Here is a 124,513-nt window from a genome sequence, read left to right as displayed (position 1 = left end):
TAAAGAGCGACGGCAGGATTAACAATAAAATAGCCATGGACGAATGGAAAGACAGGACACTAGAGACCGAAAGAAAACATCCATTTTTCTAAAAAGAAAGTGGAGATGAATGAGACGGAATGAGCCAATGTTTTCAAAAATTCCAATACCATAAGCAGTTTCAACTTCTATTTATTATAGATTTTGCACCTGCAAAAGAGATAGAAAGGAATCCATGAATGTGTACTTCTTGCTGCTACAGGGCAAGAAAGATACAAATTAAAGACAGTCATTTCTGGACAGGAAGAGTACTACATATTCCAAGGACAGATCTATCTCATTCAAGGATTTACAAGCACAGATAGAGTTTCCCAGGGAATTATTTAATTAAAGTCATTCATGTGTGCCTATTTCCTGATGGTTGACTAAGCAATTGGGATACTGGTTTCACAGTACTTAAAAGCAGTTTTTTATACACGAGACCAGTAGGCTATGTGGACAGTCATATTAGAATGAAAGCCAGCCGAAAAAGTTTAAAGCATTATCTTAAGTGAGATAAAAAGGAGAGGAAAGAAGAGACTTTACTTTGGTCAGACCAAAGACTGCAAACCTGAACCAACAACACCCCAAACCCACACAGCTAAACACACCACACTCGAAACCAGAGATGAAAAAATCAAAAAGCAAAAAGACAAATGTTGAAGCAAAGATTCATACCTGAAATCAGTCTCGGATGAAGCAGGGGTTACAAAAATCGCAAAAAGAAACGGCAGAGAAATGAACCCACTGAAATAGAAGTAAAAAAAACATTGATCTGAAACCAAAATAGAAACCAAAAGGCAAAGACAGACAAAGATAAGGTTCAAGATTCATACCTCAAAATCAGTCCCCGATGAAGCAGTGGATTTCAAAAACCACAAAAAACGGTGCAGGGTGTGTGCTTTTTTTTTGGCCTTTTGTTACCCAAAGCTAAAATAATGAGAGGAAAGAAATTGAAAAGTGACCGAGAGAGAGAACCGATAAAAAAATGGGAAGAGATTTGGATTGAAGCGATATATTTGAGGATTTATTATGAAAACAGAATAAATGAGGAAGAAAACGAAAACAAAAGAGGGAGACCAAGAGACAGAAAGAGAGAAAGAAACGGATAATAAATGTGCATAGATTGAAGAGATATTTAATAAACGGCTAATAAATCAGTTTTGGGCCATTTTAACGGTCACTTAGTATTTTATTTTGATTCCCCCTTTAAGATATTAAAAACATTTAAGTCTCCTGTTTGACTTCCAGGAAAATGCAGGATAAACAGAATTTGCCAACTCACAGGTGAATCAGGAATTATTTAAAAAGAACAAGGACTAATGTCAGGTTTGATACAAATTTCCCTCGATTTTCCTCGATCAGAAACCAAACAGAATAAAAAGAGATGAAGAAAAAACAAGATTTTTTTTAAAGAATCAAAATTTATACCTTGAAAGAAACACTAGCGCTACCTTGACTCACTCATTCGGAAGAAGCTACCGCTGATTCATGAATTCAAACCTTTTCTTTTCCTTTTTCGAGAGAGAGAAAGAAGCTAATGACAATGGATCTTGATTGTAAAATAAAATATTTAGAGTGGTAGAGAAATGTAGTTCCCTTTTCATGAATGTCAAGACAATGAGAGAACAGTGCAAGATATAACAAACCTGGTTGGCGTAACTGATACCCATGTTTGCCCAAGCACAGACATAGTTTGGCTTCAAATCTAGTGCCTAAAAATCCAGACATAGACCAAAAGACTAAATTTAATAGAGCTGAAAATATGGCCACCACAGGTAAAGGGAAGTTTATCATCAAATAATTTTAAATGGACAATCTCAGTAACAGAGGCTAAACAAATCAAACTGCATATGCAAGATCTGAATGCATTAAAAACGGCATTTTGAAAAAGATGATCAATGGTATATGTAAATTGAGGAAGTGCATAATCAAATCATCTAAATTAACAAATAGCTTCAAAAATCAAATAACTAATTACATGGAGCTTAATAGAAGAGCTAGTCTGTTTTCTAAGGTCCAACTAGGTGCAACATGTTATTTGGAGAATCTTTTTAGCAGCCTAAGTAAGTAAATAATTCAACCCTATAAGAGAGCTGTATAACACACCAATGCATCACTTTACAATCAAAAGATAAGAAAGAAGAGAAATAGAGGAAAAGATGATGCAACCCATAAGAGTTTGGCACACAGAAGATTGACCTATTGATTAAGCACAAGCCAAATCCTAGGCACACTTTTTTGTATAGAAGCGAAAAAGCCCCCTTGACTCAAGAAGCACAAATTTACATATTCACCTTAATTTACTCAAAAAAGTGTTTTTTTTACATCTTGCACCTCAAATGGTTCAGGTAGTTACAGCACCCTTGCCGACATTGTCAACACCTTCATAATTCATTTTTTTTATTCTGGCCTAACATGCAAAATAGTGACCAACACACCATACAAATTGATTCTTAGTAAAATCCTAGTACTCATATATTTTGAATTTCACACATTACAGGTGCTCCAACTTAGTAAAGAGAACCCCAAAATTTTAGGATAGGGAAAGTAAATTTTTAATTATAAAAAAAAGTAATTATGAAATTAACATATCAGATGGTATACAGATAGGACACCACTATTCAAGGGGGAATCATGAAGAAGCTACCTGTTGATAAGGCATGTTGCACCAGGCTTGTTCCAAAGAGAATAATCATTAGGTTTAAGTTTCAAAGCAGTTTTGAAAGATGCAATGGCCTTATCATATTCTCCCGACAAATTATATTGAACACCAAGGACAATGTGTACATCAGCATCCTCAGGAGACATCTGACCAACTTCATTGAATAATCTAGCAACCTGTATGGCAGAAAACACTTCGATTAACACCAGAATATAACAATAACATTTCCAAAATGTAATGTTAGGGATAAGCTTCAAGTAATCGACAGGAAAATTATATCCTGTCACCGTATGTAAAACTCTAAGTCCAAAATATAATCACTGCAGTCATGGAAACCATATGCAAAAAAGACACTCTTGTAATCATAGCATTCACAACATAAGCAAACTATCCCACAGTAACATTAGAGGAAGCGGCTTACACTCAAACCAAGATTGCAATATCAAGGCATTGTTCCAAAAGACAAAAACCAACCAAAAAAACAAAGAATTATACCCTAGTGTACTTACATCAGCATAATACACAGAATCAGCAAGCTCCGGTGGCACAAGAGTACCATACTTTAGGTGAGATACTTTAACGAAACAGTCTGCTCCAATTCTAAACTTTCAAACAGTATTATTTGTTTGACACTCCAAAATTTTAATCTCATCTTGATTAAAGCGATAAGCTTTCACTAACCATTTGTATGACTCACACCAAGAGCAAGAAGTACTTCCAGATTGGTAGGATCGGCCTCCTGAGCACACATCATTGCTGCAATAGCTTGTACAGAGATATCTAATCAGTGAATTACATTTTGTCTACAAAGTCAAATATATGGACCCCAGTAAAGACCACATAAAACTACAGATGCATTAATCAAGAATAACAGAAGTATAAAAAGGTCTTGCATAATCCATGTAAGTCTCAAGATTATGACAAGCAGACACATTAATCATCCAAAACAATTTGCAATAAATGTGAAACATTACACTTCATAGGCTTGATATAGACATAGTTTAAGATGGAACCTTATCCATTCAAATTAATTTTAATGAAGCCAAAAAATGTTTTGACATGGTTCAAGAATAAATAGAAGCGGATGATAAGTGAAATGTAATGAACTACTAGTTCATGTGACAACAAATGATAATAGGTTAGATCCAGAACATTAGCAGCCAGGCAAAGACTGCGGCCTTAGATCTGGTACTCTGACTGAAGCCTCAGGCCACTAAGATAAACATGATATCAATTATATTGCAAACTTCAATGTTTAAACGAAAAATAGCTCCTTCTATCCCTTTTCGGTAAAAGTTTTATATATAAGAAAAGAACATTGCATGGTACACCAAAGTGGCTATATCAAGCCAGCAAATACAAACACAAAATGCAGCAGTACACGAAAACAGATCCTTTGTGTTCAAAGGTTTTCTTGCTTGCTAAATTAATAGGTTGTTCTCTTTCCTAAAATATGATAGTATTCACAGGGCATTAAACAGGCTTCAAAATTATTTAGATTCAGGTGGAATAGAAAGGTAAATGGTAAACCTTGCCAGGCAAAGAATCATGTTGAGTATTTGTTTGTTATGGTTGAGTATTTTGAGATAGTTATATGTAGCTAATTTTGAGTATTATATTGAGATGAAAATGGTTAATATGTGTATGAGTGTTAATGTGTTGATTTGCTGAATGGATGAAAAGGAATCGGTATGTTTAAGCTATCATAAAGTTGGATAATTTTGACAATCATGGATGAAAAGGAATCGGTATGTTTAAGCTTGGGGAATCCGTGATGCATTGTACAATAATCGACCTTGCGAACAAACCAGATTATTAGAAAACCAAAATACAATTACTACTGCTTTGACATAAATGAAATATGGGTTTCAGGTTAAACTGGCATATAATCCTGTTTAACCCGTACATTTAACAGAATTTTAACAATTTATACAAAGGCACAATTGCTTAAACAATTTCACTAGAAATGAAGTTATGTGGTCTTAGTTGAACTTTAAGCATTATATCCATAAAAGAAATATGGGTATCAGGTTAAAGCTTAGCACTAGTGGTATACCGTTCCCCGTTCAGTTGGTTCAAGGGAGCAACTCGAGATAGATGCAAGATTCTGGCAACTAATCCCCATTCATCTCAAGTTTTTGGGCATTAAAGAATGAATTTAAGCCATGGGAGAGTGCATAAGAACACTAAAATTGAAAAGAAAAGATAGTGGGATAAGAACATTACCGTGCAATACGGTGAAGGGAATAGCGTGTCTATTTGGGATAAATATATTTATTTAATACACTTTTATATTCTCAATGTCTAAATATATTTATTTTTAAAATAATACTATTTATTATATCAAATATATAAAGAATTAAAAAAATATAATTAAAATCTGGTAGTTTAATGATGTTAAATATGGTGACTAATAAAGAGAAACTTAAAATTTGAAGTGGTTCTTGGACATTTCAAACTAAGAAATGTTAATTTTTTTATTACCCATATATTTTTAATATAACTATTTTAAACTTTTCTAGCAATTTATAAATAATTTTTAATATAAATTTACTATTTATAAATTTTAAATTGAAATATATTATTTGATTGATGATTAGAGTTATTTACGTATTAAATTAGATCAGACTTCATAAATAGCCCATATATGCAGGCATAATTAAACTCTGTAAGTCTATATTAGGTCCGGAATTCTAGATATTTCAGTTCTATTAATTTTATTTTATTTAATATATCAGCCTGATTTACTCAAAAAAATAATGGAAGTATGGCAACTTATACTACCATAGACGAAACGAGCATATCAATGAGATTGTATTTATGGATTGAGGGAAACTATAAAATATAAGTAAAGGAAGAGGCAAAAAACGTAAAAAATTTTAGATATAATGAAATAGTGACGTGTCTTCTATAACCTCTAATGAACACAATATCAATGAAAAGCCCCCAAATAAAATTCACAATCTAAGGAATATAAATAATCACAGAGTAAACCTGTGACTCAGAAGGCTGTACCTTCTGAACATCGTTCATTTAATATTTCAGTGCCAACTCTAACAAGAGCCCCACCTAATCCTTGACTTATTCCATAAATTGATACCACCTCAAATACAAAACTCTAATGTATTTCCATTGCAAGCATCCTAAGCCAATTGATTGAACCCCAAAAACAATATAACAGCCTTTTGGATTCATCATCTTCTTCCACAGCCTTCTAAGAGGCTTTAACATCACCTTCCTCCACCATAACTACACCATTGATCCTAGTCTTAGTTTCTTAGATATCAAAATTTACATTCCAATTTATAAATCACAATTTCTTAAAATAAAGGTTCTTTTAAGTTCTATAAAACTAAGAATAAAATGCGAAATTTTCCTTTACAATTTTTCTAGTTCACCCTTCTAGTATCCCTTTAAACAATTTAATAATCTTATAAATGTGCTAATGGATTGTAACCAATGGCCATGTCTGAAAATTGCTTATTGAAAAAGAACAAAGTTCATGCCTGATTAAGGGTGCCATGCCTTGGATGTTCCTGGATGTCGGAATACAACAAATTACTAAATTTACAAGAAGGAAGATACAAACTCCATGCTATTGTCATTTATCCATATTAATAACATCAATTCAATTAGAAAAGCCCCAAAAAATTTGAGATTCCAAATTCAAGCTCATATAATGAATGACTGTGATAATAGCTATTGATATAATATTTGATGTTTATACATTATTTTAGATAGAAAGAAAGAAAGAAACTTGTATAGGTGCTCTCCTCTACTGATGAAACTTGTATAGGTGCTCTCCTCGTACTGATGAAAGTTGGAAAAGTGTGGGCCATTAAACCAAGTAGCCAACTTCACAAACAAGTAAAGCCTCATAGTATAGCAAGATATTGCCATCAATCTTTTTCACTAAAAAACCTCTTGGTTGATAGAAAATATTATTCACATTCATGAGGACCGGTTTTCATTATTCCGTTCTGCATCATCTTCTAGATCATCCTAATCTTCATTGGGAATGTCTTCGCTGTAATCATCTAATGAACCAACAGGAAAAACGATGTCACCTTAAGAAATTTAATGGATTTAGTTCAATCAACGTGGACGAGGCAAAGTTATAGCATTACGTATGATATGCACAAAGCTCAAAACATTAGGCGCATTCAATGTTCTACCTTGGTTGAAAGCAAATGATCAATTATCTATCCCATTAAACTATATTGGAGAGCATCAGCACCATATTAAACACGAGAAGCAAAAGGTATTCCTAGATTCATGTATACTCTAGGTTTGACTGCATCACAATGAAGATTAACAAAAAGCTGCTAAGTACCGTATAAAGGGACAAGGCATCAAAACTGAGTGGGACAAGGTAAATAGAAAACTCTTTACCCTTTTGAGGCAATGAAGGAGTATCCCTGGAGTCCGATGCATTATCAAGAACATAAGGAAGATCTAGTAATTCCAAAAAAGATACAATCTGAGGGTTACGGGGAGAACCTACAAAAGGTGAGAAAATTTTAGTAATTAAAAAAGAAATCGACCAAAAAAAAATTGCAAAAGACATGAGTATTCTAGTTGCAAATCTAAATAAAAAAGAACACATTCACTAACAACAATTGAGCTAAAAGAAGATAAAAAATGAAGGATAGTGTTTCATAACCACTGTGACAGTAATATTGAGATGCCTATGGTATAAATATGCAAACATATATGGTAAGTTTCTTAAATCCAAAAGATAGAACCATTAATGGAGATACTATTAGCACCTCAAAGAAGGAAAAGCATCAAAATATCACCTATTATTTACCAGAAAAAGTAAGAATCAAAGGGCTTGTGAGGTGGAGCTGTTTGAGAAAATTCACAAGGTTTGGCTCCTCTGTCTTCCATCCTGCTCTTAACCCATTGACGACAATCTTGCATGTCGAGCTTTGTTCTCCTACCTATTAGAACAGCAGTTGTCAGCTCACAAGTTCTTGTAGAGTAATAGTACTTGCAAAAATAGAAAATTGCACATTTTCAAATAAAACATTAGTCCACCCCACCCAAGAGAGAGAGAGAGTGAGATGAGTGGCATGGTCAAAACAAAAATGTCATATATACACACACCCAACGTCTCCACGTCGGAAGGTCAAAGGAAAGACACAGTTCAATTTCCGTGTTATTGCCAGCCATTCTTCATCATACTGAACCTCATAAGTCCTAGATCAGATCAATATCAACAACCTAAAAGATCAGAGAAAGCCAGAATTCATTTATTAGCTTCCAGCAAAGACCAAAAGAAAGAACCTAAATGAAATGGTCAGAACATATGACAGATACCTGCAAGAACTTGCGCCCTGGAAGGCATTTATCGAGTGCAAGAAATTTTGTCACTCGACCACCCTCTTCATGTTCAACAAGAGCGGTGAATTTGCAGTGCAAGTAAGCTGAAAACCAATACGATGGTCTGAGTTTTTTGAGCAGCTGAGCTGCAGGTTTGCTTCCAAGAGTTCCTTGCTGGATCTAGGAAATATGTGTCAACCAACAAGCAACCAGGAATGGTCAACAAGAAAACTGAAGACGCTTGATATGAACATTTTCATTCTATCACATGTCCATTTCCACCAATTGAATATAATTACCTCACCTTTGAAATGTTTTTTTGCAGCAAACAAGTTGTTGCCAGTTCCCATAATCAGTGATGCTGAGCGGCCAATCGTGTGAAAGGAAAATATCAATCAGTTTCTCTAGGTGCATGAGCTTGTGAACATCGTACTCCCGAACATGATACACAGACCTGATAGTATTGTCATTATAAGGTGGCCTGCTCAAGGAAAAGCTAATTCATTTCAGTTTCAAAGCTTCGACTCTCCACCCTAAATAAGAATCAATATAACATATCTGACACTCGCTTGCAGTAAATATACAATCACCATTAAAAGTACTCCAGAATAAACATAGAATAGACAAGTAAAAGAACTTCATACCCAACCTAAACAATAGTTACGCACATTGTAAATTCCGGAAAGTCCATCGATACGGATATTGCCAAACTTCACAACCACAGCATACCCCAACAAGTATATATTAGGTGCTGCCCATCCCCCATAATACCCAAAGTTTACACATTTCAATAGCAGAAGGTAAAATTCAAGGCCTTTTCATAAAAGAATCAGAATCCCCAAGCTAGAACATATGAAGAAAAGGGGGTGACTTACAATTCCCATAAATAATTGGAAGCTTCATTATTTCCACCGATAAAAATCGTGGGAACTGGGGCAACCTCCTGACCCGAACAGTATTTCCAGAATGACTTCATCTCCCTATATTTTGGGGCCACATTAAGGCTATCCATATCTTTTCCATTCCTGACTGCCTAAGTTTCAAAAGAAAAAAAAAAATTAAGTTCATATAAAAAATGGGTATTTGGAAAGTGACAAAATTTCGTATAAAAACAACAAATTGGAGAAAGTGAGAGTGTGAGAGAAAGAACCTGGAAATCACCATAACAAAGGAGGAGGTCAATTTTGATGTTGCGAGTGTTTTCGATGTATTTAATGGTGTCGTAGACCTTGTCGAGATCTCCATGCATGCACCCTTCCACTGCTATCTTCATCGTTTTGAATTGGACACAATACTGTGGTAGGGTTTGAGAAAAACTTAAAACCTTAGGTTTTTTTCTTAATGACTTTATCCTCTAAAGGTGAAAACAAAAAACCATGACAAAAACACACTGAAAATAGAAGTAAAAAGAAGCATATATCTGAAACTAAAACAAGAATGAAAAGGGCGACGGCAGTATTAACAATAAAAGAGCCATGGAAGGATGGAAAGACAGGAGAACAGATACCGAAAGAAACTATCTGTTAAATTAAAAAAATGGAGATGAATGAGACGAAATGAGACAATGTTTTCAAAAATTCCAATACCATAAGCGGTTTCAACTTCTATTTATTATAGATTTTGCACCCGCAAAAGAGATAGAAAGGAATCCATGAATGTATACACAGGGCAAGAAAGATACTAACTAAAAACAGTTATTTATGGACAGGAGGAGTACTACATATCCCAGGAAGCAGTTTTTTATCCACGAGACCAGTAGGCTATCTGGACTGTCACATTAGAAAGAAAGACAGGTGAAAAAGTTTAAAGCATTATCTTAAGTGAGAACGGTAACATTTATGGTAATTAATACCTTCTTTAAATTACTTTTTTTTTTTTGAGGAATTAAAGACAAAGAATGTAAAGAGACTTAGGAAAAAAAGTGGGGAATCGGGATATTCCGAGAATGGGATATACCCAGGCCGGGATATACCAATATGGGTTTCATTTTAGACCATAAAAATCTATTACTGACCAATCAATTAAGCTTTCATCTTTCCATCGAGATTAGTGTTATTTCGAACGAATTATTTTTCCAAAATATGTTGAGACCTATATATTGAAAACAAGGTGATTTAATTTCTGATCACATACCCATAAATTTTGATTTAGAAGGACTGACCATCTCAGAAATATGCAAAAGGAAATGAAGACATAAAGAAAGAAATGCAGTTCCCTTTTCATGAATGTCAAGACAATGAGAGAACAGTGAAGGATATAACAAACCTGGTTGGCGTAACTGATACCCATGTTTGCCCAAGCACGCACATAGTTTGGCTTCAAAGCTAGTGCCTAAAGATCCAGACATAGACCAAAAGACTAAATTCAATAGTGCTGAAAATATGGCCACCACAGGCAAAGGGAAGTTTATCATCAAATAATTTTAAATGGACAATCTCAATAACAGAGGCTAAACAAATCAAACTGCATATGCAAGATCTGAATGCATTAGAACAGGCATTTTGAAAGAGATGATCAAGGGTATATGTAAATTAACAAATAGCTTCAACAAATCAAATAACTAATTACATGGAGCTTAATAGAAGAGCTAGTTTGTCTTCTAAGGTCCACCTAGGTGCAACATGTTATTTGGAGAATCTTTTTAGCAGCCTAAGGCTACAAAGATGGAGCAAGTAACACTTTGGGTGATGACGTAACCATCCATACAGATACTTTAAAGCAGGAGTCTGTTCCAATTCTGAACTTTTCAAACAGTATTATATGTTTGACACTCCACAATTTTAACCTCATCTTGATTAAAGGGATAAGCATTCACTAACCATTTGTATGATTCACACCAAGAGCAAGAAGTACTTCCAGATTGGTAGGATCGGCCTCCTGAGCACGCATCATTGCTGCAATAGCCAGTACAGAGATATCTAATCAGTGAATTACATTTTTTCTACAAAGTCAAATATATGGACCCCAGTAAAAACCACATAAAACTGCAGATGCATTAATCAAGAATAACATAAGTATAAAAAGGTCCAGCATAATCCATGTAAGTCACAAGATAATGACAAGCAGACACATTAATCATCCAAAACAATTTGCAATAAATGTGAAACATTACACTTCATAGGCTTGATATAGACATAGTTTAAGATGGAACATTATCCATTCAAATGTGAAACATTACATTGCATGGTAAACCAACATGGCTATATCAAGCCAGCAAATAAAACACAAAATGTAGCCATACAAGAAAATAGATTCTTTGTGTTCAAAAGGTTTTCTTGCTTGCTTAACCAATAGGTTGTTCTGTTTCCTAAAATATGATGGTATTCACAGGGCATTAGACAAGATTAAAAATGATTTAGATTTAGGTGGAATAGAAAGGTAAATGGTCAACCTTGCCAGGCAAAGAATCATAACCAAAGATGCTGAACAGATGGCTGAACTAGACAAGCAGTCACATCTCTTAATAGAAATTCTTGTAGTATTAAAGAACACAAAAACAATGTCTTTTGGTGTATGAATACACATGAACTATCCAACTCTGACAAACTAGAGCAAAGTGGATTACCTGCTGGTCATCATCATTTTCAGCATGGGTTATTCCTAGCAATCTCCAACCTTCAGCATTCTCAAGACTTTTGATAACTTCAGCCTCTAGGGAAAGCACTGCTTCACTCAAAAGTCCTTTCCTGAATAGCTCTTCACCTTCTTTTAAAGGATTTTGATGACCAACATATGGATTCATATCAGAAAATACATAGACACCCCTTGAAGGGTCCGACCGCTGAGGAACCTACAAGTTTTCACAACCAAAACATTCATGTAGAATTAAGAGAGGTTATAAAGTGAACTTCTTCAAGGCTACCACACTTACTCATCATATGAATTTGCCCAGTTATCAGATGAACTATCTCCCAAAGCCCCCACACCAACTTGACGATCAAATTCTTCTGCCCAGTCATCAACATGCAACTTTGAGAATTCATTGACCCATTGATCATCGACAGACTCTTGTTGCAAACTTTCAAGCACCAAATTCATTGGCCCAATGGTCAGGTCCACGGAAAACCTATTAACCATCAAGTCAAGAACATTTAATGAAACGAAGAAAATTAGAATATTTCAAATAAGAATAAGAGCTTCGCACGGTTTAAGAGTCTCAAAATAATACATAACATGCAGAATCATTAGTTGCACTTTGTATCCTGAATAAACAAATCAAAACACCCTAGTTGTTCTCATACAGTAGCAAACTCCTCAGCCCATTGATCAGGCTGAAGAAAATCAAAGAACCACCAACCAGAGTAGCAGATTCTGTATAATAAGAACTTTTATACAAATTACAATGTTTTTAGCTGGTTTAATACCAAACAGAGATATACAATTACAAGAATCATCAGTGACAGTTTATCTTCTAACTTATTATAATCAATAAGCTCTCACTGCTCAATTTAGCAGCAAACTCCATGACCCATTGGTTTGGCCCATAGAAATACTAAGAACCACCAAAACAGTGAGTAGCATATTTTATAAATAACAAATATAGATAATCTCATATAAGATTTACAGGTTTAGTTGATTTAAAAGTTCAACTGAAGATGTAATAATACAGAATCATTAGTCATTCACACTTTATTTGCTAAATTATAGTAGATATATATAGCAAATAGCACTAACCAAACCATCATTATCATTTGGGACATTCTCCAATCATCAAAACTAGTTTCAACCACCTAGGGTTGGTGAATGAGATTACTACCCAAGGTCAGTGATGTTAGTTCCATTTTAGTCTACGTCGGCAAGGCAGAAGAAAAGGAGGAGGAAACTGCTAAAAGGAATTTATGATTGATTATCAGGACATATTAATCTATAAGCTTCTTTACCTTCCACAAGATCTCTACTTGCCTCATCACGAGCAAATTCATCAGCCCAAGAAGCACCTCCATTGTACTGTTGCTGATATTCTGTTGCCCAGTTCTCTGATGCTGGTTTGACCTGATTATAATCAATGACAAGTTCACCACGACTCATCTTGGATACAAATTGAAGAAATTTTGAATTATGCATGCCCCAAAACATACAGCACATAAGTGCATATATTAACTCATGCATAGTAACGATGATATCATTAAGAGCTATCTTGACACATTGCAAGTATTTAGCCAACCAGTTTTAAATAACCCGAAACTTAGGATCACTGTTTTGAGAGAGTGTATGTGCAAGCATCCTAGTCTGCTGAATTGCAGCCAAACTTTCTATATTTCCCCTCTCATTTGATCTACAGATGTTAACTGAGCTTGTTCCTGTATGTTTAGCTCATTAATTGTGTTATGCAAGAAAAGCAGGCTAAAAGGTGACATGCATGTAAAGACTACTCAAAGCACAAGATAGTAGCAGAAAGAAAAGGAAAGATAAAGCCAATTTGGAAGGTATATCCATCTGCAATAGCACAAGGAGTTAGATATAGTTCCCTGGTAAAAACACATTAGCATGTCCTTTCAAATTTGCACATGATGCATTGGTAGAGAAACCTACATATCGAATAAAGCACTGAAAACATACCACTGAAAGAAATGAACGGGTGACTCAAACGTGAAAATAAGATTGAAGAAAATTTCAAGAGACATACAAAAATATTGCTAAATTCCTGTTGCAAACGTGCAGAGCATGGAGGTCATAGATGCAGGTGATTATCAGCTTGACATTTCAAGCGAGCTTATTTGGGTTGCCTAAATCAGTTGTCCGGCAAAAGAAATATAGGAAACTTACTGCTGGGATAACACTTGCCGACAGCAGAAATTGTAGAGAGAGATTGTAGAAAATTCACTTCAGATTGTAGAGAGAGATACCTTGGGTTAATATGAATGGCCGACCTCCTAAAAAGAGAAAAAAAAAATATATTATAAAAAGGAAGTGGCAAAATCATCATATTTGAGTAGAAATTGCTAACAGTTCAAACGTAAAGTACTTCCAAACATAAGTTCTTGATTTAAAACAAAAAACCATGCATACCCTTTCTTCCAAAAATAGGCTTCAGAATTATAAAATGTTTTTCTTACAGCAATAGCAACGACGCAAAAAAAAAAAAAAAAAAGAGGCTAATTTACAAACCAAGCTCACTATTTTACTATGATGGAGAAATGAAAGAGCCATGCTGTTTAAACTGGCAGGAATATCTAAACTACAATCCAATACTAATATAGCTTCTCCATCACATAAACCATAAAAAAAATACAATTATATAAAGGAGGGAAATCCAGAATCTAACAGCATTAAAACCCAGAAATCAATAAGCAAACAAAACTAGTACTGCGGAAGAGAAATTCAAAAAGAAAAGTACCGAGAAGCGCTGGTGCCAAGTAAATTTGTGGCGCTTTTTGATTCTTTGAATCTGAAAACAGAAAACCCTGACACATACCCAATGAGAATATTAGTAAAAAGAAGTATATATCTGAAACTAAAAACAGAGATGAAAGAAAAAGACTGATTTCGGGTAGTATTTATTCATACCTGAAATCAATCTCCGATGAAGCAGTACCAACCATTTTTCACTATCCTCAAAACCCTCCTACTTTCCCTTTAGCTTTTCTTGGAGTGATAAATAAATATATCTGAAACGAAAAAATAAAGATGAACAGGCAAAGACAAAGGATTTATACAGAAGAAAACAAAAAATCATAAAAAAACCAACTGAAATACAAGTAATAAAGAATAGATCTGAAACTAAAACAAAAATGAAATGGCAAAGACAAAGACAAAGAACAAGTGATGATTCATACCTGAAATCAGTCACCGACGAAGCAGAGAATTTCAAAAAATCACAAAAACCAAAAACGGCAGAGAAAACCTAGTGTAGCGTCTTTCTGTGTTTTTTCTTTTTTGGCATTCCGTGACCCAAAACTAGAAAAAAAAATGAGAGGAAGAAATTCAAGAGAGAGAGAGAGAGAGAGAGAGGGAGTCGGCGAATAAATGGGGTGCTATGGATAGAAGAGATAGATTTGAGGATTCAAATTTCGAATAGGTAAAGAAATGAGGAAGCTATGAATGGAAGAGAGAAAACTTAATTTTCTAAATCCCCATGTGACAACGGTAACATTTATGGTAATTAATACCTTCTTTAAATTACTTTTTTTTTTTTTTGAGAAATTAAAGACAATGAAGGTAAAGAGACATAGGAAAAAAAAGTGGGGAATCGGGATATTCCTAGAATGGGATATACCCACGCCGGGATATACCAACAAGGGATAACAACGAACCGGGATATCCCTGGAATGGGATATCCCTGGAATGGGATATCCCTGGCACGAATAAGTATGACAGGTTGGCCGGTTCAGACAAGAAAAAATAGCTGAACCGGCCACTAAAACCCATAAACCGGAAGCCAAAAATTCAGAACCGGAATAAGAAAAGGCAGGATATCCGGATAATGGCTTATTCCGAGTCGGAATATGACAGAGATAATGCCGGAACAGAATAAGAAAGAAATTTAACAGCCAGTAAAGGAAAAAAGACGTTAGAAAAAAATTAAGGGGAAATTGGAGAGAATAAAGGGATCAACTGAAAGACATGTATTTTTTCAATATTTCCCTAAGGGAACAAAATTTTCGAAATTAAAAACATTTAAGCCTCCTGTTTGGCTTCCAGGAAAATGCAGGATGAACAGAATTTGCCAACTCACAGGTGAATCAGGAATTATTTAAAAAGATCAAGGACTAATGTCAAGTTTGATACAAATTTCCCTCGATCAGAAACCAAACAGAATAAAAAGAGATGAAGAAAAAACAAGATTTTTCTAAAGAATCAAAATTTATACCTTAAAAGAAAGACTAGCACTACCTCGACTCACTCGTTCGGAAGAAGCTACCGCTGATTCATGAATTCAAACCTTTTCTTTTCCTTTTTCAAGAGAGAGAAAGAAGCTAATGACAATGGATCTTGATTTAACGGAGAGAAACTTTGGCTTTTTGTTTTATAACATAACAATATTATAATATTTTTCTTTTATTTTCATCGGTAAAATAAAATATTTAGAGGGGTAGAGTAATTGGAGCTCCCTTTTCATGAAATTCAAGACAATGAGAGGACAGTGCAAGATATAACAAACCTGGTTGGCGTAACTGATACCCATGTTTTGCCCAAGCACGTGCATAGTTTGGCTTCAAATCTAGTGCCTAAAGATCCAGACAGAGACCAAAAGACTAAATTCAATAGTGCTGAAAATATGGCCACCACAAGTAAAGTGAAGTTTATCATCAAATAATTTTAAATGGACAATCTCAGTAACAGAGGCTAAACAAATCAAACTGCATATGCAAGATCTGAATGCATTCAAAAGGGCATTTTGAAAGAGATGATCAAGGGTACATGTAAATTGAGGAAGTGCATAATCAAATCATCTAAATTAACAAATAGCTTCAACAAATCAAATAACTAATTACATGGAGCACATTCCCCTCTTTATTGATGCTTGCACAAGCAAAAGTTTATCATTGGGCAATAATCAGCACATTGTCTATGCATAATAACATAATTAATTTAAATATTCTGTTATTGTTTTTAAGCTGCAAAAAAGTTCAGAAAATGAATGGAGAAGCAAAGCATACAAATATTTGGTCAACAACTTTTTCTCTTTGCGAATCAGATAGCGAACTCAAAACTTTCCCTTCAATGAGATTAGGCTCCAAAGTGTCCACATCTGACGGTAGTATCCCACATACTCTAAAGCAATTGCCTACACTGTTTTAAGATTGTCACGTACCACCTATGGCACACAGATGGAAAACAAAAGTCTCTAATTGATCGTATTACGACAAATATTCAAACCCCAACAACATAGACCACAAATAGACCAATTGTTCCAGTGTGAGCAAATTGAAAAGAAAGCAAAACAAAGCAGAATACCGCAAGCAAAAATCATCTTCAAGCATCATTAAAAATTAGGACAACATGAACCTTTCAAATGTGACCGAACTACCTTCCTGCTACAGCACTCTTTCAGCAAAGTTCTTGCAATACTAAAATGCAAAAGCAATAACTCAATTAAGTTTTATGAACCCTCAAAACTGTCCAGTTTAGAAATCAGATCAGGGCTTAGGCAAATTAGATTTAAATTGCTAAATAAGCAAAGATCCCAAAAATATAGAGATGCGAAATGCTTTATCCTACAAGAGCACTCACTAATAATGAGCTTAAATCCCTCTCTTATAACAAATGAAACTAAACCGTACTAAAATGCCCCTATAGAAAAATGAGCCTAAGTCAAAATTAAAGTGCAAACGTGAGACGTATAAAAGCAAAATAATTAAAAGAAAACGGATGGTACTTGCAACAACAAAATAAACACAAACACAAAGGTCATATGCATTAGAGCCTCTGGTAATGTAAATAAAATCATAAATTCATAAAATTCAGGCAAAATATGGAGATAACATAATTGGAGGGATATCCATTCATCAATTTTATTAGGCATAACACACAATTTTATTACCATAACAAATTGTACAAAAGAAAAAAATCAGAGTCATTCACCATTATAGAGCCCCAAACCCGAGCCAGATTTCACCGTGTCGATGGGGTTGGAGGTTTCCATGTGGTAGTCAGGAAAACCATCTACCATGATCTCACAGATATTATCAATCTCCTTACTCCGACATGGTTGCTTAGGACTCAAGGCAGAGGAGTAGCAATGAAGGCTAGTTCCTTTTTCTGATTCAGCCAGTGAGACATTTTGACAGTCCCTCGTATCATGTAATCTTGAAGGAGGATGTCAGACGAGTTTTTCCCACATTGATGAAAACAAATTAGCAGTCCCGGCCAAGGTGCTGTCAGACATAACTTGAGCTGTATTTAGCATCTCATGAGACTGATTCTGCTGTTTTTCCACTCTCTGGAACATTGATTCTGTAGCTCCAGCATGGTGAAGTTAGTTAGTCACTAATAATTGGGTATATAATACTTGCATGTAAGCATCACAGCTAGGGCCAGCATTCATCATTCAAATCAGGACAAATAAGTATTTAGTGGTCCATGTTACAAATGATCGGGTGGGAGCATCAGATTCAGCATGGGGAAGGGAGGGGAGGCAGGGTTATAGATCCCAAAATCTATAAAATTACAAGTTAATTCATGGTGAAATTATAGTTTGACCCTCAAAATAATGAAATTTTGATTTAATCATTCTAAAAAATATAAAGTTATAAACTAATATATTTTAGCTCATACAAAAATGTGTAACTTAGTCTCGATCCCAAAAAAAATTCTGGTTTCACCCCTACGATCCAGAAATGTGTCCATTATAGATATGTTAAATCATTTTCAAGTTTAGAAATTACCCGACTTATTGCCAAAAGAATTGTCACAATCCTCACAGTGGCATCCTTAGCCTAAAAATAAATGAAGAATGTTTGTGCAGTCGGATTGATTAGAGGTAATTAAGTTCATACACTATATCATGTTAACAAGTTGACTTTTCATCCAAAAAGGAAATAAGATGACAACCATATATTAAACACAAACTTGAGTATATAACATATCTATATCCAGGTGTATATTACACATGGATCTTGAATACAAGTTCTTAAAAATAAAAAAGGAAATTGGGAGCAACATAAGTAACATGGAGCTACCAAGTTAAAACATACCCAATAGCACTCGCAATACTATTTTAGGCATTTTGACTTCTTGTATTTGCATCCGCTTTTGTGCCTGGCTGATGGAGTGTTCATCAAGTTTTCATATTTTCTCATGTCAAACACTTAAGAAATTACACAAATTTAAAGGGAAAAAAAAGTGTAAGATTATAAAGTTATAATTACAGTAACATTAGGGGAATTTACCGATATACAACTATCAGTTCTCTTTTTAAGAATTTATTCACATTGCTTAGGAGAAATCACATGTTCTATCAGGGGTAGCATGGAAGAAAGAGAATAGTTTCAGTTGAATATTATAATAGAAAGACCTACAGCTGTCTTACATTATAATGAGGTTGTCGACCAGCAATGCAAGGTGTTGTTTCTGTTAAACCATATCCATTCTGCACTTCCAGACCAATTGCCTGCACGTAAGAGCCATCATAAAATAAGAGATAAATTGACTAGTAACCTTTTCATTTGAAAACTAAAAACATATTAGCATCTAACCTCATAAAACTTTTCAATATGCGTTGGCAAACTTCCACCTCCGCTTTTGGCAGTCTAGAGGATGATAGAAAATAATCAATAAAACCCAGAACAGAAATACTAGAAATGCTGAACAAAGAAAAATAAACCAAACATACCAACAATGATCTTTGCACATAAAAGGAAAATTAATAATATGGGTTCCTCTTCTTTTTCTCCTTTGTAACGCTTCTTTTTTTCAATTGCAATACACTACACGGGTGTGAGTGTCAAATAAGGGTATGTAAGCAACACTGATATGTTTAATTTTGCGTATGCTTTTCCATATATTTGAAGGCTCGGCTAATATCCCCAAACAATGTCCAGTGATATGTCAAACACAAGTGTCAAACCCAAGTACTTCAAGAAAAGAAAAATGAAAGAGTCGGCGAAACATAGACAATACAAGCAGGTTTTATTGGTTGATAAATAGAGTTCACTCTGAAGCTGGAAGAAAATTTTGTAGCAATAGTTTTAGACAATAAGTAGTCGAACATGGATACAATATGTGAAGGTTCCTCCGGATTTCTTGTTAGGCATAGTCCCTATTGATCAAATAAAAATCAAAGGGCAAAACTGAGTTGAAACAACTGACTAACAAACATTAGAATTCATCCAGTTTGATAGTTTGGAGTGAAAAAAAGAGTCAGAGGACCATCACCAACAATTAATTGAATACCTATATCAATTATTCTAGTAGCAAATCTAAATAAAAAAGAATGCATTCGCTAACCAACAATTAATTGAGCTAAAAGAAGATAAAATAATGAAGGATAGTGTTTTGTAACGACTGTGACAGTAATATCGAGATGCCTAATCATGATAGTGATAAGTGGCATAAATATGCAAACATATATGGTGAGTTTCTTAAATCCAAAAGATAGAACCATTAATGGAGATACTTTTAGCACCTCAAAGAAGGAAAAGCATCAAACTATCACCATATTATTTACCAGAAAAAGTAGCGTTTGAAACTGAATCAGAGGGTTTGTGAGGTGTAGCTGTTTGAGAAAATTCACAAGGTTTGGCTCCTCTGTCTTCCATCCTGCTCTTAACCCATTGACGACAATCTTGCATGTCAAGCTGTGTTCTCCTACATATTAGAACAGCAGTTGTCGGCTCACTAGTTCTTGTAGAGTAATAGTACTTGCAAAAATAGAAAATTGCACATTTTCAAATAAAATGTTAGCCCACCCCACCCAAGAGAGAGAGAGAGAGAGAGCGAGATGAGTGGCATGGTCAAAACAAAAAAGTCATATATACACACACCCAAAGTCTCCACGTCGGAAGGTCAAAGGAACGACGGTTCAATTTCTGTCTTATTGCCAGCCAATCTTCATGGTATTGAACCTCATAAGGTCCTGGATCAGATTAAATATCAACGATAGTCTAAAAGATCAGAGAAAGCCAGAATTCATTAATTAGCTTTCAGCAAAGACCAAAAGAAAGAACATAAATGAAATGGTCAGAACTTATGATAGATACCTGCAAGAACTTGTGCCCTGGAAGACAATTATCGAGTGTAAGAAATTTTGTCACTCGACCACCCTCTTCATGTTCAACAACAGCGGTGAATTTGCAGTGCAACTGAGCTGAAAAACAGTAGGATGGTTTGAGTTTTTCGAGCAGCTGAGCAGCAGGCTTGCATCCAAGAGTTCCTTGCTGGATCTAGGAAATATGTTTCAACCAACAAGCAACCAGGAATGGTCAACAAGAAAGCTGAATACGCTTGATATGAAGATTTTCATTCTTACACTTATTTCCACCAATCAAATATAATTACCTCATCTTTGAAATGTTTTTTTGTAGCGAACAAGTTGTTGCAGTTCGCATAATCAGCAATGCCGAACGGCCAATTGTGTGAAAGGAAAATATCAATCAGTTCCTCTAGGTGCATGAGCTTGTAAGCATCATACTCCCGAACATGATACACAGACCTGATAGTATTCTCATTATAAGGTGACCTTTCATGGTCTCCTGCTCAAGGAAAAAGCTAATTCATTTCAGTTTCAAAGCTTCAACTCTCCACCCTAAATAAGAATCAATATAACATATTTTACACTCACTTGCAGTAAATAAACAATTACCATTAAAAGAACTCTAGAATAAACACAAAATAGACAAGTAAAAGAACTTCAAACCCAACCTAAACAATAATTATGCGCATTGTAAATTCCGGAAAGTCCACCGATACGGATATTGCCAAACTTCACAAACCCAGCAAACCCCAAGAAGTATATATTAGGTGTTGCCCATCCCCCATAATACCTAAAGTTCACACATTTCCCGTCCTCCTTCGCCCCCGACTCCATTCTTACACTATGCTGATGCTAGTCGCCCAAAACGAAGCGGAAAGGGTACAGGTTGCCGATACGCTTCACTGGATTTTGGAAATTCTAAGTCAAACACTTTGATTCCTGAGGATGGGCCACCCCAAGAGTAAAAGCTTTTATTTGAATCGTATTACTCTTTGTTTCAAATAATTTTACAAAAATAAATTAATTAGGCCTGTTTTTCCATGCTTTTGTTTTGCTTAGGGCCTGTTTCGTTTTTGGGCCTATCTTTTTAGTCATGATGGTTTTATGTGTTTGAACTTTAATAATAGCCCAAAAAACCCTAAACCAACGCCGGATATAATTCGAATGGGATAACCCCAATCGGGATATCCCTGTAAGGGATATCCTCCAACCGGGATATCCCTGGAATAGGATATTCCTTCGTGGAATAAGTATGACAGGTATTCCGGTCCAGAAGCATAAAAAATCTGAACCGGGCAGTCACAATTCTGAACCGGGCGGGATACAAGGGGATATCCTTGGAATAACTTATACCAAGCCGGGATATGACAAAGATATTCGCGACGTGGAATAAGAAGGAAAATCTAATACAAGAGGACGATTAAAATAAATCTGCACCAAATTCAAGCTAAGCCCATTAACCCCCATCCCCAACAATATTCTGCTGAGTAAGAAATAAAAAGATAGATCTGACATGAACTCGCCGAAAATAAATGTAAGGCAGGCAAAGACAAAATCAGCTTTATGATATATTATATTTATCTGAGTATTCTGTATTATACATTTAAAATAAATAGGTAAACCCGAAACAATTGTTGGCTTTGTTTGAAGCCCTCCATTCATTAGTTTAACAGATTATTAACGTGAAAGCTTCAAAACTTGGTTATTCGATGTGATTTCTCCAAAACTCCTGAAGAGGTGTTTTCCTGAACTGGAATAATCCTAAACTGGCCCATCACATGCCGACAATTGTTTCAAGCAAATTTGGAAAGATAGAGTCTGAGGATTACGGGGAGAACCTACACAATGTGAGAAAATTTTAATAATTAAAAAGGAAATCGAGCAAAAACAAATTGCAGAAGTCATGAATATTCTAGTAGCAAATCTAAATAACAAAGAATGCATTCGCTAACCAACAATTAATTGAGCTAAAAGAAGATAAAAAACGAAGGATAGTGTTTTGTAACGACTGTGACAGTAATATCGAGATGCCCTAATCATGATAGTGATAAGTGGCATAAATATGCAAACATATATGGTGAGTTTCTTAAATCCAAAAGATAGAACCAATTAATGGAGATACTTTTAGCACCTCAAAGAAGGAAATGCATCAAAATATCACCGTATTATTTACTAGAAAAAGTAGCGTTTGAAACTGAATCAGAGGGTTTGTGAGGTGGAGCTGTTTGAGAAAATTCACAAGGTTTGGCTCTTCTGTTTTCCATCCTGCTCTTAACCCATTGACGACAATCTTGCATGTCGAGCTGTGTTCTCCTACATATTCCAACAGCAGTTGTCAGCTCACTAGTTCTTATAGAGTAATAGTGCTTGCAAAAATAGAAAATTGAACATTTTCAAATAAAACCTACTCGGGATGATGGATTCCCATAATTCATTGGCATATGAATCTTGTTTAAGTTGATATTTGCAAGGCCAATGGATGTTAAGGCTCCAAGGTGAGATCATAAGCAGGAAACGAGCAATGAATGATCAATAACAAAATAAAAATTAAAAAAAAAACTATTTCCAGAAAAATGAAGGGGCCAAAAACAACACCTGAGAATTATTTCGAACACCAAAATCGTGAAGTGCAGCATCATCATCAAGGAGCTTCTCATTGTGGTGTGCTAGGCAGAAATTAGCCCAAACGTGCCTCCTACAACCACAAACAAAGTAAACATTAAAAGAAAAAAAAATTAATCTTCAAAAATAGAACTTTATAGTAAATGTAATTGCTCTGTTTTTTTTTCTCTCTCTAATACATCAAAATGCCACCGATTTATGTGAGGGTGATTCTGGCCAAAAAAAGAAATGTGAGGGTGGTTTAAGATCAAAAACAAGATGATAAACCATGAAATGTGTCGATGACACATCTTGGATTGCTCTAACTCGATCACTTTCTTCTTGATTGCGAGCTTCAAGTCTTTCACCGTGGCTGAATTCATAACCGCAACATCTTCGAATTCCAAGGAAAACCAATCCAAATAAGTACAGACTTTAATTTCAAACACAAATTCTATGTGGCTGAAGGCCTGCCTAGCTCTGTCTGTGAGTTACTTTGTGTGTCTGTGTTTTATGCTATACTTCCTACTTTAGTGGAAGGACGTGCTATTACCTCAAAAAATAGAATGTTTTTATTTGTCGAAATAGTACTTCGCAGATCTATAAAGAACGGAAAACTATTAAAATAATTATATAAGCACTATTTAAATTGCTGCAAAACAATTAAATAAATTATTTCTAAAAATATTCTTATAGAAAACGTTTCGGTTATGGTAAACTATATTGAAAAAACAATCATTAAAAGTAGCATGTTTTATCTTCATATATTATTTGTTAATTGTTCATGTATCTGTCTTTTTTTTAGACACCTATTTTTTTTAATTTAGGTCTTCCTATTTAGAAATTCCTAATAATAACCAACTGATAAAATAAACAGCATAAATATGAAACTAAATCAGAAAGAAAAACGCAAACACAAAGTAGAATTAAAAATTAATATTTGAAAATAACAAGGAACAGTAACGGAAGAGAAAACTTAAGCCTTCTCTCTCACGAAAGTATAGCATAAAACAACCACAAAGTAACTCACAGACCATATCAATAAATTTCAAACACATAATAAAACAGCGATTTCCAAACATGAAAGCCATAAAACAAAAAACACAAGTAGAAAAGCATAAATCTTAAATTAAGACAGAAAAAGCCGAAGACAATGCTGAAGTAAAGATCCATACACGATAATGAAAGAACGATGACGCAAAATGACAAAAATACAACAGAGGGAAACATAGAATTCAAAAATAAAAAACATAAAACGAATTTAGGTAAGTGACAAAAACCCACAGAAAATAGATGTAAAAAGACAAAGTATTTATATTTGCTGAAAACCAAAATCCCCGACAAAATAGAACCTAGTCGACCAGTTTAATATACTGTTCTACATTAAGGCTTACCTAGCTGAGGCAGCCCTCTGTTCATGGAAATCAAAGGTACATGAGAATGACATGTTAGTGATATGTTAAAATATGCATCATAAATGAGTCCTAAGCAAGGTTCCATAAAACCAAGGTAATTTTGAGACAATGAAGCATGACAGCAACAGAATGTCGTATTTCAAAGAATACATCTACCTGAACAGACTTCTGAAATCTACCTAGAATTCAAGCTCAACCTAAGCAGTTTCTAAAATCATATTTCATAACTATCTTTGAAACCAAAATTTCATAACAATGCACTCACTAATGAAACTAATAAAGATCTGTAAACCGAGACAATTAGAGACAATGAAGTATCACGGCAACAAAATGTAGATCTATGAAGACATCAACTCAACCCAGCAATTACTATATCATATTTCATCACAATGCACTTCTGCAAACAATAAACATTAAGGCTTACCTAGCTGAGGCAGCCCTCTGTTCATGGAAATCAAAGGTATATACAAGTCCCGTTGGAGCCACAGCCCTTGCAAACAATGTTAATGAGCCACTACCGGTCCTGGATTCAAGAACCAAACAAACCGGAACTACTTCCAAGTACATAATCACAAAGCTAATACCCACAATATAAAGAATCTGAGTCCTATGACTTAGAACCAAAGAAATATATAAAAAGAATATATAAACACACATTTCACTTAGAGATGCAGGAAGCAAAATTTATATGGAATGTGCCAAATAAAACATTAACAGCCACGTAGACAGGAAACAACAATCAAATAAAACAACACGCATCAATGTTATTCCAAACAAAACCATGAGATTGTAGAGAGATACCTTGGGTCGATATGAATGGCCGACGTCCTCAAAAGATAAACCTTCTTTTGCTACATAATTAACAATACCAAAGCAAAAGATGAATACTTTGGATTTTTTGAAAAATAAACCAGTAATACAATTCAAATATGAAACTTTGAATGAAAACTCTCCCTTTAAGATAAAAAAAAGGCAAATATACTGCGTTCTTCATAAGAAAGAAAACATCACATAGTTAACATCTTCTAATGCAACACAAAAACCACTTGTAACTACTTTGTAATATAAAACAACCTTTTCGATTCAACTACATCCCTAATTCCAACCATGCCATGCATTTAGGAATTAACTGAATATTTCAATCAAAATCCATTTCCAGATCATATAAGCACCAGCCCACAAACAATTCCAACAAAGTTCATTGATCAGCTCCACTCAACTATTTTAAAGAAAACATACCCAGATCCTTTCTGATGAGTACAAGCACCTAGCAGTATGAAAAGAAAACCGAATATGCATTGATCCAAGGACTGACTAATATGCACCACCTTAGCACCAGATAAAATGCGAGAATATGACCACATTCTTCTAGTTAAAATTGATGTTAATTGATCCCAAAATCTCTTCTTACTTCCTTCCTTAATGAACTACAAAAGGAGGTATTATTTCAGGTGTCTCAATCCAAAAATCCTTCAAATATTAGTCAAACAAGGAAAATTTAAGTTAGAACATTCCTTGGTCCCATAATTCAAAATGGGGAAAAAGATAACAAAAGGACCTAAAATATTAACCTCCATTTTAGGACTTAAGGATAAAGATCCTCTTGTCTGCTTACAAAAACGCTCTTAAACTTAGTTGCGCAAGTATTTTCTGTAACTAAAAGTCAGAACAACAATACAACACCTTGCAATACCCACTTTCCCTCAGTTTTATGAGCAAACAAACAAGGAAGAATGAGAAACACAATGTTACAAGTTCAAAACCACAATAATTCAGTCAATCATGATAAGATTCATACCTGAATGTGCCCATAAAAAAGACAAAGTTAGGGGGGTCGCATAAATCATAAAAAGCAGAAACAGAGGAGAAAACTTAGGATTTCTATCTCGCGAAAGTACACAGGAAACAAACAAAAAGAACAAACAGAACAAGATCAATAGATTTGAAACGCGGAATGAAACAGGGATGTCTAAACCTGAAAACAGAAAACCATAAAATAGAAATGAGAAGGCAAAAGGCAAAAACAAAGAAATGAAAACGCAAACCCAAGTAAAGATTCATACCTGAAATCAATCTCCAATAAAGCAACCAAAAAGAAACAGACAGACCCATATCGATAGATTTCAAACACAGAGTGAAACAGTGAGTTGTAAACCTGAAAACCAAAAACCCCATTTATGTTTTTTCTCTTCTTTTCTTTTTATTAACTGCTTACGAAAACTCTCTTAAACTCACTTTAATACCAAAGCACAACATAGATCCTTTCCTTTGATCCTATTAAGGAACTCAGCAAGAAAAGAAAGTACCAGCATAACATGTTTACTTTTCAAATGATCTCAAACACATTTTTCCTCAATATACTGTATTTAAAAAAGTAGATTTCTAGCTAGTTACTTGGAGTCAGGTGCGAGCCCTATATACAGATATGTATCCAATGTATCGAGTGTTCAATTTTTTTAAGCTTTTCCATGCATTTGGAATATTTTTGTAGGGGCATATCCCTGTATCCAAGTCTGTCTAAGCGTCAGACGCGTGTACTACAAGAAAAAATAAGAGCAGGAGCAACAGAGATTACCGATATATAACTATTAGTTCTCTTTTTAAGAATTTATTCACATTGCTTAGAAGAAATCACATGTTCTATCAGGGGTAGCATGGAAGAAAGAGAATAGTTTCAGTTGAATATTATAATAGAAAGACCTACAGCTGTCTTACATTATAATAAGGTTGTCGACCAGAAATGCAAGGTGATGTTTCTGTTAAACCATATCCATTCTGCACTTCCAGACCAATTACCTGCACGTAAGAGCCATCATAAAAAAAGAGATAAATTGACTAGGAACCTTTTCATTTGAAAACTAAAAACATATTAGCAATTTAGCATCTAACCTCATAAAACTTTTCAATATGCGTTGGCAAACTTCCACTCCGCTTTTGGCAGTCTAGAGGATGATAGAAAATAATCAATAAAACCCAGAACAGAAATACTAGAAATGCTGAACAAAGAAAAATAAAAGGAACATACCAACAAGGATCTTTGCACATAAAAGGAAAAATAATAATATGGATTCCTCTTCTTTTTCTCCATTGTAACGTTTCTTTTTTTTTTCAATTGCAATACACTAAGTTATATGACACAGGTGTGAGTGTCAAATAAGGGCATGTAAGCAACACTGATATGTTTAATTTTCCTCTGATATGCCAATTGCCTATAGTAATCTCCCTTGAAGAATCATCAAGGTTCCTCTTTCTATCTTCCTCTGATCCTTCTCGATTTCCCCGATTTGTTTGTTTCCAGAGATTTCTCAATAAATTCTTAGCTCTTTTACTTTATTTATCATTTTTTATAGAGCCGTCTGAATGGCAGAAATGATGATAAGTAATCGAACTTGGAATTTGTACATTAAAATTGAAAATATATGGGAAGAAGAGGGTAAAGTTTCCACAACAAGACAACAGAACAATTGTATTACACTGTTGCAAAAAACAGTACATGTCCTGAAATCAATGGTATTGCAGCCAGCACAAGCGTGCTACAACCTAACCTGAAGACAACTTTGAACTAGAAGTATGGACAGAAAAAATAGTTGTAGAAGTTGAGGAATTATGGACAGCTCTTGTGTGGCTGATGCTTGGTTTAGTGAACCAGGTTGTATACAGAAATTGTTTGTGAGGCCCCACATGGTTGCATATTAGCCTAATCTTTTGTCTCTCTCTCATCCATCTCAGGACGCTCTTCATGTGCCTCTTGCTTGTAAGTCCTCTCAATCCAACCTCCTGAACTCATACACACATTTCTACTCCATTATGTCAAGCACGGGCAAGTAAAGCATGAAAAGAACAATAATGCATGGAATTCAAGATCCTAATATTATGCAACAATAAAACTGCACTGCCCTTACTTCACTCTTGAGCTTGGCTTAATTAGATGTGGAAACAACAAGTATAGATACACAATGAATACATATTATAGTCTACTTAACAACTGACCTTGACTCGTTCCCAAGTATCACCGACGGTGAGGGGCCCATGCTCCTTGAGAATGTCAAAGATGACTCTGGTTATGGTCTGCGTTTGCTCTGGCAATGTTTTCAGCTCGATTGGCTTCATTTTCGGCTTGGGTTTCGTTGAAAAGTACCGAATCATACTCCCAAACATCTTGTCTCCCTAAATTTATAGTAGTTGAGTAGATGAGGATGAACTGTGTTTTATTTCATTTAAAATAAACTATAACAATCCCTATGCCACTCCAAAATAGTTAAACTATTTTAAACAAACCAAAAGCATAAATTACAAACAAATAACTTTCTGAAACAACAAAGACAAAGAAATCCAAAATCCATTATGGATTTATAATCCCAATTCACTCAATTGCTTACAATACAAAACAAAAACCCAATTTGGAAACCGATTCAGTCAACCATCCTATGGTCGACCCCTAATTCCAAACCCAAAGCTGTGTAAAAACGATAGCGGCAAAGATTCAAATGAGAAGAATCTTTAGGAGAAGAGAATTAAGGAGTCGAACTGTGAAACACAGGCACGAATTCTTACCCGGGAGTCGATCTGAGCCGAAACCCAACAAACGAAGATGGAATGAAACGGTGGAGTTTTATTGCCGGAGATATATCAGGAGAGGAGAGATTGAAATCGAGGTTATTCATAAACCCTATAACAAAGGAGAGTGAAGCTTCATTTCTTAGTGGCTGGCTTCCTTATTTTCTTCCCCTCGTTCAGAAGGTCCGTTTGGCTTCTTGGATTAAAGTCGTGAATGGCCTAGAGTTGGCTTGTTGGATTTATTATAAAAAAGCCCATTTCAATTAAAAAAGAAACGTCATCCTCAATTCTTTTTTAACAATTTATAAGCTTAACGAAATTTTTGGTATATATTTTGGTCCCTGAAATCACCATCCGATGTAGTCCAAAACCTAATAACCCAAAACCTAAGCGATCCACAGCCCCAAACACTGAAATAAAAGCTCAAAAACACCAGCCCAACCCTAAACCCAAGCCCCAAGCCCATAGACTCCAAACCCAGATATCCCTCGATACGATATACAAACCGAGATATCCTTAATGAGAATATCCCTGATCCGGGATAGCCCTGGAATGGGATATCCCACGGTCGAATAACAATGACAGGTATCCCGGTCCAGACACATAAAAAACCTGGACCGGATACAAAAATAACTTAACCAGACACTCAAAGTACTGAAGCGGGATGGGATATTATGGGCAAATTCTTGGAATAGCTTATCCCGAAACGGGATAAGGCATGGATATCCTTACGTTAGAATAAGAATGAAAATTAACCCGGACGTTGTTGTGAAATCTCTGAAAATTTTTAAAAACTCAAGTATGATACTTAAATAGTTCCATTTTTTTTTTCTAATCAATTAGGGTTTTAGGGTAGATACTTATATAGTTGTTAGAAACATATCTTTGCTATAAAATCTCATATCTTTGCTGAGGAGTTGCTACTGTATGAGAACAACTAGGGTGTTTTGATTTGTTTATGCAGGATACAAAGTGCAACTAATGATTCTGCGTGTTATGTATTATTTTGAGAATCTTAAACTGTGCGAAGCTCTTATTCTTATTTGAAATATTCTAATTTTCTTCATTTCATTAAATGTTCTTGACTTGATGGTTAATAGGTTTTCCGTGGACCTGACCATTGGGCCAATGAATTTGGTGCTGAAAGATTGCAACAAGAGTCTGTCGATGATCAATGGGTCAATGAATGCTCAAAGTTGCATGTTGATGACTGGGCAGAAGAATTTGGTCGTCAAGTTGGTGGGGGGCTTTGGGAGATAGTTCGTCTGATAACTGGGCAAATTCATATGATGAGTAAGTCTGGTAGCCTTGAAGAAGTTCACTTTATAACCTCTCTTAATTCTACATGAATGTTTTGGATGTGAAAACTTGTAGGTTCCTCAGCGGTCGGACGCTTCAAGGGGTGTCTTTGTATTTTCTGATATGAATCCATATGTTGGTCATCAAAATCCTTTAAAAGAAGGTCAAGAGCTGTTGAGGAAAGGACTTTTGAGTGAAGCAAGTGCTTGCCCTAGAGGCTGAAGTTATGAAAAATCCTGAGAATGCTGAAGGGTGGAGATTTCTAGGAATAACCCATGCTGAAAATGATGATGACCAGCAGGTAATCCACTTTGCTCTAGTTTGTCAGAGTTGGATAGTTCGTGTGTATTCTTACACCAAAAGACATTGTTTTTGTATTCTTTAATACTACAAGAATTTCTATTAAGAGATGTGACTGCTTGTCTAGCTCAGCCATCTGTTCAGCATCTTTGGTTATGATTCTTTGCCTGGCAAGGTTGACCATTTACCTTTCTATTCCACCTAAATCTAAATCATTTTTAATCTTGTCTAATGCCCTGTGAATACCATCATGTTTTAGGAAACAGAACAACCTATTGATTAAGCAAGCAAGAAAACCTTTTGAACACAAAGGATCTATTTTCTTGTACCGCTACATTTTGTTTTTTTTTTTCGCTGGCTTGATATAGTCATGTTGGTGTACCATGCAATGTTCATTTCTTATATATGAAAACTTCTACTGGAAAGGGATAGAATGATCTATTTTTCGTTTAAACATTGAAATTTGCAATATGATTGGTATTACGTTTATCTTAGTGGCCTGAGGCTTCAGTCAGAGTACCAGATCTAAGGCCGCAGTCTTTGCCTGGCTGCTAATGTTCTGGATCTAACCTATTATCATTTCCCCAATCTTATATAATCCCCCTGGCCAGTGTCCGCTCTCTTCTTATCACAAAACATATAACAAGCTCAGAATAAGAAAAACGCTGCTTGCAGGTATATCTCACTACAAATTATCTGTCATCTTTGTTTTCCACTTTTGAATTTAAATTTTCAATATTCGAAAGATGGTGGGTTGGATCCTCATCCCTCCACCGGAAGATGAGTGATTTGAGTTATGATCAAACCAGTCACCCTTTAAGTTTAGGAATGGTAGTAGCAAACTAGTATATGACCTTTTCTTTTTGATCGTTACAATGTTATTGCCGTTGTTGACTTGTTACAGTATGAGAAATTGTCATGTCTGAAACAATGATGATGATCTGGATCTGGATCTGGATATTTTGGCTGCTGTTCTTCACTTCGATGATTTTTATCTCAGATCACTATCTTTCCTTTGTGTTCTGGCTCGCTCCATGTTTAGTGTTTAGATCAAATCCTTAATATTAAGACTCTCTTTTCCAGTCCTTTCGGCTGTTCCTTGCTTGGTTGCTTCTGCTTCTCTCTTTATACACATATGCCAACCAATATATTTATCCTCTGGTTTTAAATCTTGCTTCAATTGACAGTCGTAGAAGGATTGCGATCTATGTTAACTAATTTATTTAGTATTTAGGGCTTCCTGTAGTTTCTTTTATCAAAAGAAAAAAATGTTTTGAACATTTTTCTAAGAACTTTATTTGATTAATTACTTGGAAGCTTTGCTATTAAGGTATGTCATCATCCGATAAGCCAGAATTAGTTGAAAGGGATGTTAAGGACAAGGTGGATGACAAAGAAGACAACAGTGGATTTATAGACAAGGTCAAGGGTTTCATTCATGACATTGGTGAGAAGATGGAGGAAACAATCGGCTTTGGCAAGCCTACTGCAGATGTAGCTGAGATTCACCTCCCTTGTATCAATCTTGAGAAAGCAGAAATTGTCGTTGATGTCATCATAAAGAACCTAAACCCTGTTCCAATCCCCCTCGTCGACATTGACTACCTCATTGAAAGTGATGGTAGAAAACTCATTTCAGGCTTGATTCCAGATGCTGGAACCATCCATGCTCATGGTGAGGAGACTGTCAAAATACCAGTTACTTTAATATATCATTCCATATAGGCTGAAAGTTGATCTCATTGTTGATGTTCCTGTTTTTGGGAGGTTAACTTTACCTCTTGAGAAAACTGGAGAGATCCCTATACCTTACAAGCCTGATATCGATATGGAGAAGATACACTTTGAGAGATTCTATTGGGAGGAAACTATAGCAGTTCTTCATTTGAAATTAGAAAATAAGAATGACTTTGACTTGGGACTCAATGCACTTGACTATGAGGTCTGGCTATCTGAGGTCAGCATTGGATCTGCAAAGATAGACAAAAACAGAATCAGTTACATTGAGATTCCTATCTCCTTCAGGCCTAGGATTTCGGATCTGCTCTGTGGGACATGATTAGGGGAAAAAGAACAGGTTACTTTATGAAAGGTCACATCAACGTTGACACTCCATTTGGAGCATTGAAATTACCCATCAGCAAGGAGGGTGGCACAACCCGCCTTAAGAAGAATAGGGAAGACGGTGATGATGATGATGATGATGAGGTATGTTAATTACTCCTGACGTGTCTTTTTTGAAGTTTGAAACTTGCTATATGAATAGAATCCTATGTTTCCTTATTTCATTCTTGTTTTGGGTTAGGATGTTACTCTTATGTTCGATTTGATTCTTCTTTTAAATACAAGAGGATCTTTATGATTCTTTAGTAACTAATGAATTGGATTCTACCCTTTGCTATTTGCTTGTCTTATTTCTTTGAAAAGCAAAAAGTAAGAAGCATGTTTGAAGGTAAAAGCAAGCTATGTTTATGAAGAACTAATAGTTCAAATGTAAGTTTCTTTAGAACGAGATACATGATTTACTTTACTGTAAATTGATCATGTTAGAATTGTGTTGTCTAACAAGTATTTGTTTATTTTTAAATAATTATGATTTTTCTTTTATCATTTGATTTTTACTTTAGCGCCTTTTAGGAGCAAAAAGCAAATAGCTTATATAACAAACCAAACAGGCCTTGTAAATTTTTGAGATTGTTGATGACTGAGAAAGTTCTAATTGGATATTACAATGTATTGAAAATCAGTAGGAGGAAGAGTTCTGGTTAAAATTGGTAAGAGCCACTCATGAAAAGCATGCACTTCTAGGTGTAACATATCCATATATCATTGTCCTCTAAATGAATATCAGAGATTCAGAGTGAAGAAACTTAGAAAAAGATTGTTATTCATTCTGCTAATTAGTTTACACCTATAAAGAGAGGAATTAACACAAACAAGGAAAACAATCCCTAAAAAACAGTAACTTCCTAAGAATCAGTGACTGAGATTAGTTTCTATTTACAAGGGAACTCCTAGTAATAAGGTAAGTTTTCTGTCCTTAAATCTTAGGAATTCCAACACTCGCCCTCAAGCTGGAGTGTAGATGTTTATCAAACCCAGCTTGCCAATAAGTTCTTCAAACATGTTTCTGCTCAAACTTTTAGTTAACACGTCTGCAACTTGTTGTCTAGTAGGTAGGTAGGTGATGCACATTTCTTCTGAGTGTATTTTTTCTTTTATAAAGTGGCGATCTATTTCCACATGTTTGGTGCGATCGTGATGCACAGGATTATGTGCTATGCTGACAGCTGCCTGGTTGTTACAGTACATCTTCATAGGCCTGGTGTAAGGCACTTTTAGTTACCCCATAAGTCTTTGTATCCAAACTCCTTCGCATATACCATGAGATAGTGCTCGATACTCTGCCTCTGGACTGCTGCGTGTTCTGATGTATAAGTTGTCTGTAATGAATCAAGAAGTATATAGCATGACTTGAAAAATATGCGGCATATTATATGTGCAATAAACCGTTAGGTTCGTGCTTGAGACATCTTATGGAGGTCAAGGAACAAAGTCTGTTTTTATTTCGATTCCCTTGCCCAACTTTCAGCATAAAGCCTAAAGGCCTCCTTCAAGACCTAAAGAAAGATGACAGGTTTTTACTACTTATATACTAAAAATAAATAAATGCCTATTATTCCCTAATGCATAGGCAAATAATAGGTTATTGAGCATTATTTGACATTCAAGTGGTTAAGTTAACCATCAAGTAAGCAGAATAGTACATAAAAGTCATTTGATCATTTCAATATCCCAATGATCTAATTTCCACCCTGATCACCAGCTAGCATCTGTGAAATTTCAAATTTTCATTATGCTTCTTTAAAATTTGTTAAATGGAACAAAAGCAAAAAAATATATATTATAAAAAGGAAGTGGCAAAATCATCATATTTGAGTAGAAATTGCTAATAGTTCAAGCGTAAAATACTTCCAGACATACGTTCTTGATTTAAAGTAAAAAAACCATGCATTTTTTTTCTTCCAAAAAAATGGCTTCAGAATTCTAAAATGTTTTATTGAGAAAATGAAAAAAAAAGTTAAAAGAACTAAGAATTTATTGAGAAATCTCGGGAAACAAACAAATTGGGAAAATCGAGAAGGATTAGAGGAAGATAGAAAGAGGAACCTTGATGATTCTTCGAGGGAGATTACTATTGGCAATTGGCAAGTTTCGATTGATGAATCTAAAAGGGAAATCAAAAATATATAATTAGGGTTTTGAGAATAAAGAGATAGAGAAAATTCAAGAATACAAAAAACAGAAGAAAGAAGAAAGGTCCCTTTCCCTTAAAGATTTGTGTTGTTCTTTTTATTTACCGATATATGTTGTTTTTGGAGAAAAAGTAAAAATGTCAGATGAAAATGCGCCCTATGAGACATTTTCATTAAAAAAATCTCTTTGATTAGATAATTAAATGTTAGACCTGATTTATCATTTAATATAACAAATAATTTAAAGTGGTCGCAAAACAATTAATTAAAATGTTTATAAAAATATTGTAATACAGTTGGATCAGACCTGATCTATCATTTAATATAAAGAATGTTTAAAATATAAAATTAACTATAAAAATATTAGTAATAATAAATTTAATTTTTTAATATTTACATTTTTTTCAAATTGGTCATTATTTATTATTTTTCAAAAGAGAGAATAAAGGAGAAAGAAACATGTCATTGAGAGAGTTTCATTCATTGTAATCTTTATGGAAAAAACAATATATATAAGTAATATTTTCTCTTTCATTTATCATTTGTTCATGTATCTGTCACATTTCTTTAGATATGCATATTTTTTATTTCAATCCTTTTATTTATAAATGCAAAAATGATACTTATAGCGTGTGTTTTTTTGGCCCGTGGTAAGATCAATATACAAGAGATGAAAAAAAAGGAGTAGCTAAATAGTGTTTTAAAGATACAGTAGAATTGATTAATTGTTTCCGTTTAAATTTAATTGTTTCTATTGTTCTTTAATACTTCAAAATTTTAATTCAGCGACGGAGGCATGTTAGAGGCGTTACAATATAGAAGTCAACTAACTGCTATTTGTTATTAATTTGCTGGTTTTTTTAGTTTATCTAATTTTACAATTTAGTCCTTTTGCATATTAAGTAGTTAATTAGAGTAATTCACTTCCAAATTATGTTTGATCGTAATATAGAAACTAGTGAGTAGCTAGTTAGACTCCTTTCTTGCATGCTTGTTAAATAGAAATAATTAAATTGTTGACTTCTTTTAAGTGATGTTGTATGCTTGCAGTTAAAATCAAACTTTTAAATTTTATTTTTGTGCACACGCACAAGGAGTCACCTTCCTCCCTCATTTCAAATCATCTCATTACATCTCATTTGATTCCATTTTATCCCATTGTATTCTATTCAAAGTTAGTGAATATGCTTTGAGAGCATTTTTTCAAACACCTTGTAGGCATTACAATCTTCTGTTCTTGGAGAGTTAGGTTGACTTCGGCTAATTTAAAACAAAAAATTCGCCTAAAACTACACAGATTATCAGACTAAAGTTTTGACGCAATGACAAAATAAGTTCTAGAAATATAAATTTTCATTTAAATTTTTAATTAAAAATATAAAATAATAACACAACAAAATTTGATTGATAAACGCATATGTACATATTAATTAATTATGATGTCATAAATTTGCCATGGAAGGACCTATGGATTCTCGTTGGGAGGACTTCTTGAGTATTCATCGGAGTGTAGAAAATTAGGACAACTGGAGTGCTCCTGACGTGCGAAGAAAAAGAAAAGGAAACAAATCAAGTGTTAAATTTGAAGTAAGTTCAACAAAAACCATAAAAATGTGAAGTAAGATGATATGGTTAGGAAGAAATTAGGACGGACATTTTGTAATTAATTAACTTACTAGTTGCAGCGAAACTTGGCTATAGTTGGGGGAGTGTCCTGGACTTCCAGCTTCCCAAGTGAGGTGCATGGTTTCTTCAGCAAGTAATTGCAGCCTGTTCAGTTCTGGCAGGACAACTTTGCCCAGATCGGGTCTATCTTTCCTCCTTAGCTCTGCACAGTTAAGTGCAATCTTTGCGAAGCTCAAGGCCTCTTGAACCGGCCAATCATCAATAGATGGGTCCAGCATTTGAGCGAAGGTCCCCTTCTCAATAGCCCGTTGCACATGCTGAGTCAATCCCATTGGTGGTTTTGCTGTTATTATTTGTAGAAGCATGATGCCAAGGGAGTATACATCCGACTTCACTCCCAGCATGCCTGTCTGCTGGTATTCTGGATCTATGTAGCAGAAAGTTCCTGCTGTGGAGGTCATCCGATACTGGGTTACATTGTCAGCCACAGATGGAGGAACTAGTCTGGCCAACCCAACATCACTAATCTTGCTCACAAAGTTGCGGTCAAGTAAGATATTGGCTGATTTCAAGTCACGGTGGACTATGGGTTCGGGTTTAGTCTGGTGGAGGAACAGCAAGGCTGTTCCAATTTCAGCTGCAATTCTGAACCTAAGCTGCCAAGAGAGAGTCGGAGTGTTCCCTCTCCTGAAGAGACGGTCCTCTAAGCTCCCGTTAGACATGAACTCATACACTAGGCATCCATACTCTGGGCAGGCTCCCAACAGGAGAACCATGTTTGGATGCCGTATGCAGCTTAAAACTTCTACCTGTAAGTTTAGTTCTTAGAGCAGCCGAATTTTAAAATTCATTCTGTAAATACACTAGTAACTAAAGCATGCATATTCAGCCTACAATGTTTTTGTTTCTCAGCAATTAGAATTAATGCTCTACAGGCTCATAATACTAAAATCCATTTGGAAGCCATACCTCTTGCTGAAACTGTGACCTTCCTTGTGCTGCATCTGGTCGCAAAACCTTAATTGCAACGGGAGTATGATCTAGACGGGCTTTATACACAGGGCCATAACCCCCTTCCCCAATCTTGAGAACTTCTGAGAAGAATTCAGTGGCAGCTTCAATTTCCTCTATTGTGTACTTCCTGTACCTGTAATCTGAATGTGCTAATGCATCAAGTGCCTTTTTCTTTTCCACTGATTCCTTGAACGCTTTCATTTCTGCGTTCACCCTTTTTTGTGATTCAATTTCAGCAATTCTCTGAGCCGCTTCAGCGGCTTCCATTGCTGCTTTTGACTTAGCTTTCTCCTTTTCTGCTATTGCTAATGCAGCTTCCTCAGCAAGTCGTGCCTCTTCCAATCTCCGTTCCTCTTCCAATTTCCACAGCTGGAGTTCTCTTGCCTGTTGTGGTGTAATTATGCACAAAGTTCTAACTAGTCAAAGTATGTTGAGGAACAGTATAAGCAGATATTAGTTGACACTCTAACCGTCTGTTTTGCTGTGAGTGCTTCTTTGCCAGTACTATACATTTCCATAGTTTGCTTTAGCTCCAGCTTTAGCCTCCTCATTTCGGATTCCACGTCCTCCTGTATGTTTCCCCCAATAGCATAAAACTCATCCATATTATTATTTCCAGATATTTTACACACATTTTCCTAGAACATAGAATAATACAAATAATTAATTAAATATATGCATATATTGTAACGTAAATGGGAAGTGTGTAAAGAGGGCGAAACCTGGACTTGGTTAATTCATTCCACTTTCACCGATGATATTTGATGATTTTGAGATGAAACATCGTATTTTTTTTATTGTTATCTCGTTTATAAGTATTAGTTAGACAAACCTGAAAAGTGTATATATCTTTTTTGAAAAATACGTATGATGAAAATTTATGTTTTAATCGAAGTGAGAACCGGGGCTTTTGATGTTTTATTTTCGTTGGTGAATATAATGTGTTGTGTTGTACTAGCCTGTCTCACAGTCACATCAATGAATTTATGCATGCTTTCCAGGCTTTAGTCCTTGAGTAATTTAATACACATATATATCTGTTCGTGGGTGTGTATATATATATCATATCTTTCTTACTTACCATTGAAGTAGATAAGTTTGAAAAATTGTCACTGTCCTGCGACACGTATGAGAAATCATGTGGAGAGCTCAAATCCACTGAGTTCCGTCCAAAGTGCATTGACTCGAAGCTAAAATTACTTTCATAGTCTGAAACATTGGACAGTCTTGGACGAATGTAATTCAAATCGAAATTCATCAAACAATTCAAATCAAAATTCATCAAACAAATGTAATTCAAATCAAATACATTCAAATTGTCCCTAATATGAGCCTACGAAGCCCTAAATATGGTGGAGTCTTTGACGAATTCTGAATCCGAACTAGCTTTGATTCTCTACAAAACACGAAAATATTACATAAAGTAAGCTATATAGCTTAGTAAGCTCGTATAAAACAAGCTCAATTAGTCATAAATATATAATTCAATAATTCGAATTTATCAACATGTATTTTTCTTTAACTAACAAACCTTTCATGTACTCAATCATGATGTTATACATAACCTTCACAAGTTTCATCGATTTGAAGCTTATACAACTCATGTACATACCTGTACCATCTCGTATCAATCACATACTAAATCACATCTTTCATTTACCCATTGAACCATTTCGGAATAATATTGGATACTCAGGAAATATCGCACACTAAGTGCCTCATAAATATAACCGAAGCTATCTCAATCTTGCATATTAAGTGTCATCATATATATGCTCACTCTCGAGCTATCAGCGAGCCTGTTCACACAAGCTGTGGGTCGAGACATAGCTACGCAGTGCTGCTCACACAAGCTGTCAAGTATTCGCAACAGATGTTGGAATACTCAGCCACCGGTAAGTCGTACATGACCAGCACCTGGATCACATAATCACAATACCGGTAACCCCTAATGACATGTCATTCGCATCCTAATCTATTCCCAAGGTTCAACCGGGATTTCTAATGCCGAATCGTTGTCGAATCATGGTCGCACATATACGTAGTCTCGTATTCACAGTTTATGCAATATCAAAGCATAATAAATACATTTATAATAAAGTTCATTGCATACGAACTTACCTCAGATGCAAAAACGATGAAATTAGTCGATTATTCCGAGACTTTGTTCTTTCCTGATCTAAGTCTAGATTTCACTTTTCTTGATCTATATGTAATCAAAACTAACTTATTTAGTCATATTTTTATTCAATTTAATCCACAACACAATTTAAGATAAATTTACCTTTTTGCCCCTAACATTTTAACATTCTTACAATTTAGTCATTATTTTATGAAATCACAAATTCATGCAATTCAATCCACACCCATGCTAGCCGAATTTTTCTAGTACACATATCAGCCCATATTTTTCATTTATTCACACTTTTACCACATAATTTATCATATTTCATAATTTAATCCCTAATTGACATTTTTCATAAAAATCACTTTACAAATGTTGTTTATCTAACAACAACCATGCATTTTCTACCATTAAACATCAAAACACATGCTCATTCATCAATGAAAAAACCCTAAAATTTTAACAATTTCTCAAATTAGTCCTTGGGCTAACTAGATTAGGTTACAACAATCACAAAAACATAGAAATTATTAAAAACGAAATAAAAAATTGTACCATGAAAACAATAAATGATAGCCGAACTTCCAAGTTCCAACAATGGCTTTTTCTTTCTTCCAAAATCGGTCAAGAAGATGATAACCAACATAGTGCTTTGTTTTTCTTTAATTTGATAACATTTATTTAATAAATTACATAAATAACATTTATAAATAACATCAAAATTTACCTAATACATGACCAAACATGTCCACTCAAACAACCATTGGTTTAATTACCATTTAAGGCCACCCATGTTAAAAACAATAGCAATTTAACACTTTCTACTTCTAGCATGCAAGTTTTGCACTCATTGTAATTTAGTCCTTTTTATTGATTAGGCATTCAAACGATAAAATTTCTTAACGAAATTTTCACACCATTATTTAATCATGCTTTAAACATTAAAATAATAATAAAATAATTATTTTGATTTCAGATTTGTGGTTCCAAAATCACTGTTTCAATTTGACCCAAAATGGGCTATTGCATTTAGCTAATAGAAAACAAATTTCGCATTTTACGCAATTTAGTCCTTTTTCACAAATACAATCATGCTATAGATATTAAAATAATATTAAAATAAATTATTCGACTTCTGATTTGTGGTCCCGAAATCACTTTTTTGATTTCACTAAAAACGGGTTGTTACAGAAATAATATTTTTGTTGTTATTAATAATATTGAGTTTGAACATGCTCTCATACATATATCCTTTCCCTACAAAAATTCCTCCCTTAGACAAATAAATTTATCTGCTTCAAAAACAAGTTTGAAACCAAACTTATTCAGTAGACTTCCAGACACTAAATTCTTCCTAACTTCTTATACATAAAGTACATCATTTAAGGTTAAAACCTTTCCAAAAGTAAATTGTAGTTCAATAGATCCTTTGCCTTTGATTGTTGCGGTGGAAGAATTTCTCATGTACAAGACATTGTCATTTTCACATTGTGTGAACTTTGTGAACATGCTTTTGTCTTTGCACACATGTTTGGTTGTTCCGGTATCAATCCACCATGCATTATCATCTTATGCCATATTAATTTCAAATATCATTGCAACGAACTTTTCATTATTATCAGTCTTAGAAGATGGTTTCTTCTTTAAAAATTGACATTCATTCTTAAAATGTCCCGGCTTACCACAATGATAGCATGAGCCCTTTTGTTTCTTTTTGAACTTAGGTGCTCTATCAGTCTATTTGAACTTTCTCTTGAATGGTTTAGTAGTTTATACTTCCTCTGTAATATACACTTTGGCATTTTCAGAATTTAGGCTCTGATCTTGCTTTCAATATTCTTCTTTAATACGAAGATGGTTTGCCCAAGCCTCAAGAGATATTTCCTTGCTTATGTTTTAGACTTCTTTTAAAGTCTTTCGAAGATGGAAGAAGTTTGTCTATTATGGAGGATACAACATCTTTTCATCCATTTTCATATCATATTACTTAAATTAATTCAACATTTTTTTAGTATCACGGAATTGTTCCATAATAAAACGACCATCAACCATTTGATAATTATTGAAACAACTGACAAGAAATTTCTCACTTGTAACATCTTCGGTCATGTATCTTGTCTTCAATTTGTCCCATAATTCTTTATCAGTGACCTCGTTTTGGTAGGTGTCGAACAAACCATCGGATAAACCATTCAATATGTAGCCCATGCACATGTAATCAGCATTGTCCCCTTTTTGCCTTTCTTGGGTTGCAACAACAGATTCGTTTTCATTCTCTTCAGGCCTTGGAGTATCCAAAACATAGGCAAACTTCAAAGTTGATAATAAGAAGTGCATCTTTTTCTACCATCGTCGGAAATTGCCACCATCAAACCGATCCAGTTTGACAAAGTTGGAAGCCAACTCGCTTAGTGTTCCACTTTCTTGTGTTATGGTAGTCATCATGAACTATAACCTTAAAATTTTTAGTACAAATCTCTGATGAGGAAAATCTTGAACACACGAAGGAAACTTGAACAGAAAAAGAAGAAATAAGACAAGGCTCCAAGGCGTGTATCAAGCCACTATCTTTAAGGTTATATTTGCCCCCACCTATTTTTATGCAAATGAGTTTCAAGAAAATTAACCTTGAGGATACAATGAAGCCAATGACTATTTGCATTTTGTACTGATGAGAATAATCCACTAAGCACAAAGCAATGTATAACAAGAAACTCAATTTCTACGAAGAATTTCTGCAGTAACTCTTTATAGAACAATTTAATAATATTAGCAAATGAGGAATGATAGAAAGAACTTTTAGAACTTTTTAGTGTGATTTCTAAATGAAATCTCATTCCTATTTATAGGAATTTTCATATATCTTCGTAGAGACATCTTTCGATAGGTATTTTTATGAATAAATGAAAATAATAATTATTCATTTAATTTTATAACTATTCAAGTAATATTGTTTGAATAGTTATAATTGTTTTTCAAAAATCAAATGATATAACTTTTGACCAATGATCAAAAGATTTATCTTTTGATTAATTACACTCATTCATTTATAGTTATTAGAATACTATAAATATTTAAAAATGTTCCAACAATAATAATATATATTAGTATAATGCAAATGAATTAAATTTATTTATATCGTACAATTATTTTTAGTTACGTACACCAAAATCTCAACAATTAATTGTAACTTTTGCTTAATGTGATTTAATTATTTGGTGACAGTAAATTGTGAAATGAGTTATATATATTTATCATTAACTTTTAAAATTTTAAATGAATAATATATTTAAAAATAAAAAATGAATATATAAATACCTGTCAAAAAGACTGTAATTTGTGTATATTCGTAAAAACCATGCATTTGTAAGAGCCTAAAAACTATACCACAATCATCAAAACAAGTTGTCAACTTCGTAACTAAAGAGTATCACATTTTTATTTAGAAATATCTCTAAATATTAATATTGCCAACAGCAAATAATAGAACTAAAAATCAAAGCATAAGAAATGAAGCCAAATTGAAAATAAAAGCAATCCGAAATCCAACTCTAGAAATTAACATAACTTCAAATAGAAAAGCAAGCCCTGTTTAATGAGGAGGGGGGCAGGCTTTAGAGCTAAAAACATTCGGACACATCAAATTCCAAATGGACTTGCATGTAGAGCGAAATAATCAATAAAGGTCAACTGGGTATTCATCTAAGCCGCTGCATATTGATATAGCAAGCGAGGAACTTTATGAATATATACACCTTTTGTAACGAGATAAGAGGGAATTGGAACTTGGCCTGGGACAGTGATCCCTAATGCGCTTTAAGACGAAAACTCTGGCAGTTGGCTGAGGTTAGATGAACAAGGGAGAAGAAGACAGAGTTGGAGACCAAACTCAATGAACTACGCTGTTTGAAGGAACCCTTGACATTAGAAAAAGGAAAATTATATAAGGCAAGGGAGATACGGGGGTGCCTCTCTCATGCAAAGCGGGCGCTCATTATATTTTTCCCTTTTTTATTTGTTAATGGCATAAATGATAATAATATTTTTTTTGGTGAAAAATAAATGATAATAATTTTATTTGTTTATGAATGCTTAACCTAACAACAATATGTTTGCATCTTATATGATATCTTACATAAATACCATCTGAATTAATTGTTCTTTTAATATATGTATAACCATTATTTTAAATACTTTAAATATTATTTAATTGATTTACTTTTTTTTATACAAATTAATGGACCTTTTACATTTCATATATACAAACTAATTTAATTATATTCATTACTTTTATGTTTAAAACTACATAAAATAAAGAATACAAGATAATATAGTAGTTTCATAATCTTGTTTAAAAACGCATAGTTTTATAATATAACCATATATTAGAAAATCTATAAAGGAATACAAGATAATTTCCATTTATTTATGGTATTATTCATAAAATTATTATAAAAGGATTTAATATATTTTAATTTAGAGTTCAATAATATAATCAACAACGAATGTTTTATAACAAAAATTAGTTCAATAATATAATCGGGGGTAAAAAAATTAGTTTGAAATTTTCTCCAAACTTTTATCTTTTATCATTTTTAATAATGGATGAAACCTTAAAATGTATTCTTGCAACATTTGTTAGAAAAAATTCAATGTTAAGCTTAAAGGTAAATATCAATTAATAATAACAATATTGATTATTATTTTATTTGTAGTTACCATCTTCTCAAGATGGTCATAAATAATTATTAGATTATGATATATTTATAATGCACAACAAATATTTTTATAAGTTCATAGTACAAAAAAAAAAGATTCAGTTAAATTAATGAAGTTCATATTTTGAAGTGGTAAATATAGGCAGGTAAAAAGAGAGTTTTTTCATTTCTCAATTAAATTTGGATCTGGGTTAACGAATAACAGCAATTTAATATAAATATTAAAACTTTTAAAACTTTTTCAGAACTCGTATTTTTCATTACTCGTATTTTTCATAATGAAACTTATTATACATAAATACCTGGTCAGTGGTCACAATATGGGTCCCACCAAACATCCCTTTGTATACAGCTCTTGTAAAACAGTTAAAACCACGGTAGTCAATGCGTATTGGGTATATCGATGTTTTTTAAATATTTTGTCCATAAACATGTTTATAATCTAATTTTTAATTTCTTGATAAATTATACATTTTTAAATATTTTCCACTCGCACATGTATATATTTATAATCTAAGTTTTAGCTTCTTCATAAATTATATGTTATTTTGGTCCAACAATAAATTATATATTACATATACATGTAAATATATCTTTCTTATATCCATATAAATATGTAAATATAAGTTTTAAATTTATATGTAAATATGAGTTTAAACTTTAATAACTTCTAATTTTAAATGTAATTATGATAGAATTAAAATGGTTAGGATAAAAATTTTAAATGTTGGTTTCAACGGGTATAAGTTAATATTGACTGAAACATAACATAGACTACAAAAAGGGTACCTACCTACCTACTATCATGGTTAAAACCCTTCTAAAAGTACATTTTTAATTCTATCATGTGTTCTCACTTTGACGAAAATGATTTAATGTTGAAGCTTAAAACGTGTGTTCATGCTTTTTTAAAAACCAATGTTGAGCTTAATGGTAATGTTCAGTTACTGATAACAATATTGCTACAATTATTTTATTTGTAACTACCATTTTCCCCCAAAAAGACTTACTATTCATTGGAAAAAAAAAGACATGCTTACTAAATTATAACAGTCAGCGCAATGCATTCAACCTGTCATAACTGACATTCACTTGAGTTTCCTGCACTCTATATAAAAAGGTGCAGAACACAGTGTGGTCATGGGAGCTATGATATATAGAATCAATGTCACACACTGATTATTGGGAATTCAGTAAGCAATAATCAATACAACAAGCAATCGTTCGAGGATAATATATGCTCCCCGATTCAAATAGGATTACTGAAGCTACAAAACTGGATGATTGGATCCTCTGTGCTCATTTAAATAGAGTTAGGAGTTGTATTGATATTGATCATGTCTAATGTGGTTTTGGAACATACCCATCAACAGCAAAGTTTCGAGTGGCAGCAGGGATTGCTAAACGAATTCCATCAAGTTCAGGACTTGCAACTATTTGACATCCCAGACGAGACCTGAGATCATTCAAGAACATGGCAAATGGCAATCTATTTAGATTAAATTTCACACACACACAAGAAAAAAAAACCTCCGGTAGATTATGAAGAAGGAACTCACGTTTCGGTAAGCCCAAAGGCCAGGTCCAACATGTCATTCTCCTCATCAGTTGGATCTTCCAATTTATTATAGTACTCCATGTCCTAACAAAAGAGTCAATAGTTAAGAGGATAATCAGGTTGAAATAACATTAGTATGTATTAGCATAAACTAATTAACAGCACGTTTGGTAAATATAATGCCAATAGCATACCATCACTATGACATGGCATGTTGAACAAGCAAGTGAACCCTCACATGCTCCTGAAACGACAGTACAAACAGACATTAATTATTAGCAATGAAAGGGTTCGGTAAACGAATTACCCCAAGAAGATAAGAGTTAGATCCAAGGAAAGCTAGAAAATTATGGGTCATGATCCTTGCCTTCAAGTTCTATATCATTTTCATGAGCTGCTTCCAACATAGACATTCCAATAGGCACTCGTATGGGGATTTCTTCTCCATCCTTAGAAACAAATGTGACAGATATCCTGCCAATTAAGACAAACTACCATGAAGAAAAACGACCAAAATTTATAGAAAAAAATCAATTTTAGATTAAATGCATACGGATCCATTAAGTTTATAAAGAGCAAATGTGGGGGGGGGGGAGGCACTCAAAGTCTGCTTTCAAAGTTGGTGAATGTCATAAGTTGCAATCTAAATCTCCCACCAACAAAAGAAGTGTAAGAGCCACAGCATGCAGAGATGAACAGTAGACCAGAAAAGCACACCAATAAAATCCACAATTAATTAAAGGTGCATGCATACGTAGATGCAAGTCCTATTAAGGGGTTCCGGAGCTTAGGATGTTATCCAACCTAAAATATTTGCTAAGGCATTAATTGACCACCAAAGTTCAAGTTTGCTTTGAAGCATGCCAAATATGTCAAATAATAATTCATCCTGACAAAGAAATGCATTTCCTAAGTAGTATCAATATAGAATTAGCTTAAAATGACTACTTGTAAATCAAAATTACGTTTGTGTATTTCTTCTTTAATGTTTGTGTCCATTCTAAAAAACGAAAAGGAATCAGGGAGTTTACATAATCTAAATAGATAATTCACCAATCTAAGAAGATTAGCACTAAATAAAAGATCCATCACTTCATCCCACAGTCATAGACACCATGTTCTTACATTTATATTTAAAAAGAACTTACGTTTCTTTCTCTTCATCCCCTCCTGCAGAAGCACCATCGGAAGCTGAGGTAGAAAAACCATGATGCTTTTGAAATATGGAACCTTGAAAGGCTCTAGTTTCTGGCAGTAATTCAAGCTGTCCAAAAAGAATTGAATAAACAAGAAAAAGATTATGGGAAATTTTCCCTAATAATTTGTTGAACAAGAAATCTTTTATTTTTTTCAAGATAAATAGTTATAATAGAAATCCTTTCTTATCCAAATCTGAAAGCATAATATCAACCATATGTATGTCGCTCTTCAATGTTTATACCAATACCAACCATAGATTTGTCATACTTCAATGTTTCAGAAATTATTTTCTAAATATACTGGCAACTATTTTTACCTCCAACTTATTAGTATTCAGATCTCATCAAATGTTTGTCTGACTTCAATCATATTTTCTAATGTAACAGTCATCCAAGATTAAGCACTATTAGTCTATTTTGCTATCACTTTGACAAATCCAATAATTGCCACTATAACTAACATTAATCAAATCATTCCATCTCCTTAGAAAATAAAATCAATGCCATACTATTTCCTTTCTGTAGACACGACAAGAGACCATTCTTTCACAAGAAAACTGATCTTCACTAAGCCATCATAAGCTCATAAAAAACCACAATAATTTCATTATGTTAACAACTAATATATTCAAGACCATCTAAAGCAAAATCAGCTTAACTAGAAAGAAGGGAAATTATTGATCGTGTCATTTGCTCATTGACTAGCATAGTTAACACATTTCTTCTCCTGATATCATAACTAGCTACCCATAAAAGAATCTAATCTCATTAGAGTTCACAACTACAACTTCCACTTTAATCCTGATAAAATGCTATGTTTTCCATCATTTACACTCCACAGTCCAAGATTCCTAAAGGGTCAAGCATGTCATAAGCGGCAGGATAACTTGGCCAATTGTCAACAACAACCTATATATTCTCTTATTGAAACATAAGAAAATGACCATCACTAACCGAAGACCACTGGTACTGATTGCAAGGCCTTTGTGTATATCTTGCTCTAGACAAATATGTATATCCACCTGTCAAAAAGAACGCAATCTGTGTATATCTTGCTCAAAAAGATAGTTTCATACAAACCATGCATTTGTAGGAGCCTAAAAACTATACCACAATCATCAAAACAAGTTGTCAGCTTAGTACTTAAAAGGGTATCACATTATTATTTAGAAATATCTCTAAATATTAATACTGCCAACAGCAAATAATAGAACTAAAAATCAAAGCATAAGAAATGAAGCCAAATTGAAAATAAAAGCATACCTCTTGACAGCTCCTTGGCAACCCGAAATCCAACTCTAGAAAGCCTAGAAATTAGCATAACTTCAAATAGAAAAGCAGGCCCTGTTTAATGAGGAGGAGGGCAGGCATTAGAGCTAAAAAGGTTCAGACTTTAACAAACACATCAAATTCCAAATGGACTTGCATGTAGAGCGAAATAATCAATAAATTTCAACTGGGTATTCATCTAAGCTGTTGCATATTGATATAGACAAGTAATTAAATCTCCATAAAAGAAGACATAACGAAAAAAGTGGCCGCCGGCAAGGAACTTCAGGAAATAAAATATAAATATATACACCTTTTGCAACGAGATAAGAAGGAATTGGAACTTGGGCCTGGGACAATGATCCCTAATGCGCTTTAAGACAAAAACTCTGACTAGGTTTGAAGGTAAATAGTGGCCGCCGGCGAGGGCAGTTGGTTGAGGTTAGATGAACAAGTTTTTTTTGAATAATATGCGCCGTAGAGACTAAAAGGGCGTAGGAGAGAGAGTTCGAGGTCCAAACTCAATGAACGACGCCGTTTGAAGGAACTTCGACATTAGAAAAAGGAAAATTATATAATGTAATGGAGATGCGGGTGATCGAACCCGTGCCCCTCGCATGCAAAGAAATAACTTTTGTAAGGAGGGTAACTTTCTAACAACCATGCAGCCAGCAAACAACAATCATATAAAGTAGCACATATTAATCTTATTTCAAATAAAATCATGAGATTGTAACGAGATACCTCGGATCAATATAAATAACTAAGTCAATTAAAGGATCAATTGAAGTCCCCCTTAAATACTACCGACATCTTCAAAAGAGAAGCCTTCTTTTGCTACATAATTAACAATTCTAAAGTAAAAGATGAGTATATTGGATTTTTTAAAAAATAAACCAGTAATACGATTCAAATATAAAACTTTGAAAGAAAACGCTCACTGTAAGATAAAAAAGGCAAATATATTGCATTCTTTATAAGGAAGAAAACAACAACACATAGTTAATATCTTCTAATCCAACACAATAACCACTCGTAACCACTTGTAATAGAGATGTTGAACGATGTCCCCAAGCATGTTAAAACTGGCAACTACTAAACCCTAAACTTCAAGCCATAACCATTAACTCTAACCCCTAACACTAGACCTTAAGCCATAACCATAAGCCTTAAACATAAAACCCTAATCTTGAAACCTAAAACATTAAACCCTAAACTTGAAACCTAAAACGAAAATAAAAACCATAAAACTTAAAATCCTAAAACCACGAAACATAAACCATGAAACCTTAAAGTCTTAAACTATAAGCCATAAACCTTGAGCCTTAAGCCCAAAACTCGAAACCATAAATCCTAGACCCTAGAGCCCTAAGCCATTAACTTTAGCCCTAACCCCTAAGCCTTCAACCCTCACCTTGACCCATAACCCTAACCTCAAACCCTAAGCCCTAAACTTGATTCTCAACCCCAAACCCTTAACCCTCGACTTAAACCTTAAACTCTTAACCCTAACCTTAAACTTTACCTTAACCCTAAATTTTAAACCCTAACATTAGACCCTTAAACATAAACCTTAAACAATGAACCCTTAACCATAATAATGAAGCCTTAACCCTGACACTAAGCTTAACCTTAGACCTATAGATTATAAACCCTAAACCTACCCTAGGCCTTACATCTTAGATCATAAGCCCTAGACTCAAACCTTAAACCTTAAACCCTAAACATTTATATCTATAGTAGACTATTTTTAGTGAAATTGGAATAGTGGTTTTGAGACCACAAATTCGATGAGTAAACTATTATTTTATTATTAATTTAATGTCTATGGGATGTTAATGAGGTCGTATTAAAATTTTGTTAAGAAATTTTGATGTTTGTATGATTAATTAAGTGAAAAGGACTAAATAGTAAAAAGTGTAAAAGTAGAGTTCCATTAGTTAAAAGGGTCAAATGGCTATGGAACTTTAAAAGTGAGTGGACTTAGATAGTAATTAGACCATTCTTATAGTTAGTTGACATTCATAGTGTAACACCCCTAACCCGTATTCATCGTTATAATAGGGTTATGCAGTATTACCAGAGATTGCATTTCAAAATAATCAAAAATTTAAAACATATATTTTACAACATCAATCATAGCAAATTCCATTAATAACATATATATTGTGTAACACCCCTAACCCGTAACTGTTTTCGAAATAGGGTTACAGAGTATTACTTGATAAATACAGAACAATTACGAATCAATCATAAAGTTTACTATTCCTTTTTCCGAAATTAAACATATTGTCCCTTTATTAGACTCTCAAGGACTATTACAAACATTAGAAATAAGTTGGGACTTAATCCGGCCTTATAAATTTTTTTGCAAAATTTACAAAATTTCTCTTATGAACAGTACCACACATGCCCGTGTGGTCACACACGCCCGTGTGGCTTGGAACACGCCCGTGTTCCTTATCTGTGTAACTCTTTGTTTTGACGTCATGTACAAAATAAGGTCACACGGCCAAGGTACACGCCCCTGTATTTAGGCCATTTCATAATTTTTCATAAACAAGTGCAGACTTCACACAGCTATATCACACGCCCGTGTCTAATGGCCGTGTCACCACACGATTGAAACACACGCTCGTGTCTCTGCCTGTGTGGCCAATTCGAAGCTAAAATTTAAAATATAGGGGACACACGACCGAATCACATGCCCATGTAGACACACGCCCGTGTGTCTTACCCATATGGACAAAATAAGGCCATTTCCTAGCCTCATTTCTTACCCCAAACTTAACCATTTTCCTACATCAAAACTTACATGTATATACCAACAAAATCCATTCAATTCAAACTCAATTTCTATAACACACCTCGCTCGTATCCGACGCCGGAACAGGGTTCGAGGTGCTACCTGAATTAAATATTAATAAACGAACAAAACCAAGTCATAAGTCTGTATTTCAATTTAAAATTTCTCAAATTTCATCTTTAAGTCCCTAATATGGACCTACGAGGCCCAAAATATGCTTAGGAAGTGATTTGGGACTAAATCGGGAACTTTGGAAACTTTTCCTTGAGAATAGGGGCACACGCCCGTGTGGCCAGTGACAAGCCCGTGTAGCCTACCTGTGGGACTCCCATGGTCGTGGGGCTAGCCTGTGGGCAAATCTATCTTATTCACACGACCATGAGATTAGCCTGTGGGCATTCTGACTTTGCCACACTGCTTGAGCACACGCCCATGTGACTTGGTCGTGTGAAAACCTAATTTTTCATCATTTTTAAGCTATTTTCACATATTAAACACACCTAGTTCCTGCCCAAAACATTGACTTATAAATCTTGATCAAATAACATTCATTTATCCATTTCCTGTACTTAAACACAATTATACACTAATAGAATTCAACCAATCAATTATTTCAAACCAAAACATGTATATTTCATTTTCAAACACAAAACATCACATTCAACATACTTTGCATACTTAATCATTCACACAATTGCATGATCAAATCAACTCCTATACATGCCATATAAATCAAAAAGTTGTTTAACAAAATCTACCGGAGTAAATCTGGATAGTGTGATCCTTGATGTAGATTCGATCCTCCGTATGTATATAAGTCAATCTATAAAACAAAAATCATACACAAGTAAGCTTATAGAAGCTTAGTAAGCCCATAGGCATAAAACACAAATCTTACCGAATATTGTACACAATCATATATCTATTAGTTTAACTAATTCATCCTGCAAATCACAATTTCATTAATAAACTCATTTGGATAATTTCCATGTTGCTATTCACAAATTTAACTCCCTTGGGCCCATTTCTCATTTATTTCCATTGTCAAATTAGGGAACAATAAGGGAATTGAGTGCTTCATTATCACATTGCCATAGTAAACTATGGACTTTCACATTGTCACACATCACACACCGAAGCCATAGCCTTGCCATGGTCTTACACGGATCACATATCATACCGATGCCATATCCCAGATATGGTCTTATAAGGAATCACATTATCACATCACACCGATGCCATAGCCCAGCTATGGTATTATACAGGAACACGAGTCACATTGTACCAATGCCATAGCCCTGCTATGGTCTTATACGGAAGCACATATCACATCTTTTCCGTCAATTCATTATGATCATAAAATGAAAGCACTCAAAGCCATTGTTCCAACTAATTTGTTCTTTTAGTTACACATTATTTATTAGTTAATACAATTTGATAATATTCATCTACAATAAAATACTTTAACAATCATAATATTTTCATATCAAACATTGAACTTTGCCATATGAACTTACCTGGGCTAATTTACAATAGTCGTAGAAATTCAGGGACTATTCTTGAATTTTCTCCTTTCCACGATTCACTTCGTTTTCTTAATCTATAATTATAAAACCATCCCTTCATTAGCATTTATTTCAATTCTATTCTATTTCACCATTTATGCCCTTAAATTTTTGAAATTACACAATTACCCAAACTTTTCAATTTTTACAATTTAGTCCCTGTTCAATTCATTCATCAATTAAACTAATTCCTTTCAAATATCATTTTATCTAAACACGACAAAATACTTCACAGCCTTTGACATTCCAAGCTTCAACACAAAACCCTAATTCCAACAACTTTCACAATTAGGTCCTAAAATAAATTTCTATGCAAATCTCTTCATAAAATCATCATATAATAAAATTAAAACTTCAATTCCATGATAAATCATCATAAAATTTCAGTACTTATTCATGGAAACTTTCAAAATTACCCATGAAATCAAAAACTAATAAATTAAACAAGTGGACCTACTTGTAAAAATCTCAAAAACACAAAAATTTCAAGAAATAATAAAGAGTTGAACTTACATGCTATAGAATATAAAAACAAGCTTCTTAAAAGCTCTCTAATGGTGTTTTTAGCTGATGAAGATGAAGAAAAATGTTGAATTTTCTAGAATTACCAACTACATCACATTTTACAATTAAATTTTTAGCCTATTTCCAATTTTGCCCCTTGTTCACACTTGATTTTTATTTTTCCTGCACACACACATGCCGCCCAGCCCAATAATAGGTGTTTAATTGCCTATTTAGTCCTCCTTTAATTATTACTAGAGCTATTTAATCACATTTCATAATTTTACACTTAATTCAATTTAGTCCTTTTTACCCAATTGACTACTGAAACCTTAAAATTTCTTGACGAAACTTTAATACTAACTTACTAACACTCCATAAATATTTATAATAATATTTATGGCTCGATTTATGAATTTGAGGTCTCGATACCTCGTTCTTATCCCATTTTATCTACAACTTCCTTTAATTCAAAATTTCACTAATTCAAAATTATTTCTAAAACCACACTTAGCATTTACTTTACTAATATCTAAACTCACATGTCGGATTTAGTGATCTCAAATCACTATTCCGATATCACTGAAATTTGGGCCGTTACAATTTCCATGTTCCAATTTGATGCATTATTTCATATAACATACTTATCATATCATATCATATCATATCATCTCAAAATATACATTGCTAGCCATTTCAAATAGCTAGATTACAACCAACATACTAATTCATCATTTGGTCTCATTAGCCTATACATGCCATTATATGAAAATAAGTTCATCATTTATACCAAAATCAAAGTGAGGATAGTATGATGATCTCTCCGACTAGATTCCAACCTTCACGAGCTTTGAGCACTATAAAATAGGGAAAATAAACCTAGTAAGCACTATATGCTTAGTAAGTTCATATAACTAAAATTACACTTACCAATCAAGCTTAACAAATAAATCATACATAAAACAAAATATCCATCAACTTGCCAATTTAGCAAATATTGCCTAAACACAACCATTCAATCAAATAAGTTAGTCACAAAACTACCAAAATGCATAGATGAGCTCACTATGCCATTTCTTCTTATGTCACTTATTATACCATCTCCGTTGAACTATTGAATTTCCGATGGATATTTCCCTTTTCCAATTGTACACTTGAGGTGCACATTCCTTTTCAAATAGTATACATAAAATGTACATTTCCTTTTCAAGTGTACACACAAAGTGTACATTTCCTTTTCAAGTGTACCATTTAGGTACATGTATCCTTTTCAAGTATCACCCTTTCGGGTTAAATTCCTTTTCATAATGAGATAAAAAAATTACCCTTTCGGAATAACCTTTACTGCAACACATGCAGGACCTCATTTACAACAGTAATCACCTGTCCAATCGGAAATCAATATTCAAACGGATTTTTGTACCTTTTCATCAACTATATATATATCACATTTCAACATTTTCATGCTACATATACATGTCATTTACATATCATAATTCTCACAAATCAATAATCAAATCAATATATTTTCATACTAATTAAGTTATATGAACTTACCTTAACAATTGTTCGTATCACTAATCCGAGACTTTCTCTTTTCCTCGATCTTTTTCTTTGTTTGACACTTCTGGATCTATATAAATAAATTTAATCACCAATTCCACATTCAATTGAGTCCATTTCACACTCTAGGCAAATGTATTATTTTGCCCCTAATCTTTTAATTATTTCTAATTTCGTTCCTAGGCTTGGAAATTGAAATTCATGCAATCTACTCCTTATTCCAAGCCTCATCAAAATTCTAATATAACTTTTACAGCACATGTGTTTCATAAATTTCAGAATTTTTCCATGAATTTCATCACTTTTCATTTTAGTCCTTAAACATGTTTCCATTAAAAATTACTTTGTAAAAGTTGTTTATCTATCAAAAACCTTTCAATTTCTATCATAAAATTTCAATTTAAAACATATTCATCCATGGGAAATTTTCTAAACTTCGATTTCTTTTCAAATTAATCCCTCAAATAGAGAAATTAAGCTTTCCCAATTTCAAAAATATGAAAATTACTAAAAACGGGACATAAAACTTACTAATTCAAGCTTGAAAAGTTTATTTTCTCTCTCCTAGGGTTTCCATGTATTTTATGGAGAAGATGATATAAAATAAGGTTTTTATTTCTATTTAATCATTTATCATCTTTTAATTATTTCAATTTCCAATTTAGTCCTTAACCTTTTTCAATTTTTTCATGGATAATTCACCAAAAATATCTATATGTTTTTCATCAATCGTCAATTTCCATATAAGGACCTCACATTTTGAATTCCATAGCTATTTGGTCCATATAGCTACTAGAATCAACCTTGACATTTTATTCAATTTGGTCCTTTTTAAAATTAAACACATAATTGATAAAAATTTTCCTATAAAAGTTTTCATGCAATATTCCCACCTTATTACCTATCATTTTATGAAATTTAAATAATTTTTTTCGAACTCGGATTTGTGATCTCGAAACCACTATTTTGATTTCACTGAAATTTGGGTTGTTACATATTGTCCCATATATGAGCCTCGATGCTCTAAAAACACATTAGAAACAAATCAGGACTAAATTGGGAACATATAGAATTTTTTGAGGAAAGATGAAAATTTTCAAACTGTAGGGGTCACACGGCTGTGTGGCCAAGCCATGTACTAGGCGGTGTAACTGCCTGACTTGCAACCCTTAGTAAGCTACAGGGGACACACGGCCGTGTGTCACACACGGCTGAGACACACGCCCATGTCTCTGGCCGTGTAGACGAAAAATAGGCCATTTTCAAGCCATTTTTCTCACCCATTCATGCACATAGCTACCTACAATCAATTTTCCACATATAAAAAAGCCTTCAAGTTGCACTTAAAACATGCATAGCCAAGCTAAATTAATAAGACATATATTCATATAACCAATATGCCCAAAGGCACCTCAATCACAACAACTAACATGTAATTTATATATGCGAAATTTAGGTACAAAACAACTAACTTGTAATCAATTTCATGCCAACATTTATCTCCATGTTCACATATTATAGTCACACTCATTATACCAATTTTTCCATTCAATGTTCATTAACAAGCATTAGCACAAATAGCCATAAATGTCAACTACATTACCTATACCAAATAACGGCATTCAAGCATATCAAATGACAACTCATAACATACATTTTTAACTACCATTCCATCTTTCATCAATCAAGCACCATAAGCCATGATATCAACCATTATAAGTCCACAAGCATATATCAACCTAACAACCATTTCAATCACTCAAAATACCATAATTACAAGCCAAAACATAATGGTTATAATATCAACCAAAACACCTATATATGTGCATATTTAAACAATTATCACTTAACTTGTTTTCATGCCAAAACATAACATAATTGATACATAATAACCATACCACTTTGGCTATTTAAAGATACATTAACACATACTAATTTTGGTCACTTCAAAACATACACCAATTTGACCATATTAACCACAACCAACAAGATATCAATAGTACCTTAAGTACCTCAAATCCAAGGTAACATTTCATACCATAATCATCAACCAAAATGACATATATATACCAAACTCATCGATTAAACATTAGACATAGTTCACATATACATTCCATTATAACCACGACCAAAGCATAAAATCTATCGATAAAATCGATGGATAGTGTGATGGATCTCTGACTAGCTTCTAACCCGATCAAGCTTCCGATAATCTAAAAAGTAAGAGAAAGAAAACCCCATAAGCAATGAATGCTTAGTAAGCTCATATAAACCACAAGTATAATATTACATTTCAATAATGAACATTATAGGTTAAACATAAACCTATATCAATGCCTCAAGATTTACCAAACCATAATTACGAACTCGTAAGTGAGTAAATTCATTAATGTCACTTATATTTATGATTCATAACATGAAAGGATTTTATGGGTCGTAATGTATAACCATCAACCTTTCTATAAGATTATACATCTTTCAATTTACTTACTTTCCTTTCTATTCCCAATGCTTATCATAAGCCTCAACAACATTATTAGTTCTCAATTCAGTGTATTAATCCATGACATAGATATATTTATTCAAAGCATAAACAATTTAAACATGATAATACAAACAAAACCATAAACATCAATCATATCCACAAGCTTGGCATAAGCTTAAGCACGTCAACAGCAAATGTTAGTTCATCTAAACATGATTCATATGAATTTGACATGGATAACCACTTTACTTGAGCATGATTCAATTAGATTTATCATCCATCTCAACATAACATATTTTTCATGTGACTCATCATTTTAAAGTCTTTCATACATGTACATGTCTTAGTTTGTATTGAACTCTTACCATTTCTTTTTCAAATCATGCTCGTTGAACCATTTAGAATACCGTTGGATACCCGGGATAGCTCACACAAAGTGTGCTAACTCATATAATTGTAATTTGTCAATTCCTGTACATATATGCTTACATGAGCTATGAATAAGTATGCTAACACGAGCTGTGAAAATGGGTCTACTCACACGAGTTGTGGGTCGGAACGTAGCTACACGATGTTGCTCACACGAGTTATGGAGTATCCGTAAAACATACCGGACCTCAGCCATTGGTAGGACGATCAAGACCATCACCCGAATCATGTGAACCCTAATAACATGTCATTTGTATCCTATGAATTCCTAAGGTTCAAATGGGGCTCGGTAGTAATTTATTTTATTCAATCTATTAATTTCGACAGTAAAATAATGTATTTTATTCAATTTATTCATTTTTGAAATTGTTACAAAATTACCCCTAAAGTTTTACTTTTATTCAATTTAGACCCTGAGCCTAAAACATGCAAATTAACCATTTTTACCCAAAATTGAGCCTAGCAGAATACTTATGTCATCCAATAAAGCCCATTATTGCAATAATTTCACATCAAATCCTTGTACTTTTACTATTTTAATAATATTTTAACAATTTAGCCCTAATCAGAAAATTCATCAAAAATCACTTAATAAAATACTTTTAAATAAAAAATAATATTTCAGATTCATCATTTAGCATCCAAAATCACAAGGTTTAACAATAAAAACATTCAAAATCTTTAACAGTTTCAAAATCGAAGGTACGGGCTAGCTGGACCTAGTTGCAACGATCTTAAAAACATAAATTTATTAAAATTGGAGCCAAAATGACATACCATGCAAGTAAATTATCCATGGCCAAAAGCTTTATCTCAAAATCCATGGATGTTCGTTTGATGAAGAAGAAAACTGAAAAGATGATAACAAATTAACCTTTTGTTTTATTTTAATTTAATATAATTATTAAATTACCATATTAACCTTAGTTAATAATTAAATAAAACATCAAATTCATGTCCATTATTTTCCAATAACACCTTGAATGGTCTAATTACCATTTAAGTCCCTTTTCCTTTATTCAATTAACCATTTAATCACTCAAGTCAAATAGTGATCAAATTTTACATCTTTTACGATTTTGTTCTTTTTAATTAACTAACTATCGAAACGTTAGAATTTTTTAACGAAACTTTAATATCACCTTAATGACACTCCGTAAAAATTTGTAAAAATATTTATGGCTCAATTTATAGAAACGAGATCCCGATACCTCATTTTTTAAAACCACTTGACCTTAGGGTCTTACCACTCGAACTTAATAAATTGCTTAAATAACATAAATTATCAAATCAAAAACCTTTTTAAAATTTCACATTTGAGTCGTAGATATTAAATGATAATATTTACGAACTTACTCGTCGAATTTGGTGGCCTCGAAACCACTGTTTTTGTCACCACTGAAAAACGGGCTATTACACATGGCAAGGTTTTATTTAAATTATTAAAGTTTTAAAGGTTAAAATTGTAAATGCGTAATTAAAGTTTAAATTAAATAAAACCAAATAGCACTGATCTTCTTCAAGCTTTGTTTCAACCAAAGATTAAAGGAAAATAAGCCATTTTAGGGTTTAAGCATTTAGTTAGCTTTCTCTCTTGTATGTAAGTGTTTTTGAGTCCCGTTTTTAATGATTTCTATTTTTTTGAGGTCGTTTTAGCTTAATCTAGCTAGCCCGGGGATCAATTTGTAAAATTGTTAAAGATTGAGGATTATGCCATGAATTTTTTTATGATTAATGTTTAATGATAGATTATGAGTCTTTGTTGATAAATAAACAAGTTTTGTAAAGTGATTTTTGATGAAAATTGCATTTAGAGACTTGTTTGTAAAAAATAGTAAAAGTCATGTTAAATTTATGAAATGATGATTTGTATGGATAGGTTTAAGTTTCTAGAGAAATCAATTAGTTTGAAAGGATGATTAAAATGCTTAAATTTCAATTTATGAGCTTAAGGACTAAATTGTAAAAAGTTAAAATGTTATGGGAAAAATAGTAATTTTGTATAAATATGAAATGTGGACTAAATTGAATACTAGAGATATTAAATAGATTGAATTTGTTTATTTAAATTAAGATAGACCACATACGGATTTAGATCAGGGAAAAGCTAAAGCCTCGGATTAGTTTGACTTTGTTTTTACGCCCTAATTATCAAGGTAAGTTCGTATGAATAGTTATAATTTAAATGCCATTCCAAGTAGTATGTTATTATGTTATTTATCATGTGAATTGATTGATATATAAATAAATCAATGCCACGATGGTTATGGAGTCCCGGTTGAACCTTAGGAATTCGTAGGATACAAATGACATGTCATTAGGGATTTCATGTTTCGGGTGCTGGTCTTAAATGTTCTACCGATGGATGAGGTCCTACATTTGTTGCGGATACTCCAAAGCTCGTGTGAGCAGCATCATGTAGCTTACATTCTGACCCATAGCTCGCGTGAGCAATAATGTAAAGGAAAGGTTACGGTTATATGTTTAAGCAAACTTCATATGAGCTTTCCCGAGTATCCAATGATATTCTAGTTGGTTCAACGGGCAAGAAAATGGATTGAAATGGTAAGTTTCCTAATGGTGTTATGCATATGTTCATAGAAAGGATGAATGATTCAAATGATGTACTTGCATATGGAAATGACTTATCATGTGAATAATCCAAATGAGTTATGTATAAATGCACTAACTTGTGTATTCATGATGATGTTTAGGCTTGTGGCTTGAGATACATTACGCTTATACTTATTGTTATGTAAATGAAATGGTAAGTTATGTTTCATTTTCTACGAACTTACTAAACATTATGTGTTTATGTAGTTTCTTTCCTATGTTTTATAGATTATCGAAAGCTCGATTAGTTTGGAAGCTCGTCGGAGATCTATCACACTATCCAACATAAATATTGGTAGTTTTTAAATGTTTTGGCCAATGTCATAATGGCATGTATAGGTGATCTTGTAAGAGTGTTTAGTTGAATGTTTAATGGATGAATTGGTATGTATAACTTGTGCAAGTTCTCTTGGTTGGTACCATTTGATACCTTGTTGGTTGTGTCATTTTTGGGAACTTGTGATGCATGAGTGGAATGGCTTAAATGGTATATTTGTAGTGATATGTTAATGGCCATGTTTGTGGCATGATTTGATAGAAGTTGAATTATAATTAATGATGGAAATGTGACCTAATATGCATGTTTAGGTAAGTTTTGATGTTTGCATTTTAGGTGCATTGAATGGAATATTGGTTAGTTAATTTTAGGACTCTTGAATTAGTCATTATCTGTATGTTTTGATAGGGTTTTGATGCCTTGATTTTGTGCACAAAAGGCCCTAAGGTTTATGCTTGAGTTGGTGTTGGAAATGGCTTGATTTTGGGCAAATTTATGTCCACATGACCTAAGACACGTGCGTGTGACTTAACCATGTGTGACACACGGCCTGACGACATAGCTGTGTGTCACTTGTAAGTTCCTTTGCATGCAAGTAAGTCAGTTACATGGCCTGACACACGGGAGTGTGAGGCAATTTCGAGAGTTACACAGTCTGACAAACAAGTGTGTGACCTTACCTAGAGAGTTACACGGGTAAGGACACGGGCTGGGACACGGCCGTGTGTCCCTAGTTCAAAGGTTACACGGCCTGAGACACGGGCGTATGTCTCAACCGTGTGAGGCACATGGCCTAACTATACGGCTGTGTGACCCTATATAACTTTTTCATAAACTTTCCAAACGATTTCAATTTGGTTCTGAATTGTTTCTAAGGTGTTTCTAAGGCCTCGAGGGCTCAATTTAGGGATGATATGTATGTGAATGATTGTTTTATAACATGTTTATGATAATGTATGAAATGTACATTTTAATGGTCCGTTTGTACGGTAATGCTTCGTAACCCTAATCTGACGACGGAAACAGGTTAGGGGTGTTACAATCTCCATTTTACTCTAGTTCTTGTGACTTTAAGCTCTTACTTTATTAAATAAAGCCATTGTATTGACTTAAGCTCCCAACATCACATTTGTTTTGCTAGAACTTGATAATATTCTAACTCATTTCACCTTTCTATAAGATCCATCTCCAAGCTTGATCTATCAACAAAATTTTGTAAACAATAAATAGGCAAATGATTGCAAAAACATTTTAAATAAAATCATGTTTAGGATTTTAGATTTAGGGCTTAAAATTTAGAGTTTAGGATTTAAAGTAAACTAAATGCTCAATTTTGGCTTAAAGATTTTAAACTCTTAAATGAGTGAGGGCCAAATCTTTCATGATGGTTGATGAAAGACCAAACTTTCTTAGACTAAGGAATTTTGCGAGCAGATGTACGACCAACAAAAGCCCTTATCTGAATTGGTCCATAAAATTTTGGTGACCACTTTGAATTGCAAAAGTTTTTATTTGAATAAGTAAGAAAAAGTAATCTTTAATCAGCCACTTTTACACTCAAGATGGAAAATGCTGTAGTGAAATGTTTAAGCTTAGAGTAAGCATTTAATCCTTATCATGACTAAGCCAAAATATGAGAACCTTCCGGCAGTGCTGTATAAAAACTCGAGTCCTTTCTGCTCTGGGGACAGAATTCACGAGCGTTTAAAATAGATTTATAGCCACAGGGATCAATATTCCATAAAGGCCCACAGAGTCCACACGTTGAAAAATATATCTAAGAAATTATGAAAAAGAAAGCCCAAACGTCAAACCACATCCATACATTGAAGGAGAGGCTATCCGTAATCTTACCCTCTCGTTTCAGTCATCCACCAATTACTTACCGCTCACTTATGCACTTGTACTTAATCAAAACTAAAACCTGTGTGCCTTTGCTACGCACCACTTCTTAAGCAGCTTCCTCTACGATCATAATGGTGTCGGTTACTGTTTCTGTAGCCAAACCAACCCTTCAGGTTCATTGCCGCTCGTCTTATTAACTAGTGCTGCGTATCCCTTTTACTGATCAAATCAACGTTTCTTTTTCTTCCAGGCAAATGCAAAGGGTTTTGCGGAATTCTCAGGTCTGCGCAACTCAGCTAGCCTTACCTTTGCCAGGAAAACCTCGGATGACTTTCAATCAGTCATTGCTTTCCAGACATCTGCTGTGAGTTTGACGCTAGCTCTATCTATCAGCTTTATCTCAGCATCTCCATCCTAGGCTCCACCCACCGTCATATTGTTACCTTAACTCTGAAGAGAGAACTTTTTTTCTCTACTGCAGAATGCAGAGTTGACGATGCCACACACGCACGCAATATAATGATCAATATCTATGTATTTCCTATAGCATTTGCGTTGTTTTTTTATAACTAGTGATAGTTGTAAAGAACCGGAAATCATCTTAATAATATAATATAATGCCAAAGCTCACGGCTGTCCTTTGACCATAAATACCTCAGCAGACTTGCAAGTAGCGAAAGGGACAACTGAACTGAAAATATCTTCAATTGTCTCTTTATACGTGTTACACTACACGGTTTCTTGAAGAGCATTTAAATCTTATCTTGTTTATGAATGACGTGCCTTGCAATTTTGGTTCGCAGATGTAAAAATATACTGAATCTATCATTCATTCATTTAGATATATATATCCTTAACTTCTGGTTAAGTTTCAAAATACAATTGGAACTACCTTGTTCCTTTTACTTATGTGCATCTTGTTTGTAGTTGGGAATCAATAATGGTGGATACCGGAAAGGCGTAGTAGAGGCAAAGCTAAAGGTCGCTATTAATGGGTTTGGTAGGATTGGCAGGAACTTCTTAAGATGCTGGCATGGCCGTAAGGACTCCCCACTTGATGTCATTGCAATCAATGACACTGGTGGTGTTAAGCAGGCTTCTCACCTTCTCAAGTATGACTCTACCCTTGGGATATTTGAAGCCGATGTTAAGCCTGTTGGTGATAACGCCATATCTGTCGATGGCAAGGTCATCAAGGTCGTTTCTGACCGCAACCCCGTCAACCTCCCATGGAAGTAAGAATTTATGTTTCTCATATCTCTAGTTCCACAATAAAATGCCTCAGATTTTCATATAAATTAACAATTCCTAAACAATTGTTGGTTATCATTCAAAATGACAATGTTGATGCAGAGACTTAGGGATAGACCTGGTGATCGAAGGAACTGGTGTGTTCGTCGATAGAGATGGTGCAGGAAAGCACGTCCAAGCAGGAGCGAAGAAAGTGCTCATAACTGCCCCAGGAAAGGGTGACATCCCGACCTATGTTGTCGGAGTTAATGCTGACATATACAACCCAGATGAGCCCATAATCAGTAATGCTTCTTGCACCACCAATTGCCTTGCTCCCTTTGTCAAGGTTCTGGACCAGAAATTTGGTAACTCCTTTGACCAGATTGTCCCCGTGCCTACAAATTTCTTAGTTTGCCTCGGTTTTTTAATTCGCACTTCTTAAAATGGTTCGAATCAAGTGGTACGTATGTTAAGTAGATATAGTACTGATATGCCTATTTAGAAGAATGGCGCTTTTCTAGTTATACACCTAGTGCCTAGTCAAAGATTCCAAGTCTAGGCAACCTTCTGACAGTTTAATAGTTACGAACAGAACATGAAGGCATGCGATAATACAGAACTAACATAATATATGGCAGGTATAATCAAGGGCACAATGACTACAACTCATTCATATACTGGTGACCAACGATTACTTGATGCTAGCCACCGCGACCTCAGGCGTGCTAGAGCTGCAGCTCTCAACATTGTTCCGACTTCAACTGGTGCAGCGAAGGCTGTGGCCCTTGTACTCCCTACTCTCAAAGGCAAACTAAATGGCATTGCCTTGCGTGTACCAACACCAAATGTCTCGGTCGTTGACTTAGTTGTCCAGGTCTCAAAGAAGACCTTCGCTGAAGAGGTGAATGCTGCTTTCAGAGAAAGTGCAGAGAAGGAGCTTAAGGGTATCCTTTCTGTATGCGATGAACCCCTTGTCTCAGTTGATTTCAGGTGCTCAGATGTGTCCTCCACCGTTGATGCATCACTCACCATGGTCATGGGAGACGACATGGTTAAGGTGATTGCTTGGTACGACAATGAGTGGGGTTACTCTCAAAGAGTTGTAGACTTGGCTGACATTGTTGCCAACAACTGGAAGTGATTCGAAATACTTGTCTGCAGTGTGATACGGTTAATTTTTGCTCACCTCATTTCTTTTCGGCTTTCATCAAGAATGTATAATTTTAACGTGGACCGTATGCAATAAAAATCCTGCTTTCACTTTTACGGCCTTCCTCCATGTTATATATGCTATTTCTTGGTTGAAGCATGGAGTATAAAAAAAAAAACAGTTTAATTCATATACTATAAACCTAATTAATTTAATCCTTATTTGAGATTAGTGCTAATAATAAGAATAAAGCTTTTCATCTTCCGAATATGGATGCTTTTCTATCGGCTTTAGTCTCTCTAGCTCATAAAATTATATGCCTATCATTTTATGCGAGGTGAAACTCTCACAGCTCTCGACCAGTGTACAAATACAACTTTCCCTCCCTCGCCTTTCTGGTTCCCTTTCATCCTTTTTATCCTTTCCTCTTTTTGAGGGTAAACCAAGAATAGGCAGACATTGACAAACATGTTTAACATTGCAACTTTGAACGGGTAAGGATGGTTTCACTGCAGAAATGTGTGAAATTTAACAACGATGCTTCTGTTGTTAGGCCTGCTGGAATTGCAGGGATTGGGGGAGTGCTTAGGGATGATAAAGGCCAAGTTCTTACATTATTTTTTGGTCCTGCTTCTTCATTGGATCCTGCTGTTAGTGAAACCATTGCCATTAAGGCTGCATTGGAGGTTTTTGACCAGACTTTCTGGAAAGGAAAGGCTCATTTGGTTGTTGGGTCTAACTCTGAAGTGACCGTTTCCTGGTGTAGCCGACCTGCATAGAGACCTTGAAGATTTCTGTACCTCTTCCGAGTTATGTGCATGTGCAAATTCCTTGGCTGATTCACTTGCAAAGGATAGTGCTTGGCGTGAGAGTTTGTTCACTGGTTGGCGGTAGTTTCCTAGTAGGTGGTGGCCTGGTTTGGTGTATTCTGTTTTCTGGTGTATTACAGTTTGGTTGTAATTGATAAATTGTTTTGTTACAGAGCGAAAAGAAAAATAATAATCTGCCTTACAGAAGAATAATCATATATATATTTCAAAAAGAGGGAAGGAGGTTTGGGGGGAGGAGGAAAAAAGTAACCAGGTGCATCTCAATCTCAAAAGCACCATACATCTTTAAAGTAATAAACACCAAAACCTTACCACCATCTGTCAATAAAATATTTAGCATAGTGTACACAGTACTAATCTTTCAGCAGCACGAGAGCTATAGCCTCCCCAACATTCTGCTCATTAAAACAACCAATGTTTCTTCTTTGGCTTCTGAATTGGGGCACCTGGAACAAAGACGTTAGAACATTTTGTGCTTGAATATCCAAAATCCATATAGGCTCAACCTAAAATCATGTTTTCACCCTAACCTTGGATCTCATATAGTGAATTGTAGTGTACCTCAGACCAGAAACTCAACCACAGTTCTGCATTAATTAAGACAGAAAGGATGAAAACCGTAAGGATGCATTCATGGATATCAAACAGATTTTTGAACCTAAGCAATCAGTACAGCACGTTTCTTGTTAAAGTATAAATGCAGTCCACGTGGGAGGATATGAGAAACAAATTCAAGTTAACTGAAAACCAAACAGTTTGGCTGAATAATGCTTATTTTTTAAGAGATTCCATGGCAAGCTTTATGTTAAACGGATTAGGAAATAGAAAAAGCTGTGGCACAAGGAATGCCATCAGGTGCCAGGATGGAAGAATGAAAAGCCAGTCTTACAAGTCAGTAAGTTTATTGAGCACTCTCAACTTGAGACAACCAAAAAAAATTATTTGGGAAGTAAGACTCATGTGCAAGCAGGATTATTTTTAGGAAAATGGGAAGACGGGCAGTAGGCTGCAGATTTGGGACCTTGACCTTCAAGCACACTAAAGTATGCACCCATGTAAAACGCACACCGCTAACGGTGAATTGAGGGATGATGAATAAATACATTTTTAAAAAATGTTACAGGGAATGACAACAGTGTTTTCCCATTTAAAAAAAAAAGAACTTTCCATTCTTACCATGTTTAGGAGGCTGGCTTTGTGGCATAATTTCAATAAAGCAAGTATCTCTGAATGATGTCAAAAGGCATATCTTTGCTGCAAACTGCAAATACGCAAATAGCACATATTACACACTGATATTGAGGCATTTTACTTGGGATATTGCAACCTCAGAACACATTCACAATACTTAATTGGGAAATTTTTTTAGAAAAATTATAAAAAAAAAGAAAAGAAAGAAAGGATAAACTCTTCAGACATTTCTAACAATATTATCACAACCATATCATCATTATCAGATATTTATAAAAACCAACAAAGAAGTCAACATCTAATATATACATACATAAATATATATATATATGAACGTTTAGATACGTTAAAGGCTAAATTATAAAATATAGATGAAACTAGGCAAATGAACAGAAGTTTCACAGGAGAACTCACAAAAAAAATGTCATTCAATGATATCTGAGATATTTACATAACAAAATACTTCAGTTGAAATAGTATTTACACCATCTGCATCCTGATTTGGAATAGTATTTAAACCACCTGCATGCTGATTTCCAATGTATTATATTGGGGTTGGGATCCTATCCAATACTTTTTCATCCATTGCTTTTTAATATACAAATCATTACCATTTAAATGGTGATTAAAGTTGTATTGGATAATAATGGACATAAACGTAATGGATGGGAACCAAACCCATTATATTGTGCATGGAGGGTTAAAGATAATAAATGAGAGAGATGCAACAGAAACTGACAGCTTAATGATATGATACAAAACATGAATATGATGACTACCTAATAGAAGAGTAAGATAAAAAGAGGCAGGAATTTATGATAGTTTTTACGAAGACAACCTTATCAGAAGCTGCTTGTAAGGTAACATGGTCCCCCCACTCTCCAGATCTACACAATAAGGTTAATTAGAATTTAAAACCTTCACCGTGAGCCAAAAATAAAGTTAAACTAAACTCTAAAACAGAAGTATCAGTTCAAGTAACACTTGTCACGTCAAAGCAGAGAGCGTAAAGACCCTTAATGAAGCAACATACTTTGCCATTTTCTTGCAATATCGCTTGTATTTCATTGGAACATATCCTTCATACAAGTTACGGTTGTCTTTAAGCTGGAATATGGAAAAGGAAAAAAATAAGAAAAATAAGTATTCATTTAAAATTAATTAATATTTCTTTTCATCCTGCCTTTGGAATACCTTTCACAAACCTAAAACTCCAATTTATTTTTCAGAGAATTAAGTTAGCGAACTTTAAATTGACCATATAAGTTCAAAAAAGAAAAATACAAAAATAGGGATAATATTGATTGTTAATATATGGAAAAGAAGGAATGTCAGCAACAAGAGCTTGTATGCTGCCAGTGGCTAAATGTCTTTATACTGAGTTGGGGCAGGTGCCATCACTTCCAAGATAATTTTGCAGAACTTTAATAGTTCATAGTGGTAGTTTGACACTAATCAAAGTTAAAGGTGCTAAATATCTTCAATTTGAATGGTAGAAAATTAAAGAAGAGTTAAAATTTCACTATGGCTATGATTCAGAGACAAGAGGAAGGAGCTGCAAGAAATTGCAGCAAAAAACATTTTGCCATAATTCTTGAGGAGACAGCCACTGCCAAAGTAGATACTCAGGGGAGCACTAAGAAGAAAAGTGGTACTCTTAGCAGAGAGAACAGTTAAAAGAGACAAAATGGAGATATATTCAACTGATAAAAAGATGTTGAAACTGGGCTTTATACTATTTTTTTCTGGGACTATAGGTAAATAGGCTATGAAGCTAGTATATATATCATCTTCGATTTTGAACTAAACACCATCTAAACACTTATAAATTTAAGGGTCTTTTATTTAGTTTCACATAAGATATCTACATCCAATCCACTGTTCATGTCAAAAAGACACTGTACCTGTTTAACAATATCTTTCCGAACATGCTTGTGATACTCAGGGGACCTGTACATCTGATCTGAAAGTGCACGAAACTGCAAAGCAAGGAGGCCTGATTTATAAAGCCTGACTATGACAATGAGGTGAAAGGATCTGAGAGAGATAGATTAACTACAACCATTATTTGGTATTACTGTACCTGACAGTTCCCATCACCAGAGACCTTCACTTCATATAGACCATAAACATTAAACCTGAGAAAAATGAGGGATTTACTAAATAATTTTATTCAAGACATATATAGAAGTCCAGAAATCTCTAAACAAAGACATTCTAACATGAGCCTAATCACAAGTTTCTCAATCATATTCTAAAAGAAAGAAAGAAGAGGTAAAGCTTCAAGATGTCCATTAGACATAAGGAAAAAGCATTGAGGCTTGAAAGTTAAAGGTCCAAGAACGAACAAAAGTATGCAGTAGTTACAACCTTACTCAAAGAAACATATTGCATAAGCTAGCTTAAAGAAAACAACAAACAGAAGAGTCATTTATGCCTACTTCTGATGTTGATTGAACCTTAATATTTCCTCCATCAATATGAAATATTTATGAGTCGCATGCAAACAGCTGTGCATGCTTAGAAATGGTTGTACATAGACACGCATACTGACAAATACAAAGATTTGCGAACTGTCAATTTAAGAGACAAATGTCTTGTTGCAGACCTAGGTCACTGAGGTAAGCATAGACCATATTATTTTGAGCTCTCTGTAAGGGATAAACTCACAGGCTTCAGTGAATAAAAGCAAATATTAAAGAAAAGGAGAAAAGGCTAGCTGGTAGACTGCTGAGCGAGGAGCATGCAAGAATTCAGGGATAGATTTATCTTACATATCAGATCTCTCTCTAAGATAAACTAGCATAGTAACATCTACATGGAAAAAAAGAGTGAATTCATCTCCAGCTATTGTATCAAGAGAGTAAGAAATTCAGTACATAAAATAAGGAAGATTTTTCAAAGCAGTGGAGACATATAAATTAAAGTGCAACTCTGAAGAACATGACTTAACTAGTATGTTGTTTTGACGTAATTTCTCAATATAACATTCTTTACTCATCTAAAGGATTCCTTTCATATAAACATTTAGATTCCATTTGGTTGATACTACTACTATATGAAAAGGAAACTACTATAAAGCAAAAGCAGAAGGTAAAATGCAGTATTATAGTTGATTTTTAAATGGATAAATGATTAAAATGTAGGACCAGTTCACTAAATGAGTTAAATTCTTCAGATTTATCAATACATACAAAGTATACAAACCAAGGTGTCTTCCAATTTTTATCAACAATGCTACATGGATATGTATATCCATGATATTTCTAAACATCTTGCAAATGAATGAAGCTTAGAAGAATATTAAGAAGCTTTTAAATCCATGCTTTTGGAACTGTTAAGCATAAGACATACCTCTCTAGAAGACGTTGGTGATCCAAACTTGCATCATGTATGCTGGGAATATAGGAGTTTATATGTGGGACATGCTGAAATTTCAAGTATTATTCATTTAAAAGAGAATAATAATCACTAAATATCAATTAAAAGTAGCAGCAACAAAATTAATATAATCAGCAAGAACTGCGCGGATCAGACAAACTTGACAATGCCATAAAAACTTCATTGGGAAAAAAATCTCAGTAATGGCCCCGTGAAGAAGCAGAACGGATTAATGATGATAAAACAGGAGAGCATCAAATGCATCGTTTCTCAGATGTAATGAATGCTAAATGAGAACTGTGAAGACGTCTTTTTCTTTGAATTTAAGGAGGAATGAGAAGGGACAAAATAAAACCTACTGAAATTTATTTAAAATGAATTCAGTTAAAGTAAGATAGACAGATCCATGGAAAAGAAAAAAAAAAAAGGGAAACTTCAAAAGTTGACGGAAATAAATTAAATCAACAAGAAAAAAGAAAAAAAGAAGGGGAAAGTGGGACTGCATACAGGAACTGGTGCAAGACCAGAAAGGCGTCTAGCAACAGCGCCATCTAACTTGGAAAATTCTTCTGATAACACAACAGCAATCATCTGGTCATCCTCAGTATCCTGATGACTGCTCCAAGAGGTTGAGCTAGAACATTCACCCACGTGCTGTGCTCCATTCCTCATAGTGTAACACAAGCCGAAATGGAGCTCAACTAAAAAAGGTGCTGAATGCTAAACCGCCAGAGAAAGAAGCTTCACAGAATGAAAACCATTCTTACATGTGTTAGTAAAGACGTAATATGTTTGATCGTCGGTTTTCATTCAATTATGATCACATTATAGTGACATTATGAAGGAATGAGCGGGGAAAATTAACAAGCAAGAAACACAAAAAGCATCCATGCAAGTGATTGGTCAAAATTGTAATTGGATTCTTTTCTTAATAAAATTTAATTAATAAATCATTTTTCTAAACAATCTGCTCGTATATGAAAATTATTTAAGGAAACTCGTTGGTATTTACCCAACAATAAGATTCAGGAATTAAGGGGAAAGGAAATAATAATTAATAAGGAAAGATATATTCGATTCGATTAGACATCAACAGAAACATGGCATCATCTATCTATCTAATCAAATATGTAATGGATCTTCCAATGTTGAGAAAGTAAATAGCAATTAAGAAACAAGTGGGCATATATCGTGAAGCTTAAAATCTGGAGTGAAAGGAAGAAAAGACGCCCAACTTACTAATGATAGGAATCACCGAAGATATGTCTGCAGTGGGCGGCGAAAGATGAGAGATGGGTGGATTGAATTTGATGGTGATCAGACTTTCCGAGTCTTGGAACGGAGGAATTCTTTTTTGTTTTTTAATTTATATATTCTCTTTCTCTGGACGGCTTCCACGGATGTAAGCAGAAGAAAGAGAAGAGGAGAAAATATTTATTTGTTTAGATTTGAAAAAGGCTGTCTCCCCATTCTAAAACCCTGAATGAGTCCTCTAATAGGTTGGGGTTTCCGTGTTTGGTAGTTAGTAGTTGGCTTTCGCGGTTTCTGCGCATTAAGACAACTCAACTCGCTCGTCACTTGTGTCGTGTCTTTTTCAATTTCCTTTTTCTTTCCCCCATGGCTTTTCCGTCCCACAAAGATCTTTACTTTTTCTATTATTATTACTTTATTACAAATCAGCCACGCTATACTGTGAGTATTTCTTTTCTTTTTTTTCTGTTTTATCACATTTAATAGACTAAATTATCTAAAAAGTCCTTTTTCATGCATATTTACGGAAATAGATAGATTACACCATTATTTATCGAAAAAGGTCATTTTTTTCAAAACACGCTTACGTAGCTGCTTTTTAAGAGAAAAAAAGCAGAAAATCGCTCCTTAGAGAAAACGTTTTAGTGTTTTGCTGACGTGGCAAAAAACGCTTTCTCTAGGGAGCGGTTTCTTTTTTTTTTTAAATTTTAATAGTCAATTTTTTTTCCGTTGGGGGTTCCAACTATAAAAAAAAAAGAGAGTATAAAACCCCTCTCCTATTATTTCACACATAAAGCTCTCAAATTTAGCAAAAAAAATCTTTAAATTTTTCCTTAAAGCTCTCAAATTTTTCATTAAATTTAGAAAAGCTCTTTATAATTAGTTATTTACTTTAATTTTTTTTTTCTAAATTAGTATTATTTTTTCATAATTTCAAAAATATCTGATCGTGTTAGCAATGGCCTGGGAATTAATTCGTCTCGATCATAAACATATCTCATTGAACAAATAAAAATGGTAACGGTTTATTTTAGATTTTGAATATTATTTAAATTTTTTTATCTATGTAATTTTAATTAATTTTAATTTTTTAATATTATTTAATATATTTTTCATTTATATAATTTTAATTAATTTGCATTTTATAATTTTTTATAACAGTTTGTAGATCGGGTGTTACAATGTTATATTCATAACATGTCTGGTCCACCATCACCGTTGATGGAAAATTACTTAAGGGAAGCGGATTTTTGGCATGGGGCCACTATAGGCCGGGGGTGTAAGTTAGACCCGAAACTCATCAGAGCGTTAATAGAAAGGTGGAGACCGGAGACACACACATTCCATCTTCTATGCGGAAAGTGTACAATCACTTTGGAGGATGTCCAGTTACAATTAGGATTGCCGGCGGATGGGGCAGCACTCACAGGGTCCATTCAATCTGCTAATTGGAGAGCCATATGCTACGATTATTTGGGTGCGATTCAGGATAATATTTACGGAGGTCAGATCGAGATGGGCTAGTTACGAGACACATTCCCGGAGCCGGGGAATGATTCGATTGAATTAGAAAGAATACGATATGCTCGGGCATACATCCTCGAGATGATTGGAGGTTATCTGATGCCAGACTTGTAAGAAAACCTCGTACATTTGAGGTAGCTGCTAAAACTCGTTGATTTTAGAGCAGCTAACGAACTTAGTTGGGGGTCTGCCGTGTTAGCAACATTGTATCGGGAGATGTGTAAGGCGACGCCACCAAATAAAGCCAAAATTAGAGGTTGCTTATCACTACTACAATCATGGGCTCGGTTTCGTTTTTCATTTTAACGTCATCGAGTGAACCACCCATATACATTCCCACTCATAATAAGGTAAAATTTTTATTTGATTTTACAATTATTCCATAGATTTAAAATAAAATTGTATGCTGAAAATTTATTTATTTAGGTGGAACCATTCGGCAAGTTATGTTGGAATACCTACCGCTCTTGAAGATATACCGCTTCTATTAGACCAACAGTCGGAAGCGCAAGTAAGTATTAAATAAAATATATATACATAAAATAGTCATTTCATATTTAGGATTTAGTATTTAGTATTATGTATATAACTAATATTTTTATCTCGTTCATATAGTTTCAATGGACACTATACGAGGATCTGGCAATACGGGCAGTAATTCTGGAAAACTTCTTTCAAAATCCAAATATTTGGCATGTTAAGGTCCCATTGGTCAACTATTCTATTGTCGAGATACACCAGACAGATAGAGTGTTACGACAATTTAGATTTCGACAACCGATTCTTGAGGAACCTAAGGTGCTCGATGACCAGCACAAAATCAACTTACGGCAGACGAATACGAATTGACCGTTATTCTGGTCGGTATATATCGAAATTTGGAAAAACTAGTATGATCATATGCCTGATCGCAAACCGATCATCGTCTCAAAGTTAACGTGCACCTCGGATTACATGCCATGTTTTAGGATCCATGGCAAGCCATACTTGCTATCAGAAAAGTAGAGGCATCGACAAATCCGTGTGGAAAGGGAACGACAGGGCCCTTTAAATCCAAGAAGAAGAGATGATGGCACGGGCCCATCAACAATGCCAACACAATCACAGGGCCCTTCAACAGCACCCACACAATCACCAGGCCTAATGCCTCAACCAACGACACCCACATCACAGCCCGTTCAGATTATGCCATTTGCATATCCTTACCCTTATATGTTTCCTTTTCCCAGTCCTATGCTAGGTTAGGATGCATAGCCCGGTGCATCTCCTTTCCCAATGACTCCGACTCAACCAATGATATAGGCCATTGTCGTCGGAGGGATTGCAGGGGACACCGCCAGCGAGCTCATCTCATTACCATTCCCCATCGTCTTATGGGATTTAAACACTTCTACCGTGGGTGATGCAAACACCTCCACATTTTTTATTCTACTAAGGTGGGGCACCGTTGGAGGCTCTTGAATGTTCGGACAAGCTTAGATTTGAATGAAATTGGTTAAATTGCATTTTTGAGCTTAGAGACTAAATTGCATAAAAGTAAAATATTGGGGGTAATTTTGTAAAAATGTCAAAAAAAACTTATTAACACAAGATAAATTAGTTTTGTTGCTGGTATTGGTTAATCGAATGAAATTATTATTTTAGATCAAGAACGTGTTGATAACCGTTGAAAGGACAAAGTAGCTGAGAAGTCCTTATACTTTGGTCGTTGCAGCAAATCAGCTTGGTAAGTTCGTGCTATTATTTTTATGTTTATAACGATTTCTTACATATTACATATTTTATTAGAATTTGATATAATGTTGTATTTATCCATTGAATCTTTTAATAATTAATAATAAGTATAGTGAGTACGTGGTGTACCGAAATAGCAGGCCTCGAGTTAGTGATTTATTTAGCTGGCTTTGAGCCAGTGATCATTTAACAGGTACCATGTACTGGTGATACAGACCGTAGCGATGGCTTGAGACCCTACATGTGTTGCGGATTCTTTACAGCTTGTGTGAGTAGCATCGTGAGTCGGTTAAAGTTATAAATGTTAACTAGAATGAGTGTTACACTTTCGATTACCTAAAATGAGATATTGTTAAAACTATGACTTGGTTTAAGATCTTTTATCATATGGCATTTTGATGATGTGAACTATCCAAGTATAATTGTTTTTGGAAAGCTAAAATAATAGTAAAATGGATTATGATTTGAATTATTGTATTGTGCAATACTCACCTGTTGTGAGTTGTGATTGATAGGAACTTAGTTTCTTAAATCATATACATAGTTTTGTTATGTTTAATCCGGTAAAATTATCATTTAGTCAACGAATTTACTAAGCGTTCGTAAGCTAACGTGTGTCTTATTTCTTTTCTTGTAGATTACATTTGTGGAAGGGAGATCAGATCAACTCACAAAATCACACTATCCCGAAGACTCTTTTGGTAGATTTTGTAAATATTTTGGTTATATGGCATGTAATAGGGCAAATGATTATGTTTGTAATGTTTAATAGCTATGTGTGGTGTTTTGATATGTTTGATGTTATGGAACGGTAACCTTATATGGTATGCTTGTTAAACTCAAAGTTGAGCTTGAGTGTTTTGTCCAGGGAATGGTAAGTGTCATGTTTAAGTATGGAATGATAAGATTGAGATAGATTAGGTGGTGTGTATGTTCTGACTTGTAGGTGATATGAAATGATAATGTTTTGGTATGAGCATTATTTTGTAACTTCATGTATGACGCCTTGGTTTGGTATTAGGTGGTTGAAATTGGTATGTTTTGGTTGCTTTTAGGTGTGATTATAGTCTTGTGATTATGTGTTATGAATTAGTTTAGGTACCTATGTAATTGCATGAAAAATGAGCATGATTTTGGTCATTTTTGGGTACACATAGCTTGGGACACGGACTGTCGCATGGCCATGTGTCACACATGAGCGTATGCCCCTAGTGTGTAAGGTGCAAGGTTCACATGGGCGGCACACGGGATGCGATACGACTGTGTGACCTAAGTCAAAGAGTTACACGGCCCATGCAGACAGGCATGTGAGATCATACACGGGCGTGTGGGATGGCCGCACAACCATTTCTGGAGCCACAAGATCTGGGCTCTATCATACGGCCTGGACACACGACTGTGTGACCCCTATTTTGAAAAAAATATTTTTTTCCCAAATCTCTTGTTTTGTTCCGATCCCTGATTGCTCCTAAACTATTTTTAGGGCCTCGTAGCCTCAATTTAAGTCCTATTAATATATGACTTGCTTCATTCTAAATTATTTATGAATATTATTAATTAATTTGATGAATTGGATGCTATTGTTATAGAATGTTCTAAATTATACGGTAATACTCTGTAACTCTAATTTGGCTATAGTAATGGGTTATGGGTGCTACAAATTCAATTTATTCTTTTCAACACCTTTAGGGATGTCACAACTTTGATGGCATCAATTTCGTGATACTCATTCTGAGTAATGTTCTCCTCGAGCTTAAGCCCTTATTGTCTCCCTAAACCAACTCAATCATAATGTTAGGTTCCCCATGACACGCTTGGCCAATTTGGGTCTTAAAAGGGTGTAAAACTAAGCAAAAACATTAATTAATGTTTAGAGCTAAAAAAAACATATAAAAGACACTTAAATTGTTTAAGAATAAGCTTCTCAAGTGAATTGGATAGCCTAATTTGACGTATAAAATTACAGTAGATCAAACTTCCCCACATTTAAGTCTTTGCTTATCCTCAAGCAAATACCTAAAACACATGCAACATTGACGACCCCTGAACAATGAACAAAAGTGACAATCAATTAACAAGTATGTATAGTGTGTGTAACTAATTCTTCTAATATACAATCTAAGAATGATGCATTACAAATTCACAACTTCAGGATCAAATCAAGTTAGTTCACGAAGTTACAAAATATCTAAATATAGAGGTAATCTTATAAAAGCATACTTATTTACATTATTCTATCAAAATGAGATATGCAGATATAATGTATCTATACACGAAGGAATCCAATTTATTCATTTCACAAAAAGTTTTGCAGTTTCTAATTTGTACACAAAGTCGCTAAAGTCACATAGGGCTTTTTGGCTTGTAACATTCTGAGGCTTGGGTTGGTATGATTTTAAAGAAAAGACTAGTTTAAAAAGGTTCAAGCACTACAAACAATATATCACATGCCATTGTTCGCAACTCCCCCCATATGCAATCATTAAACTCACCGCCTTATTTATTTTTCTCTTATGTTTCTTTTTTATCCAATAATGTGGAAGATATGGTTCGATATTAGCTAGTACAAACAACTTAGTGAGTACTTGTGCACTATGAAAATGAAAAGCTTGATTTTTCTTTTTGAGCATATTTTACCATTTTTTCTCTTTCCACTCACAATGCTTTTATCTCTAATCATGTTTTTTTATTCATTCGCATTACTTTTGACTCTTAAAAAAAATTCTTTATTTGCTCATATTTTTCGTTCTTTGCACATTTTGTAAGAGCATATACATGCTATATCAAACCATCTCTTCACTATTCATTCAATTTCATTTTTTTTGAAACCTTCAAATTATTCCTACCTAACCCTCAATATTCGTGGCTTGACGTCAACTCTATAGTGCAATGTAAGATCAATGACCGAGGAAGGTTAAGTCTTTAACTCACTTTAGGCTCAAGGTTTCAAAAACATCGATTCTTCAAGTAAGGATCACAAGGCTCAAAATTAGGGTACTAGGGATGTATGTAGCCTATAGGTTAGTTATTTAGGTACTAGGCTACACAAATAATGCCTTATGTCACCCTTTAGTTCTCAACATATACAAAACCAAAACATGCTTATACTTGTTTCCATGAATCATATTAAATTCCAATGCATGAATTTACACATTTATCCACATACTTATTCATCATTTGGTCAAAAGTTTAAAAATTTTCATGAATTTTGACTACCTCTATTCTACTATATAATGTAACTAATTGAACTAACTAATATAGCTTACAAAGAATAGAATTTATCAAGTATCATTCAAATTTTGTAAAAGTCAAAGAATTTGTTACATAGTACCATACCATATTTAACTAATCGTCAATCAAACAATGTTCAAGCACCATGCAACAATTGAAATAAAAAGATAAAACAAACATTCAATTATAACAAAAATAACTAAACATGCTTGGGTTACTGGACTTCCTTAAATATCGTAATCGCTTATCAAGGTAAGCTAGGGTTGTCCACCTTTGCGTTTAAGCTCGAATGCATAGTGTAATTCTCGAATGGGTGGCCTACACAAAAAAACACAAAAACACACAAACACAATATGCAAATATGAAAAAAAAAACAAAAACAACAGTTCAAAACAAGTGCGAAATAGTTAGCCTATACCCGACCTGATCGACGAGTCTAGATATAAAATGTCACATCATCACTAAGACAACTATGAGCAATCTACAACTAAGCTATAAAACTAATGTAACTAAAACCGCCAAATATGATTTTATAAATTATACTTAACTTAGTTCGCATATTGTCATCCTTAGTTAGCTGAACTACTAATCGAAAATACAATTATCAACTTCTAGATCAAAAGTCTTAACAAGTAGACTTATAGAAAATTAACAATGACAATTTAATATTTTAAATCATTTTTTGCTGTAAATATAGTGCTATAGTTTATACTTAATTACAAAAAGAAAATTTTGACCATAAGACTTAACCTCTAAGTCGCCCCATTATATGCATGTTATAGTTAAGAACATAAGTTCGCCTAAGCTTGATCAAGTTCTGGCTTGACCCCTCTTCAACTCCTCATATAAACCATTTTACCTGGAAAAACATAACAAAAACTTAGTAAGCTCAAATGAACTTAATGAGTTTTTAATATATCATACCGTTTATGAAACTATAAATTAAAACTTTATGGGTTTGATCTCCTATTTGACATCACTTGCACAAGTATAGTTCGTTCATCTTCTTAGCGTATTTTTATCCTCCCTTGCGTTGGTTCAATTTGAAAATTCGTACACCCTCGGCGTTGCTACAATCCTCCATTTTTATAGCTCGTACTATAGGCTACAATGTGGAATGATTTCGCTTACCTGATGCATCGTGGAGAGCACCAAAAATATCTTGTTCCCTGCAAAATAGTAAAAATAACAGTAAATGGGAAGTAGGGTTGAATCCTCAGGGTCCGGATTGTATGAATGCTCGTTTCTTGAAATCCTGGACAATTTCTTAGCCAAGAAATCTTGCGTTCCTGAAAAATAAAAAAACAGAATTAAGAATTTCGATCTGGAAAAATAAAATAAAAACAGAATTTTAAAGATGAGTTGAAGTTTCGAAATTAAATAAATTACAAAAATTAAAAGGAATAATATAAAAATAAACAGAATTGGGAAGAGAGAGTTTCTTATGTGGAGAGATTCTAGCCTCCGGTTGCCTCGATCCACCTTGGGTTCAATCCTTAGCTTTAAGTAACCCTTCTCGAATAGTATAAGCCAGTTATAGTGGAAAAGGACGCCTACGGCCACCGGCTCTAAGGATTTAGACTTAATTAGGCGGAACTTGACTCTAGCCAAAAATCGCTTTTATGGGACTATCTTTTGCCAGATCATCACTTCTCAACAGCGAATACCATGCTGTTTTGTCTCTTGGATTCGCAACTACTGATGCAGAAAGCCAACAAACCGACTGTGCAACCTTCCCAAAACATACAAAGCGGCCATTCCTTGCACAAGTTGAAAAGATCACCTAATAAGGGACATGGATGGAAATGTCAGTCCCGTAATACAGAGAAGCGATGAATACCTTGTAGAGAAGGCTAAGCACGAATTCTAAGCCTCATGAGCCCTTTTTGGGGGATTTTGGCAACCTTCGGCTAGATTGGTTTAGTGGCTCATGATTTTTGGAAAAGAAATAAATATAATAGAAATGCCTTTTTTATTGAAGAAAATATGGAGAGAACAAAAGATAGAGTTTTTGGGAGAGGGAGTGTTTACAGGAAAAAAGAGATGTCAAATTTTTGCCATTCCATCTCCTATTTATAGTACTAGAAAACCTAGTCTATTCCTAATTAAATACTAAAAGATAAATACAAATAATTAAAGATAATTAAAGATAAATAAAGATAAATGAAAATAAATCCTAAAATTAAATCTAAATAAAAATCCTCAATAATTATCCTAATATAATTGAAATTAAAATAGAGTCTTGTGCTATAAAATCTCTTCTTTTGCATTTTTGTCCTTGGGTCTTCCATGTTTGCATTTTTGGTTCCACTTCTCTCTTTCTTTGCATGTTGGCCCACTATATATTCAAATTCACACTTTTTGCTTTTAAATTTCTTATTTCCTTCAATTTAGTCCCTAAAAGAAAAAAGACCATAAAATAATCCAAATTAGTAGGATCATACTCAAAATAATCATGCAATTAGCACATAAAATATGTCGTTCTAGAGTATTATCATTACCTATTTGCTCTAATTTCTTACAAGATGGATCATTAACTCTTTGCTAGCAAAACATGTGCGTATTACCTTAGCAATTATTATCATTGTGAACTAGCGTACGATGGATTGATTTCAGAAAAAACTCATGCATGGAGATTCACACATAGAGAAGTTTTACCTGCAAATTTACCAGCGAATTTGATCGAGTTTGGACACTCACATTCCCTATTTCCAATGAAGGACAAGGGACCTCTAGAGTTTTTTTGGAGGAAACCTGGGTGGAGCACCTCCCAAGATCCCCTTGCCATTAGCCTGAGCAACTGCGTTGCTAGCAGTAGGGGATGGGTTCCCCAAATATTTTTCAAACAAATTATGAAGCTCAGATCTCAACTTACCTTGAAATTGTCCTTGAACTCATTCAACCGAGTCTCTAATTTAGCATCCCATTGCGAAAGTTCACTTTAGAGTTTAACCACCTCCTGTTGCAGAAGTCCCACATCTTTTTGCAGTCATATAGGATCGACAGCTTTGATACCTCTGATATTACTCGAACCAGAAAACCAAAGAACAGATAGCAGAGTAAAGAGAATTGAGAAGAAAGAAAAGAGAAGAAAAAATTCATGTGAAAACCAACTTGATAACAATCCTCTCTCAATAGTAATGTTAAAAGAGGAAAATCAGAGAGCCATACAATAGTTAGTTGTCCAAATAGTTGTAGCCGTTACTCTCAAAACATACCATTTTAATAAGTCATATATGCATCATTTTCGTTAATATGACATACCTAAAATGTACCGTTTCATTCTTATTATACGCGTTTTCCTATTTTCATTTTCCCCCATAACAATATGGTGATGAATGTGAGACCGATTCTATTGTAGCTCGTGTTCAACTTGTGGAAAATTGGTAAGTGAGGTCAATATAAAGAGAGAGGGAGGGAAGGGATAGTGGGGGAGGGGTTTTTTATTTTTTATTTAATATTAATATAATTATTTTTATTTAGTATTAATATAAATATTAATAGATAACTTTTTAATTATATTTTAATGATGGTGACATGGCACTACCCCATTGATTGGGATGATTTTTTTAGGGGTAAACTACAAAAATAGTCACTTTTGTTTGCCTCAGATTACATTTTAGTCACTTATGTTTGAAATGTTATGTTTTGTCCCTAATGGCGATCCTACGTGGTAGTCCAAATTAAATTTATTTAATTAAAAATCTATTTTCATTCCAGCAACTGGACATTCAAGTTGACATTTAAAACTCATTTGAACTGCCGTTAGGAGGGCAAAGGAATTTAATGGTAGAGTTACCACTTTGTAACAAAACAATAACGTAATTGACTAAAACGTAACATTTCAAATAAAAGTGACTATATTTGTAGTTTACCATTTTTTTTAATGAATCCAAAGGCCAACTTCAATAAGGAAAACAAAATTCCAGTACCTAATTTCACAAAAAAAAAAAAAAGTGCCTAACTCAATCAAAATCAATAGTTTAAGCCTCCCGTTGAGTTAAGCTGGATGAAAACTATGCATTTGTTTTGCTGTACTACTAGTAGCCCCTCTCTATAAGGCCCAATCATTTATTGAAGCCCAAATTAATTAAGCAGCTTGAAGCCTTAAACAATAAGATTGATGCTTCTGCAGCAGCAGTAAGAAACCCAGAGGAAGAGAGAGAACAATGGAAGCAAAGCCGGAAGAGAAGGCGGAAATTGAAGAACCGGAGATAGAATATGTTAGCTATGGAGGGGAGCACCATCTGCCTCTCATCATGAACCTGGTCGATCAAGAACTCAGTGAGCCTTACTCCATCTTCACCTACCGATATTTCGTCTATCTTTGGCCCCAACTCTCCTTCCTCGTAATCTCTTCTCTCTTTTTTATTTTTTATTATAGCTAATGAACTATGGGTTTCATCCAAAATTCCTTTTTATTCACGCTTTCAAATAAAAGCAGGCTTTTCACAAGGGTAAGTGCGTCGGAACTGTGGTGTGCAAGATGGGAGAACATAGAAATACTTTCAGGGGTTACACTGCCATGTTAGTTGTAATCAAGCCTTATCGTGGAAGAGGCATTGGTATTTTTTTTGTCCTCCCCTTAAATTTATTGAATGGGTTCGATTTTTTCGATTCGAAGTTGAAAAAAAAAAGTGTATCATATGGGTTTCCTGTCAACTGTTCATGCCTCAATGGATATGTAGTCACAAAATTCATGTAAAATGTAGATGCTGAATTTCGTTGCTTTTTCTCATGTTGCAGCCACTGAGCTCGTCACCAGATCCATTAGAATGATGATGGAATCTGGATGTGAAGAGGTACGGTATCTCTCATACTTTTGTCTTGGTAATATCATATGTAATGATGAATATCGATGCTAATTTCTGCTTCACCAACTTCTGAATATGAAAATGGCAAGTACGATTGAAGTATGAATTGATAACTTGTGATGTTGGTTAATCTGTTTCAGAAACATAAGATGCAATGCTAATGTTTTGTTTAACTTGAACTTAGTTAGTGTGAATATGAATTTCATCCTTCAAATAGTTTTCAGTTATCACTCTTCATATATGCTGATGCTCATGTATTTGTTCACATTGTAAACCGGTTAATTCTGTGGAGACAGCACCACTCACCCATCAGTTAACCTTATCTGTGTTCTTAAACACTGGGACATTGTCTATTTTTATGCGTAGTATATGCCATCAGAACTCTGACCTGATGGTTTTGAGTAGCCGTCCAAACATTGGTGATTTCCCTTGATCCTCTATTTGACCAAAGGGAGCTTGAACATGAATCAGAAACCATGTTATTAGATCAGCGTTGCCACAACTTTTAATCTTTTGCTGCATTTGAATTTTATGCTCTTTTATCAAGATAGTTTCCTTCCCAAAGCTTTGATAATGGTTAAGATGTTATGGCTCTGATTTGTGCTCTTTTGGAGATTTCTTTAATCTTTACTATTTCTCAACCTAATAACACCTTTTAGCTATATTTGGCTCAACAGTATGTTTATATCCTGCACCGAGTATTGACTGAGTTGATTCTAAAAGGAAGGTAGAAAATGGTTCTAAATGATGTCACTCTTTTCCCAAGGGATCTCTGCAGTTGGCAAATTCTTTTAAAGCATAAGAATTTGCAAATTTTTGAGTATGTTCTTCATCTTTCTTTTTTATTTTTTGATAGATTCTTCACCATTCTTAAGTTGGTGGTATGCCTGGCATTATTATATATATTTTTTAAATGTAATTGCAAGATTTAGGCATTTATAATTCGTGGTGATTAGATTGACCATTATGACATTTATGATGTTACTGAAGGTCACACTGGAAGCGGAAGTGACGAATAAAGGAGCACTGGCACTTTATGGGCGTCTTGGGTTTATCAGGGCAAAGCGGCTTTTTCACTACTACTTGAATGGTGTTGATGCTTTCCGTTTAAAGCTATTATTTCCTCCTCCTCGCCAAGTATTGTAGCCATGATAACAAACGGGGATGCAAGTTATGAATTTCGATCCAGACACTTGAAGAATGTGCAATGCTGGTGCTTATGAATGTTTAAGGTTATTGCTATTAGGTCCTATAAATTTAAGTACATCTTCTAAGATTATATACAGTAATATATTTTCGTTTAATATGCTAAAAACGATGAATAAAGTTGTCCACTGGTAGGATATAATATGTATACTCTTGATTTAGTCAATTCATTTAGACTTAAAGCAATTTGATGTACTGAATGTAATATTATCAATCCTAATAGGATGATTATTACGATGTAAGATTATCTAACACGTATCAGTTATGTTACATTACTCTATGGAGGCGTTTGGTTCATCGAATATAACATTACGACTTGTAATGTTACATTCCGAAATGAGATTAGTGTATTTGAATTTTAACATTTTAATCATCTTGTAATCTTACATTACGGTCATTCTGTAATATAGAGTGTAATCTTATTATGGCTTATTTATTAGATAATATTATATTACAAGTGTAATATTAAATTTTGAAGTAACTTGTCTTTTGTTTCTATTATTCTAATCAATTTAGGTTTTTTTCTTAAATGAAGTTTAAGACTAATTAAAAAATATTTTTTTTTCTTAATAGTAAACCAATAGATACCATATGTTATAATTATAATCATTATATTTTATTTAATTTTTTATTTATTAATATATTAATTATGGTTATAACAATAATTATAGTTGTTGTTGCAATCATTTTCCATGAATTATTATAATTATGATTTATAAATTTATTTTAACACAATATATTTACTTATTGATAAATAAATTGTAATAAAAAGTAAGAATTATAATAATTTATTATAATTTTATGGAAATTGAGGCTAAAAAATATTAAAGGAATTAAACTTGTTTAAAGAAGAACAAATTTTATAGCAAGTACAATTAAGTAAAATGTGTTTTTAGGTAGTCTTACATCCCATTAACCAAACATTAAAATCTTATCCCATTAACCAAACATTAAAATCTTACTTTCTAACCAAATGAACTAAGGGTAAAGTACATCAACAGTCACTTAACTTTGATCTCAATAACAAAATAATCACTCAATTTTAAAAAAATAACAAATCAATCACTAACGTTATCGAAAAGTGACAAATCAATCATCCATTAACATTTTCCGTTACAGGCCTAACAAGACAGGTGACGTGGCCAATTAACTAGCTGACTGGCCAGTTTGTTGGAATTGGTGCCCTGAGTGTAGTATATTCGTTTGTAAACTTGTAATTTTTTCGAATAGATTGGTTAATAAAACAAATTCATTGATTACATTAATATATTTTGTATAATTGTCCTCACGTGGTTTTTGCATGCAAAGCAAAATGGAAGTAAATGCCGCTAATTGGTTATCTAAATGTTTAACTAATACTAAGTGATATTATGTAGTCAGATCGTAGTATGGAAAGACAACTTATATTAGTAGACGAACCTAAACATGTCCTTAGTCTAATGGGAAATGAGCAAACCGATTAAAAGACTAATATGTATTCTATCAAGTCCAATTGGGGAGATGCCTTATCTTGGGCATTGGAGCGGATGACTCCTAGAAGATAGAGACATAGTTGTGGCTGACTGGACTGATAGTACATAAGATAAGACCCAAGTAGAATAGATCTTGAATCCATTTACGAGTTTATTCACTTGTTACGTTCATAGTGTGTCATACCTAAATCCTGAGTGGATGGCGGACTATGTATCCGTGACTTGTACACTTTCATGTAAGTAAAAGCTTGAGTTCAAATAGATAATGAACTGAAAGTTGGTGCGTTGGGTGTACGACTTCTGTAGTATGTAGCGTCATTCACGACAATGGAATTCATAGCCCAAAACATGGGTAATTGATATCCTCTCATTGGCATTACATTGTTGATGAAAAGTAAACGTGGCCACGGATCGTCTGTCTTTGTGATGGATGACTTGATCACTATTTGATAGTGATTGACTTTTCATGAATGAAGATGTAATGTCATGAGATAAAATAGGATCATATTGGGAGAATATATATTATCCCAAAGAGATCAATGATATTCTATGAGGGTAACACACTTATGACAAGGTCATTAGACGAGCACTAGGTAGTTGCTTTTGTAATGGTATGTCGTTGGGGAGAGCTCAGTCATGATACTATAGTGGAATGACTTCGTGACTAAATGAGTTTATAATTAATAGGCGCAAAGCCAAAACTTAATTGTAAATCATTTGAGCCTCAACTACATATGCCCAATCGGTCCCTTCGCTAGCTCGTTGGAACCAAAAATGAATTGCTTGTTTCAATTGAAATGAATGGAATGATTAGGAAAAGAAAAATGGAAAACAGGAATGATTACAGTTTTCTCCGAAATGTAGAGATGGAATCATTTGAAATGAATGCAAGTTTCCAAAAATGGAAATGGAAATGAAAATATCCATTTGCAATCCTATATGAATTACTTAAAATATGACCGGAAGAATAAACTTATGTTTTTGGACTATTTTGAAGCCCGAAAATAAAAATAAATCATCCGATCATAATGAACATGTTAAGTTATGAAATAGTGAACATATTTTCTTGAAATTTTACTAAGGGTAAAATGATCAAAATTTTGTTAGAGATAAAATAGGGATGAAAATTTGTTATATATATAAATATTAAAGTTTATTTTGGGAAATAGAAAAATTGAATCAGGTTGGACCATATTACAGAGTACTAAGTCAAAAAAGCCTAGGAAGTACTTGTAATTGGACTCAACAAGAGTTATAGAGGTTGTTTCCAACAACAGTTATTCTATGATGATACTTTTCTTCGAACAGCATGTTTTGAATCTTTAAAAACACAATTGGTCTAAATAGAGATTGTTTTAAACACCGTTTGTTCTAAACATAACTATTCTTGAAATGCAATTATTCTAAACAAAAGTTGTTCTGAATTTTAGTTGTTCTCAACAGGAAATGTTATTAAATGACAACCACATTAGATGACAGTTGCTCTAAACTAAAACATGTTCTAAATATAGTTGTTCCAAATGTAACTATTATTTTAAACTAGGACTTATTCTGAATATTCTTAAACAATAGTTGTTTTAAACAATATCTATTCTAAACAAGAATTATTCTTTTAAAAAAGATAATGAATAAATTTGTTCTTCCGGAAGAGATACTAAATGAAATAACGATGTTATTTGTTTAAAATTGACTTTGTTATTAAATATTAACCTGAAAAGTATGAAATATAATTTTATTTATTTTTGAGAAAGGATAAAATAGTAGTAGACAAAATTCAACATCAAACAAACCAGGAAAAATAGATGCAAAATCAGCCGCGTCTTGTTTTATGACATTTGGGTGTTCGCAGATTGTCTGCACCTTTATCATTCCTTTCTATGGAAATTGTAAAAGCTTTTCTTTGTTGTTATTTGTTACCGGAACTATCAAGTGTTAAAACTTATCTATCTCTGCGAAAAATAAGTCGTAGCAGAATCTGAATTTAGAGGAAGGAGTCAACGAAAAATTAATTGGTAAGCGGTGTCTTGGAATTCACGATGAGAATTGTTGTTGAACAAGAATTATTCTGATTTGTTCCAAAGTTGTTTTATGGTGATACTTCTTCTATATTTCGAATTTTAATTGTTCTTAACAAGAAATGTTCTTAAAACATTAGATGATAATTGCTCTAAATTGGAACATGTTTTTAACATAGTTGATCCAAATATAACTATTATTTTAAACTGAAACTCTATTCTGAACATAGTTGTTTTAGATGTAACTATTCTCAAATAAGGTTATTTAGAACAACAACTATTCTAAATAAGATTTATTTTTTTGGAAGAGATACTAAATGAAAATGTTACTTATTTAGAATTAATTTTGTTATTAACCTTGGAAGCATAATTTTCTGAAATATGATTTTATTTATATTTTTGCGGAGATAAAATATTAATATAAAAAATTGAATATCTAGAAACAAACCACGAAAAATAGATGCAAAATCAGCTTGTTTTATGACATTTGGGTGTTTGCTGATTGTCTGCACCTTTATCATTCTTTTCTATGGAAATTGTAAAAGCTTTTCTGTGTGGTTTTTTGTTACCGGAACTATTTAAGTGTTAAAACTTATCCATCTCTGCGAAATATAAGTAAGTCGTAGCAGAATCTGAATTTTAGGAGGAGTCAACGTTGAAGCCATGCAAGGTTTGTAGTTGAAAAAAAAATAGCGTTAGAAGTTGATACCTAGAGGTGCTGACTTAAAAAAAAACAATTATTCTATTAAAAAATTTTAGTAAATTATTAGTACTGCATATAAATTAGATTAAATCAAAACTCAAATCATATGATTTGAACCCATGAATCACATGAGCCACAAACTAGTTATACATATATAGGCCGAATGGAACTCTTATTAGATAAGTCAAACTGTTTACTCCCTCAAAATCTATTCTTTCAATCGTTCCTTTCTCCAGTTCTCTTCTCTGTCTACACAAAAGTAAAGTATCTTGCTGATGACGTACATGCTTGCCTGCTGAGAAACTAGAATAGTAACAAGTCAGAACTGCATTAGATGATAAAAAAAAACTAATCATGCTACTCTGAGCAAGATTTCATTCGATATTGACGGCCTGATCTCTGGGAGATGTTTCTGTTGTCAATGCTTGTTTGTGGTTCATCTTCATCCATTGCACAAACTCCATCATCAGTATCCCCAGCTGCAATTCCAATCTGCAAGCCTCTCCTATGCATGGGCTTCTTGTCAGCACCTTCTCCCGTTTGTTTTGACTCGCTGCCACTTTCTCCCATGATCACATCGCCAATTTTCTTCCTTGGTATAAAAGTTACTGGTTTTGTAAGATCACCTGGACCATCATCAGCCTGTGGTTCTGTACCATCTGACCTCCTAACCAGTCTAAGGAAGTCCATATAGGCTAACCGATTTGATTCATCATCAACGTCACTAGTATCAAAAGTATACCGAGTATATTTTGAAGGGTTCCGCATATAATCTGGAATTCCAGATGGATAATCAGATACCTCATTGGAAACCATAGCATCTTCTTCCTCTGTCAAGCAAACTTCCCCCTGAACATCTTTGGTTCTTTCAGGGCCTTCACTGCAATCATTTTTACAACATTCAGAATCAAAACGGACACGTTTCTGTGATTTTGAATTTGACTCAGCATCCTTCCTCTTCAAAATGGATTTCGGGTTACCGTCCTCAAATGTGCTACTGTGAGCGTCCACACCCACAGTTGCATCACTATCAGACACATGCAATGAATCGATTTTTTTAGCAGCTTCAGCATCTTCTTCAAGCCTTCTCTTAGTAGCTTCTTCATCTTCCATGAGCCTAAGTTTCGCTGCGATGTGATTGGCACGTGGATCTCTACTGAAATCCTTGAACGTAGTTGGAATTGTGTTGCAAGAATCTGCATCTATGTCATAGTCATTCACATCTTTCATGTAAAGGCGATCTCCGTTCTTATCCCTTCCAACTGCCACTTTATCGTATGCATCTTCCTCTTCCTGAACCGAATCCCAGAAAGAAAATCAATACCAGAACATCATATCAAAGTCAGACCCTGAATCTACAACGTTAGAGCAACTATGATATCTCAGGACAAGATCATAACTCTAATAAGTGAGACCGATGTATCTACCATCGGTACCACACTCAAATACTTGTTATTAGAGGTAATGCGACGTTGCCAGTTACATTTGGCTTGTGAATCCTGCAACTTCTATATTTTTAGATATTTCCTACTTGCAATTATATTTTGATATTAAGGAAACAAAATCATACTTGGATTGAAAAAATAAGCATATTCCCTTTTAATATTTTTTCTTATTTTATGGGGATGAAAGAAATAACTGCAATTCAATTCTTCAACACGCTTTTTTATTTTCTAGTCGCGTAAAATTCATTCAAAGGTTGAACTTCAAAATCTTGAAAAATGATAATTTTTAGTACCAAAAACATATTCCAATACAGCCGACTTGCTTATTTATTCTATCTGAGTTGATTGAGGGAACAAAAGAATGAAAAGGAAAAAGTAACCTACCTCGTAATCAAGAGTACAGTCCCTCCCAATGGAAGACTTAATCTCCCACTCTTCATCATTATAATCCTCTGGCTTAGCAGGTTTACTCGAGGAGGCGCTAGCTTCTTCTTCCTCTGCATCCTCGTCGTCCAGGTCATCGAGATCGTTCTCCAGCTCCGCGCCAAAATTAATGGCCTTCTTTTTCTGTGAAAAGTTGTGGACGAAGCCCTCGTCCTCGTCCTGCTGCTGGGGACTATTCTTGTCTCGGTTCCACTCTCGTTTCTCGATTTCGTCGTCTGTGAGGCTCCAAAGAGAGCTCAAAGGCAGCGATTTAGAATTAGAAGAAGAAGAAGAAGAAGAAGAAGAAGAAGAGAGAGAGCCGAAAACTTTGCCGACTCGGGCATTGAAGCTGTCTTCCATGGCGGTTAGTTAAAGGGTATTTCAAATAATTAGGGTTTTGTGCAGAGGAAAGTTAAATAGGGAAATGAATAGGTAGAGATGGCGATAATTGCTAAAGTTGCTAAACATATAAAAATATGAAATAGATGGTAGCAATAGCAGCCTACTCGAGGCCATATGTAGCCCAAGATAAAATTCAACAACATAATATTATATTAGTACTCACCCTAGTAAATTTTTTTTGTTGTCTAATTATAGAAAATTATAAAATAATTATTTAATTATTAATATTTTTTTGTCGCTCAATTATGAAAAGTTACAAAATTGTTACCTAACTATTCAATTTTATCTTTTTATCACCAGCGAGCTAATGGTGATAGTTTTTAGAATTGGCATAATAGCAACATTAACCCTCAATATTATACATTGTGTCAATTTATTCTTGATTCTAGAAAATCTAACCCTCAACATTAACATATTGTGTAATTTGGTTTTTTTTGTAATTTTTATTTTCTTTGTAGCCCTTTCACTTAAAAAGCTAGGAAAAAAACAAATACATCAGTTAAATTTGATTAAAAATATAAAAAAAATGGAAATAACAAAAAATCTAAGATAATAATTTTCATCTTTTTTCATTCTTTTAAAATCAACCCGCAATGTCACAATGAAAAGAGAAAATACAAAAAAAATCAAATTGCACAATATGTAAATGTTGAGAGTTAATTTTTTTTTAGAATCAAAACTAAACTAACAAAATGTGTAAATACTAAGGTTAAATTTCCTATTATGCCAATTTTAAAAGTTGTCTCCGTTAGATAATTGGTGACCAAAAAAGACAAAAATGATTAGTTAAAGTGATCATTTTGTAACTTTTCATAATTGGGTGATAAAAAAGAAATTTACTAATAATTGAATGACTACTAATGTAATTTACTAAATATTTTTTTCACAAAACAAAAAATATCATTTACGAATTTAAAATATTATTATATCATTTGATACTTAAATTTTAATATTGAATATGATATTCAATTTTTTTAAATTAGATTTAGCATCTATATTTGGTTTATCTTACATAAGTTGATACTCAAACTAAATGGTGTTAAGTTTTTAACACGAACTAGTAATTTTTTTAATACATAGACACTTGTATAATTGACATGCAGACACATGATGTTATTGTCTCTAAAAAAATTAAAAAAAATTAAAACGTTATTTAAAAATTAGTTTTTAAAATTTTTTAAAAAATTATAAATAAAAAATAAAAATATATGTACTACAAATCCAAAAAATTACAAAGATTAAATAAAATTAAAAATATTTTTACAATGTTCTATAAAAAAATTATAATTTAAATAATTTAGAGACCGCACCTTCTTAGAATGCTTACCCTTATTTTTTTTTTAATTTTTTTAGAGTAAAATGCAAGTAAAAAGTGAATAGCATTCTTGAATTGCATTGTCTTATATTGAATTTTTTTTTTCTCTTCAAAAAAAATCTCTTGTCAAGTTTTAACCTTATATATGATATCAGTAAATATTTTGCATGACCATTTAAGATATTTAATACTTTTAAGGTTTTAACATGCTTGCAAAGTATTAAAGTATGTAGGCTTGAATAACTGACTATTACCGAAAGATTAGTGCTAACCTATTATAGAATGTGTTTCATGGGTTTTGTGTAATTAGGTTTTATTAGGACTTTTGATATTTCCTCCTTGACCTTTCTTTGATAATATTATAGTTTGAACTTTTCTTGAATACATTATGTGTCTTAGATGATATGCATGAATTATAATGGGTTGTAAGTAAGATCTTTATCATGATTTTAGAATCTATTAGTTGTTGCCCTTGAATATGATGAGTAGTTCCAAATCCATGATAAGGGAAAACCTAGGCAATCTTTTTGGATCGTTTGAGCTGAGCCAACATTTGCATATTTTTTCTTAATATCTTGATTTTGAGCCTTTTAAATTTTTTTACACGTTTAATGTTATTATTTTACTCTATAAATCCTTAATTACTAATCTCAATCCTTTTGAAGTATCTAGTGCTTACCGAACGTATTCCTTTAGTTTAAACCAAGTTGTCAATTTTCAAGCTGAAAAGATTAATCAACTTGCGACAAATATTTGTATGGGATCTAGGCATTTATAGATTAAGATGTCTTCATAGTGTTTAAAAATTTATTTATTAACTTCAAAACATATTTTGAATCACTTGATTTCGAATTTGAGAACTCAAGTTATGACCGTTTTAGTGAAGATTGTGCGAGCAAAATTTCTGGATGAGATTATTACGAAAATTGCGAGTTTCGAGCTTTTAATTTGAGTTTAAATCATATTGGGTTCGAGTTTAGGCTTAATTTTTATTATATTTGAGCTAAATATTGGATTTATCAGCTCTTATTATTTTATTATTTTAATTTTTTTATAATTATTAAGTATTTTAAGTTATTTAGGAGTTTTATATCAACAAGAAAGTTTAGTTTAAAACTACTTCTTATTTAGGTTAAGTAGAGTTTTAGTATACTTCAGAATTTTATTTAGATTTATTTAGCTAGCTTATATAAAGGCCTTACATTGTACACAGGAAATAAATTCATTATTATTCAACAACTTCTCTTTTGAGTTAATAAATTCTTTTTGGGTTTTTCTTTTCAATAATTTTTCTTAAATTTTCTTTTAAAAGAGTTTTAAAAATCTTTTCAGATTGTAGGGATAATCTCCAAACTTTTTACTTGCCAAATTTTCTTTCTTGGAGGGAAAATTAGAGCCACTTGAAGTGGGGTTATGGATTCTTTTTGTTTCCAAGGCTTCTTAGGACATCTACACACCACATTCTATATTTTCCATCTATCTTCTTTATTTTCTTCTTTATTGTTCTAATCTTTGATTTATTCTTCTATTTTATTTATCTTAGTTATTTATTTTAATTGTTTTTATTTGACTTGGAATCGATTGCGTTTCAGGTTGTGTCAAAATCTAAGTTTCTTTCCGAACATCTAGAGCCCTAAGTCAAATCTGCAACTTGGACAAAATTTATGATTTTCTTCCGCGTTTATCCATATCAGGTGACAACCTTAGTTAAATATACAAGGGTTTGTCGTCCCATGTATTAACATAAGGGACTTTTGAGCCTCTCTCGTATTAGGTGCAATTATAAGTGTCTCCTGGGTTTTTAATCCAACCAAATACAAGTTTTTCTATTTTCTAAAATAAAAATTATAAATTGATTTTAATTAATTAATTAATTTTCCAATTAAATAAATTTCTCAACTTGATTCTAATTCCGTTAAAATCATAACAACTTTACCGTAAAAGAATCTATGAGAAATTACATTTAATATTTCTACATTTAACGGATTTACTATAATCAATTAATTTAATTCCATTTTTTAACTTTAATAACTTAGGTAATTAATTAAATAATAATTTGAAAAACCATAAATTAAATTTTCATGTCATTTTCATTTAGTGAGAAAACCATATTTATTTCCAAATGTTTCTCATTTCTCTGACTTTATCATTTCTATCCATTTTTATTCATTTAATTTAACATGCAATTCATTTCTGGTTTCAACAAACTAGAGGAGAGATTGGTTGGACATATGTAATTAAGGCTCAAATGATTTATAATTAAGTTCTAGTTTTTCGCCTATTGAATGCCTATAATTAAGGGACACTCGCAAAGTATTTGAGTAAATGATCTTTATTCTCTTATTCACAAAGAATAATGAAACAATGAATGGAATGAGTACAAATGAGGGGGAGGCTCTCTATTTATACTTGAGCTCCCCCAAAACTGACGATCAAGATACATTTACATTGACGGACGAGATTAACCATATCCCATGATTTAAGGGATTTACAAGATATTGCCATATCAAATCCTATCTAATCTTACAAGATATGATTCCCTCTATCTTTTAAGATTAGTTACCATAATTGCCTAACTTGCCATATCTTCGCTATCAGGCCAACCAGGCTTCAATTTGACAGGGTTCTCCAACAGTTCCTTGAATCGGGCTAGCTCTCGTGGGCCAAATGATCCCCATCTAAGCAACAAACCTTCATCGGATGCATTTGGTGCGTTGGTCACGGGCTTCGAACTCTGACCTGTGACACAAGCGTATGGATCAAATTGTAATATAATATATGTTATAATGGAACACTAATAAGTGTTCTGAGGATCGTACGCAAGGAATTGAAGATTGGAGAAATTAATAATAAATTAATTATAAAAAATACTTTCTAGTCAAATCGAATCATGAATTAGTAGTGCAAATCCAAATTAATATTTTAATTAAACTAATTAAATTAGCCTTCTAAACTTTCCTATTACTAAAGTTGACAACGCGAGCCTCTAGCCTATGATTGATTAAATCCCTAATTATTTAATTAAATAATTAATTAACCTAGAATAAGTTATTTATCACCCTTATCTACGACTACAGTCTTGGTTAACCTTCACTAAGGATTACCACCTAAGTCACCCTTCTGGCCTCTTCCTAGGCATACGAATACCCTCCCGGGCTCTCCGTTAGGCATAAGTTATACACAAAAGGATACCTTTCCGACCTCACATGCCTCGATATTCTATTAGGGGCGTCACTCCCTAATATACTAGGCACTCTTGAATAAATAATCAACTTCAGATAAAGAATTACTTAACAAATAAATTAGTTTAATAATTGAATCATGCAAGATATAAAATAAACACAATAATTTATTCTAGTATTCATACTACGAGTAATCGACCGAATTAATGAAATAAAAAAAAAGAGAAGCAAAGAGAATAGAAGAGATAGGAGAATACTCATGATTATATATTGAAGTGTGGTGTCAGAGCAATCTCCGTTCGCTTGTCTTCACATTAGAATAAAAAAGCTCTGACTACATGAACATGAAAATAAAAGAAAACTAAAATTGGATTGAAAATTGTCTAGGTCTAGAACTACTTACAATTTTGGTGACCCAAAAGGTTGCTTATATAGGCAACGGCCTCCTTGGTGACCACTCAATCTCAAGATTCACTACCAATGAATAAAATATTATGCTAAAAGTTAAGGTCCAATTATGGAAATTTCCCAATGTGTTGTCCAAGGAAATCAACTCTTTTCTTCCACACCAAGTTGCATCGTCGAGGCATGGGGATGCTTCTCGTCCTGATGTCAAAATCTTGTCATTCTTCTCATTTCCATCGCATCATCATGATAAGAGGGAGCTCCTTGTCATGACGTCAAATGTGGTTTGGGCCTTGGCAACTTTGTTTAGCTTATTAGGCTCCTTTCCTCACGGCCCAATCAGCATTCCTTGTATTCTTGGACCTCAATTAGCATCCTGCACGCTCAAACAGCTCATTAGTCACTCATGATGCCTAAATCAGCCTTACAGGTCATTAAAATAACAAAAAATGCGTAAAAATGCTTATTTATTAATATTTTATTCCTAACCTACTAATACCGAAAATGTAATATTTAATTATAAAATGCCAATAAAAAAGCTCGTTAAGTGCGAAAATGACCTAAAATAACTACTACAAGTGATGTCAGGTCACCTATTAATTATAAACTTATTTAGTCACGAAGTTATCCACTGTAGTATTGTGACTGAGCTCTCCCTAATGATAAATCATTACGAAAGCAACTCGATCAACGATTGTCCAATGACCTTGCCGTAAGTGTGTAACCCTTATATGATATCCTTAATATCTTTGGGATAAATTTGCTCTCCTAATATGATCCTATTTTATCTCATGGTAACCATTACATATTCCTTCATGAAAAGTAAAGTACTATCAAATAGTAATTAAGTCATTCATCACAAAGACGAATGATCCTGGAAACACAAAAAAAATAGACTTTTTCATTACCTTTTTGAGCTCTAATTCGTGAAGTTTTGTAGTATTTTTTTGTCGAAATTCATATTTTAAGTATAAAATAATTAATTTGTATTTAAATTAATAAAATATTTAATTTTAATTATTTTTATAATAATTTTTCACAAATTTGGTTTATTTTCGATAATTTTGCACAAAAGATGAAAATTGGCTCGACAGACACCTTGAAAGGCTAGAATCATTAGGGTAATTTTTGCATCAAATGAATCAAGAGCATGACTAAATTATTTTCCTACCAAGGATGGTCCAATAATTATTATACATACTTTATATTTAATTTTTATCCAACATTAATTGGGTCAAAATTAATATAAAGTCAGAAGAAGAAAGTGGCCAGTGTGCTAAGTATAGAGGACTGAGCCACCAAGCAATTGGGCAGCCCAAAACTGTCTCTATAGTTGATCCAATCAGCTGATTTTAGCTCATTTTCATACTTGCAAATCATCCCTTGAGCTTCCCCTAAAAGCTATTCAAACCCCTCCACTTTTTGTGCTATTTACTTTTTGCCTCAAGCTAAATATAGAAAAATTTGAAACATTCAAACTTGCTTAATGCATGGCCAGTCAAAGGAGCTTGAATGGCTGAAATTTATTTGCTATTTTTAGCAACCATCCCTGTAAGGCCTCAAAAATAGGTCTAGTAGTTTCGAGTAAGTTTACCGAGTGCCGAGTGAAAATTGGGAATTAATCAGGTTAATTAGCGATTTATATTCTTAATTAGTTAGCTTAATTTCATCTAAAAATTGGTAAATAATATTCTGAAAAATAAAAATATTTTTAGACATTAATTTTATGGTTTTAAATAATTTTTGGGTAAAAATAAATATTTTGGTTTAAATTGGAATTTAAAAATAATTTAAAATAGGGGTTTAATTGGGTTATCTAAAATATTAATTAAATAGGATTAATTTGAAAAACAAGGAAAATGTGTAAAAGGTTTTATAGCAAATAAACCATATTTTCGAAATTTTGGAGGGAAATGAGCAAATTGTAAAAATAAGTGGGGTTTTCAATTTTAAAAACTCTGCAACTACCTCAATTTTCACTCATTTTCCACCCGAATTGAGAGCTCTCTCTCTCTCTCTCTCTTTCTCACACACACACACTCTCTCTATCTGCTTGTTTTCATAAACCAAATACTTAGAAACTGATTAAATACTTAGAATACATGTTATTGGACTAGGAATGAAGATTAAAAATGGTTTGAGGTGTTGAAAAGGGAGCTTAGTTGAGGAATTCCATATTTCGACTTAGTTGTGCAATATCAGTAAGGTAGTTTAGAATAATGATTTAGATTCATATACTTTATCAAATTTTTTGTTTCTTGTTACTATTGTTAGCTTGCAGCATACTTTGCCTCTGTTAAAGCTCCACACCAAGAGGAGGAACGTGCAAATCAAAATTGAAGCTCAAACTTGCTTGTTTGAACTTTTTTTTTCTTTTTCCTTAAAGAGCTAGGTGTGGAGGTGAGAGATATTAAGGGTCATTTGGTAAATTGGCCTGATTATGTGTTAAATTAAAGGTTTAATTGGTGTTATTAATGACTTAATTGCATATTGGATGGTTGGATTTGCAAAAATAAGTTTTATTTAATAAAAGTGCAAAATGAAAATTAGTTTGGTAAGTTGTGTATTATGCTTTTAGCATGATTAAATTGTATGGAATAAATTGATATTTGGAGCATGAATTGTTGATTTATTGAACGATTGATAAAGGTGTTCTAATTGGTATATGAACATTGGGAAAATGATATTTGCTATGCTTAATTTTATTAATGTTAAAATTGCTTAGTAACATGCTTTTACTTGCATTTTAACATCCTAAATTAAGTGATTAAACAACATAATATATGCCTTGTATGTATGATTATATTAGCAACATTGTATGGTGGATCAATTGGATATAGTTGGGATGCCATAGGATTTGTAAGTACTCGCCACTATTTGTGATATTGTGAGCATATGGTTTTTGGTGGACTAATTTGTTTGGAGTAGATAAGGAAGTGTTGAGCTTGAGTCTCCACTCATTGGGTTATTTAAGGCGTTATAAGGGAGCGTGTGGCTTCGGCCCGCTCAATTCGTAGGATTGTATTTGATTTGTGGGAGTTTAGAGATCCGTTTATCCAATATATGATCACACGTTTACTTATTGCCATGGATGTATTATGCCAATATAATTGATTGATTGTGCCAATATAATTGAATGCTTATATGTTAAAAGATGATTTTACATGCCATGGAAAAAATTGATTCTTAATTCTTGAAATAGCATGTGATGTCATGGTGAAATGTTAACATGTTGTGACTAAAAATTTAATGCTTAATTGCTTTGATTTATGCATGATTGGGTACAAATTACTTAATGTTTTTACTATCATTCACTGCACCCTCTCATTTCGTACAGAGAATTTTCAGGCGTAAGGAATCGAGAAGCAAGTGCAAGGGCAATCCAAGAATAAGCTCGATAATGTCTTAAGAAATTTACTTTAGAGACTATATAGGGGCATTGTGATGGTTTTGGGACTAGTGTTATTTTACTTGTAATGGACATTGGACATTAAATTTTGGACTTTAATTTTGGTGATTTTATAATTGCTTTAATACATGATTTTATGTCTAATTGATGTTTGATTTATGGTATGTTGATGAGTGCTCATATGGTGGTTGATAACACGGTGTATGAAGCATGTATTTTATACTAACCATGTTTAATTGAAGCTTACCATGGAGTGGATTGTTTACGACTAAGGTATGTAGCTTGTGTGAATTAATTGGTGTTTGCTAAGCGTGTAATTGAGTGTTAAATTTTGATTAATTGTTGCATATTTGTTGTAAATAAATAAAATTGGAGATGTGTTGATGTTTATGGTAATTAATTGTAGTTATTTCAAGTTTAATGGGTAAGTAAAATATGTAAAATCGGGTAATTAAAATGAATTTTTGACAAAATAGGTGTAGTAGTTTGCACATGGGCTTGTGTCTTTTCACATGGGCTTGTGGGTTTTTGAGGTTTGATTTTTAGTTTTTGTAATCTAGTATTCTAATTTGCTTAATTAATAATTTAGTTTTAAAAATTGATTAGATTAATTGAAGCCTTTAATGATAGGGAAACTTGGTAATATTTTAGGATTAGAATTGTAACTGTTAATATTTGGTAGAAACACTCTTAATTTTTAATTTGGAAAATGTACTAAAAGTTTGTAAAAGTTAGGATTTAGTCCTTAATAATAAAACTTGAATTAGACATAGTAAATGAACTCAAATTAAGCTGAATTTTTTAGAGCTTACATAATTTGAATCAAAGAAGGTCAGTAACTATTTAGAAATAAAGTCGGGATAGTTTAACCTTAGGTAGTAAAATGACCAAAATACCTTTAGGTTTAAATACTTAGAAAAAGTTTTAAAATGGTTCACAAATTACTTTCACATTAATAATTGATAGTTAATTAGTCATAAATGAGGTGTTATAAGGTTAGGGTGTGCGTCGGGTGGTCGTTTGCTAGAGAGTCACTTTGACGGCTAATGAAACGCTTCGAATTTAGGTCGGTCTATCCCGATCGGGTTTGGGGTGTCACAATTCCCACATATAACTACCCCTATTCCCTTCCTCATTTCACACACCATTCATTCCCACACATCTCTCTCTTTCACTCGCTTTTTCTCTTCCATTCCCTTATTTGTTTTCTCATTTTTCTTGTTTCATTCCCTTCCTGATTTCCCTCTTGAAAAAGATATTTCATCCACCTTGGAGTAGCAGCATTCAAGTGTTCGTGAATGCCTTGGATCGACAGAACATTAAAGAAGGAGAGGAGCGCACTAGTCTGGTTTCGGAGAAATACTAAATTTGCTTTCTAATTCCCTTCTCTTTAATTTTCTTATATATGTTGTGATCATGAACATGGATATTTGTTGTGTTGTTATTCTTGATTTAATTAAAATGACTTGAGTTTAATTCGTGTTAGATTGATTGGATTTTATCCACTTAAATTATTATAATCGTGTTCGTGTTGTTATTTGGCCTTGGTAATTTGTTCAATTAAATAAAATCATGTCTATGTTATACTTGCATTATAGTTGTAAGGTAATAAATGAAATAATTATTAATCATATTGAAATTATAATTAATTAACACAGTATTTAATTGGTGCATGTTTAATCTTCTAAGGAATCTGAAGGTTAAATTAGCGACGGTATTAAACGGTACATTAGTCTTGCATAACTTGCAACATTATAGTGATTAAATTGTTTCAACATAGGACTATGTTGTTACTTCACTTAATCTTTTACTTGCCTATGAAAATTGATTAATTGTTTGAATTGACATAGTAATATTTCAAGAGATTAATTGGTTTAGTAAGTTTGTATGTGCATTAGTTAGCAAAATGCAAAGTTGCCGTGAAATTATTCGTACAGCATGAACATGAGTTTAGTAATTTTAAGTTAAAGAATGTAATTAATCTAATACATTTATATCATCTTGATTAAAACTCGTCTTTTGAAATCGCGCATTGGAATTTTTACTTTTTATTTTTCTTAGTTTAATTACTTAGTTAATTTTTAGTTTTTATAAACACTTCTTCAAATCAACATATTTTTCTTTCACCAAATTGTTTAAAGTTGCATTTAATAAATGTTTTTCTTTCACAATCCCTGTGGGTACGATAATTTGACATTTACTTTTCACTTTATTACTTGATATGATTGTGTACACTTGCATATTTTCGTCGTTCCAAGGTTTTGGCACCGTTGTCGGGGACTATTTTAAAAGACACTATTTGTGAAATTGTTAATTTTACATTTTGGTTTATTTTCCTATTTAATTTTAATTTAATCATTTTTTTCTATGATTGTTTCAGGTGTTTATGAATATTGATAGAATTGTTGACTTACTCCTCGTAGACCTTGAGATTGAAAGGACCTTTCGACAAAGAAAGAGATAAGCAGTTTAGAGAAGGACCAAATAGATGAACTTTAAAAATCAAAATCAAGGAAACAAAGCAAATCATGCTCAAAATCTTATCCTTATTTCTAATGATAGGGATAGAGCTCTAAGACAATATGTTGTGCTGGTGTTTCATAAGCTTACACAGGGGATCAGGAGACTCGAAATCAAGGCATAACAATTTGAGCTAAAGCTAGTCATGTTTCAGATGCTTCAAACAGTGGGCCAATTTAGTGGAATGCTAATTGAGGATCCTCCATTTCATATTGTTTATGAGGTGAGTGATCCTTCAAGTTAGCCAGAGTACCCAAAGAAGTACTATGATTAAAGTTGTTCCTGTATTCACTAAGGGACAAAACTCGAACCTGTTTGAACTCATTTCCACCATATTCCATTACCACATGGCAAGAGTTAGCAGAAAGATTCCTTATGAAGTATTTCCCATCTAGCACGAATGTTAAGTTGCATAATGAGATCACTACCTTTAACAGATGGATGATGAGTCCTTGTATGAGGCATGGGAAAGGTTTAAAGAACTATTATGAAGATGCCCTCCCTCATTGCATCCAATTAAAGACATTCTATAACAGTCTCAATGCTCACACGAGGATGGTAATAGACGCTTCTACTAATGGTTCTCTCCTTTCTAAGTCTTATAACGAGGTTTATGAAATCATTAAGAAGATTGACAACAACAATTATCAATGGTCAACAAATCAAGTAGCATTAGGAACACAAGTCATTGGAGTACATGAAGTGGACGCTCTCACTTCACTCACATCTCAGGTATTCCCAATATCCTTAATGCTTAAAAATTTTACTACTAATAGGTTTAATAATTTTGCAACTCAGCCACCGAATCAATTCGAAAATGTAGCCTGTGTTTATTGTGATAAAAGGCACTTATTGGAAGAATATCTGTCAAACCCAAAATCTATTTACTACATAGGTAACCAGACCCAGAACCGAGGAAAGCAAGGACCACAATCCAATTGTTATAACCTATCTTAGCAAAACCACCCAAAATTTTTTTTGGAGTAACTAAGAGGCTGGACCCAGTAACACTTATGCACAACCTAGATCAACCCAGCCAAACGTTCCAATAGCCTAGAGAACCTATTGAAGGCATATATAGCAAAAAATGACGCAAATTTAAGGAATTTGGAGAATCAAGTTGGTTAACTTGTTACTGAACTTAGGAACTGGCCATAAGGTGCTTTGCCTAGTGATACAGAGAATCCAATAAATTTGGGGAAAGAGCATTGTAAAGCATTGACATTGAGGAGTGGAAAAACATTAGAGCCTAACATTGTCGAAGTTAAAGATGAGCAAGTTGATGCTCGAGATAAAGTGGAAGTTCAACCAAGTGTTGAAATTCTAGCTACACCAGAACCATAATCTGTAAAATTTGATAAAGTAACTTCTGAACTAATCAATTCCGATAAACTAACACCTTTTTTAGATACAAAAGTGTCACAATAGATAAAGTTTCCAGTTCAAGTTAAGAATGTTCCATCACCTTACCCTCAAAGACTTTAGAAGAAAAAATAGGAAGTCTAGTTTAAAAAGTTATTAGATGTACTCAAGCAACATCATATCAAAATTCCGCTGGTTGAAGCACTTGAGCAAATGCCAAAATACGTCAAATTCATGAAGGATATCCTGTCCAAGAAACGAAGACTTGGAGATTTGAGACGATTCTGACGAAGGAATGCAATGTATATCGAAAGATGAAAGACCTTGGATGTTTTACCATACCTTGCAACATTGAGCAACTTATTATGGTAAGACATTATGTGATTTAGGTGCAAGCATCAACTTGATGCCTATGTCCATATTTAGAAAGTTGGGGATAGGAGAAGTTAGACTTATTACGGTCACGCTTCAGTTAGCAGATTGATCTTTAGCACATCCAAAAGGAAACATTGAGGATGTATTGATACGTGTAGACAAATTTATTTTTCCTACTAAATTTTTTATCTTAGACTTTGGAGTAGATAAAGAGCCAATAATCCTAGGAAGACCTTTCCTAGCAACTAGAAGGACCCTTATTGATGTGCAAAAGAGCGAGCTTACTATACGTGTTTAGGATGATCATGTAACATTCAATATTTTTAAATCTATGTAATTTCCTGATGCAATTGATGAGTGTTTTGCAGTACCTAGGTTAGAGGATTTAGTTGGAGAATGGGAACTCAACTCTGTTGAGGGCCCATTAGAACAAGTTTTGATGTTAGACCCTTCAAATGATGAAGAGGTGGAGGAATACTTAGCTTTCCTAGAAGCTAACCAGAAGGGATTTAATTTGCAATCCTATTTGGAATCTTTAGAATTAGAAAGCAGAGATTATGTACAGCCAAAAGCGTTAATCGAGGATCCCCCTAAATTGGAACTAAAGATACTTCCCTCGTAATTAAAATATGTTTATATAAGTAATGCTTTGACTTTTTTCCGTATTGTTTCAACAGAGTTATTGAAGAGCAGGAAGTGAAACTTATTTCAGTGTTGAAACAATTTAAGAAGGCTATTCGATGGACAACAAAATTATGAAAGACAACAAAGACTAAACCTCATTATGAAAAACGTGATAAATAAAGAAATCATTAAGTGGTTAGACGCGTGTATAATTTACCTCATCTCAGACAGTTTATGGGTTAGTCTGGTCTAGTGCGTGCCAAAGAAATGAGGTATTATGATCCTAAAGAATGAAAGTAACGAGTTAATACCAACCAGAATGGTTACAGGATGAAGAATTTGCATAGATTATCGAAAGTTGAACTAGGCGACTAAGAACGATCACTTTCCGTTACTGTTTTTAGATCAAATGCTAGATAGACTCGCTGTGTAACACCCCTAACCCATATCCGTCGCCAGATTGGGGTTACAGAGTATTACTTGAACATAAGTACAATTCTGAACATCCTCATGTTAACACAGTTCATACTCATATATATATATCATTAAAGTAACTAATTAAACTATTCAATGCTTAAAACAAAATTTACACATAATGTACTATTTTAAACTAAAACAAAAATCACATTAATCTTTTACTTATTCGACTGTTCAATTACCTATACAAACTTACTGATTTCGGTTAATTAACAAGCCACATAATTGAGCATATTTTTATTTTATAACCAAAACATATGTGCAAAGAATATTATACACATATATATATCTAGAAGTCATGCACTTATATATATATATCATTGCCACGCCATGAACAAAAGCATACCAAAATTATACATTAATAGAACCCACAAATCATATACACATAATCACTCAATTTGATCAACTTATATTCGGCATTTGTACATTATAACATGTACAATCAATTTTTATAATTGTAATTAAAGTACTAATATATACATTATACAACTTTCATAAACATTAAATCACTTTAAGTATACATACATTTACCATGCAAACCATACCAACAAAATCAATTCATATTCAAACATCCACGTATCTCGTTAACATTTTTAAACCATCAATAATCAAACCAAATTTCATTCATTCAAACATAACATAACCTATTAATCCATATCATTTCCAAATACAAGCACATAACATAACTTATAATCAACCATGGTATTCGACATAATAATCAAAATAAACTTAAACTAATATTCAACCAACATCGAACTCAAGCATAACAATTAAGCCATTTTCTCATGGCTTTTATGTACAATGCTTTCAAAACAACAAAATCTCCCAAACTATTATCCTATACATGCCATAATGTTAACTTAGGATTACTAAGAAGGGGTACCAAAACATTGCAGACAGGTGTGATGACTTCGAGGATGGTTCCGAGCATAAAGCGGATCAAAAGAAATCTAAAGAAGAGACAAGTAAGCACACCAAATGAGTTTTCAACTCAGTAAGTCGTAAGCCATATAATGCAAACAATTAACTGAATATGTCGATCTAGAAACTAGAAAGGTCCATAGATTACAGAAATTATCAATTCAACTACTAGTCAAGTCTTACCATTAACTCAATGTATCATATAACCGAATACCTTAATTCCTTCCTACAATATTTAACAACGATGAAATAGATGCATCCAAGTACCTATGATTCAATTTTCATGTCTCCAATATCTTATTTTTATCAACAACTAATTTCGCTCACGTAATGCTCAAACAAGGAAATTCGCACCCATAGTGCCATGTTAACCCACACACATAGTGCTTTAGTAATTCACATACGTATTGACATTTAAATCCGCACACATAGTGCTATACAAGTCCGCACACATAGTGCCATACAATTTCGCACACATAGTGCCATTCAAATTTGCATCGATCTAGAAACTAGAAAGGTCCATAGATTACAGAAATTATCAATTCAACTACTAGTCAAGTCTTACCATTAACTCAATGTATCATATAACCGAATACCTTAATTCCTTCCTACAATATTTAACAACGATGAAATAGATGCATCCAAGTACCTATGATTCAATTTTCATGTCTCCAATATCTTATTTTTATCAACAACTAATTTCGCTCACGTAATGCTCAAACAAGGAAATTCGCACCCATAGTGCCATGTTAACCCACACACATAGTGCTTTAGTAATTCACATACGTATTGACATTTAAATCCGCACACATAGTGCTATACAAGTCCGCACACATAGTGCCATACAATTTCGCACACATAGTGCCATTCAAATTTGCACACATAGTGCCGAAGTCAATTCGTTTTTAACAAAGTGATTTATTTAATTAACTAAGTATAATCGGTACGTAAACGAGAGAAATTCTTTCACGATATGCATACCAATTATGTATATAATAACCAAGCTTAATGGATTTTGGACTTACTTTGTGTTGGATGAAACAGTTCCAATCGTCTACTCGATGTTCTTGCTTTGCCCTTGCTTGATTCCCCTCATTTGGGTTCTTTGAGCTAAAATAAATAAATTAACTAATTTAATTACATGGCTAGTTAGTTATATCCCATAACATTAATGATTTCATATCACAAGAATCACACGGCTAAAACTTGATTTTTTATTTTTATTATTATTATTTTTTCACCTTAGGCTTTGAAGCCATTCGGCTATTGATCACCTAAGACCACATTACTCTCCATAATCCAATCAATATTTCAATAAAACACCTATATATATATGTATATACGGTAACCACCCCTTGCTAATTACTCACATATATAAATATATCATATTCAACTATATCAATCCATGTATCTATCTCATTCAGTTATAAGACATTCACCTAAATATCACATTCAACTATAATAATAGCCTTTATATACATATATATATTCAATAAATTCATAAACCTCATTAATGATAAATTCAATTTGTCTTAATTGCTTAAAAACTTACCTTGGGTATTAACTTTTGATAAAAACGATTACTCAACTAGCTTCGACTTCCCCCGATCCACATCAACTCTCTTTTGATCTTGAGCTAGTTAAAAGAAATTTAAACTTATTTAATTAATTAACTAACTCAATACACTAAAGAAATACTTAATTGGTTAATTTATGCAATTGCCCCTCTCATTTTATGCTTTAAACAAATCGGTCCAAAACATTTAAAACTTCAAGCAATTATTATTATTATTATTATTTTCCAAGACACACTTAGGCCGAATGCTCTTCTAGTTCACAAGAGTCCTCCCCAAATTTTTTTTTTGAAATTTAGTTACACAATTAATTAATTTACAATTAATCCTTAAATGCTAAAAATCATATAAAATTTCAACCCAAAATATATTCATCTAACACTTATAATTAAATTTCTACTATCAAACTCAAGGATTTCATAAATTCTATCAATGGCCGATTGCAAAATCTATAACCATTTCAAAAATTATCACTTGGGCTAGATAAACTACTTAACATCAATTCAAAATATGCAAAAATTATAAGAAAACCAACTCCAACATACCTTAGATTAGGCTTACATATAACCGAAAGTTTGAAGCTCTTTCTTTCTTCTTTTTTTTTCGGTAATATCTTGGATGAAGACATGCAAACCTTTTTCTTATTTCTTTATAATATTAATAACTTTACTAAATAAATTATTTTATACATATTTTCTTATTAATTCATTTTTATTTGGATTATTTAATCATTTGCTAACATAAAAGTTTATTTAATTAGACTTAGTGGGGGAACATCATTACTTGGCCAGCCACTTCATGCATTATGGGCATTTTGACATGCAAACCCAAGCTTTCACACTTTGTAGTTATTTGATCCTTATACTTTTCCTATCATATTTTCCAAGTTTCTCAACTAAGTCATTTCAAGAAAATTCACATTCCTAAGACTAAATTAAAACATTAAATTTTTCACACATACACTATCATACATAAAATATATGCAATTAAATTTAAAATAAATTTTTATGACTCGATTTTGTGGTCCCGAAACCACATTCCGACTAGGGTCAAGTTAGGGCTGTCACACGCTGGGTACCCAGGGTATAATCAGATCACAGTAGCACCGGAGGATCAACACAAAACAATATTCACATGCCCATACGGTACATTTGCATTTATACGCATGCCATTTGGTTTATGTAATGCACCTGTTACATTTCAAATATGTATGATGGCTATTTTCACTAACATGGTTGAGAAGTATTTAGAAGGTTTTATGGACGATTTTTTAGTGTTTGGAGTCACTTATGATGATTGCTTAGCTAATCTAACCAAGGTACTAAGGCAGTGTGAAGAAACAAACCTTGTACTCAACTGGGAAAAGTGTTATTTCATGGTATGAGAAGGTATTGTTTTGGGGCACCAAATAACGAGACATGGAATCGAGGTAGATAAAGCAAAGGCAGATGTTATAGAGAAACTCCCACCTCTAACATTTGTAAAGGGTGTTAGGATTTTTTTGGGACATGTCGATTTCTATCAAAGATTCATCAAGGACTTTTCCAAAATTGCTAAACTCTTATGCAAATTATTGGAGAATGACACAACATTCAACTTTGATGAAGAATGTTTGAAAACTTTTAATAATCTGAAGAATGGGTAAGTTTCGGCACTAATTATTGTCATACTAATTTGGGATTTTCCATTTGAGTTAATGTGTGATGCAAGATCAACTTACTTTTATCATGTTTCCATGGCAACTCGATCTCTTATGGGTTTGGAAACCAAATTAAGTCCTCTCGGATCTTTTACTTAATTAAATATGCATGTTACTGATCACATTAGACTAAGGGTTTTTTAGCATTTATACAAAGTCACAGGGGCATTTACATTTGCAACAGTTTAACTACATAAATCTAAAAACCATGTAAGATAATAGAGCTAACTAAAGATATTATGAACCTTAACTTAGTCAATTTTAATTACCTAAATTAAGCATTGCACTTTTCAATTATGCGTCTACTAGCCGTCGTCTGGTTAGGATTGCTCAACTAATCTAAGTTGACCAAATCACGTATAAATGAAATGCATCATGATATTAATTGAAAAAATAATCGAATGAAGCACAAAACATGTTAATATGAATTAAATAAATATCATTAAATTAATATAATCATCCTAGCATATAGAAATTAAAACTTCATAGTTGATGTCAAAAACATAAAACTCAAAGTAAACATGTTTAAAATAAATGAAAAGAGGAAAGAGTAAACTCTATTCAGTTCAAAAGCTTTTTAGATCTATTCTGACTTACTCAATTCAGTAGCCTTTCGGATCTATCCTGACTGAGGCGTTCCTCCCTTCTGATTGAAGCTTCTTTTGCTAAGGATTTAAAAGGTAGTCGGCTAAATATTACTTTTAACAAAGCTTTTGAGGCTAGATATTGGAAAGGGGATGGACGGCTATGTAAGGGAAAATGAGAGAAGGAATTGAGAGAAAAATATTGAGAGTGGGAGAGGAATGTTGAGTGATAAGGAATGATGGAAAAGTGAGGAATGAAAATGTATTTATAGGTGAAGGTAAAGGTTTGAGTTTACTAAAAACAAGTTTAAATTTCTTTCCTTCCCTCTCTCATGTGGCTGGCCATGCTTTAAGAAAAAGGGATGACCAAATGGATGGTTTCAACAGAAAAGTTGTTGGGCTAAATTTTGATTATTTTCCAACTGCAGGGACCTTCAATTAAATATCACAAAACATATTTTGGGCAACCAAATTCAAGTGCCGAAATTGGGCTTTTAATTCCCCTTGTTGGATGGTTTTTTTTCAGTCCAATAACTTAGCACACATGTCCGTTTTTTATCACCTTTCTTTACTGGGTCAAGTAGTCAACCCCATGCCTAAAATTGCATGGTCTTGCCATCCACATGGATAATTTGTGCATGCCCATCTTTTATTTATTAAAATCATGTCTCCAATGGATCTCCTACATAGTGAAAAATAAATGAATTAATAAATTAACATGAATTAATATAAAATATGCATGAAAATCATGTAATTAAGCATAATTTCACATACTTTCTAAATTCATGTCTAAAATTACTAATTAAGTAAAATTCACTCATTTCAATAATAATTACTCGAGATAAATACAATAATTAAGTAAACAGGTGGTAAAATACATAGAGAAACCCTATATAATTTCGAGTTTACACATCCTCAATCTTAAACCATTACTCATCTCGAGTAATTTTCATGCACATCACAATTTTTTTGGTAAGGCAATTTTACAAAAATGATAAAGCACCATCAATCTTCGCACATAATCATGCATCAATAAAATCATGCTAAAAATACCCTTTATTCATAAGTAGCTCGAATACAAATATTATTTCCAAACTTTGTACTAAGTACATCATAATGTCAGCATGAATCATAGTTTGTAATAAACAGATTTTTGGTTAAGATAGGTGCAAAAGAATATGATAAAAATAAAAAAAAAAGATGTTAATGTGGCTTATAATGTAGGTAATTTGCAATAAACAAGCCACTAAGTTAAGTTTCAAGGGTTAAATTTCATAAGGTTGGCTTGAAAGGCTCAATGATCCGAAAAAAGTGTGTCTATATCATATTAGAGTCTTATACCTCCTAAGATTTCGCCTCAAGAAAGTTACTAAGTCAATTCTAAAGACTTGAACCTTTATACATGTCTATTTCTAAAGAAATCAAATTTTCATAGCAATTCAACATAAGACAAAGATCATACAAGTATTCTATTATTCAATGGTAACATACGAATAACTTAGATAAAATAAAAAATCATGCTTGCATTTGAAAAGAATCATGAACAAAAATTATTTCTGAATATTCATTTATTTCAAAATACTTAAGTAAAAAGATTTAAACATACTTTAAAATTCATACGAAATTGCCTTACCCCCATTTAAAAAGAAGCAATGCCTTCATTGCGAAAACAAAGTAATGAATGAAAACTAAACACCAGGTAGGATTGCAAGAAAAGAGAGGTGAGTCATAAAGGCTGCTTAAGTACAAAGTTGATGAACATGTTAATTTACATGATTCTTGTGTTTAATTTGGCTTATTTCTGAATTAATCACTGCTTAATTGGTATTTTTATGGATTAATCTTGTCAGGGATGCAATTGGTCAAAAACGAGCAAAAAGGGGTCAAATTGAAAGACAAATCGTTGAGTTGGGACCAAATCATAAATATGGGAAAGCCAAGGATTTAACATCAATTTTGACTTTGTAAAAAGATAAAAATAGAAGATATTATTTTAATTTGTTTTATTTAGTTTTATTTTTATTTTATTTTATTAATTTAGGATTAGGCTATTTTTAGTAAACCCCATGTATATAAATAGGGGCTTTTAGTTATTAGAAAATCATCCCTTGTCTTTGTATTCCTACTTCTACTTGGAATAGAAATACTCTCATTTTCCCTTTTCAAATTGGAGTTTAGCATTTTGTCAATTTTCATTTGGTTTTGTTTCTCTTATCAAATTGGGCTAATTGCCTTCCAAGTACTTTTCCTTTCCAATTTCCATCACTTTCTACATAAAATTATCATCTTCCACTTTCAAGCATGAATAAATTCATGCTCCACTAAATTCTTTCTTAGCTTTATGCCGGTGTTCTTTCCGGTCGAGAATTGTGAGATAATACTCACGCCTAAAATCCTTTCAATCGGTATTCACCTTTTTCCTAAGTATCGGCATAGACCAATCATCCCTTAAAATTGAATTCGATTTCAAGTCAAAATGCACATTGGGTTGGAGTCGTGTTTGCTTACAGTTGGATATTCGAGTTGGTCGTGCTGTATTTGGATTTCCGAGAACAAATCGAGGAAGAGGTGATCGGGTTTAAACGACCCACGCGGTTGAGGCCGTTGATTCGAGTTGGGTTCCTCAGAACGCAAGGCTGTCGGAATCTTGAATCGGGAACACGTGTATCTCGGTTAGATAATCGGTAAGGGTTGGTTTGCAGGTTGTACCGGAACCAGCTACTAGAGGAAGAAATGATGGTTAGGACGTTCTTAACCGCTATAACCAGCTTATCGATTAGAGGAGAAGATTAATTTTCAAGGATTGATGCTCAATATGGAATTTACCGAGTCTAAGGCTAAGACTTATTACATTTGGTTGCAAATCCCAATTTAATTTCTGATTTATTTAATTATCTATCTTAGCAGTTTTAATTATTTAGTTTCTACTCAATTTCAAAATCTCCTACTTTACTTATTTGTTTGCTTATTTCTCAGCTGGTACGTTTTGAGTCGTGGGCACGACTCTAGCCACGACCCTAGACACGACATTCTATTTATAAGCTAAACTCAAAAGTTAATTAGAGTACCAATCCCTGTAGACTCGATCCTACTACCACTCTACTACCAATTAGAGCTATTTTATAGGAATTATTTTTGGTGGATTCACCGCCTATCAAATTTTGGCACCGTTGCCGGGGATTGGAGATATTTTCTAACTTTTGTTTGTCTACCCTATGACCAGATTAGAACCAGAAATCTAGAGTTTGAGCCAGAAATTGAGAAATTTGCCCGACAACAACTAAGAGAAGCCATACGACGTGGTAAACTGCCAAATCCCAAATTTGAAACTATATCTTACACCGAAAAAATTTTTGACGAACAAGACGAGATGGCCAAACAGACAATACGCCAGCTCACAGTGGCACTGGATGAACAACAGCCCTTGTGTATAACCTATCCGGCAAGAGGAACTCCGTTCGAGTTAAAATCTGGTTTGATTCATCTACTACCCACTTTCCGTGGATTACAGAATGAAAACCCGCACACCCACCTTAAAGAATTCCTTATGGTGTGTACAAGCATGAAGCCTCAGGGAGTAATCGAAGACCAAATCAAACTTCGTGCTTTTCCTTTCTCACTAGCCGACTCTGCTAGAGAGTGGCTATTTTATTTACCTCTGGGATCTGTCAATACATGGTCTGACATGTCTCGTTTGTTTCTTGACAGGTTCTTCCTTGCAGCCCGAGCAGCCGAACTAAGGAGGGACATCGTAGGAATCCATCAAAAAGACACTGAGTCACTCTACGATTACTGGGAGTGATATAAAAAGTTGTGTGCAAGCTGCCCTCAACATGGACTGACTAAGCAGTCACTATTGCAGCATTTTTATAAGGGTTTGCTTCCGATGGAAATGAAAATGATAGATGCTGCAAGTGGGGGGTGCTTGTAACATGACTCCTCAAAGAGCGAGAGAGTTGATTTCAACTATGGCTGCCAACTCTCAACAATTCTGACCGGTTACAAAACCCATGAGACGGGTTCATGGGTTAAATTCTTTATCTCTAGAAGATAAAATTGATAAGTTGACTAACATTGTTCGAACTTTGCTTATAGATAAGATGACCCCAGCATGGTTATGCGAAATTTACGCAAAGCCAGACCATCCGACGGACTCATGTCCAATTTTACAGGAGGATTCAGCAGAACAAGCGAATATTGTCGGGAACTTTTCAGAATCACCCTAAAGATGGTATGACCCCTACTCGAACTCGTATAATGTGGGGTGGAAAGATCACCCGAATCTCAGCTATGGGACGAATTCACGGTTCAATCAACCGTTCTAACAAAGGCTGCCGCAGAATCAACAGATACCACCCCGAAGTCATCTTTGGAGGCCATAGTGGAAAGGTTAGCCAACACTACTGAAAAATTTCAACAAAAAGCTGACATACATTTGCAGGAGTTGGACAAGCAAGTGAGTAAACTCGCGCTCACGGTTAGTCGTTTGGAGTCCCAAGGTAAGTTGCCATCCCAGACTGAGCCAAACCCTCGACACAATGCAAGCGCTATGACACTACGTAGTGGGAAGGTTTTGGAGCTCATACCTGATACAAGTCACGACCACGACGTTGGTCAAGATGAGAAGAAACTCGACACAGAGGCTCCAGTAGAGTCAGCACCACGAAAGTCGTTCGCAGTACCACCTCCGTTTCCCAGACGACTTGTCCAATGTAAGAAGGAGCGAAACGAGAAGGAGATCCTCGACACTTTCCGAATGGTATAAATCAACATACCTCTTCTCGACGCGATCAACCAGATCCCACGATACGCCAGATTCTTGAAAGAATTATGCACAAGTAAAAGGAAACTTTTGGGAAATGAAAAGGTAAGTGTCGGAAAAAATGTCTCGACCGTTCTGCAACGAAAAATACCACATAAATATAAGGACCAATGTATGTTTTTCATATCCTGTAAAATAGGTAGCGTCGGTATTAAAAAAACAATGTGTTACCTAGGTGCATCAATTAATGTTATGCCTTTGTCAATTTATAAACTACTTAACGCGGGTCCTTTAAAGGAAACAAGCGTGATAATCCAGCTTGGAGATAGATCTGTGGTGCATCCAGAAGGAGTATTAGAGGACGTTCTTGTCAAGGTAAATGAGCTAATATTTCCTGAAGACTTTTACATTATCGATATGGAGGATGACAGTTCGACCAATGCATCAGACATACTTCTCGGAAGGCTATTTTTGAGTACCGCACAAAAGATTGACGTAAGAAGTGGGGTACTCACTATGGAGCTCGATGGGGAAGTAGTAAAATTCAATGTCTACGAGGCCATGAACTGTCCTAGCATGACTTCTAATGTTTCTAACATTGATATTATTGATCCTTTAACTGAGTTACATTTGGAATATCATGACAAGGATGAATTACAAACTGTCCTTTGTAGAAGTTTGGACTTTGATGCTATTAAGAAACTAGGGGAATGGATAAACTTTGAAGATTCGGTTCACGAAACGGTGGCTCATATGGAGGCGCAACAATGGAGAAACCCAGGTAAATTTCTTGAATTAACTCCTTCACAGACTAAGCTCGTATCATCTGTTTTGCAGGCTCCGGAGTTGGAACTCAAACCACTCCTAGTCCACTTGAAGTACACTTTTTGTGGTGAAGGAAATACAAACTTGAATTTTGTGTTTGACAAGGTGATTATCTCGAGTAAACTTTTGAGGGTAGAAGAGGAAAACTTGGTGCGAGTCCTTAGGGACTATAAAGAGGTAATTGGGTGGACGATAGCCGACATCAAGGGATTGAGTCCATCAACTTGCATACACAAAATTCAAGTTGTCGATAATGTTGTTCCCAAAAGAGAGGCTCAAATGCGTCTCAACCCACCTATGATGGAAGTGGTGAGAAAAGAGGTCCAAAAGCTACTTGATGCTGGGATGATCTATCCCATATCTAACAGTAATTGGGTTAGGCCAGTCCACGTAGTACCGAAAAGGACCGGTGTAACCGTTATTGAGAATTCGGCAGGTGAGATGGTTCCCACTTGGCTCCAAAATGGGTGGAGAGTCTGCATCGATTACAGGAAGTTGAATTCCATAACTCAGAAAGATCACTTTCCACTTCATTTTATTGACTAGATGTTAAAACGTTTAGCTGAAAAGTCTCACTATTGTTGTCTTGATGGTTACTCAGGGTTTTTCCATATTCTAGTGGCACCGGAGGATCAGGAGAAGACGATGTTTATGTGCCCATTTGGCACATTTGCTTATAGACGGATGTCATTCGGACTCTGTAACGCACCAGCCACTTTCAGAGGTGTATGGTAAGTATATTTTCAGATTACATTGAGAAAATTATCGAGGTGTTCATGGACGACTTTACTGTATATGGTGAATCCTTCGAGGTATGTCTGACTAACCTTGCAAAAATTTTGGAAGGATGCTTTGAATTTAATCTTGTTCTAAATTATGAGAAATGCCATTTTATGAAAGACAAGGGTTTAGTTCTAAGTCATATTATTTCTACTGAGGGGATTTCTATCGATAAAGCAAAAATCGACATCATTAACTCACTACCATACCCCACTACTGTCAGGGAAATTCGATCTTTCCTTGGTCATGCAGGTTTCTACAGGCGATTCATTAAAGACTTTTCAAAAATTACGCAACCTCTTTGCAACCCATTACAGAAGGACAAGGAATTCGAGTTTGACCAGTTATGCAGAGAAGCGTTTGACACGCTCAAAGATAAGCTCATTTCGACACCTATTGTTCAACCACTGAATTGGAGTTATCCTTTCAAGATAATGTGCAATGCTAGTGACCATAGCGTGGGAGCAGTCCTTGGACAAAGGATCGAGAAGGAACCACATGTCATCTCCTATGCCCCTAAAACTTTGGACGCTGCCCAAATCAATTATTCAACCACTGAAAAGGAGTTTCTAGCTATAGTCTTTGCCTTAGAAAAATTTCGTTCATATTTATTAGGAACTAAAATTGTGGTTTTTTCTGATCATGCAGCCTTCAAATATCTTATCAGGAAAAAGGAAGCAAAATCGAGACTTATAAGGTGGATACTACTTCTGCAAGAATTCGATATCGAAATAAAAGATAAAAAGAGACGTGAAAATTTGGTGGCTGACCATCTGAGCCGAATTCCTCCATCAAAGGATGTAACGCCACTTAAAGATGATTTTCCGGATGAAAACTTGCTTGCTGCCCAGACGATTTTTCCTTGGTATGCAGACATGGTGAATTATCTTGCTACAGGTATGGTCTCTCTTAACCTTTCGCGATCTGAAAAAGACAAGATCGGACGTAAGTCTCGATACTATATTTGGGACGACCCCTATCTTTGGAAGTACTCTTCTGACCAGGTAATTCGTTGATGTATTCCTGAAACTGAGGTAACATCAATTCTATCATTTTTTCATTCTTATGCATGTGGTGGAGATTTTGGCCCCAAACGAACTGTGCATAAAGTACTTGAATGTGGACTATATTGGCCAAATATTTTTCGTGACACATATCTGTTTTGTAAAACTAGCGAAAAATGTCAAAAGGTGGGAAACTTGAGCCGAAAAAATGAAATGCCTCTAAAACCTGTACATGTTTGTGAAATTTTTGATATATGGGGCATTGATTTTATGGGCCCTTTTGTCTCATCGTTCGGTAATGTTTATATTTTACTTGCTGTTGACTATGTGTCAAAATGGGTGGAAGCACAAGCCACTCGTCGTGTTGATGCCAAAACAGTCGTCGATTTTCTAAAAAGTTGTATATTTTCCAGGTTTGGCACACCGCGAGCTTTGATCAGCGATCGAGGGACGCATTTTTGCAATAAAGTATCTGATACGTTGTTGAAAAAATATGGAGTGGTGCAACGAGTCACTACAGCTTATCACCCACAATCGAACGGTCAGGCGAAAGTGTCGAATCGAGAAATCAAGTTGATTTTAGATAAGAATGTTAAGCCAGATAAAAAGGACTGGAGTTTGCGACTTAACGATGCATTGTGGGCATATCGAAAAACTTATAAAGGACCTATAGGAATGTCTCCTTATTGACTAATTTTTGGTAAACCGTGCCATCTTCCCGTTGAACTGGAACATAAGGTATTTTGGGCAGTCAAACTATGCAACATGGAATTGGAAGCTGCAGGTAAGCATTGTAAATTAAATATTCAGGAACTTAAGAAAATTCGACGAGAAGCGTATGAGAGTGCCCAAATTTACAAAGATAAGGTCAAAGCGTACCATGGCCAAAAGATAAACTGCAAACAATTTATGGTAGGCCAGAAAGTATTACTTTATGACCCTACATTGAGAATTTTTGCAGGTAAGCTTTGGACTAAGTGGTTAGGGCTTTTTATTGTTACTCACGTATTTCCACACGGTACAATTGAAGTCAAAAGCACGGAATACGAAAAAAATTTCAAAGTCAACGGACAGCGATTAAACCCTTTTTACGAGAATTTTTGAGTCTACTTGGTTAAAGATTTGGTCCTCGAAAAGCTAGCTAAATAAATTTCCAGGTCGTCGAGCTAACAACATTAAAAAAAAGCACTTTTTGGGAGGCAACCCAAATTTATTTTCATTTATTCTCTTTTATTTAATTTTTAGTTTAAGTAAAATTTAGGGTGTAAATAAATAAATTAATTCCTATTTAACTCAGTTAATTTGATGTTTTCAGGAACATTATGGAGGTCATGAATTTTCAAAAAAAAAAGCTGCAGGGAAGAACCTGTCAGGAAACAAACGAGACATGTCAGACCATGTATTGACAGATCCCGAAGGCAAATAAAATAGCCATTCTCTAGCAGTGTTGGCTAGTGAGAAAGGAAAAGCACGAAGTTTGATTTGGTCTTCGGTTACTCCCTGAGGCTTCATGCTTGTGCACACCATATGGAATTCTTTAAGGTGGGTGTGCGGGTTTTCATTCTGTAAACCACGGAAAATAGGTAGTAGATGAATCAAACCAGATTTTAACTCGAATGGAGTTCCTCCTGCCGGATAGGTTATACACAAGAGCTAGCATATCGTCTGTTCGGCCATCTTGTCTGGTTCATGAAAAATTTCTTCGGTGTAAGATATAGTTTCAAATCCGGGATTTGGCCGTTTACCACGTCGTATGGCTTCTCTTCGTAGTTGTCGGGCCAATTTCTCAATTTCTACCTCAAACTCTAGATTTCCCGGTTCTGATCTGGTCATAGGGTAGACAAACAATAGTTAGAAAATATCTCCAATCCCCGGCAACGACGCCAAAATTTGATGGGCGTCGAATCCACCAAAAATAATTCCTACAAAATAGCTCTAATTGGTAGTAGAGTGGTAGTAGGTCGAGTCCACAATGATTGGTACTCTAATCAACTTTCAAGTTTGGCTTATGAACAGAATGTCGTGTCTAGGTTTGTGGCTAGAGTCGGTAAGATAAATAATTAAATAAGTAAATAAATAAACGTACCAGCTGAGAAATAAGCAAATAAATAAATAAAGCAGGGGATTTTGAAATTGAGTAGAAACTAAATAATTAAAACTGCTAAGATAAATAATTAAATAAATCAGAAATTAAATTGGGATTTGCAATCAAATGTAATAAGCCTTAGCCTTAGACTCGGTAAATTCTGTGTTGAGCATCGATCTTCGAAAATTAATCTTCTTCTCCAATCAATAAGCTAGTTATAGCGGTTAAGAACATCCTAACCACCAATTCTTCCTCTAGTAACTGGTTCCAGTATGACCTGCAAACCAACCCTTACCGATTATCTAACCGAGATACACGTGTTCTCGATTCAAGATTCCGATAGCCTTGCATTCTAAAGAACCCACCTCGAATCAACGGCCTCAACCGCGTGGGTCATTTAAACCTGATCACCTCTTCCTCGATTTGTTCTCAGAAATCCGAGTACTGTACGGCCGACTCGAATCTCCAACTGTAAGCAAACACGACTCCAACCCAATGTGCACTTTGACTTGAAATCGAATTCAACTTTAAGGGATGATTGGTCTATGCCGATACTTAGGAAAAAGGTGAATACCGATTAGAAAGATTTTAGGCGCGAGTAAGAATCTCACAATTCTCGACCGGAAAGAACACCGGCCTAAAGCTAAGAAAGAATTTAGTGGAGCATGAATTTATTCATGCTTGAAAGTGGAAGGTGATGGAAATTGGAAAGGAAAAGTACTTGGAAGGCAATTAGCCCAATTTGATAAGATAAACAAAACCAAATGAAAATTGATAGAATGCTAAGCTCCAATTTGAAAAGGGAAAAGGAGAGTATTTCTATTCCAAGTAGAAGTAGGAATACAAAGACAATAGATGATTTTCTAATAACTAAAAGCCCCTATTTATATACATGGGGTTTACTAAAAATAGCCTAATCCTAAATTAATAAAATAAAATAAATAATAAATAATAAAATTAAAATAATATCTTCTATTTTTAGCTTTTTACAAAGTCAAAATTGATGTTAAATCCTTGGCTTTCCCATTTTTATGATTTGGTCCCAACTCAATTATTTATCTTTCAATTTGACCCCTTTTTGCTCGTTTTTGACCAATTGCATCCCTGACAAGATTAATCCATAAAAATACCAATTAAGCAGGGATTAATTCAGAAATAAGCCAAATTAAACAGAAGAATCATGTAAATTAACCTGTTTATGTCTTTCTCACAACCCAATCCTAGACATGTTCATTCCCATTACCACATCACTTTATTTCTTTCTATTGAAGAGGCATTGAGCTTATTTTATTCATGCTTGCTATTTTATTATGTGAAAGCAAAATACTAAATAATAAATAAAAATAAACACCTAAAAAGAAATAAAAACTAAAGAAAAAAATTTTCCCCTTTTTATTTGTTTGACTTCTCCTCCTCGTCTTGCTGTTTTGATGCTTTGAACTCGCTTTCTTTATCATCTTCCTTCTATGAATCGAAGATATAATGTAGGAACTGAAGAAAAAAATAGTTAGAGATGCTTTTAAAAGTATTTCTTACATAATCATCTCTAACTTTTGCATATTTCCAATAAGCTTATTGTTGGTTATGCATAAACTTCATCATATCCATCATAGTTGACAATTCAAATTTCTTCATAGTGCTTGAAGAAGTGGGCTTTGGAATAGTTAACTCAAGATCAATACTAGGTCCAACCTGCTTATCGGCATTTGGCTCATCTCTTGGTTTATAGACTTTTGGGTCATTTATCGATTCAGTTTCATTCTGTTCTTCCTCCGATTCTACCTCTTCTGTTTCAGTAATTGAGTTAGCGTCAGTTTTAAACTTGTTTGATGACTCATTTGTTTTTGGTTCTGTCAACGCACTTGGTTCAATTGGGTTTAATTCACGGACGTTCTCTATTAACCTTTCAAGATCATGGGCTGTAATGCAACCTTGAACATATGAACCATTTAGATTTGCTTTTGTCTTAACTTGGGCCCTTAAGCAAAGCGAAATTATCAAGGATGGGAAATAAACACTTCCAATTTTCTTTCAAGAACAATCATTGATCTTCTTAAGAATAATCTTCCCAACATTGATGGACCTTTCTATCATAACTGCATACAAAAAAAGTATTTGCTTCTTCGATATGGTCGAACTGTGTGAGATAGGCATGAAACTATATCGAACAAAGTAAAACTATACCTTAGCCAATAAGTTTAGATATTCCTTTTGGCAAGAATGACTATCATATTTTCTTATAATCCATTGGGATCTTAGATTTGTCACAACATTAAGGGCAATTCTCGAAAGAATATCCTTGCCTACAAGAAACTACCTCATACTGACTTGGTGACTGAGCTGCAAAATTATTCAAACCATTAGTGGTAAACTATTTTAACATAGATGAAATAGAAGATACATGAGCTGAAAGTGAGGTTAGTGCATCCACTTCATGTATTCCGGCCACACGTCTTTTTGAAACTGCTCAATTTTTCGGTCATTGGTAGTTATTACTTGTGATCCTTTCAATGATCTCATGAGTCTTGTTATAATACTTAGGAAAAATCACACCATTCGCAGAAGCATCCATCATTAATCTTGTATGTGCATTGAGACCATTATAGAACGTCTCCAATTGGATACAGTGAAGAATCCTATGATGAGGACACTTACGAAGTAATTCATTGAATCTTTCCTAAGTCTCATACAAAGACTCGTCATCCAATTGTTGGAAAGTTGTTACCTCATTTCGCAACTTTATGTTTTTACTCTGTGGAAAATATTTAACCAAAAACCTTTCTGCTAATTCTTTCCAAGTAGCTATCAAACTTGGTGGCAATGAATTCAGCCATGCACGTGCTTAATCTCACAATAAGTATGGAACAGTTTTAACCTCAGCACGTCTTCAGTCACACCAGCTAACTTAAATGAATCACTCACCTCCGTGAATAATAGAAGGTGTAAGTGTGGATCTTCTATGGACATACCACTGAACTGGCCCACCATTTGGAGCATTTGAAACATCATTGGTTTCAATTCGAATTGAAATGCCTTGGTATTCAACCTTTGAATTCCCAGATTTAACTCATTGAAAAGTGGCGAAACGTATTATCTGATGGCATGATCTTTATCATCAGCAATAAGGACTGGATTGTGCACTTGTTTGACTCCATTTCCCCATTTTAATTTCCAAGGTCCATCTCAGTTTGTCTTTGAGCAAATCTCACACATCTTCTTTGTCTAAAAGTCCACTCGATTTTAGAGTCCACGAGTAATAGGTCAATAATTTGATTTATGCTCATAAAACACATGAGAAATAAATAATAAAAACAAAGAATCAATTATTAGTGTTAGAAATAAAATGAGATAAAATAAATAAGAACCAAATTGTAAAAATAATTTCACAAAGAATGATTAAGGCAACAGTCCCCGGAAACGGCGTAAAAAGCTTGTAACGAATTGTAACGTGTTTACGCAAGTGTACATAGTTCTTCAAGTAATAAGTAAGTAAAAATGAGTTATTGTCTCCACATGGACTGTATAAGTTTAAACAATTAATTGCAAAATTATAATTAAGAATTTGATGTAAAAAAAACTCAATAAATTTGGATAGTAATGATTAGATTATTTAAATGCAAGAGTAATCCCTAATGCAAAACTAATCTAGATGCAATTTACCTAAATGTATGAAATGAAGGCTTTAGCAACACAAATAATCACATTAAATGGGCTAGGATAATTATATTAATCAAATCAACTTACTTTCATCATGCTAACATGTTCGGAATTATTTCTTTGGCAACTCGACCTTTTATGGGTTTGGAAACCAAATTAAGTCCTCTTGGATCTTTTACTTAGTTAAATATGCATGTAACTGATCATATTAAACTAATGGTTTCTTAGCTTTTATGCAAAGTCACAGGGACATTTACCTTTGCAACAGTTTAACAACATAAATCTAAAAACCATGCAAGATAATAGAGCTAACTAAAGATATTATGAACCTTAACTTAGTTGGTTTTCATGACCTAAATTAAGCATTGCACTTTTCAATTATGTGTCTACTAGTCGTTGTTTGGTTAGGATCGCTCAGCTAATCTGAGTGCACCAAATCATGTATGAATGAAATGCATCATGATATTTGTAACATGCCCAATTCACCTGGCTCACTAAACCAAAAAACAAAAACACACCAAAATAAATAATAACCAAGACCTAAGCCCGAAATTACAAGGCTCAGTGCCCCAAAATACCTAAACTAGTTTCAGCAGAATAAAGAACCCTAGGCGAGTCGCTACCTCTGTGCCACGTCCGCACCCTTGTACAGCCTCTACCACCGTGTACCAGCATGGCCTCCGTACCTACAAGGAAAACAGGACAACAGACAAAAAAAAAATAGTAGCAAGCTTGTATTTTTTTCCTTCTTTTCTCGGCTATAAAAGCCATAAAAATATCTATCTATTTGGGGGGGATATATGAATATTAATCAAAAACAGAATAGCAAATTTTAGATATGATTCTTTCTTTTGATCTTTTTGTATTTCATTTTATTTTTCTTAAAAGAAGTAGATATAAAAACAAAAGAAAAAAGAAGTCGAATCTTACCATTCTTGTGTGTTCCGAAGAAAAACTACGATTTTTAGGTCCTAGAAGTCGAAAAACCCAAAAAAAGGGAACTTTTTGAACTCCAGCCACTGTGGACGGCGGCGCCGTTGCAGGCGACCAGATACTGTCACAGTGGTCTGACGCTGGAGATAGGCCGAAATTGGGGGAGGGGAGAGAGTTGAGAACCTTTTTTTTGTTTTTTTTAAGAAGATGTGAGAAAATGATTTCAAAAAAAATATATTTTGGCTTATATAGGCTGGCAAAACGCACTAATTTGCTCAGCCCTTTTAAAACACCAAACGGCGTCGTTTTGCGAAGCGACCTGTCCGACCTGACCCACTTCAGCCTAAGATCCGCGAGTTTTTAATCGGAAGGGCTAATCGCGCTTTTAGCTCTTTTGCTTTTTTATTATTTTGCGATTAAGTTTTTTTTATTTTTAATTTTCGCCCCTTAATTTATTTCATTTCCAATCAGGTCCATATCGAAGCTGCGTGTTTTGGAGGGGTGATTATTTCCTAGTTTGGTCCCTCCTTGTTATTCGCGTGTTCGATTCGGTCCTTTTCTTTTTCTTTTTTTTGGATTTTCCCTTAATTTCTATTTTAAATTCAATTTAGTCCTTTTTTAGTTATTTTGCTATTTTGTTATTAAAATTAATTAATTATATTTTTATTATTAACATTATTATTATTACTATTACTATTACTATTGTATTACTATTATTATTATCATTATTATATTTTTTTTTGTATTGACATATAAGTTATTATTATATTAAATAATTTAATATTATTTTTTTAGCACATTTATTTTATTTTTTATATATCATTACTCTTATTATTATCATTTTATCCTTCATTTTATTTATATCTTTTTAAATAATTTCAAACTTTAGAATATTTATTATTTGTATTATTGTAATTTTTATTATTAATATTACTATCATCATTATTAATATTATTATTTTTAAATCCCTCTTTTACATGATAGTTATTTATTTACTCGATTACTATTAGTTTTTTTTTTAATTTTTAATTTCTTAGCTTACTTATTATTTTTCTTTTTATGATTAACTTGTTCATTTTATTCGTTCATTCTCATTTTTCTTGTTGTTGCTTAATGCATTTATTTTGTTATGCATATTGCCATCATGATTTATTTTCACCATAAATTCATAAAAAAGGATTCCTTAATAAATGCAATATTTTGTGTTTGGAAATTCGAGAGGTCGTGCTCTAACGTACTGGGTTTCGATTTTTCTCGTTTGACCCAAATAACTGAATATCCTTTTAAAATTAAAATACATGAGTTTTAAAAATCAAAAGACAAGCTTATTCTCGAGGGCAAAATGTCG

The 124,513-nt window shown here is 33.8% G+C and overlaps 7 protein-coding genes, 1 long non-coding RNA gene, 2 other non-coding genes and 2 pseudogenes across 38 annotated transcripts; 5 read left to right on the top strand and 7 right to left on the bottom strand.

Moving 5' to 3' along the window:
- Positions 1–6,265: 6,265 nt before the first annotated feature.
- LOC107934885 (lariat debranching enzyme-like) lies at positions 6,266–21,593 on the bottom strand (annotated as a pseudogene).
- Positions 21,594–22,190: 597 nt separating this feature from the next.
- On the bottom strand, positions 22,191–29,525 carry LOC107934891 (uncharacterized). 25 transcript variants are annotated; one of them, XR_005929996.1, is made up of 10 exons: positions 29,213–29,431; positions 28,649–28,825; positions 27,548–28,435; positions 25,460–27,454; positions 25,083–25,181; positions 23,532–23,637; positions 23,238–23,337; positions 23,051–23,130; positions 22,804–22,955; positions 22,191–22,480 (listed from the first exon to the last, which is right to left on the bottom strand). It is a non-coding gene; the product is annotated as an uncharacterized lncRNA (long non-coding RNA). The 25 variants fall into 25 exon arrangements; XR_005929994.1 differs by having other exon boundaries at positions 22,774–22,955; positions 23,051–23,337; positions 25,460–25,509; positions 26,722–27,454; XR_005929990.1 differs by having other exon boundaries at positions 22,191–22,955; positions 23,051–23,337; positions 25,460–25,509; positions 26,722–26,813; positions 27,374–27,454.
- Positions 29,526–30,824: 1,299 nt separating this feature from the next.
- On the top strand, positions 30,825–34,163 carry LOC107943541 (uncharacterized; annotated as a pseudogene).
- A 2,285-nt stretch (positions 34,164–36,448) lies between these two features.
- Positions 36,449–38,635, bottom strand: LOC107934868 (U-box domain-containing protein 34). Of its 2 annotated transcripts, XM_016867384.2 has the most exons (5): positions 38,433–38,635; positions 38,181–38,279; positions 37,666–38,094; positions 36,747–37,505; positions 36,449–36,607 (listed from the first exon to the last, which is right to left on the bottom strand). In XM_016867384.2, the coding sequence occupies exons 2-5, from the start codon at positions 38,259–38,261 to the stop codon at positions 36,536–36,538; spliced, it is 1,341 nt and encodes a 446-aa protein (XP_016722873.1). In that variant the 5' UTR covers positions 38,262–38,279; positions 38,433–38,635; the 3' UTR covers positions 36,449–36,535. The 2 variants fall into 2 exon arrangements, with proteins under 2 accessions (XP_016722873.1, XP_016722872.1); XM_016867383.2 differs by lacking the exon at positions 38,433–38,635 and having other exon boundaries at positions 38,181–38,405.
- A 6,958-nt stretch (positions 38,636–45,593) lies between these two features.
- LOC107934862 (adrenodoxin-like protein 2, mitochondrial) lies at positions 45,594–49,107 on the bottom strand. Its single transcript, XM_016867376.2, has 8 exons — positions 48,893–49,107; positions 48,574–48,654; positions 48,265–48,332; positions 47,260–47,375; positions 46,479–46,585; positions 46,306–46,355; positions 46,113–46,195; positions 45,594–46,009 (listed from the first exon to the last, which is right to left on the bottom strand). The coding sequence occupies exons 2-8, from the start codon at positions 48,629–48,631 to the stop codon at positions 45,895–45,897; spliced, it is 597 nt and encodes a 198-aa protein (XP_016722865.1). The 5' UTR covers positions 48,632–48,654; positions 48,893–49,107; the 3' UTR covers positions 45,594–45,894.
- Positions 49,108–62,373: 13,266 nt separating this feature from the next.
- On the top strand, positions 62,374–65,165 carry LOC107934914 (glyceraldehyde-3-phosphate dehydrogenase A, chloroplastic). Its single transcript, XM_016867437.2, has 5 exons — positions 62,374–62,839; positions 62,917–63,030; positions 63,594–63,901; positions 64,020–64,264; positions 64,538–65,165. Exons 1-5 carry the CDS (start codon positions 62,798–62,800, stop codon positions 65,038–65,040), a joined length of 1,212 nt encoding a protein of 403 aa, XP_016722926.1. The 5' UTR covers positions 62,374–62,797; the 3' UTR covers positions 65,041–65,165.
- Positions 65,166–66,057: 892 nt separating this feature from the next.
- On the bottom strand, positions 66,058–72,033 carry LOC107934915 (OVARIAN TUMOR DOMAIN-containing deubiquitinating enzyme 12). 2 transcript variants are annotated; one of them, XM_016867439.2, is made up of 10 exons: positions 71,691–72,033; positions 70,959–71,192; positions 70,425–70,498; positions 69,154–69,208; positions 68,975–69,049; positions 68,104–68,177; positions 67,909–67,957; positions 67,056–67,140; positions 66,410–66,466; positions 66,058–66,325 (listed from the first exon to the last, which is right to left on the bottom strand). In XM_016867439.2, the coding sequence occupies exons 2-10, from the start codon at positions 71,121–71,123 to the stop codon at positions 66,282–66,284; spliced, it is 678 nt and encodes a 225-aa protein (XP_016722928.1). In that variant the 5' UTR covers positions 71,124–71,192; positions 71,691–72,033; the 3' UTR covers positions 66,058–66,281. The 2 variants fall into 2 exon arrangements, with proteins under 2 accessions (XP_016722928.1, XP_016722927.1); XM_016867438.2 differs by having other exon boundaries at positions 67,888–67,957; positions 71,691–72,005.
- Positions 72,034–82,269: 10,236 nt separating this feature from the next.
- LOC107934859 (N-alpha-acetyltransferase MAK3) lies at positions 82,270–84,481 on the top strand. 3 transcript variants are annotated; one of them, XM_041116901.1, is made up of 5 exons: positions 82,270–82,540; positions 82,636–82,756; positions 82,938–82,993; positions 83,772–83,825; positions 83,996–84,069. In XM_041116901.1, the coding sequence occupies exons 1-4, from the start codon at positions 82,361–82,363 to the stop codon at positions 83,805–83,807; spliced, it is 393 nt and encodes a 130-aa protein (XP_040972835.1). In that variant the 5' UTR covers positions 82,270–82,360; the 3' UTR covers positions 83,808–83,825; positions 83,996–84,069. The 3 variants fall into 3 exon arrangements, with proteins under 3 accessions (XP_040972835.1, XP_016722861.1, XP_040972834.1); XM_016867372.2 differs by lacking the exon at positions 83,772–83,825 and having other exon boundaries at positions 83,996–84,481; XM_041116900.1 differs by lacking the exon at positions 83,996–84,069 and having other exon boundaries at positions 83,683–83,825.
- A 3,940-nt stretch (positions 84,482–88,421) lies between these two features.
- LOC107934923 (uncharacterized) lies at positions 88,422–90,794 on the bottom strand. The gene is made up of 2 exons (XM_016867450.2): positions 90,231–90,794; positions 88,422–89,694 (listed from the first exon to the last, which is right to left on the bottom strand). The coding sequence occupies exons 1-2, from the start codon at positions 90,627–90,629 to the stop codon at positions 88,759–88,761; spliced, it is 1,335 nt and encodes a 444-aa protein (XP_016722939.1). The 5' UTR covers positions 90,630–90,794; the 3' UTR covers positions 88,422–88,758.
- An 11,113-nt stretch (positions 90,795–101,907) lies between these two features.
- LOC121203793 (small nucleolar RNA R71) lies at positions 101,908–102,014 on the bottom strand. Its single transcript, XR_005898730.1, has one exon. It is a non-coding gene; the product is annotated as a small nucleolar RNA R71 (small nucleolar RNA).
- Positions 102,015–113,375: 11,361 nt separating this feature from the next.
- On the top strand, positions 113,376–117,179 carry LOC107934875 (uncharacterized). Its single transcript, XM_016867394.1, has 6 exons — positions 113,376–113,507; positions 113,560–113,877; positions 114,178–115,141; positions 115,307–115,436; positions 115,709–116,489; positions 116,676–117,179. The coding sequence occupies exons 1-6, from the start codon at positions 113,376–113,378 to the stop codon at positions 117,177–117,179; spliced, it is 2,829 nt and encodes a 942-aa protein (XP_016722883.1).
- A 4,029-nt stretch (positions 117,180–121,208) lies between these two features.
- LOC121203911 (small nucleolar RNA R71) lies at positions 121,209–121,315 on the top strand. The gene has a single exon (XR_005898843.1). It is a non-coding gene; the product is annotated as a small nucleolar RNA R71 (small nucleolar RNA).
- The last annotated feature ends 3,198 nt before the right edge of the window (positions 121,316–124,513 follow it).

Source organism: Gossypium hirsutum, chromosome A07 (assembly GCF_007990345.1).
Source record: "Gossypium hirsutum isolate 1008001.06 chromosome A07, Gossypium_hirsutum_v2.1, whole genome shotgun sequence".
In the NCBI taxonomy this organism is placed as follows: Eukaryota; Viridiplantae; Streptophyta; class Magnoliopsida; order Malvales; family Malvaceae; genus Gossypium; species Gossypium hirsutum.
This window is presented reverse-complemented; position numbering and strand designations above follow the sequence as displayed.

Bases quoted from the DNA above. Each gene is read 5' to 3' on its own strand.
- LOC107934868 (XM_016867383.2), bottom strand. From the start codon at position 38,315: ATGGATGAGTTTTATGCTATTGGGGGAAACATACAGGAGGACGTGGAA. The intron at 37,506-37,665 runs GTATGGCTTCCA...CTAAACTTACAG, and splicing joins GGTCACAGTTTCAGCAAGAG to GTAGAAGTTTTAAGCTGCAT. The intron at 36,608-36,746 runs GTAAGTTAATTA...TTCGCACGTCAG, and splicing joins GCCAAGTTTCGCTGCAACTA to GAGCACTCCAGTTGTCCTAA.
- LOC107934862 (XM_016867376.2), bottom strand. From the start codon at position 48,631: ATGCTAATTTCTAGGCTTTCTAGAGTTGGATTTCGGGTTGCCAAGGAG. The intron at 46,586-47,259 runs GTAAGTTCTTTT...CTTAATTGGCAG, and splicing joins GGGGATGAAGAGAAAGAAAC to GATATCTGTCACATTTGTTT. The intron at 46,010-46,112 runs GTGAGTTCCTTC...GAATGATCTCAG, and splicing joins GCCTTTGGGCTTACCGAAAC to GTCTCGTCTGGGATGTCAAA.
- LOC107934914 (XM_016867437.2), top strand. From the start codon at position 62,798: ATGGTGTCGGTTACTGTTTCTGTAGCCAAACCAACCCTTCAG. The intron at 63,031-63,593 runs GTGAGTTTGACG...TCTTGTTTGTAG, and splicing joins TTGCTTTCCAGACATCTGCT to TTGGGAATCAATAATGGTGG. The intron at 63,902-64,019 runs GTAAGAATTTAT...ATGTTGATGCAG, and splicing joins CCCGTCAACCTCCCATGGAA to AGACTTAGGGATAGACCTGG.
- LOC107934915 (XM_016867438.2), bottom strand. From the start codon at position 71,123: ATGAGGAATGGAGCACAGCACGTGGGTGAATGTTCTAGCTCAACCTCT. The intron at 70,499-70,958 runs GTATGCAGTCCC...TTGAAATTTCAG, and splicing joins CTGGTCTTGCACCAGTTCCT to CATGTCCCACATATAAACTC. The intron at 69,209-70,424 runs GTATGTCTTATG...CATTTTTCTCAG, and splicing joins CACCAACGTCTTCTAGAGAG to GTTTAATGTTTATGGTCTAT.
- LOC107934859 (XM_016867372.2), top strand. From the start codon at position 82,361: ATGGAAGCAAAGCCGGAAGAGAAGGCGGAAATTGAAGAACCGGAGATA. The intron at 82,541-82,635 runs GTAATCTCTTCT...AAATAAAAGCAG, and splicing joins GGCCCCAACTCTCCTTCCTC to GCTTTTCACAAGGGTAAGTG. The intron at 82,757-82,937 runs GTATTTTTTTTG...CTCATGTTGCAG, and splicing joins TTATCGTGGAAGAGGCATTG to CCACTGAGCTCGTCACCAGA.
- LOC107934923 (XM_016867450.2), bottom strand. From the start codon at position 90,629: ATGGAAGACAGCTTCAATGCCCGAGTCGGCAAAGTTTTCGGCTCTCTC. The intron at 89,695-90,230 runs GTAGGTTACTTT...GATTCGGTTCAG, and splicing joins ACTGTACTCTTGATTACGAG to GAAGAGGAAGATGCATACGA.
- LOC107934875 (XM_016867394.1), top strand. From the start codon at position 113,376: ATGTGGGGTGGAAAGATCACCCGAATCTCAGCTATGGGACGAATTCAC. The intron at 113,878-114,177 runs GTATAAATCAAC...GGTCCTTTAAAG, and splicing joins TCCTCGACACTTTCCGAATG to GAAACAAGCGTGATAATCCA. The intron at 115,142-115,306 runs GTGAGATGGTTC...ATGGTTACTCAG, and splicing joins CGTTATTGAGAATTCGGCAG to GGTTTTTCCATATTCTAGTG.